The sequence below is a fragment of the Aulostomus chinensis genome, chromosome 11, assembly GCF_037954235.1.
Source record: "Aulostomus chinensis isolate RoL2024-O1b breed Wild chromosome 11, RoL_Achi_v1.0, whole genome shotgun sequence".
In the NCBI taxonomy this organism is placed as follows: Eukaryota; Metazoa; Chordata; class Actinopteri; order Syngnathiformes; family Aulostomidae; genus Aulostomus; species Aulostomus chinensis.
Window position 1 is genome coordinate 8,710,198 of NC_141330.1, and position 144,179 is coordinate 8,854,376.

General features: G+C 42.6%; 5 protein-coding genes across 11 annotated transcripts; 1 reads left to right on the top strand and 4 right to left on the bottom strand.

Moving 5' to 3' along the window:
- Positions 1-2,764: 2,764 nt before the first annotated feature.
- znf574 (zinc finger protein 574) lies at positions 2,765-19,437 on the bottom strand. Of its 3 annotated transcripts, none has more exons than XM_086218141.1 (10): positions 19,343-19,437; positions 15,883-16,043; positions 12,412-13,561; positions 12,108-12,322; positions 11,374-11,553; positions 11,017-11,111; positions 8,744-8,838; positions 5,948-6,096; positions 5,339-5,626; positions 2,765-4,210 (listed from the first exon to the last, which is right to left on the bottom strand). In XM_086218141.1, exons 2-10 carry the CDS (start codon positions 16,036-16,038, stop codon positions 3,608-3,610), a joined length of 2,931 nt encoding a protein of 976 aa, XP_086074267.1. In that variant the 5' UTR covers positions 16,039-16,043; positions 19,343-19,437; the 3' UTR covers positions 2,765-3,607. The 3 variants fall into 3 exon arrangements, with proteins under 3 accessions (XP_086074267.1, XP_086074269.1, XP_086074268.1); XM_086218143.1 differs by lacking the exon at positions 19,343-19,437 and adding an exon at positions 19,157-19,314; XM_086218142.1 differs by lacking the exon at positions 19,343-19,437 and adding an exon at positions 19,124-19,314.
- A 4,727-nt stretch (positions 19,438-24,164) lies between these two features.
- gsk3ab (glycogen synthase kinase 3 alpha b) lies at positions 24,165-40,520 on the bottom strand. The gene is made up of 11 exons (XM_086218150.1): positions 40,454-40,520; positions 40,164-40,349; positions 33,242-33,429; positions 32,975-33,058; positions 31,917-32,027; positions 30,352-30,482; positions 29,559-29,763; positions 28,398-28,493; positions 27,701-27,887; positions 27,422-27,499; positions 24,165-26,963 (listed from the first exon to the last, which is right to left on the bottom strand). The coding sequence occupies exons 2-11, from the start codon at positions 40,336-40,338 to the stop codon at positions 26,896-26,898; spliced, it is 1,323 nt and encodes a 440-aa protein (XP_086074276.1). The 5' UTR covers positions 40,339-40,349; positions 40,454-40,520; the 3' UTR covers positions 24,165-26,895.
- Positions 40,521-40,964: 444 nt separating this feature from the next.
- On the top strand, positions 40,965-47,941 carry znf526 (zinc finger protein 526). Of its 2 annotated transcripts, none has more exons than XM_086218148.1 (8): positions 40,965-41,189; positions 41,642-42,040; positions 43,085-43,254; positions 44,310-44,405; positions 44,502-45,265; positions 45,360-45,495; positions 45,571-47,169; positions 47,399-47,941. In XM_086218148.1, exons 2-8 carry the CDS (start codon positions 41,752-41,754, stop codon positions 47,570-47,572), a joined length of 3,228 nt encoding a protein of 1,075 aa, XP_086074274.1. In that variant the 5' UTR covers positions 40,965-41,189; positions 41,642-41,751; the 3' UTR covers positions 47,573-47,941. The 2 variants fall into 2 exon arrangements, with proteins under 2 accessions (XP_086074274.1, XP_086074275.1); XM_086218149.1 differs by lacking the exon at positions 40,965-41,189 and adding an exon at positions 41,338-41,526.
- A 107-nt stretch (positions 47,942-48,048) lies between these two features.
- On the bottom strand, positions 48,049-84,629 carry cicb (capicua transcriptional repressor b). 4 transcript variants are annotated; one of them, XM_086218146.1, is made up of 22 exons: positions 84,391-84,629; positions 73,819-77,709; positions 61,215-61,364; positions 60,911-61,079; positions 60,212-60,323; positions 59,941-60,123; positions 59,657-59,789; positions 59,366-59,544; positions 57,283-57,421; positions 57,026-57,123; positions 56,380-56,899; positions 55,891-55,998; positions 55,665-55,804; positions 55,382-55,542; positions 53,413-53,603; positions 52,564-53,025; positions 51,830-52,170; positions 51,577-51,736; positions 51,335-51,493; positions 50,999-51,133; positions 50,312-50,443; positions 48,049-50,198 (listed from the first exon to the last, which is right to left on the bottom strand). In XM_086218146.1, exons 2-22 carry the CDS (start codon positions 77,591-77,593, stop codon positions 49,909-49,911), a joined length of 7,737 nt encoding a protein of 2,578 aa, XP_086074272.1. In that variant the 5' UTR covers positions 77,594-77,709; positions 84,391-84,629; the 3' UTR covers positions 48,049-49,908. The 4 variants fall into 4 exon arrangements, with proteins under 4 accessions (XP_086074272.1, XP_086074271.1, XP_086074270.1 ...); XM_086218145.1 differs by having other exon boundaries at positions 51,335-51,486; positions 51,579-51,736; positions 55,891-56,899; XM_086218144.1 differs by having other exon boundaries at positions 55,891-56,899.
- Positions 84,630-93,676: 9,047 nt separating this feature from the next.
- erfl3 (Ets2 repressor factor like 3) lies at positions 93,677-141,881 on the bottom strand. The gene is made up of 5 exons (XM_086218151.1): positions 141,264-141,881; positions 107,555-107,789; positions 97,886-98,001; positions 96,526-97,664; positions 93,677-96,376 (listed from the first exon to the last, which is right to left on the bottom strand). Exons 1-5 carry the CDS (start codon positions 141,283-141,285, stop codon positions 95,711-95,713), a joined length of 2,178 nt encoding a protein of 725 aa, XP_086074277.1. The 5' UTR covers positions 141,286-141,881; the 3' UTR covers positions 93,677-95,710.
- Positions 141,882-144,179: the final 2,298 nt, after the last annotated feature.

A 144,179-nucleotide genomic window follows, 5' to 3' on the forward strand; every position in this document is an offset into this window, starting at 1 on the left:
ATTGAAATGCATTTTTATTATTACACATTGCAGGTTGACTGTTGTCTATTACTTTGGGAGGACGTGATAAAGGTTACATTCCTGTACGCAGTCTGGATGCATTTGCCTTCAGGTTTTATATTCAATATCCTAAATCTACGGTCGGAACATGCACTTTTAATTCAAACACAGCAGGCATAAAAGATACTAAAATAATGTGTGCACTGCGTATGTTTTCCTAATTGTTATTAAAGGAAACATACAGAAATTGTTTCAATGAATCAATAGAGTTGAACAGGAAATGGACTTACCACTGTTGTATCTGGGTGAATCAGAGACTCCGCCCCCTCCTGGAACTTCAGCAAATGTAGCTGTGTAATTCAAGTCAATGTGCCATTAATTTGACTGACTTCAGTTTTGCATTGTATTTGTGATGTAAAATTCAATTAAAAAAAAAGATTTTTACCAAAAAAAACCCCAAAAAAACCAAAACCATTTTGTTGAGTCGTGGGCGAGGTGATCTTACGAGCGCCTCCAAATACTTCCCCCTTCTTCTCATTTCTCATTTTGCGCATCCTCTCCTCCTCTCCTGTCTTCATCCCTCCCGCCTGACATGCCAGCGGAGGAGGCGAGGAAGATGAGGGGAGTTGAGGCAGCAGGCATTTAACGAAATGAGACATGCGTGCTTTGGAGCGTCATTTTAAAGAGATGTCAATTAAATATGACGTGTGGCACCGCTGCATCATTTGTCCTTTGTATTGTTGGAGCCCACAGCAGTATTTTATGATCCCTGTCAGATGAGCGTTCATGACAACTTAGCTGTATATGTAAATCACACTGCTGCGTGACAAGAATGTACGGAAGTCAAATATGATTATTTAGCAGGGACAAGCCGAGGCTACAGGTCTATGTACAAGAGAAGGTTCTGGCTTTCATTTTACTATAACTGTTCTCAGCTGCCAGCTAAATATGTGATGATCACAGTCGAATTTGGTGTATTTTCTTTGCTGAAGGGATTTTATCTCACCCTTCTCTATAAGGATATGTCCGCTCGTCTCAGTCGCACTGATGATTGATTATAGCCGAGACATATTTGCTTTTGCAGACGTAAACAGAAGATCCCTCATCTGTGAACATCAGTATTCTGTCTGTCATTACGGAACATGAAATAATGCACCACAGATGTGGCGTGAGTTTACAAGTCACGTGTTTTCAGGACTTCGTACATCTGCTGTTGTTCATCTCTTCTCGTCGCTACCTCAGTGCAAATAAAAAGAACAAAAACCCTGATGAGACTGAATCTGAGCTCATGAATGAACACAGCCCTACTGTTTTTCCAGCCCTGAGGCCAGACAGCAGAAAAATGTATCAGGATCAAATGTTTCATTTCAGGCATTAATGGTCATTTTTAGTGACCTATTTTCTATAAACATCAGGAGAGTAAAGCTTTAATTTATTTATGTCACAGTTAAAAAACAATTCCAATACTTGTGAGCTGACCTGTCCTTTTTTTCCTTTTCAATCAATAAACACCGCACCCGTTTTCTCACTCCACAGTTTTTGCTGGGGTGTCGCATGGTACAACTGAATCACACAGCTAATCAATGATTGTCTGCTTGTGCTGCTTCTCCATTACCGAGGGGTGTGATCGGCTGTTGATGAGCTGGAGAGCGAGCGCGCTAGGGTTTGTTCACACAATCCATCTTGGCATATTTGTCATCACAGCATTTGATTACTTGTCTGTAATTAGCAAACAATATTTGATATATCATTATCTATCTTGGTTATATACTGTTATCACTGTAGTACTCAGGCCTACTGTGCAGTCAGGCTTTGTCCCTCCAGCTTACGAGTCCCACGATCCCCCTACAGGGTCGCTGTTTTGTTTTTTTTGTTACCATACAGCAAATACACAGACATGTATCAGCTTCAATGTTTCGCAGCAGGTATGACGGACCGCACTCCAGCGAACTTATCAGCTCTGGAGATATGCTTGGAAGGAAAATAAATCTGTATTTATCAACTGACAGCCTGTTGACTCTCAGAAAAGCAGTAAAGAGCAGCTGAATCACTGGCAGTGGTTTCATTTTGCTCCTCAGGAGCCCTCAACTTCCAGATATGTTTCTCACTCTGCAGACATTTCCCCATTTTAGTTCCCTTCACAATCATCAGCATTTCCACCTCCGTGACATGAAACAAACTAAGACAGAGTGTCTCTGTATGTGTGCGTGGTTTCAAACCTCCTGTCAGCAATCACTGGATGGGAGACAGCCATAAACTGCACTTTAGGAACCTATAATGGGCTACTGCAGCGCGGGCAAATCTTTTATTATGCCTCTTTCCATAGACACAAATAGGATCATTATTTTTGATAACTATGCAGCAAGTGCAGGATAATTTCATTACACCCGTTGCCACTGCACAATACTGTTCTTCACCTAAATCCCCATTAATATTGTTGCATCACTGTTATCATTGTATTCAATTACAACTCAAAACCAATCAATAACATAATGCCCAACAAATTATTGGCACATTAGTGTTGATCCATCAGCCAGATTCTAGTTTCCTTGGCCCGGATGGTGCCCGTGTGACAGAAAGTGATTTTAAAAAGATGTACGCTGATAGCTGCTGCGCGAGTCGCTGTATTTCTCTCCAGAAGACCTCATATTGTTTGTCAAAAGGTAGAAGTGGCAATTTACAGCAGGACCTATAAAAGGCCATTCTAGCAGATGGGATGGGGGCAGTGCCCTCCTGTCATCCCACTCATCAAATGATGGACGTTCACCATTGTGAAAGCTGAAGTGTTTTATTAAAAAGAAAGCAGAGGACATTTTATGGACCACCCCACTAATAAATAGGGGCTGTAAATACAAGTCTCTGTACAATTGAGGCCAATTTTGCAACATTCTTCAGTCTGTTTGAAAGACTTGTACAGATGTTCTCATCTAATAGGGTCACTGTTACCATCTTATTACATCAATTTTCTGCTCAAGGAAATTTTTTAAACTGCACAAGCTGGAATTTTTTTGTTTAAGCTGGTTAACAAATCTATTAAGTACACACACACACACATACACACACACACACGGGGAAAAAAAAGTGTAACCTTCGAAAGGTGCAATGATCCACATTTTGTCTAATTGTGATCCAGCTCCCATAATGTCAATTCCTACCTATTCACATCTGCCGATACATTCCAATACCAGAGCATTTTCTTATTATTTTGTTGCCATTATGTTAAGGTTACATCATGAGACTGAAATAAACCACACTTTTTATTAAAGAGCAAAAAAATTTGGTAAATTTCAGATATTTGTGTTGTGCTCAGTGTTCCGGAGGAATATATCTGAACTGTGTGAATGGATCTCTGACATAGCTCACGTCACCTTACAGCCATTTCTTGGTCCAGCTCAAGCTACTGATTGGAATCTGGATCTGTACCCAGAATGGCATCAAAACTCCAGTGTCTGATCTGTGAATAATGTTAGTTTCAACACCAGATTCTGATATCCCATCTCTACGTTGAATCACAACACTTCACTCCAGTCATTTGTCTACATCATGAACTAATATCAGTTTTTACCATCTCAGCTGTATCTTACATAAAAGATTTCTCCATCTGCCCTCATATAGTCTCCTCCACGATGAACTCAATGCTTGCATGCTGTGGAGACTGGGTCGCCTCCATCATGGTGATTTCATTGCCATCCATAGTGATAGTAGGAACAGTAATGCCTTGAGCTCCCAGAACAGTAGAAGGCAGAATGACAACCTGTGAGGCTCCCTCTAAGCCACTGAGCTCATCAGTAGGGATCATGACAGTCTCGGTACCTCCGTCACCCCCCTGCAGTACATAGATGGTCTGCACAGAACCGGTTTCAACCTCGCCTGAGCTGGCTAGGGAAGACAGCACCTTGGCCCCTTCCAGTACCTTCTGAACCTGCGCAGCCTCAGCTGCATGTGCAGCCTCCTCAGCGCTTTCAGGAGGCAGGTCTCCATGTAGCCGGATGTGTTTATCCAGGTTGGAACGAGAGCGGAAGGCTGCTGGGCAGTGAGGACACGGGTATGGCTTCTCACCACTGTGGGTGCGGGCGTGCTCAGTGAGACGTGCAGCTACACTGAAACTCTTGCCGCAAATCCAGCAGCAGAAAGGCCGCAGGCCGCTGTGGATGCGCTCATGGTCCTGCAGATGGGGCAGCTGGCGGAAGCGTTTCCCACATGTGGTGCACTGGTGAAATAGAGGAAGAAGGTCACTGTATCGCTTTCAAAATGTGTGTGTCCTCTGCATTTGACCCTCCACTACCGAGCAGCAGCCAGCAGTGCAGCAGCCAGGGACCAACCACCAGTTCTTCTTACCAGCACCCTCAAATTAAAAAAAAAGTATGTGATCTGGGAGGAAACCGAACCTCCAAAAAGAGGGGCAGGGTGTGACTCAAGACCCTGTCCTCTCTGTGAGGCAAGACTGCTTCCTGCCATGTAGTCATGAAGGGTAGTGGACAGTTATGTTCAGGGAAGTGCTAGAGAATTAACTCAGCTACACTTAATATGATCTGCACTTCTACATACTTTGTAGTCGCAGCATTTCTGGCTGAAGCGTGAGAGGAGCAGAGAGGACGACGAGCTGATAACGTTCATATTTCCAACATATCAACAGTAAGAATTCAACGTTGCTGCAAGGTCACCATACCATTAGGAGTCATTCTGACTCCATCAAAACTACATGTTTTTCAAAATGTTATATGTAATATTGTTTGCTGATTCCTTTTCGCATCATGATGGGGGTGAATCATATTCTTGGCTTTCTTTAAGAAATGTACAGAGTGTATTTGATTTCAATGAAAATTCAGCTCCATGACCACCTCTGTGTTGGAGGACCAGCGCTTCTTCAACCTCAATCTTTAGCATGCCTGATATATAGAAATGTATGTATGTAAAAGCTACAAACATTAAATCAATTTCTGCAGTCTGGCGTGCTGTGATGGGCTTGGGTGGGTCTATAGTTGATGTCGTGGTTTGTCACAGGAGCAGCAGAGGGAGAGAGTCCCAGAATAGTAACAGGCAGAGAGGGGAGCTGACAGGCCCTAACTCAGCACTGCAATTAATCACAGGTACACAGGGAGGGAGGAAACACCCGCAGGACATACACTGCACAAATGGCCACGGTCCCGAACTGCAGAGATGGCCGCTGCTATGAACGGGGTGACCACAGGGGGAGAGTCAGTAGTGGATTTCAGTATGAAATACAAGTGTTAAGGGGCTTGACAGCCGTGTATAATAAGGGACATAATGTGATTTGAAGGGAGAGAAAGAATTCAGGTTTTGTATATGCAGAGCCACGCTAACAAACCCTTCTTACCTCAAAGGGCCTCTCATCAGTATGTGTCCTCATGTGAACGTTGAAGGTGGAGTTGTAGGCAAAGTCCTTGTGGCAAATCGGACATCGGAAGCGGGGTCGGTTTCTGGATTTGTTGAACTTTCCTTGGAAATGGGCCAGTACGTGCTCCTCCAGGGCTTTGTTGGAAGTAAATCGGCGACGGCAAGGTCTCACTGGGCATTTGAGAGGAGTTTGGCCTGTATGGGACAACCGGTGGAGGTCAAGGCCTTCCTGGGTCATGCAACGATGGCCGCATAGGTCACACTCAATCTGAAAAGGGGTTAAAGGTAGAAAGAAAGGAGACATGAGAAATGCCAGAAACTGAGCTGGAGGGAGAAGAGCACAAGAGGCAATTAATGAAAAGAGAAAAGGTTGTTGTCATTTTCAAGGTCTTACAGTGACGTAAACACAACGTCACAGTTTAAATCAAGCTTGAGACCTTTGTTATATGCCATCCCCCTCATTCATTCCCCCCATTTCCTGCTATTCTCAACTGTCAGCTATAATATGAATATGATAAATGGTCTAACTAAAAAAGTAGCAAAATCTATGAGGAAAAATATTCTTCTAGTAATGTTCTGTGTGTCTAACCTGTCCAGTACACCGTCCTCTGCCCTGGCCCCGCCCACGACCAGTATTCCTGTCCTCCTCCGAGGTAGGGCAACGCTGCAGGTGGATATCCAGCACTGACTGGTTCACAAACTGGGATGAGCAGTGAGGACAGACAACTGGCTGCTTGTCTGGAATGGAAAAGTGTCAAGTGTAAGACAGGTGGTCATTCTCTGCCATGCCAATATCTAATGGCTGATATGAGCTTGTTGGTGAGCTGGCAGATGTGTTAACGATCAGGCAGTGACAGGTGGTGATGGACTCCAAACACTCAGCTGCAGCCAGTTTTCAATGTCAAAAACATGAGAAGAAACAGGTGGTCAATGCTCACAATGTGGGTCAAAGGGACACACGAATGATTCACAGGACCCGTGTTGGGTTAGACACTGACCTCATTAAGCAGACTGAGTAGAGGCCAGATGTGCCTCTGGATGTTCACAGTTAGATTTCTAATTGTACCAACAAGGCTTCAACTGTTTAACAAAAACGGTTTAAAAAAAAAAAAAAAAACTTCCAGAGACTGGCCACTCTAAATATGTAAAAAATAATTTTAAAAACCTTCATATGAGGGGTAAAAATCATTGCTGTACTGGTATTATTATTATTTTTTTTTTTTTAATTACAGGTCACAGTGATCACTGGATTCAGCTTACTTTACATAAAAATGATCCAAAAAACAGTGAGGTTAAGAGATCTTAAATCCGAGACATTAGATCACTCAAATCAAACAATGATGATTAGATTTGGTACGGGGGGGGGGGGCACATCCGGCTGGCTACAAATTGGGTTTTTGACTCTTGGTTTATTACTTGAATAAGACCTCAGGGAACTTTTAGAAGGCATTTTTCACTATTTGTCATCATTATGTGTAAGTTATTTCTCAGTAAGTCTCCAAACTGTCAAACAACCACAATCCAAAATTAACAACCATCAAGTCCAAACTATCAGTAGATTTATACAAGTAATAATCATTTGACTTAGATTTTGTTGAATATTGAAACAAATGTTTTGTGACAAAAGGCAATTCATTACTTCCTAAATATGTCCACTTTGTTTCTCATCACAGTCACCTTGGCTAGCAAGTCAAAAAGTCAGTTTCTGACCATGGCTGCAATAATCATTTTCACTACAACTTATTAGTAGCCAGGTCTGTTAAATGTTTCAATTTCAGTGACGTGTGCAGTACGACATTGTCAAAGGTTCTATTCTGTTCAAAAAGACCAAAAGTGCAAAATATCACATGACTGAAAAAAACAAAAAAAAACAAAAACCCTCCTCTCACCTTTGGGAAGCAAAAACCAGGAAAATATTCCGCTTTAAAATCCAACAAACAATACTGGGATTTGTACTCCAGACTTTCTAATGATGATCCAATCAATTAATTAGCTAAACGACTGTGCTCAGGTCAGTTGCCACCCTCTGTGTATTTTGGCAAAGCAAGCCATCTTCTCACTGGGTCGCTCGTCAGATCTGGCAGGGAAATGGCTGACTCTGACGGTTCATCAGCATGACCATAGGTCGTCATGCCAACATCTTGTAATTTGCTAACCATCTGTAATGTTTATCCCAGTAGGGACGAGCCACTCTGCTCCCCTTTGAGACTACCTAATTAAACCTTTAATAAGGACAATCTCGCCCTATGGCCATGGACTGATCAATGGATCAATCTCTCCAATCATCTCTCTCAGAGGAGCCACATCCCTCTGACCTCTGCTGCATGTGGACTCTTCAAGATTAACTAATGAGGGCCCCCGCCCCCGTGATTAAGATAAAGTGTTGGCGTGTTGACCCAATTCATTTACCTCCACCTTCCTCCTCCATTCCACATAGGACACTAATCAATGAAAAGTCATTGACCTAATGCATCGGAGGAACAATGCACACATAACATGGATGCATATTTGTAAATAAACAAGATAGGTCACCGAGGCAAGCAGATGGGGGTGTTTATCGCTGGCTCTGCATTAATCAATGGTAATTCGCTGCATGCTGAATTGATAAGAACATCATAACTAATTGTATTTCATTTCAATGAAGTGGAGAGGATGGTCATTATTTCTTGATATGTTCAATTTAATTGATCTTGTGTTCAGAGGGATGATCTGTAGGGGATCGTTTTAGCCTGAAAAGCTAATACAGACGTGCCTTATCTTACAATACCACTTTATTCCACAAGAGGGAAGAGTGACCCACTGTAGCACGAAGGAGGTGCACTACTCCAACTCCTGTTTTTGTTGTACCAAAGTGCTGAGTCTAAGCTCATGGAGTTAACCAACTGTATACTTTAGCAATACAAGAGAGCAGTAGTTAAGCTCAGCAACAACAAAAAAAAGATTTCGACCACAGCGATCTCATTCTCTCCGTCACCAACCAAAGTTTAAGTATTGAAATGTGCATCAACTTGTAGATTGACAGTTTCACCATCACCTCACGCTTAAGAAGTACTTCCTTGTTACCCTCAGAAAAGGGGTAGACAACCAAACTTTCTGGTAATATGCTGCCCCCTATTGATTTGGAGTGTTGAAGATGAGACACTAGCTTGTTTGTTAGACTCATCACAAATTCAGTCCTTCTGAATCCAGACAGTTGAAGAGAAACACAGATGAATGACACATGACAAGCCAAAGATGTAGGCTATGTGCATAAATTATATATTAAAAAAAAACAGTCTATGAAAGATAAGACACTTTACTGATCATGCAAGTGTCAGGTCATTCCTGCTAAGCAAACAAGAACAGGTAAGAACCATATCTGCAGGGATGACCCCTGAACTCTGACCTTGATGAGTGAGCGAGTGCAGGTCAAAGTCTTTCCTGCGACTGAAAGCTTCGCCACATTCTGTGCAAGGGAACGGGTGGCTGGTGTGGAGCAGTCTGTTTAAGCGCACAGAAAAAACACACATTAAACACACAACAAGGGAAGATGATGCAACAATGTGTGCAGTATTGCCTCTGCTAGAAACAGAGATACATTTCAGAAGGATAAAAAGACCAAAAAAAAACCCATAGCGTCTCAATATTCCAGGTGATAAATCATACATAAGTCTTTATACAAAAACTTGAAATTTCCCAATTCAAAGAGACATAAAACCCAAATAAAAATAGGGCACCCAGTGTCACACTTGCAGCGTATGTATCGGCAAGTATGTGCTTAGCTGTGCTTCATGTTAAATAAGTAGGTATTAGCTGAGTGTATAATGGATGGAGATGAAAGAACAGCAGTAAACTGGGAGGAGTAAGAGTTGGAACATGAAAGACTATATTTATCCATTGCATAACGTGCTGGATATAGCCTAAGGGAAGGAGAAAAGTGTGTTCACCTAATGCTGCTTCAGACCTGCACTCAAAGGATATATAACAAAGTAAAATAGTGGTTCTTTTGACAGCATCTTACAATCAGAGCTCAAACTGCTGATGTGTAAGTTTAAGAAATGTAACGATCAAAAAAATAATGGGAAGGTATCACTGAAGTACAATTCTAGAGACGATGTACAACCACCTCTCATGGGCCATCTAGTGTAGAAGGCCAGGCTGCTTCTGTTCCTTGTAAAAGAGACAATCAAAAAAAAAAAAAGAAAAGAAGAAGAAATAAAAATCAATATTTCAGGGACAGCTGACCCCGAGGAAGATCAGAGGGTTAGAATTTCAATCAGGGACACCTCTCCTTCCATCCAGATGTTCTTTCATGAGCAGGAGTAATGTACTGTATACTGTACTGTGCAATGAATAGATATTATATTGCATCCTTATCTTAACTTAATAGCAGTATACAACAGCCCATTCACATGTCTTGCTGCTCTTTATTGGCAAAGGTACTTTCGAAGGGGATCCTCATGTTCCTTTTAAGGCACACTGAAAATTCATCTTGCATTCTATCCAGAGGGGACAGGAACCAAATCTAGTTGTTCCAGGATAGCAGTCCCAGCACCTGACATGTTGATTTTAACCCAGACCATATAGCATCATCCACTGGTGGACAGCTTTAATCACAAAATAAGAGGCAGTAAAGAGGCACCAGAAAAGTAATGAGAGCAAGAGAATATTTCTGTGCTTCATTAAGATCACAACTAAATTATGTTGTCTGCTTCCTAATTAGTCTGACAAGAGGGAGACAAGAGAGTGAGAGAGGAGACAAGTATCTCAACAGATCCTTTAGAGAGAGGCTCTCTGAAGATTTCCATCTAATTTTCTTCATCTTAAAGTCATTCTTTTCATCTGCCTCAAAAAGCAAAATTTCGAATGCTCTCAAACTTTTTTCATTTGTCACACATCTAAGTTGTCTTGATTGGTGTAATGAATTGCATCCATCACGCATCAGTTAATGAGTTATTTCTTCCATCGCCATATTTATTGCAACTATGTGGACGAATAAAAGCTAGCTGGCCTTTTCCTTATACACTGCTCACAGTTTTGCATCACTTTGGCTTTTAAAAAACAAAACAGTGACAATGAATTTGTGCCGGCTTTCAAATGTATTCAAAACTACTTCAGTCACACTGTCCTGCTGGTGTCAAAGGGATTTCTACACTATCAATCTCTACACGATTCTATCAGTATAGGCATGAAAACAATTTAAATGGAAGTTGAAAGTTCACACGTCTACTGTGCTGCAGGCAAAAACCACAAAATGTAGACAGACATGCTGTAAATCCTCTCCCCTTTGTTCATCCAGGTAGAACCAGACCTGGCTCTTACTCCCGGTCCTTGACTGCTATCAGTATCTTCTTAATTTACTTTACCGCTGTCTGTCAATCATACGTGGTTGAGGCACAAGGACACCAAGACATTTTAGTCAGTCTGTTCATGACACAGCTTAAATGTCTGGCTCAGTAAAGGGACACGGCTCAGCTACTACAGCTCCTGACTAGTTTATCTAAATCCCATCCAGAGCAGCGCTATTAACAGTAATTCTAATGTATTTAACAGGGGAAAAGGACAGTCTGGGCTATGAAGAAATACAGTATTACTGGTTGTTTGGCAAATGTGCTGCTTACACCAACATTCCTGTGAATAAAGGAGGACAGATAATTATTTCTATCAAAGCATTGGTACTTGTGATGGTTAAGCTGCTCTTCTGTGTTGAAGCGTGAGGGGCAGTGGGGACAAGAGAAGAGATGAGCAGCTCCCTCGTTGTCCAGAGTGCACACCTGCATTGGGGGACACAGTCAAGGACAATAAAAATGATGCCACAGCAGTTTCTCTACCAGATATGCCATTCTTTACAACAATAACAAACAAACAAACAAAAAACCTGAATGTATTTCAAAATAAGGCTACCACATTCCATTTATAACATTTCAAGTGTGGCAAAAAATAGACTTAATGTCGTTCTATTTTTTTAATCTTATATCAAAAAAAGAGCTTAATTTGAGAACGAATCCATCATATTTGAAAAGGTTGAAAAAGTACCGGTTTGCGTCCACGCTTTCGCCGAGAATGTGTCGATGTGTGGATCAGCTGATGTCTCTTCAGGGTGGCAGCCTGGGAGAAGTTTTTACCACAGACATCACAGCTGAAGGGCCTGTTACCGGTGTGGCTCATGCTGTGGCGCAGCAGGCTCTGGGAGTTAGTGAAGGACTTTGTACACACCTTGAAAAACAACAGAAATTTAAATTACAGCTGTGTTAATAACTACAGTCTCAAAAAGGTTCTATATGATTACACCACAGCATCAGGACTGAAGACAACGACTAGACTTTGTTTTCTTGACAGAAGTACTGGCTTGCTAGCTATCCTGCTAAAGCTGGCTATCTACACATCAGGTATACTGGCATAGATTCTACAAATTTCTGGAGGAACGGAACACAGTTTTTTTTCAAAACATGTACCCTCATTTGATGCTTTGATGATGATATGCAAACATGTTGCCCAAAAATCTACCAAACCATTGACTGACCTCTTTTGCTCCGTATGGACACATCTACACTTGTTGTGTTTCATAATTCTTACAATAAAGATTTTTTTTTTTGTTTTTTTTAAAAGTCGTGACCAAATTTCTCTTATCATTTTTAAAACTATTTTCACCATCTGTCAGATATAATGAAATTTGAAGTGCAATTGTATCTGGCTTTAAAGAAAACAGTGTCAGCTGCACAACATCTACACAAAAGCAATTCATCCCTTAGACTATTAAATTTTTGCACCTTGCATGTAAAGAGCTTTTCTCCAGTGTGGCTATAGACATGGGTACGCAGAAAGACGCGGCGTGTGAACGTTTTGCCACAGTAGGGACAAACATGGGGTAGAGGTGTACGGGCCCAGTCCTGCAGCAGCTTGGCAGGTGGTGGAAGGTTTGTGGTGTCTGAGTCTGCTGCAGTGCTCCCCTCTGATTCATCCTTAGAGCCTGAACTCTTGTTTCCTGAAAATAAAGAAAAAGAAAAAAACAAATCATTATCAAGTATCTTATTTTTCTCCTAAATTGTTTTTAGAACAATTGTGTCAACTTACCTTTAAGTGCATTACCACCGCTCAGGATCCTGATAGAGGGTCTATTTCTTTTAGAAGGAGGTGAACCTGAGTCATTAGCGGTGGTAGGTGAGGAAAGCAGACATTTGGAGCTCTGAGAGGTATCTTGAGCTGTTGTGGTGATTTCAATTTCGCTACCTGTTTCACCTGACATGAGGCGGTGTTGCCGGCGATGGTACAGATACTGGGTTGTGTTCATGAAACTCTCACCACAATGGGAACAACTGTGCAGCGGCTCATGCAGGTCATGTATCACCCTGCGATGTGTGACCAGCCCTGCCTCATCATCAAAGCTCTCCCCGCACTGGATGCATATGAACAACTCAGGCTGTGGAAAGGAGGACGTGACATTGACAGTGGAAGAATCCACATCCTGCTCAGGCCCATTGCTCTGAATAGAAACTTCCTCTCTTGCAGTTTCAGGCACCACTACTACATTTTCTTCACCTTTCTGTCGATGTTGCTTTCGGTGGTACAGAAAGAGAGTGGTGTTTAGAAAGCTCTCACCACACACAGAGCAACGGTGCAAGGCTTCCTCAAAGCCGTGGGTCTTGCGGTGGGCCACAAGTTCAGACACAAGACCAAAGCATGAGCCGCAGTCCACGCACAGGAGCACTGGCTCAGGCTTAGGCTTTTTGTTAGCCCCTCTCCTCTTTGGAGATGAATCTTCTGGATTAGAGGCTGAAGCAACAACCTCAATAACAGGGGAGTTGGCTCTCTGGACTGCAGAGGTCTGGGCAATCTGCCCCATCTCTTCCTCTACTATAGGCTTCTCAACAGGTTCAGGCTTAAGGATTTTACTTGCATCACTCTCTGTGAGAGACGACTCATCCGGGTTTAAAACTGAAGTTTCACTTTGAGCTGAAGAGGTCTCCGGCTCAAGTTGAGAATCAGGGTTTGACTTGTTCCCAGAAACAAATTGCCGGCATGCTCCTTCTTTACGGTGATGCTGCCAGAGGTCCAGGGTCTTGAAAAGCTCATCACAGTCCCCACACTGGTAGAGGATTCTGGGCTGGTCTGCTGATGGCTCTGTACTGACTTCAGCCTGCTTGTGAGCACTTTTAACAGGTTGCACAGAGGAGTTTCCCACATGGACTTGAATCTGAGGGACTACACCTGTTGACACCTGTTGCTGTGGAGACACGGAAGGAAAAAGAAATAGTTCATTTTGGTGTAAAAAGAAAATTTAACTCCGAAAGACTCAAAGTACAGAAGTGGTTTCAAGTTCATTGAATTTCCAGTTGTTCCATTCCATTTAATTATTCATGACGTGAGAGATGATCAGTCAGTGTTGGGGTACTGAGATCAATTAGGGGCCCCATGGGTTTAAAGCCAAGGATCCTCTGGGAGCCAAGATAAGGCATCAGCCGCTGATAACAGCCTTAAGACCCATCAGGATTGATATGGCTCTCCCCTGGATATTGCATTTGCTCCCTCCATCAGTTTAGATGATTAAATCAAGTTTGAGACAACTTCAATTTAGGGCTGGCCAGTGTGGTCTAAACTTTATATCACATTACAATTTAAAGCACAGACAGGATGGTATACATCAGAGTGTTATTTAAAATGTCAATATAATTGCTTCTGAGGGATGAAGTACTGGTACGACAAGAGCATGGCAGCAATTACTGTGCTCAGTTGTTTTGCACATGCATACTTCACTTGGTACAGGAGGTATCAAACATGGTGGCTGGCTGGGCCAAACTATATCCTCACCAGGCCTAAATTCATACTTTTTGAAATAAAGGTTGTGTTATACACGCAATGGACTTCTTAAAGGAATAGCACAGGATGTAACCATGTCCTGCTGTTGACCCTGCTTGCTGATCAAAATGATCTAAACTAAATTCTCAAGACATGACCCCCATAAAAGTTCTGCAGCAAGAGCACTGACACCCCCCTCTCACACAATGACAGTCCCACAAATGCAAGTAAGATACAAATTTTGCTACATATCAACAATCTTTACGAATAAACTATGATCATCTCACTAATTAAGTGGCTCTGTAATGAGCCACAAGGCAGGCAAAGCAGCGGGCAAAAAGGCCAGTATGACCAGGTTTTATAGTGTTTCTCCAGCTGATTCATCAATGAGAAGGCCAGAGAGCAATTGGATCACAGAGAGGGTTGCACTGACTGATGCATTTCTCATGCTTGTCTTCCCACTGGCGACACAAGGGGCAATCTGTCATGAACATCATTGTGCTTTAAAGAAAAGTGTTGAAGACTGGAAGTATGGAAGTCTGTGAACTCAAGAACACGCAGCAAAGCCCTACTGCAAAATGAGGGCAGATGACTGCTTTTAACCCTGACGCTTTCTGAAGCTTGGAAAGGCAAAAGAAAGGTGCTTGCTGCACCAATACGTCAACATTAAGTGGAATAATACACTCCATTAAACTACTTTCAGACAGCACAATTCAGTTAGCATCTTCATAGCACTCTGAATTAAAAGGGCTCAACATTTGGTGAAATGCACCCCAAATTATCATATTCCAAGCAGGGAGAATAATGGTGAAAAATTCACAGCCCTCTCAAATTGACTATGAGCTGAACAATAGAAATACAACTGAATCTATCTGGAGACATTGTTACTGGAGCATGAGGAGCACTCTGATTCACTGTGATTCACTTGGCCTCTGCAGATGCTATGTAACTGCAGCATCCTGGTCCTCAATCTGTTCTGTGACCTTCTCACACATCATTCCACCTGTTCTACACTGCAACAGTTTTCATCTACTGTGATCCAGTGAAAACTAAACACAGATCAACCAGCAGCATGGTATGTATAATTTATTTGAACGTCTATCACTGACTCTATGACAAGGAGAAAACAAGCAAGAAAATTGTTTTTCTTTTTTACTGAAATCACCAGTTTTGGTAGATAAATTCAAATTAAAGCAGGTAAGTTGAACCCCTCTCCTCCTGAACTGTCTGAACTTCAAAGAAAATTAAAAATTTAACTGAAATGAAATGTCTGATCACAATTCCTTTTTCAGCTATAAATTGCCCAGCCCTGGTGAGATGATACCGTGTCTGTCAGGGTGTCAATCACAGTCGGATTTCTAATCAGTTAGACTTGACAATGAAGAAATGCAGACATGCTAGAGGGACCTAGCAGCAACAGCACTTGAGAAAAAAAAGGTGTAAAAATAAGTTGGAGGTGAAGACACATGCTTTTAATCATTACAAACAACTCAATGTTAAGTGCTCTAATCTAGGTCACGGTTACTGCGATGAGTAGCAGAGCATTGTCAATTCACTATATAACTTACATTATACTTGGCACTTCAATGTCATGCTCCAGATCTGATTCTGAAACTTAATGCCATCACACAGTTGGTCATTTCAGGCCACAGTCCCATCATCAATATTATCCTGTTGTATTTTCCATCTAGATTTAAGCCATAAAACTATCCAATCATAATCACATCATTAAAAAAGGGAATCGTTTACCTGTGTGTGTACCACTGGCACAGTGACTGGGGTGGTCCCAGACACGACTGGCTGCTCCTCCTCGGCTGTGCATGTCAACTGGTGCTTGAGGACCTCTTCAAGAGTGTTGAACTCCTTGTAGCAGGGGAAGCACATGTATACTGACGAAGTCTCCATGGTTGCTAAGGAGTGAGCAGTAAAACATTTCATAAGAATGCAAAACATCCATCCATCCATTTTCTATACTGCTGATCTGTTAAGGGTCGGGGGGGGGGGGCCTTGAGCCTATCATAGCTGACATTGGGTGAGAGGCAGGGTTCACCCTGGACAGGTCACCAGTCTGTTCTAGGGCCATCAGGTGCAATTGAGGGTTCAGTATCTTGCTCAAGGATACTTAGACATGGTCACTGGGGGGAAGTGAGGATCAAACCAGCGACCTTTTGGTTGCTGGAGGGCCACTCTACCTCTGAGCAATGCAGAATGCAATCCCCAGAATGCACAACAGATTTACATATAGTAGCAAAACTTCACAAAACTCTTACATGCTTTGAATATTTTAACGTAATTACACATCAAATCATAAACGGTATGCAAATGTCCTCCCACTGGTGCATTAGCTGTGAACATTGCCTTCTCCTGGTGTGAGGAAGTGCTTGCAAATATTCTCAAGGCAACAATGCTGAGAGGAAACTTCTGGGGTTGCCAAGATGACTCACCATGTGCTGAGCCTGGACTAATTGTTATTTTGACCATGCACATTACTGTGCAGGTAAAGGCCTTGCCAAGTCTCTCACTCTCTCTCTCTCTCTCTCTCTCTCTCGCCCTGCCATTTCAGAAGCCAACTTGATGTTTAGTGCATTTGTGATTTAATTGGACCCACTGGAGGTGGGTCCTTGCTCATGCGGATCCTGAATTCAACTACAACCAAAACACAATCTATAACCTACGCTCATTTCTGGATACCCATAAGGCCTCATTTCAGTGAAGTTGAGCAGAAGTTTAACTTCAGGACTAGAAGTCTACTCCAAAAATCACAACAATCCATTTACTATGGTTTCATGAAAGGAAATGATATAGCAGAGATAAGGCATCATTCATTCTGTTGAAGAAAAAAAAAGGTGCAATTTTTAGGTATGTTTTCCATGTCTATGAAGCCCACAAAGCCAGCACAATAGTGTTTCCTTAAATCACATCTCCAGACTGCTTTGTCTCAGGCTTGCTTGTACGGGTGCACACAAAGCCGATTTATTACTTTGCTTGGTTGTAATAGTTGCATTGCCTAATAGCGCCATCAGTTTTTTTCTCTTTAGGTCCTTTTAAGATAAGAGAATTAGCAGAGTACTGCTCTAACAGATTTGTATTCTACCACTTGGTCTCAGCAGGGGGCGCTAATGCTTTGCAAAACTACAAAAATAATGTTTTAAACAGACCCAGTTTTTCTCTGGCGGTCTCCTCGTGGGTTTATCTTTTGAACATGTTAAATAATAGTACATTTAGTGTGATTCATTTTGACCACTATGGAACCAGACAGTGGCCAACAGGATGTTTATTGTTTCCAAAGTCGTAGTGCTAGACTATTTCTTCATTTACGTAAAGTAAGGAATAAGATAACATCTCAATATGCACAAGGTGTTACTGTAATATGATTAAACAGCTTTTGTTTGTCCCCCCCCCCCCCCGTAATGCCACTCCCATTGTTTTGTAAAAATACTGAACACTTTTCTCATCCCAGACACCAACTTCAGTAGAAAGCGGTTATTAAAACCTCATCCATCCACCATCTTCAAGCAATATGGCATCAAATGAATTTATCGAAGGTTATAATGATGTATTTGAAAAACATACCCTCGAACAAATGTGTGCACAGCTATTATATGCAATGATGTCAAACACAAGTGTAACGGGATTTGTCACACGAAACTAGTTTTAATGTTAAAATCACACAGAACTTTGAAAAAAGTTTATGTTAAGGTTAAGATTCGCAATGTGTCAAACACATCAAGTTATATCACTCATACTGTTATTACCATCAGTAATACTGCCTGCTACCAGGTAAAAACATGTATTTGGACTTGGCAGATGGTAAAAATGTACATGGTTATTCACATATAGAACAGGGAAGTGAAACACAATGTGGCCTGAGGCACATGTTATAATCAGGTACAAACTGTCCATCTGTTACCTAAGCAGTGGCAGAGAGTTGCTCTTAAAACAGAACTTACTAGAGTCAACATTAGTAAGCTACAGCTCACACATTCACATGCAAAAAAAAAAAAAAAAAGAGAAGATAAGAATGTTTTATTTACTGTATCTTGCTTAACAAAAATGAGACTTGGAATTGTGATGGAAATTACTTTTTCCACTGTGCAATGTCAGCAAGTGTTTTCAGTATGTACAGGAGTATAAAAAAAACGCAGGTTTTATACAGATAATTACATTTTGAATAGTTACTGGCCTAAACATTTTTAAATTAACAGGATAATAGTAAAATTGATGTGCATCCAAAATGATCAAGTCATAAGTGCGATTCATTTTGGTGCAAGTTTATTAGGGTAATTTAACAGAAATATAGACCGCATATCACAGTCTCCACTTCAACCTGTTAGGATGAGGATGAGGATGAGGATGCTGCCTTAATTAGAGTTGTGTGTTATTGGCCTTCTTGGATAACTGGTCAGGCACAGTACAGTGGTTTATTTCATGTCATCAGTCTGGCTTTTAAAGGATCGGGAGTAGTTTGAATCTACCTCACCACATTAGCCGCAGAAGCATTTCCATTCGTTGTTTTATCAATGGGCCAGTTTTGTTAATGCCATGTAAACAATGACTTGCATTATAAAGGACCACCGGACACTCACGTTCACACTGGCCGTTTAATGATACAACATATGAAGATCTGAAAAACACCTTTCATTTAAGATACACATAATTACGTATGTGGCATCCATTTGTAGACGACCTTTCACATAAGGCTCTGACCCGGGTTACTCGAAACTGCTCTTAACCCAAAGCTAACAGCTAGCACTTAGCTAGCCATAGCCGTATTATATTTGACCAGAACTGTGCAGCTAACGCTCAACGATGGCCATCTTTCTAGCAATATGGCTAACCTGTCCCCAACAGGATAGGCAGCTAAATCCCTCGCTAGCTCACAAGCTAATACAACAATTTCTAGACCATTCTTCGAAAGCGGACGTACAAGTCGAATTCGCGAGCAAATAAAGTCCTTTTGCCACTTGGACCAGTGGTGCTTACTGCTTACTTTTTGGTAGCAAGGAGAAGAAGAAGAAAATACCGAAGACGGAGGGCGGGATACGCTTCTTCGGTGGTATAATGGCGGCGACCGTCTAAAAGTTAAGATTTGCTGTCTCCCCCCGCTGAAATCCTCCATACACGTATTCATGTATGAGTACACAAGTGAAAATAAAACGCTGAATATGTCGTTTCCATAAAAATAGTCACTTATTTCAACGTTACTCACCGCAAATAGACGTTGCCCCTCGAGGAAACAGGACAACTTCAGTTCCTTCTTCATGTTAGAAGGATCAATCTGATTGGCTGTGCAAGGGACTACATCGACCAATAGTATTCCGCGACACACACTAGATGTAGTTTGTAGTCCAAAAGCGCGCCAAAGGGTCGTTCTTGCTGGAAGGGGGCCACTGGCAGAGTTATATTAAGCACCATTTAATAATCCAAATGTGATGTCACGTCGTTGTAGCAGCCTAATCATACAAAAAATATCAAACAACTGAATTTTGTCTATAAAAGTGAATACTGGCATTAAATAGTATTGAATTAAGAGCTGGACGGGGAAGTCTCCCTTAATTCAGAGACACTGCTGAGAGTCCCTTCTTAAATGTTTTTTTAAAATGTGTTCATGTTTACACAGCGGGCTTTTCGATCTCTTATTCCGAATATAACTATACATTTAACACACTTTCTCATTTTTCACTTCCACATCAAGCACAAATCCATTTAACTATTTGAAGCTATGAAACATGGACAGATGAGGTACAATTTAAACTTTAAAACACAGAGATAATATGCGACAAAGACAAAGAAATTCCTTCATATGGCCGAAGCCTGAGACTGAATTAAGTTTAGTAGTTTAGGGGAAAGCTTTTAAGGGAACTTTAAAGTTGACCTTAAACGAAAAATGCCTTATCAACCCTTGTAGTTTACATGGTTAGTCACCTTGTTCAACAATGTGTACCAAAAAGAAAATCACAAAAAAACCCAGACAAAAAAATTAGTTTATGTGTTTACGTAAGATTCTTCAAATGATATCCCATGTCCACAAATCTCAAATTAAATAAATATTATTTATGGGCCAGTTTCAAATTTTATCATACAATACAAAAACTGTGACATTAACAGATGGAATTAAAATCATTTAGATGTGTGTGAATTCACTCGGCACAATGCAAACGAATGTCTACGTCACAATGAGCATAATGTTGTACTGCAGATCTGGATAGATAAGAGATGTCATCTCAAACGGGGTCACGCAGTGGACCTGCACACAAATTCTGAAGACTCTTTAAACCCAACGGCTCCCTATGGAAAGAAAGATCAGTACCAGTCAGTGTCAAATGCTTCCATCCAAATGAGCTTTACATCAAAGATTTTTTTTAAAAGAGACTTTTTCATATTTGAATAACAAAACATTAGCAAACACATGAAATCTTGCCACATGATCAATGTTACTAGAAGAGAAAGCTTCATATCTTCAAATGGTCCCCTAAAATTTGCCTCAGAAATCATGATAATTGAGTAACGGATCTGAGCATGGAGTTTTACACACTCAGTCATACACAGAATTTGATAAAAACATACAGTAAATAGCATGAGGGAACAAACGCTGGCATCTTCAGCAGACTCAAGTAATGCTAAATCCTGTTTTTAGGATTGTACTTATTATTTTTCATGGTGAAGCGCAACGGTAGAGAGCGGTGACATCCATGAAGTCTTTTTTTTTTTGGTCTTCTAGTTTATTGTAAGCTTTTACATTAGGTATCTTCTAATTGTAATTAGGGCAAAGTGTAATTCACTCTGCTTGATAGTGTAATGCATTATACAAATTATTTCATGCATATTTGTGCATGTAATGTCCTCAGGACTGAAATGGCACCATTTCAGTGGAACAGCCCTTCAATTCATTTATTGTTCATCAGGTGCTGAATCCACAGTTTCTTGCTTGAGTCGTTCCAGTATTACTTGCTGACTTGCTTCCCCTATTTCAAAGTGACAACAATAACCGCTTCATGTGACTTCAGCCGCTCTTCATTATCCACATACTTTTAGCGAAACAATGCCAGATATCCTAACACTTATCAAATTTATGCATCAAGCTCTGTGGTATATCTCCATTCTGCTGCATTAAGTATTATATTTACTGAGGTCGGCAGGAGTACAGACTGGTTCACTCCACTCATTTCCCAGAATCGCACAGTGCCCCTGTATGCCCCATTGGCTGATTGGGAGGATGAGCAGCTCCTCCAGACCACTTAACCTGACTCCAAATGGTATTAAAGAGCTGGCGTCCAGCCAGACAGGCCGCAGAAGCTGTGAAATCTGCTTGGCACATCGCAGGATAACATTATTCAACCTTGAAATATTATACCGCATTGATGGGGCTTTAACAGACATGTTTTTCATTCGATATTATGGTTCAGAGGCTGCAGAGCAGCAGGGTGGGGGTTGACCTGGCTGGCTGCATGGATTGCTCTTCAACCTCTGCCTTCCTCTTCTGTGTCTCTCATCTTCAGTCATTTTTGTTGTGTTGTTTTTCTTGACATCTCTCCTCTTGATCGAAGCTGCAGCCGCATGTGTGCTTGGGAGGTAATTACTTAATAATTACTAGTTAAGTGAACAACCTCATCATTGAGCCCATTTTTTAGCTGAGCTTTTGAACATCTGCAGTAGCAGGGGGTTTAGATGTCTCTTGAAGAATCTTGCACTCCAAGTGGCTTCAATGCTGAGGTGCAAAGTAGCCTAATGTTCTTCATACCACACATATATCATATTTCATTCACTATTTATCATGTGATATCATTGGCTTCTTTATTCTCTTTGTTTTAAATATGTCGAGTGAAATGTATTTTGAGACAGTATTTGGAGGAGAATAATTCAAATATGTACATCAGAGATCATGTGACAAGATAGCATTTCCCTTTTTGTCTCTGTTTACTTGAGACGCTGAGGCGCGAATGTTGATCTGTCATTCATGTCTCAGTCGGATGATTTTCTCTCTAGCACAGCATATCGGATTTTTACAAGTACAAATATGAACAAATATTGGATGGATTTCCCTTTTTGAAGACATTCATGGTCACCCAATGAACTATTGACTGATAAATAGACTTCCCATGAAGCACAATTATCAGATCAAACTTGTAATTCTTCCGATGATTTGGTTTATGATCAAATCCATAGAAAGGCCACTCTAGAGTCTATGCTAATTTGTGAATGCCATGCTTACAAACTCAACTAAAACAGTGAAGACAGGAGTTAGCTTTGTAATTATGCAGTTTTATGAAGGTTTTTTTTTTGTCTTACTGTGTTCAACCATCATGAATGCAGTGATTAAATTCTTAAACCATTCATTAAGTGGATTAATCACAACAGCAGAACATCTAAAGGGAGTGAAAAACCATTATATTCATATTATAATGGTAATTTACTCCAAACAAAACAGAATATTTGGATGAGTAGAGAAAATACAAGAACAGATTAAATCATTCAAGTAACCAACGTTTTACAAACCTATTTTTTGTGATTTCTTCTGCATGTACACTGACATTTACCTCCAAAAAAGTTTTTGACCCCGACAAGTTCATTAAGTTTTTCTAAACAGAGGTCATTCTGCATGAATCTTCGTAGTTCATGTTTATGAATAGGAACCAAGGACTCGGCCTGTCAGTACAAGGGCAACACATCAGTTTAGCAGAGTTGAAGCTGAGGAGCAGGCAGAAAGGAAAAAAGGAAATCTTAGTCATGCACAAGGCAGCAGAGGTTCTGCCAGAGCCTATAAATATTTTCTACTTAGCATGGAGAAAGACAAAAGAAGAACGTTTCTGGACTCCATGAGACTTCATTAAAACCTGCTCGTTTTACAGCATATTCTGGTCTGAGTGAACAATCTGAGACACCCTGAGACAGTGTGGGAGAGGTTCGCCGGGTTGGTCCATCCAAAATGTTCAGCAGTATGAATGCTGAAGGCTAATTGTCCATGAACTAGCCCAGAAGCTTCCCATCTCTTCACATATTTGATAGAATTATACTGTGGAAGTCAAAGATTTCATCAGTCAAGGTCAAGTGTATTTCCACTGACATTTGCAGCAACTCGGATCCTATAACAACTGCTCTGATATAATCGTTCTCTCCCAGAGTTCACTGGTCCACCTACCTCTGCTGGAGAGTGCAATGAGGCTTCTTTGAGCCATTCCTGATATGATTAAAATGTACTGCAGACTCCATTTATTGTAGGATTACTACAAACATCAAAACCGCTACCGGAGCAAGATGGCACTTTTTCAATATGTCAAAACAAACATTCAGGGTCACCGCCCTCACAAGGCTGCACCTCCTGGAGATGTATCACTGAAAACAGATTGCATGCTGCCGAGTTGCCAGCAGGAAGAACCAAGCACAGGATGCATCAGTCATTTGTGCTCCATCTTCTGGAGGAAGTCTCACCAGGAGTGACATAACAAAATGGCTCCATGCCCAAACTTGCCGTCATCTGCTTTACATCAATCTTGACTTCATTAGCATGTTTCATAACATGTCATTAATGGGCAAGGAGAGCCCGGGTGCATAAAGGAGCAGCTAAACTCCTGTGGTACACGGTGTTAAACAGCATATTCTTATTTTTTTCGGTAGCCTAAATAAATAAATATATTTTGGTTCTGATAACAGAGAATTATACCCACTAATCAGAAGCATTTTATTGATATAAAGCCAGAGATGTCGTCCCACTGGAGAATAGAAGATCTCAGCGTCTTCTTGTTTGCATTGTCTTTCCAAACACACTTTGTACTTTACTTCCTGAAGTGCTGAATGCTTGCATGAGAATGAACGTATAATGTTTTAATCGCATAATGAAAGTAATCATATTTTTGTATTTCTAATCAGGACAATTAAATTCTCTTGAAAATGCCGATGCCTCTTTACTGTGCGAGAGGTCGCCGCTGTTATCGAGATGCTGTTGTGCTGTCACTGTGACTTGTACTCACACTATGATCATGGAAACACAGCTCAGTTATTCAGGTCCGATTAAATCATGATTGCCAGACAGAAACAGTTTCATCACTTTATTTATGAGTTTAATTATTTATACCAACAAACAAAAACTGTCTCTCTCCCTCCATCCCCCTCTCTTCGTCATCTCCTTTCTCCAACCGAACTGTTCCCGTCAATGACATCTCACCCTCACATGAGGGTGATAAAGGAGGAGGGTTGGAGCAAATGAAAAACCAAGCGTGACAGATCGGGAGATGAAAAATAAACATTAAAATAGCACATTTAGTCAGCTCTTCATTTAGGAGAAAAGTCAGGAGTACAGAGAGTGATGTCCATATTGTTCTCCAACACACACTCACTCACTCTCTCTCTCACACACACACACACACACACACACACACACACACACACACACACTCCCTGCAGCTGTGCTCAAGAAACTATAAACTACTAACAGTTCAAACCCTGTTATAGTCATACAACACAGTAGAAACACATGGTTGGACAAAGGAGATGATACACAGAGGATTCATTTTCCCCCCATTTCCTCCAGACACACACACACACACACCCCACATCTGTGCTCCTCCCAGCACAACAAAGCTGTAGATCCAGAGGCTTGTAACATTCCCTTCACATTGAAGTTAAATGGAAACCCTCACTTCCATCTGTTGGCTAGCATGTGCACTCACATACATACAGGACCGTTGATCGGACACACACATACACGGGCGCACACACACACCTGGATCAAAGTACAGTATATTGGATGTGAACGCAGATGACATTGCTGCACTTCATTAATTTGGAAATTTAAAACAAAAACTATTCACCCCAAAACCACCCCAGTGGAAAATTAAAGACTCCCCCCCCAACACAATACAATAAATAAAACAGTTATGACAACATTTATGGGGGAAAGGGGAAAGTCCTGAAGAGAGAAATGGAGGGAGAGAGAATAAAAATGAAACATTTTGTTCTGTTTTCCCCTCCTGAACCAGGGACCGAAATGAAATCGTATTTACAGACTGCGACTGAGGATAAAACAGTCCGGCCGCTGCTGTGCCGGTCTACTAGAGAAAAAAAAAATATTACAAGAACAACAATATAATAACAATAATAACAAAAATAACAAAATAAAATAAAAGGTACTTGATATTTACAGTTTAGCAGTGAAAAAAGAGGAAGAAAGGGAAGCAAAAAGGCAGAGGTGTGAGGACAGAAAGGAATGGGAGGGGAGGCTCCAATAGCTGACAGGTTTCAGGGGTTTGAGCATCGTCTCTGGTCAGATTATTACTGATAATAGTGGAAGTGATATAGTGTGGTCAACTCGGGCTCAACATGCACATTTGCGTGATGGATCAAAGACAAGTAATCCATGCCGACATCGGACTGTTAGGCTGTGTAAATCATTCAAGATCAGTTCCTACAATCATTATGGGACAGGAAGAACATGATGTGAGAGGAAGGCTGTTTGGGGAGGAAGCGAAGAGGGTTCGAAAGATTCACTCTCACAAACCTGACAAAACAGATTCAAGCAATTCAGCCACCTGATGCACACTTTCCCCCCACAAACAACAACAGCGTCTACTGGCTGAAACGACAACGAAGACGACAGCTGAGCAGTGAAAGCCAACAGTTTCTGCAATGAAGACACAACATAATCAAAGTGATATGAAACTTAACACCACAGAAGTGACATAATTGATGAAGTGGGTCTCCACCTTACAGTGCTAAGTAACGAGAACATTTGAGACATTTAGGCTTCTGTACTGGATGCAAATGGAGCCCCAAACCAACAGCTCTCTCCGCCTTAATCATCTTAACAGCTTCCCATCTTCTCTCTTTAGAGATGTGCAATACCTCCTTTTTATTAATTATGAAATGCTTGGTTTCCAGCTTGAGGAAACCATGAGCTTATACTGATGAAACTGAAACACGCTGCTCACATAAACTCCCTTCAATTTACATAAAAGGCAGTTAAGGAGCCAGTATTTGAAAAGAAACATTAAAGGCAGGCTGTGGTTTCCTCCTCTGTGATAAAATTTAAAACCACCTCTTTTCTAAAATGACGATGACAAAATCAGCCAAAATTGTCTGTTTATAAGCTTGGGTGTTCTTTGAATAAATTGGGCTGGATGAACATTCAACACTTTGACCCACATCAATGTGGTTTATCAAACACTACCTCCCAGTAATAAAGTAACATTTTGAACCTTCATAAGATGATTGTCATTATTAGCCGGGCCGAACAAGAGAACCTTCTCATTCTCAACTCCAAAGCCAATCTGGAGTCCATTGCATGGCACCACAGCCACACATAAAATCAGCAAATGTAAATAAAAGCAACATAAAATAAGGGATTAAAAGTCAATTGCAGATAATAATACAGGAAATGCACATAGCATGTACTCCCCCTCTCCTATTCTCCCAAACATCCCACATAACCAGTGTCAAGTTGCTTGATTCTAAAAGGCCAGACAAGGGCCAGCCTGACTTAGTTATGCAGCTTATATTCAGCCCAAGCATGGATATTTCAATGTCCACAACAACCCACATCTTCCTGAAACTCGCAGGCACAGAAACTGCTTACTGTTGGAAAAATGGTTAACATTCAGGGAACATAGCAATGCTGAGTATTTCTGTGGGTGTGTATAGTTTTTTTTCTTTTTTTTCTTCCTATTTTAAGGGTTTGGAGCCAGGAGGAATGGTGAGAGGAAGAAGAGCAGAGGAGAGAAAAGGAAAGTGGGGGGAGACGAAAATAAAGGATGACAGAGGGATGGATGCTCAGGTGCTGTTGTTGATGGATCCAGGTGCTGAGCTGGGCTGGGCGGTACTGTCTGACACACTGCCCTCTGCAGGGGGAGAAAGAGATTGTATTGTCAACGACGACAACAAAAAAGTCCATGAACCATTCACTGCTTTTTATTACTTGATTAATAAAGTGACTTTAATAGCTCTTCAATTTTGTTTTAGTCGATTCATAACAGTGTGAAAACAAATCTTTATCTACATAAATGGATCAGGGCTAGAGCTCAGACTTGGGTTATTCTTAGTTCAAATATGGGGTCACGTAGGCCAGGGAAACCTCATGGAGATTATACACTACTTTTTAAGACGGGCAGGATGAAATAATGAGAAACAACAAATATTACTGGATTACTGAGTGATTGTGGATAATTACTTTGGCTGTAAGGACAGAAAAGCCCTCAAAATAATAAAATAATTCATAAAATTAACCTGCAATGATAATAATATCTAGACATATCAAGTTCAGTATAAGGTGCAAGTCAGTTTCTGTGACCATACATACCATGTGAGGCAGGCGATGTCTGTGCACGAGCGTGAGGAGGAATGAGTGTTGAGTTCAACTGGGGCTGGATCGACAGCTCTGAGAAAACAAGCAAACAAATGTTTAATTAGAGGTACAAATTTGTAGGCCTGAGGGACAAATTCCAACATTAGAACCATTTCAGGCTGACCTAGATTGAACCGCTAAATGAAGTCATTCAAGGTCAAATAAAAGAAATCCATAATGGCAACAAAAGAAATCCATATTGGCAAAAAAAGACTGACAGATGGGCAAACTAACCAACGGGACTGAAGTTGAAGAGGAGCGGCAGTTCTCGTCCACTGGGCAGGCGGGTGTTGGGTTGGCGCAGCTCATCGAAGAAGGCGTGTGCACATGCTTCCAAAGGAGACAGCCTGGTCACCGGCGTGTATTCCAGCAGTCGAGAGCAAAGTGCAATGGCCTCTGGTGGGGTACGAGGCTTAAACACCTATTCAGAGAGAGGGAAACAGAAAATAATATCAAGTGTCATGGAGAAGGAATTTCAACCTATACTCTATGTTTCCAATGTGTATGTCGACGAGAGAGCAGACAGCGCATTTGTTTTTAAGTGGATGGAAGTGCATTTTGATACACTTAAACTAAACTGATGAATCTGTTCTCCAAGTTTTTTTTTTTTACAATTCACACTTCCTTTTTGTTTAAATCGTGAATGTAATTCAGCCTTGAGCTGATCCAACCACCAGGTGTGCTTCAGAAATAGAACAGTCTGTTTTTCTGGGATAACCTGTTTCTCTTAGAGAAGTATCACCTGGATGAGAACACAGCACAGTCTTGCTATATCTACCTTCATGGTAGTGCTCAGAATACTACCTGGTGATTTGTTTAGAGACTTGAGAGGATTTTGTGAAGATGGAATGTATCTCCATGCTAAAATACACATATGAAGCCAGTATCATCTACAAAGTGTTACTGCTACGAACTATGCTGCTTTAAGTACCTTTGTCCAAGGGTGTGCTTTGATCTGTGGGAATTTGAACTCTGTGTAGTTAGGGTTCATCTCTCTGATCTGCTCCCTTGTTGGTGTCCCCAGAACCTGACAAAAAAGTGAAAAATGTTAATATTCGTGAACATTAATTATCAAATTTAAAGATGTATGATGAAGAGTAAAAGGCAATGAAGTGGTGGTCAGCACTGATTATAACTAGGGATGCAACAAATAACCGATTTGACTCAGAAAATCGGTTTTGATTTAAAAGATGCGAGTGCATCGGTTCACGGACTCGTGAATTGGTCTCAATGTAGCTCGAACCGGCCAATGGCCCGATGATAAGTTATAAATTGGTTTAAAGTTGCTGATACCTGAAAACTGCATCTCCCTCTGACTCTCTCCCGCTCCCACCCACAAAACTGTCGCAAGACTTGTTGCAGATGTGTCAGGTAGTGTGTAAGTTTGTGAGGGTAAGTTGAAAATTGTGGACTCGGATACTGTTTACAATGTACCGGCAAGTTTAAGATCTAAAGTGTGGAAGAAATTTGGTTTGGAACTGGATAAAAGCACTGCCATAGGCAAAGAGTAAAACTGCACTAAAGTACTCCGGTAGTACGACAAATCTCCACACTCTCGTGGTAAGACAGCACAGGGAAACAGGCGATGAGAAGGCAAGTACAGCTTGCACAATGACAGGGCAACACAAAGACACAGACACACAAGACTTCTTCCAGCCAAAACTCACCCACAACTCGGCGAGAGCAAAGGTAAGATGACTCACATAAAGATTAATACTTTAATAACCGGACCGAATGGTTCAATTTTAAAATGTACCGTTCCTAAATTGTATCTTACCCCATGTATCGAGATGCGAATTGGTTTGTCTAATGTTGGAGAGAAGTACACCCTTAATTATAACACAAATTTTTCTTTTATAAACTTCAGTACACATGCATTACTGATGAAGTAAAATGAGGAACCTTTGGAAATGGAAATTGATCACAACTGAACAGCATTTTTATTCTCTACATATCAAGGTTGTAGACATCCAACCCTATGGTAAAAATACCAAAAATAGTTTCAATTCCACAATGTCTCACTCTGCCTCCTAAGTCTCTACATATCGATACTATTTGGTCTTCCTCCCTGTTTGTAGCACCCTTATTGTACCTTGATGATCTCTACTAGCTGGTCCACACCACTGTCCCCAGGGAAGATGGGCTGACCCAGCAGCAGCTCGGCCAGCACACAGCCGGCCGACCAGATGTCAATGTTGGACGTGTAGTCGGTAGCACCAAAGATGAGCTCTGGGGCACGGTAGTACCGTGAGCAGATATATGACACATTCGGTTCCCCTCGAACTAGCTGCTTTGCACTAGAAGGCAGCGAAGGGGAAAAAGAGGACAGTTCAGGGGAGTGTGACAGTCAAAATGTCTTTTTCATTGAATTGTGAAATGAGACGGACAGAAAAGGAAAAAAAATCCATGTCCAAAGACCAGCCAAAAATTCTGATGATTAGATTCTGTGATTCCACTAATTTACATACACAGGCAGGGATGAGAGGACACACCATGCATGCAGCGGTACAGGCAGTAGTATCGCAGTCACACATAAGCTAGCATGTTTATTTACATTCTTTGTCCTCAAACCTGAAGCAATACCTCATGAGATTTGTTTTAGAAATAATTAAACAACTTGTAGCTTAGAAACATGTTTATGCTGTAAATTGCTCCATACTTCTTAAAAAGATTAAAACAAACAAAAAATAAATAAATCAATAGGCCAAGCTTACAGAACAGCTAAACAGTATCTGGCAAGAAAATCGCACTTGAGGCATGTCTGCTACAAAGGCAAGCAGACAACAAATTAAACGTGGATGTAAAGTGAGACACAGGTCACCGCAATGGAAAAAATGGTGGATGGAAAGACATAAAAATGTGTGGAGCCAGCTTATAATTATTACCTGCCAAAGTCACAGAGTTTGAGGATGGCGGTCTCTGGGTCCACCAGGAGGTTCTGGGGCTTGATGTCTCTGTGACATACGCCCTGGGAATGGATATAAGCCAGACTACGGAACAGCTGGTACATGTACACCTGAGGAAGGGACAGATGCATAATGCATAAATTATAAGTACCAAGAAACAAATGAGGGATATTTTGGTATAAACTTCATATAATTTCATCTATCAAATCACAGTATTATCACTTACGCACATGGCTTTTGAACTGTGTACACATCATATACCGCATACATTCTCCAGTGTTTACCACTTTGTCTGGAGCGATCTATATATCTGACCTGAACTAAATCTGAGTCAAAAGCAGTACTGGGTTCAATAGATCAGGCAAAACAAATCTGGGGGAGTGGAGGTGGGGGTGAGGGTGGGGGGCTAAAGATAATGACTGAGGAAGAATTCCTTCATATATGATGTTTTTCAAACTGTATTTACATGGTGTCAGATACAGACTGCATGTGGACTGTAGACTGAAAGAATCCTAAAACAACAAATTGCCATCATCATCACCGTTATCATCATCATTACCCACATGATACAGAGACAGCAGGCCAGCTGCAGATTACAAAATGATTACAGATGATGGACGGATGAGAGATGATGGTGGTGGTGGTGGTGGTGGTGGGGGGGGGGGGGGGGGGGGCAGAGAGCGAGAGAGAAAAGGAGTAGATATCCAGAGGTCGAGGAGGGAGTTACAATACCACAAACATGCTTTGATGGGACCATGTTGCTGGAGGAAGAAGGGATGACAAGACAGAGAGATCAGTATGGATCTCTAAGCCACAGGGGAACAGCAGGCCGAGGAAGGGAAATGGGCCATGAGACAGTTATATTATGTCCTTTCTGCTGCTATACACACAATAAAATCACAAACACTCTACAATGAGCACCCTTTTAAACAGGGAACCTAGTGTACTGCAATTCCCAGGGCACTATCTTTCCACTTCTGCTTTCATAATCCCTAAACAGTGAGCCGTCTGTGGCAAACAAACAAACAGGAAAATACCTGGTGGTTCATTACATCCACAGGCAATTACTGAAACAAACTTTCTTTTGAGTTTCCAGTACAGATTATCCGGTAACTAATGATGCTCAAATTTCAATTTAAGAGATGAAGTCTTTTAAGTATAGCATATTTCACAACATCTCAGAGAAAAAGTTTAACAGTAGAAATGAAAGATGATCTTCAATATTACAATCATATATTTACAATGAGATACTTCAAACTATAGGAACCAGGAGCATAGATGTTTGCCAACAACTCTTCAGCTTGTAAAGCAGCACACATATTGTGGTTATCATAAAATGCTTCATAAGAAAAATGCCGTTTCACAGCTGAGATATCAGTGTGTGAAAATCCGATGAATGCGGCAAAGAAATGATCGGCTCAAGTCCATTCGTTTGTCTGTCTGCGTCATACTGTCCCCTTCCAAAAGAAATGGGAGCATAACTTCGGGTAGCATCGTTACCTGAAACAGCTTGAGTTTGTGTGTGTCTGCACACATCTACCAACCTTCACATAGATGATGGGGATGGTGGTCTTGGCCTTGTTGAAGTGCCGAGCCACCCTGTACACTGTCTCAGGGACATAGTCCAACACCAGATTCAAATACACCTCATCTTTCTGAGAAGGAGGAACAAAAGGAGAGAGGGATGTTAAGTCCAGGCTGGAATATGACATTTAACACCGTACAAAGAAGCAGTTAATGTTATTACAAAAGGTTCACAAGGAGAGTTTAACAACGTGGGCACAGCACCACATACTAAATAAGCTAATGAAAAGGTTGGTTGGTCAATGAAATAACTGCATATGAAAAATATGTGATTTTAGCTGCATGCAGTGATTATCTGTATTATTTTAAATGGCTTTTAGGAATAAAAGAGCAAAATTAAACACTTTTGCCTTGCACCTTGTGTGACTATGACTTAACAACTTGGACAGTAATGATGATACATGCAGCTCATTCACACAGCATTAAACTTACATCTATCATAATTAGTGTAAACACAACTAATTAACTTTGCTGAATAACTAAATTTAAATAGGAGTATAAATATATGGTGTAGTAACAGGGGCAATTACAAGGGATGATATTCATGTTTGCAGTTTGTATTTCATTCCCTCTAAAATATTTCAAGTTCAAATGTCATTATCTCTCAATTCCACACCTGTGAGCACACTGTAATATGAAAGTTCTTTTCCAGACTTAGTGTATCATTAAGTGTGCTGATCAAAGATTAAAAAGGAGTAAATATTCTTTTCCCTCGATGAAGTAAGGGATGAAAAGATAAACGGACTACTCACTGTATCACAATTCAAGACAGTCCAAGTTTTTCTGCCTCAATTTGTGACTTCGCTTTAAAATTATTTGTCAGATTTGACAAATGTAACTCATACATCACTTTTAGAAGGAAAATTACCAGGGTTTACGTTGAAGCTAACACAGAGACAAAGTTGTACTTGTCGAAAACATGTCCATGAATCAGCTGTGATGCATACACTGTTAAATGGCTGGGTGTGGTGACTGTGATTGCTACACCATAATAAAGATCACATTAGTGCATACAAACCTTCTCACCACTGGAGTAGAAGAAATAACGTAGCCTCACAATGTTGCAGTGGTCCAATTTCCTCATAATTTGCAGCTCCCTATTCTATAATGAAGAAAAGTGTAAGGGTCAGAAATGCAGGTGGTGAATCTTGAAATAAAGATGGCACATATTTGCACAGGACTTTAATTGATGCACTCAAAAACATCAGTCTCCTTACAGTGAAAGAGAACAGCTGAGACAAAAATAGTGATTTGTGTGTGCTCCTATGAAAACAGCAACACATACCTTAAACCTCTTGTCTTGGAGAACTTTCTTAATTGCCACCATCTCCTGGCTGTCAATGAGGCGAGCTTGATAGACCACTCCAAAGGAGCCATTTCCTATAACCTTTATGTCTGTGTAGGACACTTCCTGCGGGCGATCAGGGCCTTGGCCAGGTGTGGCTACCACTGTTGTCACTTTGCCACTGTCTCCTGTTAATGAGAGTAGAAATACACATCACCATCATCATCATCATCATCATCATCATCATCATCAGAGAGATCCTGAAATGATGAGTAGTGCCTGATAAGGATTGCGGCGGCTTCACACATATGAAGCTACCTATTTAAAAAATACAAAACAATGCAGAAACTGCATTTAAAATCAATGAGTGTTTCATGGATTAAGAGATCTTTACACATGAGAAACTCTGTGACTTAACCCCCCTTTAAACCAGTTTCCAACAAAACATCAACAAGCACTCTCTCTTTCTCTAAATGGTTGTGACCTATGTGGTGGCTCCCCAGACACACTCCAAGGCTGGGTAATGAGCTGATGCTTCCCACAGTACTTCACCCTAAAAGTCAGTTAAACCCCTTAAATAAAAGATCTGATGTGGTTGTGCTGGAACTGTATTTAGTTACAAATTAAATAATTGAATCAATTATTTGTATTTTATACAGTTTGTTATACACATTAGAGTGAATGTTCAGTTATTTTGATAAGGGGTTGTATGAGACACTTTTGCCCAGTCAGTCTCACCTGTCCATATTTCTAAGTGCAGCCGTATCTACAGTGCGCTGTATTATCCTGGCTGTATGTGTGCGTGGGACAGAGAACAAGCTCACCACTATCTACTGACTTGGCGTAAGTGTGTCATCCAACCCCACATCAATGTAACTGAACTATCGCTTTTATGACAATGTACTCGCCAGAGTTGCATAATGTTAGCAGCGACTAGTTTTATGCATTTTTGAAAAAGCTTCAACAGCCTTACAAGAAGACAGAAACACTTTGTCATTGTAAGTTCAGCCATACTGAACATCTAACTGATATTATATGACAGAAATAACTTCCAATTGCAAGAAGGATATGCAGAGATTACATTCTGAGCTGAGTGTGACTTGATGCTGTCTAATATTTGAAGGTGATGGCAAAAAGAAAAAAGTTCCAATGAAGGACTAAGGTGCATAAACCCAGCAACTTTAGAATAGATGAGTCCAATCAACTCCAATCAGAATACTGGCAGTAAACTCCTGCTTAATAATGCACCTGGATATGAGCTTTGATAATAATGAATGAATGAATGAGGAAATGAACCTGCATATATGGCTCTGTATGAGGGGATGAGAGGGGTTTTGGTCATTTTGCTGAGACAACTCCTAATATTTCCAATAACAGGAGTGGATGGGGACGCCAACTTTGTGGAAACTCAGTTAAAATGTGTGTTAAATTGGGATGGAAACTTCTACTATTGTGTCTTAACAGGGTATCACAGGCTCAATCACAGCTCCAGCAGTAATCTCAATCACCTCAGTGTCCCTATTCCAATAATACACGTACGCAGTACATATTCCCTAAGGATGAGTTGATATAATCCCAGATCAGATTATTCATAGTGAAATGAGACAAGTGAGAGCTCCAGCACTGTATCAGTGAAGACTTTCCAGGCAGGAAGAGTACAAGGTGTATGTTTTAGACTAGTCAAACAGTGTCATTGTCAGGCTAATGTTTGACATTGTAGAAAAGTGAGATGCTGAAGATCTAACAGTAACTGACAGTTCTAGTAAGGGTCAAGTAAAAGCTCTGTGCTTTGATGCCTGTCCACGTGTTGGGTCAAGAATAATTTGACAAATCAGCACCAGAAGCAATGACACTGGAAGGGGAAGAAGAGCAGAGAAAAGGCCCTTTGCCAAAAGGCTTGTCAGAGCCTGTGATAAAATTGCATGGACAGTAGCACACCCAGAAGTGCTACCATTTCCTGGGCTTGTTCACTTCGCCTGTCTCAACAGGACCCCTCCTGATCCCTGCATCTCAAAATGGAGTTAGAAAATGAAACATTCTGGCCTTTCTTATGGGCGGATGAAATCAAAAGATAGAAATGTAGCTTTATTAACTGACTAAAGTAACATTCAACTATCATATATATATATATATATATATATATATATATATATATATATATATATATATATATATATATATATATATATATATATATATATATATATATATATATATTCGTGTGAGATGATAAGGTGACAATCTCTACATTCTTAATAACAACTGACCATTGTATTATTGAAATCTTCCACCAAAAATATGTGGTTAGCAGGAAACAGCAGCCAACAGCATATCCACATGATTGGCCTAGAATTTAGATTTGATCTCTGCCCTCAGGTCAGCAGGAAATATTCAGCTTTGAGTTCAGTCACTGCATGGTTCCTGCACATTCCTGTATTCAAGCCCACGATACACTGCTGTTTTGCATTTCATTTCAGCATCATTTTCACTCTTTTTAAACAAGTTACGTCCTAGGGGAGAGCATTAATTATGGAATAGCTGTAGCATGATAGTCCCTTGAATAATGAATGCTAAGATGAGCAATGTGCCGAGTTGTCAGTGAGTAGTTTTGGTTGCTGATACATCAACGCAAGCGTGATGAGTAAGAGAAAATGGATGAGCTGTGTAACCAACACACCCACACTTAAAAGCAATTATCTTGCAGCTTAAGTACAATATTCGAGTCAACTTTTAATTTGACTTGCTTGATATCAACAGCTGCATAGTAACAGAAATATTTTATTTGCCTTTTTTGGCCAATTGAATTATAAAGGCACTTTGCCAAATATTATTGGTGGAGAGAACCTACTGCACAGGTATTGGTGCCCTGGATCTGTGCAAGTTTTCCTCTTCCATGTTAGAAGACGTAAGAAGACGCCATGTAATGTACCACTACATCTATAACGGCTTTATCAAATTGTTCATAAAAATAAAGATCAGAAAAACAATTAAATCAGTAAACCAACTAACTTAAATTCCTTTTATAATACTCAGTATAGATGTTTGGTAAAAACATAGATATTTGGCACCTATGTGTTAGTAATGTAGGACAAGGGAAAGAATCACAATATACTGCAGCATCAATATTTTGCCCCACCCCTGATTCATATGCAGGGTAACTTAAGGTTGGAGACCGCTGTGGCATGACATACTGAGTTGGAGTCATGCAACTGAAGAGACATAACAAAGACCTGAGAATCAAAATTATACTTCGATATGGAGTCAGTACCATTAGACCAGTGTGGGTGCATCCCATCGCTTTCTAATTTAATGTGCTGCTTCTAAGGAGTGCATGAGGTGCCATGTGTATGCACCTGAAGGTAATAGTTGAACTGACTTTTAGAATATACATTTTGGATTTATGAAAAGGGGGAATGAAAAAGATATGAGTAGAAGGGGCATGTAAACCTCGGTGGCAAATTTTTTTACCACTGGCATTTTAATGCTGGGGATCTAATTAAAGCTGCAAGTGGGTCCTGGCACCCCTGCGCACTTCAGAGAGTGTAGATGAGAGCAAAAGGAAATGATTATGTTCTACATGAAGGAGCATACAGACACATGCACTGTGGCTCAAATATGACTTTCTTTGTCCATTATGACTCTGACTTCAATTCAGCTTGTTGAGGTTTTTAGGCTGGAACTGTCATTAGACACGTGAAGTTTGGAAAAGATCAGACCAAAAGGAGTCCAGTAACTATAGTTTTATGGTACATGTCAAAGGAGTGGCAGCTTCCTGACCTCAGCAACACAATTCAACAAAAACTCACTTTCAGGTTGAGGTGTCCATGATGATTTTTTGTTAGGTAAATGTGGCCAACCCAATAGGACTACATTAAAGTGTGAAATTAAAGTGTGAAATGAACAAAAAACAAACTTCATGGGATTTTCTGTTGCCACTAGGGGGTGCTATGACAAATCTGCCCCCAATTTTAATAAGTTCTTCCTTAGCCAATTACACTCCTCCTATTTTGGGGGAAAAGGGGAAAAAGAAAATCAGCTACGTAGGTTTTGTGTAATCCTGCTGACAGACCACCAAAAAATATACCTTCTGTGGTAGAAGTCATTATTATTCAAATCAGAGAAAACTGTTTGTTTTGAAGACGAGAACATGTCAGGAGGAGGTATCTAATACTTTTAGAGGCAGTAACTACAAGTAGAGGTGTATAAACGTATTAATCACACCCAGATAGCACCAATGCAATATTACAAGAGACCAACAATAATTCCATGGTTGATGCAGTGCAGTTCAAAAGCATCACAAATTACAGCCTTACAAGCAATTTCAATAAGTCAACACCTTTCTCAAATAGATTCAATAAAACTGAACATTTTAATCTTGAAGTCACGTAGGGAGCAGTTACTGCAAGCAAATTGTATTATATTGCTTTAGGTTGTTCTTGATAAATGGGCAATTGAGTATATATTAATCTTTCTAAATAACTAGGTCAGCTTTGAATGTATTATGATTAACAGATAAAAAGTAAATCATGTTCTCTCATGTATAATACTGTGCAAATTAGAGCATGAACAAACAGGCCTTTGTTTTCAGTCTTTTATTAGATAGAAATTAAATGTGGTCATTGCTCTAAATTTTCAGATTCAAATAAATGTTAAGACCGGATTGATTTAGGCCAAAATCAAAATATGAACTTTTTAATTGCAAAGACTTTTACTACTTCTTTTACTCCTAAGAATGTAAAAGACAATGTTTTGGAGAGGTTTAATGCACTTTTTTTTTGTTTACTAGAATACTACATTATTCACCACAAGCATAAAAACCATTTGAAATGATTGTGAGCTAGAATCATAAATTTAACAGAATCTTAGACTGATGATTTTCATAGTGCCTCGAAAGTGGCTGCTACACAAGAACAACTGTTTCTTTCAGTGACGCCACTGATAAAATAACTTGCATGTCGCCAAATTGTCTGACAACAAATACATATGTGTATTAACCAGACAGTATGCCACCCACTGCTACTATTGTATTAATGTAGATTCAGTGTCGGACTCTGATGACAGCTTGAAGAGACAATACACATGGGTCCATTTTTGTTGCCTTGCTCAAAGAACAAATTCAGAATACACATACTGACCCCACAGTGGAGAGCCTTCGTGTTTTTGCTGATGTCTGCATGATTCACAGACTAAACCGACATATTCAGCAACAAGACTGCCTGAACTTTTTTGTTCAACACTAAATACAAATTAAAGACAACATTTTGTTGTATGAATGACAGTACTGGCATTCATAAGGACAAATTGCAGAGAGAGTAGAGACAAAAAAAAATTCTTTAAATGACTCCTACATAGCACTCAACAGAAGGCAAACACCATGCTTTTGGAAAAGCTGAGGTTTCCCCATGCACATTAAATAAATGAGACCTGCAATCTCAGATGTATACACTCTCAAGAGCTTATTTTTTGGGGTGTTAAAACAACCAGGATAATCTGAACAAAAAAGTGGAGAAGAAGAGATGCCTTTTCAATGCGGTCAGATTTAGCATTGACATACTCCCTTACAGCATTTCTGCAGGGACAAGAACTAACTTTCACAACCTGCAGCAGATCCTGATGGCCTTAAGTGAGACATTCTAGAATTTACACCATCAACTCGCATTAAAAATAAATTAATCCATTCCATGCAGAAGGCTGAGTTATCTTTAGCGGTTATTCTACCTGCTCTACTTATTTGGGAAATTCAGTGTGATTTTCCATCAGCCAAGATAACTACAGTTTCTCCTTCCTACTTTCCGTATGCGATTTCAAACAGGTGCTGAAATGCTATTTTCTGACTTCGGGTCTCCTCCAGTTTGTCCTTCTTCACACCTCTGACTAAACCCACAGGTCTCCAGCCAAATGCCACCACTACGTAACTACGTGACCCCAGACCATTCTACAAGGTCTTGTCATCATAACGTAACCAACCAAAGGCACTTTCTATTGTGTTGCAAAGGAAGACGTGCACAGATGGTGAAGGCAATGTAAAAGTCAATGTGAAGAACATGATCATGACTTTTGAGGGTGTGCAGGCATTTAATTCATTGCCACCCTTCTCCTCCAGGGATGCATGGAGCCACTGCTGTGAAACATGCCCCATACGTGTGAGCAGAGCCATTTTCACAGTACCCAGCTACCTAATTTAAAATATGACCTGGGATAGATTTCTATACGCGATCAGTTCAGTAAACGTACACCAAATGTTGAATGACGTGTAACAGGTGAAGTTTAATAACGGTCATTTAGAGAAAGACACGTAAACGTTGTTTGGAAGGCACCAGTTTGGGTGTTCACCACTGGATATGATTAGCAACCGTGTATAGGCTATCACACAGCGTCATTAACATTAAAGGCAACGATGGCCTTGCCTGGCAAAAAAAAAAAAAACCTGCAAGATCAGATTAGAATAGGACGACGCCTATAAACCAAGTCTAAATATACCATTTCCATACGTTGGCAAGCTACCTAGCTTCCATTTCTGTTATTTATGACGAATCTATTAAAGCACAGCTAACGCTAAATGTACTTAGGTAACTGTTACAGCTAACGAGCCAATAATAAAGGTTGGGAAGTTACCTGACAAGCGTTATTTTCCGTCGAAATGCAAATGCCTTAATTTCGGGCTTGCCATCAGAAGCTAAGGATAAAGTTAACTCTTCGTTAAAAGCCCTTGATCGCAGTGGTTCTTCAATGGAAAACACAGCTAACGTTAGCTGGCCAGCTAATTTAAATTGGCTAACAGCTTGCTAGCTAAGATTAGCTCCGTGACAATGACCGACATTCGTTATACAAATGCCAACACATTTCTCAAAATAATACACAAAGCAAGCCACCATAATAACAGTCGCCTTGACTTATTATTGAAATATAAAGCAACACTTACGGGGCAGTTTCAAATTCCCAAAGCTCGTCGAACTGCCTCCACTGGCTTGTGAGGCCCCAGCTTTTCCTGTCGAGCTTCCGCCGGCTACTGCTGATCCGGCACCGGCTGCAGCGGATCCGGGAGCTCCGGGAGGCTCAGCGAATGAGCTGGTCCTGGGCCGCCCGCTGCCGCTCATATTTGTGTGAACTAAAGCCGGGGTTAAGAGTGAGCGTTATAAAAAGCCAGCCAAATACAGCCTTCAGCTACATGTGGGTATTTAAAATTTCCATAGAAATAAAAACTACACTTACAGCGTTCTATACAGGTTGCCCGTCTCCCCCTTTCTTCCTCTGTAGAACGGTGATGGTAGGGGGGGGGGGGGGGGGGGGAACTAGGAGTTGACGCACAACGACGTAAAACTCTCAAGGGTTACTGGGAATCAGAGTTCCTAGTGAGCTACGATTGAAGGGTGCATTTTTTTTTCAAGACACATTTACGCAAAGGTGCTATTTCAATGCCTCATATCCAAGATCTTTCAAGATGGGTAATGTTACGGGGTAATGCTCAGCTGATAGAAGTAAGATTAATGATGACAGTCAGCTCAGTAACTACCTGTAATGAGGCGTCAACATTTCTGAAATAGTAAGGCCTTCAATAAAAGAAACATTATTGGCAAATAAATAGAGCAGAATAACAAAACAAGAGCTTGTCAAAAATACTCTGAGGAAAAAAAAAATCACAGTCAACAAAAACTACAATGCCCATCAGTGTTGCAGTATTTATGATTGATAATCAGGCTGTCCAATCACTAATTTTGAAATGTTGAAGACTACCGCATTGGGCGGAGCTTCCTATCACAAAAATGGAGACAAGCGGCGGGCTAACGTTTCACTACACGCTTTGAAATGCATTTTTTTTGTACACCACTTTCAGTTTCTCGATTTCCATGTGGAAGACAGTGAGAGCGGACTTTCAAAAGAATTTACGGATGCGCTAATAAAAACGGGACGTCTTCAAACAGGATCGTCCAACGAGAGTAAATGAGAGGTAAGGAAAAGAAGGGCCCGCCGTCTTAGCCGGAGAGCTTCGGGGAAAAGTGGGTAGCGCCGCCTGACGGACCGCCCGATGAACCGGGAGCTGCCGTCAGGAAATCGCGGTGCCGAGAAACTGGTCTGCAATATAGCGGGGAGCGCCGCCAACAGCTCTCCATACGCCATCACACTGTAAACAAAAAGACATGAAGCACGCCTGAGGTCTAAATCAGACAGGAGGCGTCCGTAGCGTTGCTAATTACAGAGGGCCACCTTTTAGCTAAAGGCTTTGTTAACGTTACCACTTGCCGTTTTATGCTCCGTTGGTGTGTTTGTTGCAGAGAGAAATGAAGGTGATGGCGATGAGCGTGTTATTACCCTGCTTCCGCAAACCCAGTATGATACAGATGTTTGGCAAATAGTTCGGTTTTACATTGTCTTATTTATTTATTTTCCTGTTTGCTACAGGTACCATTTTACATTTCCCTCCTCGACGCCATCAACCTCTCATGGTAAAGATAGAACTTTTATGATACACTTACAACACACGCACACACTCACACACATATAGTGGTAACATGGCTGAACATCAGGAAGAGGCGGAAGGTGTGTATGTGGAACACCAGTACATGTGCAGCGAGTGCCAGCAGCTCTTCAATACCTTGGAGGATGTGCTGGTCCATCAGCAGATTCACACTGGACTAGAAGGAGAAGCTGAGGCCATGGCCATCCAGGGTGTCTCAGACATGGAGCAGACCCAGCAGTACCAGTGCCTGGAATGTGGGGCCATCCTCCTTGACTCTGAAGAACTGCTGCAGCACCAGGAAATGCACATGAGGGAAGCTGGGATGGAGGTGGAGCAGCAAGGTCAGGGATTTCACTGTGTTTGTGTGTGTTTTTTTGTGTGTGTGTTTGTGTGTGTGTTTTGTGGAATTATAAGAAATTGGGTTGACTTTGCAAGATGATAACTGGTGTTTGATAAGAAAACGTAATGTAATAACACCATCACATCAAGATCTTCATCCATCGATTTTCTATACTGCTTCACTATACTGATGATCACTTTTGATCATCATCATGCTAGCGTCATGGCTGGCCAACAAAAATGTCATCCATGACACTAGCATTTTGACATTTGCTGTGGGTTCTTCCCCAGACCAAAAACTTACGAGATTTTATATTGGATTATAATAATAACAATAATAATGCATTTTATTTATAAGGCGCCTTTCAAGGCACTCAAGGTCGCCGTATAACAATTAAAATAACAGCAAAACAATTAAAACATAGTAGAATAAAAACAAGTAAAAGCATAGAGTTAGCAGCAGATCACCAAACTATGGAACACTGTAAAATAATCTGTGGAAAACAAAAGTCTGAGACTCAATAGTTTTGAAAGGTGTTCTATTGTAACGAAGACCACATTTTGGATAAACATCCCGTGCCTGCTGGGAAGGTCATTGTGGACTGCTGGACTCAGTTAGCTCCTTATGTTTATATTAGGTCTGATAAACTAGAATTTTTGGGGCTCCAAACATACTTGGTTTTAGTGGTTGATGGTGATATCAAAGGAGGGCAGCACGGTGGTGCAGTGGTCAGCACTGTCGCCTCACAGCAAGAAGGTTCCAGGTTCGAGCCCCGGCTCCATCACAGGATCTTTCTGTGTGGAGTCTGCATGTTCTCCCTGTGCCTGTGTGGGTTCTCTCTGGTACTCCAGCTTCCTCCCACAGTCCAAAAACATGCAAGAGGGGATGAGGTTCATTGGATATTCTAAATAATTTTATTAGTATTCGTATTCTAAAGTATTTTCTTTACTCTAAAATTTGGAAACCTAGATAGATCAGTTTTAGTACTTTGTTGTATATGTATTAGTCATAACAAAACAAAGAGACCTGTATGATCGTTCCTCAGAGATGTGCGAGATTCTTGAGACTGCAGATACTGGGGCCGAAGCTCAGGCGCCTGGACCGGTCCAGTACCAGTGTCTGGATTGTCTGGCCCTGTTTGACTCACCTGAGACCTGGCTGGAGCACCGGCGGACCCACAGCAGGAGCAGCACGCACAGCAACACAGAGACGACAGTAAGGGACCGAGCATCAGACCTTCATTTGTGACTGACTGCAGTCCCTCAACAATCTCTTGCTGCTAAATCAACACATTTGATGCCGGCCATATTTTGGCTTCCTGGAGATTATTTACACAAAACACACTAATTTAGATTTCAAATAAGTTGCTCCCTGAATTTGTTGTATATCAACCAAGAGCATGTTATTGAACATGAAATGATAAGGGTTTTTTTGTTTTGTTTTTTTTTCAAAATCCAGAATTAAATGCTGCGGGAAATTTCTGGATTATGATATTTTAATTGTAATTTAGTCATGTTTTTACAAGAATGGAAATGATGAACCATGTCTGGAGATGAGTGCCAGCAGAAATGGACCTGCTGCTAGAGCTTCTACCCTCAAGTATCAGGGATGAAATACGGACATTCAGCCCATGAGGCTGATTAACATGCAGGCACATCTGCTGGCAGCCCAATTTTACAGCATTCTTGCACAGTAAGACTCACTCTGTGTTGGCAATCCCACACTAAGTATCAAGTTTGAGTCACTGGTCGCCACTAACAATGTTGATTTGTTAATGTTTGTATGTTTTAAACATATTCACAATCCCGCTGATGAATAGTTTTAATGTCCACGAACAGTTTAGTTTTAGATTTTTTTTTTTTTTTTTTACTCATTCATGCTAATTTTGATCACCTCTGGAGATTTTATATAGTTACATTTTTTTTTTTAATTCAAAATACATAAGTGTTTGACTCACCTGAGACCTGGCAGTGTGAGGTAAGCAATTTTGTGAATCATTTCATCTATTATAGTGTAGTTACTCAAATGCAAAAAGAAAGATGATCAGCCAAAATGATCGACATCATAAACTAGTTATTGGCTGCCCCGATCTCTAAATATCAGTCATAGAAAAAAACAAACAAACAAATAAGTTGCACAACATATCTTTCACTCTCAATTCAGCACAGGATATCTCCTCACAGATGAGTCACTCGAACAGCGGCTCTACACCCCCATCATCATATCAATTCTACAGGTAACGAGCATGTTCTGTTTTGTTTTGCTTTCAGGAGTATGTGCTACAACCCGATGGCACCATCACTCCTCTTAGCAGTATGCAGAACTACGTCCTGAGTGAGCAGCAGGCTGGGGAGATTCTTGCACAGGTACGTGGATTTAATCACCACAGCAGAGGCATAGATTCCGAGAGGAGGTGACGTGTTGGGACGTTTCATGGTCTAATTTGGTTGTATCTCCTCCAGGTACTTGCCCAGCAGCAGCAGCAGCAGCAGCAGAAGAAACGTCACTCAGTCAGCTCCCACTCCTCTCTACTGCCGCCAGTGACACCAGCCCCTGGCTCTGCCACTATGCATCTTCAAATTCTTACAGCTCAAGCCCTGGCCGATAACCCCAGCAATCCCAGTCAGCGTCGCTCCAAGCTGCCCCCACTTTTGCCTGCTGTAGGGCAAGCCTCTCAAGGAAAGCAAGGTGTCGTGGCGAATGGGGTCCAGAGGCTAGAGTTAAGGTTGGCACCAAATGTCCAGGAGGACCCCCAGCCGCAGCCAACAGAGATGGTGGTCATCCACCCTTACGAATGCTCCGAATGCTCCCTTCTCTTCCAGTCCCCAGAGGACTTTCTCCAGCACCAGGGGGAGCACTTCCTTGGTCAGGACAAAGAGAGTGGCGAGGCAGGGGTCATGAGTGGCTTTGAAGAGGTTCGAGGGAGAGAAGAAAGTGCAGAAAAGATAGACAACATCAAGATTAGAGTAGTAGAAAAGAAGGCAGCAGTTTGGGCCAAGCCCCAGCAGTGTACGCTATGCAGCCGCACCTTCACCTCAATCAACCGGCTGACTGCTCACAAGCGCGTGCATGAGCAGGGAACTCATGAATGCCCAGAGTGTGGCAAGATCTTTAAGAAGGCAACATCACTGCAAACGCACATGCGCACTCACTCAGGTGTTGCCAGGTACCTGTGTGTGGACTGTGGCCACGGCTTCACCACTGAGATGACTCTCATCATGCACAGGTAAAAAGTGTAAGGTTGCCACACAGTTACGGACTGGCAGGAGCATTTGATTCTGTCTCAGTATGTTTCATCTTTTCACTCTTTTGTCCCACAGGAAGTCCCACACTGCAGACCCCCTTCACAAATGTCAGTTCTGCAACAAAACCTTCACCAACATGACAAAGTACCTCTATCACCGGCGAACCCACCTCAATCCTGATCCATTTGGCACATCAACCCCTGCCTCCATGGTAGTAACATTAACACACCTCTAAGCCTTAACTAAGTCTCTTGGTTTAATCTGAAATGTCTGTTGTCTACTCTAGGTCTCAGCTCCAAGAAGAGCGTCCCTCTCTGCACTCGCCATCCTGCAAAGAGCAAGAGAGAAGAATCATTCTTACAATCATGAGGAACAGATGAACCTGATGGCCCCTCTCACAGAGGAAGAGATGGAAAAATTGGAAGAAGATCCACTATACAGTTCCCAGAGCCAAATGGAAGAAGGTGAGAAGGAAGGAGGTAACAAAGTGGAGGTGTCTGGCTCACCTGAAGAACAGGTTGTCACCCAAATGGTGGATGGTGCTGCCAAAAACCAAAAACCTGTTGTCTTGGATGACACCGGCACAGAAGCCACCCCTAACTCATCTGGCTCAGTAGGAACTGCTGCATCCACATCATCGGACAAAGAATCGTTTTCTTGTCGTTCATGTTCAAAGACTTTTCCCTCCCAGCTGCAGCTAGTCCACCATCGACGCAAGTCCCATGTGACAGAGCGTAGCTTTATGTGTGGCATCTGTGGCAAGTCTTTTAAGAAGCAGATTCATGTGCGTAACCACATCCGTACACACACTGGTGAGCGACCATTCCAGTGTTCAGACTGTGGTAAAACTTTCTCGTCTCTAGCTAATCTAATGCGGCATAACCTCATCCACTCTGGTCTGCGCCCATATCGCTGTGATGTCTGCCACCGCTCCTTCTCCCAGTCTTCCAACCTCCGTCAGCACAGCTTGCTGCACTCCAACACTGCAACCCTGTGCTGCCCTGACTGCCCTGCCACCTTTCGCTGGCCCAACAAGCTTGCTGCACATCGCTACACCCAACACCCAGGATCTCCCGCCCCTTTCCCATGTCCCCACTGTGAGGCTGGCTTCCTGACCAGGAGGCAACGAGACAGCCACTGTCTAGAGCAGCATCCCACCCTGGCACAAGCAGGCACAGAAATAGGAACAGGTAGCAGCACCCGGAACCAGACAGAGCTGAGCAAAGATATGACTGCAGAGCCCTCCACCTCGAGCACAACAGAGATCAGACCATCTGATTCCACTGGTCTGGTGCGAGGAGGCCTAGACTGCAACATTTGCAGGAAGAAGCTCAATTCTCCGGCCAACCTGCGACTTCACAGACTGAGCCACTTCGCCGTGGGCCCTGGGCGACCTCGGGGCACCTCAGCAAAGCGGCCCAAGGCCCACCAATGTCCTGTTTGTGGCAAACTATTCGTTTCTTCCTCTGGAGTAGCACTTCACCAGAGGGTCCACACTGGTGAACGCCCCTTCCCCTGCCAAGTGTGCGGCAAGCGTTTCCGTCAAAACACACACCTACGAGAGCACCTACGCACACATTCTGGTGAGCGGCCATTTTGCTGTGAAGTGTGTGGAAAAGGTTTTATTCAGAGTATGCACCTTGCTGAACATCGGCGGACACACACAGGGGAACGGCCACACGTGTGTCCTCAGTGTGGCAAAGCCTTCAAGACGTTCTCCAACCTAAGGAACCACAAAAAGACCCATGCCAGGCAGCAAAGGCTGGATGAAGAGGCTGCTGCCATGGCAACCAGTTCTACTAGGGCAGTAGTGGAGGCTTCTGCCGTCGAACTAGCTAACAGGCAGCCTCAACTCGTCCACATTCAAGCCTCAGATGTCCAGCAGGTCAGATTGGACTCCCAAGTCTCCTCATGAGTAAAATTCACAATTGCCAGTTGAAACCACCGATTTCACAAAGCTCCTATGAGCCATTTAACATACCATTACCTAAGCTTGTTCTGTCTAGATTGATATAAATATATAATTAGAGGTGGTAGATTGACTTTACTGTGAGATACAGCAATACATTGGTCTGTGTTCGCATTCTAAGCCTGAATGCTCTTTGTCATCCTAGGCACAGGGCACTCCTACGATCATGTGCAACGAGTTTGGGGAGACCATAGCCATCATTGAGACCAGTGAGGGAGGGGCCCTGCCTCTGGAGCAGGCCTTGGAGATTTTTCATACAGCTTTAGAGAACGGCCTTGCCATGGACACAGTCGCCGTGGATGGACTGCAGCTCATTTGAGGGCTGACAACAATCAGAACAAAAAGATTTAACTCTTGAGTCAAACACTGTTCTTAAAATTGATGACTGACCTTCAGAGTATGAGATCAAAGAAAATTGACTGGAACCAACAAAATGCAGTCTAACAGACAAAAAAACAAACTGATGTCAGTTTGTTCTTGACAGATCTATGATGTATTGAAATGGATAATTAAGTATCAAGGTTATGGCTTTCATCATGAAAAGGGACCATTGTTGTGCCTCAGATGACATTCAGAGTGTCAGTTTTATCATTTGAAATAAATGTTTGTCTCATCATGCTGTTTGGAGCAAAGTTGTAATTAGATGAAATCATTAAATGTTTTTTGAAGGTCATCAGTCTCAACCATCATCCATGGCTCTTATCACATGACTTAATTGTTGGTGCAAATGTGGCTTTCATGAATAGCTAGGATTATTTTGCCTTCATTTTCTGTGCTTCTGCATAAGGAAAACCAATTTTTCATGTTGCCAGGAATAAAATCACTTTAATTGAACACCTATTTTATTTGCATACTGAAAGATACAGATACAAACTTAAATTATTTATATAAATCTGTCTCTTGCATACTGGAACAGCAAAACAATAAGTAAAACACAAAAAAACATTAATAGCCATATTTATTGTTTTTTCAATTTCATGTTTTTTGCCTTCAGTAATTGGCTCCTTAAAAGTCAACGTATGTTCAATGACATATTTTCCTTAATAATATAATGAGTCTGCAGACTCTACAATAATTATTTACAAAACAACCAAGTCTTGCACAAAGACACAACCAGCATTATCCAACCAGCTCTCTTTGAGTCATCACCTTACCCTCACTTCCCCCAGTTTTCTCTCCGCCTGACTAAGGAGGTCTGGAGAGAGCAATAAAGTGACAAAGGGAGGAAGGAGGGAAGGAAAGAGGTGGAAGAAGGAGATGTACAAGCATTGAGGCTATAGAATCAAACTTAGTAAAGAACAGAGAGGCATACAGGGTTGTCTAAAACACTGCAGTTGAAAGGATGTAAAGGTCCATATCTTCCTCTTTAAAAGTAACTGCACAACAGGTCCTTGCTGAGGTGAGAGGACAGTCGAGGGAAGACTCAAGTGGAGGGACTGTACAGGTGTAAAGCAGCATCTGCCACCTGCCTCCAAAATTACTTTTAACTTTTACAAATGAAGAAAACATCTGCCAGCAATGAGAACAGAACTGACCAGGGTCCATTGCAATGATATATGGAGTAATAATCATAGGAATAGTAAAACAACAAACTGAATAAGACAATGTTAAATTCAAATATCAAAAAAAGTTAATAAAACCACTTGGCAAAAGAGGTTTAAGGCCTTATCAGCCTACCTCCACAACTAAAAGCCAGGATGTGCCCACAGACTCCGACCCACCTCCTTCCTTCACGGCTAATGGATGAGAGGCACAGGAATGCTCGGTTCCTACTCACTGGCATGCGCAGGGTTCAGTCATGAGAAGGGAGGACTTGGCCCGACAGGTAATTGCAGGAATGATGGCATTGCCAGACGTCCACTTAGATTTCAGACAACTTTTCAGTCACTCTTAGTCGACCTCTCCTGAAGGTCTACGTTTGAGCAGTAAAAATGGAGAAAAAGAACCAGTGAAACATCTCTCCGGGTCTGTAGTCTGGGTTCTCCATCAAACCCAACAGTCTCCAGCTGTTGAGGGCCCAGCCCCCTAATATCAGCAGAAGCCAAACACAAGCTTACAACAGATACATCTACTTACAGGTTATTCTTTAAGCAGCAATCTACTGCTTTCCCTCCTGTAACCCAATTTAAAACAAAGTTCAAAACATAAAACTTCCTCTTTTTAAAACTGCAAACTTGTCACTGTCTCAGAATCGATTATGCAGATCTCTATGTCCAAGAACCCTTTCTTTGAGACAAATGAGTGCAGCTGTAAACAATGGTCCCTCGTTCACTGGCATCAATGGGAACTTTGTTGTGTAATATAATGTGTAAGTGCTGAGTGAGAATCTTCACACATAGTCTTCCTCCAAGGCTGATACCACAGAGTTTGCATGGTGCATTAATGTGTGTCGAGGTGGTTATGTGGTAGTCCTTGTGCCACTGTTTTTCCATGTGTCCTTTTATGGAATCACATTACAAAAAGAGTCCCAGGACTGCATCCTAACGTCTCTCACTCTCCAAGGTTGGCTGCTGCTGATGGAAACAAATCAGGACCTGATGTGTCAAGAGTGCAGCTAAACAAATGTGAAAGCGTGTTGGGATTGGAAAGAAGTGACTTCAGCAGTCACTGATTGGTCAGTTGAACTTCCTCAGTCAGACATGGAGTCAGACTTCCTCATCTGGACGAGTCTTGTGAATCACAAGGATCCTCTGGGCTAGCCTCTGTCCCATGCTCCACGTCCTCATCCTGCAGATCCCCACCTCCTCTCCCAGGTCCTTCTCCTGTCTGGGAACCAGAAGGTCCAGGCAGGGATCCGGCGGAGTCAGAGATGCCAAAACCAGAGGCATCAGAAGGGGCAGCTGTCTGCATGATCTTTTGCCGGACCTCCCTGATCTTGAGCTGCAGACACACCTTTGTGGGAAATATATCGGAATATCTTGTCTGGAAGGCTGCAGTGGCCTGAGCTGAAACCAATATAACAAACAAACAAACAAACAAAAAATATAAATATAAACGTATGTTTGCAAGTGGAAACTCACTCTGAAAGTGTGGGAATGGGTGTGTTATTGTGTCTAACCAGAGGGAAAGAAGCCCTGCTCCTGGAACAGCTGCATGACCAAAGCTCTCCTCTGGTCCAGTGTTCGTCGCAGGGAGGAGTACGGCACTTTATCAAACTCCAGTTCTGCCAGGATGTCTTCTCCATCTGTGCCTGGGGAAGGGCAGAGGTGAAGGGGCTAAGCCTTCTGGGAAATACCCCCCCCCCCCCCCCCCATTTTATACCTTATCATCTTTGAAAAAACGTTTTTCCAAGACAATCCCATCCTTTCAAATATGTCTTACTTTGTCTTCACCAACGAGTCCAGATGATTTTCATGTTCACATCTGGTAGTCAGCTGGTTTGACTAACATCTATTAGGTGTCCCTCTATATTTCATCACTGGTGTGGTCTACATAAAACCAGGTCAATGATGTATACACCAGGGAGCCTCTGAGCCACCAACTGATCTACATCCCTGGTGCCACACAAAAATTTCACTGTATTGGAATAATTGGAGTTTAACTGCAACAAGGTTGAGGGAGTGATTATTAAAATGAGAGTTTGAATGTAGGGAGTATATGCTATGTCCCATCAAAGAGGCTATTTATGGCAGACACATATCAAAACACAAGATATCTGGATAATCAGAGACTCCCTCCTCTAACCCCTCTGCTATAAACTGACATCTGCTGCCCCGGTATACCTGCCCTTAGCTGTGAGTGTTACCTGCTCTGTCGAAGGTGAAGATGTCTCCCTCACACTTGGCAGCACTTTTAGGTGTATTTGGCTCTGAACTGCAGCTTGAGCGCCGCCGACTTTTTCTCTTTGGAGAAACTTGATCATCAGTGGCTGAGTCCAGATCTGGCACAAACACAAGGGAATCAAAATTTAGAACACAAATCACAAAGTGAGATTATATGTAACATTAAAATCAGGCTACATCTTTGATTCTGGTTCAAAATTATCTTTGACAAAATTCAGAATCTAAAATCATTAAAAGGCAAAAAACACATTGCGCATCCATTAAAGTATTTCGTCAGGGAATGCTCTTCTGAATGAGACCTGTTGAGTTCTTTCTCTTGCGGCGGTAGCTGCCCAGAATGGCACGGGGTGAAGTGGCAAGACTCTGGAGGGTGGGGGATGGCAGGACCTCCTCTGGTCGAAACTCTGGCAACTCAGCGAAGCGCTCCTCGAAATATACCTCTGACAGGACCCTGCCAGACCAACACACGCAAACACAACACACAGTATATATATACACAGTCCTGAACAAAATCCTGAATGAGTCACAAAGGGGTTAACTCACTTGTCCACAGAGTCAAAGGTCTTCTTCAGCGGCGGTGGACGGGCTTTGACCTTTTTAGGTGTAGGACCATCTTTATCGGTCTGTGGGGGTGGCAAGGTGGGTTCTGTGGCTAATGGAGGGGGTAAAGGAGAGGAGGGGAGGGATTCCTTCCATCCAACCTGCACATCAAATACAAAATAGTAAGTTTACAAAAGACTGTAAAATGCTAAACTGTAACTGGATATATAGTGTTAGCAAAGACGTTCTCTCGCCTCTTTGGTGATTGTGCTTTCTCGGTTGCGTGTATCAGAGGAATCTGCTGAGCTGGAGCCTTCTAGGGGTTTGTCAGAGGAAGGCGACTCCTCAGCAAAGTGTGTTGATGGAGACTCCATCTGCCCCAAAGGTTCAGGATCAAAGGAGAAATGACTGTTTGCAGCAGCCTCTCGCTCTCTCTCCCTCTCCTTTTCCCGTTCTTGCTCCCTCTCCCTTTCCTTCTCCTTCCCTCGACCTCCTCCTTCATAGCTGCCCACAGGGATGTTTGCCACAGTTGCCTTCACTTTCTGAGGGGTTCTGACTGGAAGCTGGGTGAGTTTCGGTGTGCCTGGTGTGCTAGCTGTAAGACAGAAAGATAGAGGTAAAATTACAGCCATGCTTAAATCTAACTTTTTAAAACTGGGGAGCAGTTGTTTGGATTTTTAGCTGCAGATAAATGTTGTGTTGAAAAACTAGACATGTTGAATTTTCAGAACTATATAGTAACAAATGAATGTCAAATGAAGACCAGACCAAAAATGCTTAGCCATTTATCAACATGCAGATGGACCAGGTTCGTTCAAATAACAGTCTCTAAAACTTGGCAAGCACCATCAGCACTGTAACTGAGGTGGCAGAGTCTAGTAACATTACTGCAAAACCCTGCGTGCTGGAGTACAGCACTATATAATTGTTTTTCCCCTGTAATGTGAATCTATAAATCAAAACATACAAATAATAACTGCAGCCATACCAGGTTGCTGGATCTGAAGAGGAGGACTGCAGGGCCTTCCAGAAACAGTTGTACCACTGGGAGGTGCCACTGAGCTGCTGCTGGACATCTGCACCTGCCTGTCCAACTGTCTGTCTGAATGCATCAGCAGGTCTGTTTGCCTCTCAGCCTGCCTGTCAGTTATTCGATCTGCAGGTCTGTCCAGAGGCAGGTTTCTGTCTGCCTGTCTGTCTGGATGTGGGTGTGTAATTGTGCCTGGGGTGGCTGTGTGTTTGGGCATGATGAGGGTGGAAGCACTGGAAGGGCTGGAGACAGAGTAGACCACGCTGGGGGGCACTGTGGTCATAGAGACGACCCCTGTTGCCATGGTGACGTTAGATGAAGAAGGATAGATAGCAGTGACTATCTGGCCCCCGGTGCCTGAGGCAGGGGTTGAGGCGGAGGGCTGTGGAGACTGAGCTGTGGCTAGCAGAGGTGGCTGACCTGGGTGGAGACATGAGGGCCAAATACTTTTGTCATCTTCTGGACACTTCCACCAATAAGCCATAAACTTTACATGTGAATAAATACCCATATCTATTTTCTATTGATCATTAATATGAAAAAATGGAATAATTGAGACTTTCTTCAACTGTCAGAATGGAATCCTTGAGACCAAATATGACATATACAAATCAAGCTATTGTCCCTTTGTTGAAAACTCTCAGTGTTGCAAGATGAAATACACAGATAACGCAAAAAAAAAAAAGTTGTCAAAGCAGATGTTTAGTATATTTCTTCCATCAAAAGACAAAATGTGGAAGTGACATATGCGGGTATTGGAGCTCAGAAACCCAGAGGCTACGAAACCCATCTCTCCAAAGCCCTAACCTGCGATCAGTGGCTGAACCAGGGTTTGTCCAGGAGGTGTGATGGTTGTGAACCCAAGGGTTGCTAAGGGAGATGGAACATATGCAGATCCAGGCACTGGCAGAGCTTGGTGGGTGGGAGAAGAGCCTGTTGTCGTGGAGACCAGAGGCAGAGAGGATGGGACCCCTGGAGTGGACTGGACATAGGTGATCCTGAATGTGATGTAGAAGAACCAGAGAGGAAATTAGAAAAGAATAAAAATGAGTGAAATGTAGGAAAATTAACACTGAGAGTTAAAAAAGGATGATGTAAACATATTATGAAAAATGTCAATAAAGTTGTAGTGGCGGTAAGAGAAAATGTTGAGGTACAATAATGAGACAAAACAGGAAGGAAGGGAACAGAAGCATGATCAGAGGGACCTAGGAAGACAAAAAGAGAACTGCTGCAGTGAGGGTCAGAGGGTGAGTGTACATCACAGCGAGCAGAGCTGGATGACTAGTGCTGTGTGTGTTTGTGTGTGTTGAGAGTTGAGAGGTAGTGTGGGGGTGGAAGGCAGAGGCAGCTTGGGCCACCAGCAGCATGACTAACAGATCCAGAATAGAGCTGTTCTGCCACAGCTGCACCCCTGCTGTACTTTTTGTTGTTCACATTGTCTATTCACTACACTATAGAAAACTGGACATCCCGCCATCAGGAACAGTACTTCCAGATGAATGGTGTAATTTGTCCTATTAAGTCAATCAAGTTTCAGAATAGAACTGGCGTTCCCTCGCTCATTGCAGTATAAATAAATAAAAGTCAACATTTATTTTGCTGGGAAGTCAAGGTTAACCCTGATCAGTAGAGTGCATTTATGGAGCTTCATAAACCACTCTAAATGAAAGTGGCTTGTTTAAACTGCTATTCTACTTGAATAAGCCTTCCAGTGTACGAAATTGTCCAGTAAATATCCCTTTTGATTGCTTTCCATTTTTGGAATAAATATACTCTCTCTTTGAATGCTAACCCAATGTTCATATGGTTCATTTATCTTTGGTGATGTTTACTAGTTTCTGAGAGATTCTGAATCACAGCTGGCCCCATGTGTGCCTGTCTTCTCCCATATTTTAGCTCCAGGGGTAGTATATTCTTGGCTGCCTCAAAAACAGTAAAGCAATAATGAAGCTCAAAGTTGGGCTATTTGACTGTCAACATATTTATTCTGGAACATATGAACCTTAGCCAATTGTTTTTCTAAGGATTATACTGTATAAACGTATTAATGGGAGCCATCAGTTGCATTTATTTAATACAGAACATATCCAGCCAATGTAACCAAAGCTAATTTTTAAAGAGAAACTGACAATTATGGGACCATCAACGGCAGCCTGTGGAAGGCTGAGTGAGGCTGGCATATGTTCATAAATGAGTGCCTGTTTGACAGAGCCAAGACAAGCTTTATTCGTGCGTAATTTGTTTATAGACCCTTTTAGACATCTGATCTGCACCAGCGTTCATCTACGTGTTCAAGTAATGGCTTTGAGCTTCCAATCATTGATCCCCATTAAAGAACACTCCATGTGGCCTCTGGTCAAACATGGCTGCTACAGGAAGAGTTGCCATGTCCATGCTTGAAGGCAACTTAATTCCCTTTTGTCTGTGAGACATGAAAGCAGTGATAATTTGGAAAATATTATAAAGGAAGAAGATCACTCATACTTGCTGTCTCATGGATGAAAAATACCTTTCTTGCCACTGAGTGACATTTATCCATCCCATGTGATTACTGATCATCTACAACACAAGATGGCTTCAATAATCCCATACTGACATTTTCATCACTGGATTGAATAACAAAAATGTTTAATGAGGGCCAATGACCATAAACATGAATGTTAAACCATCATTCTGTTACTTATTTGATTGTTCCCCACTTAAGAAAAAAAAGCCCCAAAAGAAAGAGCATTCATATTCATTATCTCATTGCAGCTGATGTGTAGTTTCATACCTGGTGGGTGCTGGCGGCAGCAGTACAGCCTGCGAGGGGGCTGATCCTGGTGCCACAACAGCAGCTGTGGCCACTGTTACAGGGAAGGGGCTGGCAGGATGGACCGCTCCGCCCTGTGGCAGCTGGGACTGGACCACAGGCATGGGAGCTATCTGGATGATCTAGAGAACAATGGAAGGAGGAGGCCATGAATGAGAGATGTAGGACAAATGCAAATAAATGAAGACTGCAAGTTGTGAGCCAAGTACTCTATCTCAGTATCTCTAATGTTTTGCTCACTAACCTTGCTTCCTGTCTGAGCACCATTCTGGACAGGAAGAGGTGGAGCAACAATGGGAAACTGCTGAGCAGGGGCTGGCGCAGTCCGTACTGTTGCCATGGGAACAATCATTTTACCCTGGAGCACTGGGGACTGTGTTTGCACTGAGGGAGGCAGATGGAGAATTTTATTTCACTGAAAGTCACCACTGACAGTTAGATATGTATCCTAGCACGCAGCAGGCTCTCACCTCTAGTTCCTGGGCTAACCACTCCTACTGTTGAGCTGGACGTATATCCCGTCAGTGAATTTGAACCATGCTGCTTTCCATTGGCCAAGGACACGTGTGTGGGAGGAGCTGTGGGCAGGTTGAAGATACTGGTTGGCTGGCTTAGCTGCTGAGGTGGGCTCTTAGGGTTGGTGTTGGCAGGTAGGGTTGGCAGTATGTACTGAACTTGTGTGATGGCCTTGCCCCCAGGGGGTGTTACAGAAGAAGAAGGAAGGAACTGGGGCTGAAGCAGGGGCAGAGGCAGGGGCCCATTCGTTTGGCTATGCGGTGCTGAAACAGTGGTGGAGGAGAGGGCCTGCTGCTGGGAGGGCTGAGGCTGAGGAGAAGGGGTGATGAGCTGTACAGCAGGTTGGGCAGAGAGAGCCCCACCTAACACCAAATTAGTCACAACTCCGCTTGGGCCTACCCCTGCACCAACAGGATTAGTTGATGACGAAGAATAGTACCCACCACCAGTGGCTGCGCTTCCTGATCCTGAACCAAGCAGAAGTTGTGGCTGCTGCTGGGAAGTCAAGGACTTCCTTTCTGGCAGGTGTGGGCTGGATGATGTTCCTCCATCTCTGGGTTTGCTGGCGATGGGGAGTGGCGTGCTGATGACAGGCCGCATTACATTGGTCAACACAGTGGAGGCTACTCTCACTGCGCCCAGGAGTGGGTTTGCGCCCATTGAACCCACAGATGAGGATGGAGGCCCTCCGGCTGGAGAAGTGGAAATAACCGACTGGCCAGACGAGAGGGAGAAAGTTTGCACTCCTCCTCCTCCTCCTCCCTCACCCGCAAAAGTGTCCTTACCATCTCCCTCTCCCCCTCCCTTCCTCCTGTGGTCTGAAAACACAGCCCCTCCTGTTCGTCCCTCATCATAACGCTTGCTGGTAGGGTAAGAAGACAGTGAAACACTCCTGCCATGTGGGGTAGGATGGGAGGAAGATGATGATGATGAAGAGGAGCAGATGACTGGAGCAAAAATTCTCTGAAAAGGGAGGACAGACAGGCAAATTATTTGAAAAAAAAAACATTGATATAATAAGAGTGAAACATTTGTGTAGTTTTCTTTTTTATGTTAAAGTCAGTGAATAACAGAGGAGCAACAAGTCACCTTCTGATCACTTTCATCTCCAGAACCTTTCTCACTGTCGCTGTCAGTCACCCGCTCCTTACACTTGAGGTCGATGGAGCTGCTAGGATAAGGGTCCTCTGGAAAAGAAAAATACACTACAGCTACACTTGACATGGTCACAGTCAAATGGTCATGACACAATCCAGCATCATTGTAAAGAGGACCAAGCAGTGAAGACAGAATAATACTCAAATTATTACTTGTGTCTCATTTAAAAAAGTATGCTCGTTTCTTACCGATGACATCATCGTCTCCCTCCTCTTCACAGATGACCATACGTTCCTCGTCACTGGTCATGTCCTCACTGACCCCCCGCTGGGACTGAGACAATGGTGGGGCATGGCTTGAAAACTGACCACCTCCATCTCCACACATCTGAATTCATCAAGAAAGAGAATTCATCAGAAACACTTTTGAAACAAGATAATATGTTTACATAGGATTTCACACAAATTTGACAACTTAAGAGATCTATTTTTGTTTTTTATTTGAATTTTTTTATCAGTTATAGCACCTGCAATCACCAAGAGGACAATCTGACCTTGTTCTAACTGATCTGTACCTTTTAATTAGGGCCTGAGCCTGAAGGAACTTCGGGGCGAAGACCCTGTTGTTTTTGCTTCGTGTTTTTTCTACTTGCGTTCACAATGATACAGCAAGGAGTCTCTGTCCAGTGCAGGGGACGGCTTGACTGACTAGCAGTGGGGGATGGTTTGCTTAAGAAATGGTGCAACATTTGATGTCAAGACATCTTTCATTTATTACAAAATTATGGGGTCCACCCAGTGTTAATTTAGGCAGCTGTTTTAAATTTAGTCTTACGAAGACAACGCATAATACTTGTAGGCATATTTGACTCTTTTTTTTCCTAGTTTCAGTCTAGTTTTTGTCAACAAAGGACTAAATTAATTTTAGTCCAGGTTCAGTTGTCCAAAATCATTACATTTTTGTAAGTTTTGAGTAAAAATAATGTTTTCTCTTCAACTAGGCTTATACACTGAAAATTTGAATCAAGAAGACGATATCACGTGATTACTTTTGTAAAGCACCATTGCCCTTTCAATCTGTCATTGCTCTCTTCATCTCTTAACACAAACTCAAGTGAAATCAAGATTGTTTACCTTAGCTGGATACCCTTGACTCTCCCACCATTGCACTGCTGCTATGTTTGCTGTCCCTGTACACACCTGGTATTTAGATCAGTCCTAAGCGATCAGATTGCAAGTGTGTGCACACAACGCATCCTACATGTGTCCTGGGCAACATTGAAGGGCCATGCCATCAGCTGATGTCCTTTGTTTACGCGAAAATACCATTGCTGAGTGCGGGAACAGTGGTGTATTATCATTATATTATTATAATGAGAGATATCATTGCTGCTTCATCAGACATCTTTGGTGACTGGTTTGCTTTGTTAGGAACAAACACTGCTTTGATGTCTCTCCTGATTTTCATATCAGACTAATAAACACAGAAGTATCATCGGCTGCACCTCTCACTCTCTTATTAAGGAGCTAATGTCTCTAAACCATTAACCGATCTCTCTCTCTCTCTCTCTATTGTTCTCTCTGCTATCACCAGAGATTATCCCAAACAAGACTGTAATTCCTGTAGTATATAAAATGTCAGTCTCAGAAGTGTTCATCCACATGATCCACAGCAGCAAGTAAACGCGTTTCATCCGTGCAAGTTCTAAGCGACATACTCGTTTGTGCTGCCTGTAATAAATATAAACAAGATCGGGCAAATAGGCCGATTAAAATGTTACAAATAAAGGTACTGTATGCATTTACTTAGGTTTAGGTTTAGTGGACAAAAGTGGTAAACCATCTTTTCACATGTTGCCTGTGAGGCTGAGGTGGCAACACCTGGGAGGAGAGTGTGCATATGTTGTGTGCATGGCACATTGATCAAAGACCAGGATACATTCTTTCAAGTTTGACAGACAGTGTGCACAGATGAGGGGACAAAACAATCCTTTTTTTCCCTTTTACATGTCCTACAATTCATAACTTACATTTTTTTTTTCTCATCACATCTCATCAAAGAAATCTCAACACATATACAGTATTTTCAGCCCGTCTTCATCCTGTCTTAGTCTAAAAGCATAAAAAAATTTTCATCCACTAAATCAACCAAAATTAATTATTATTTGGTGACTCCATTTTTTTTTCAATCCTTCCAAGAGAAAAACTCCTTGTTGCTTGTGCAGTTGCTCACTCCCTCCCCACAGCTACAGGGCACTGTTTATATCTCCAGCAGAGATGTTTGTTGCATTTGTTGCCAGTTGCATATAACTCTTGTGCAAAGCACTCTTACCTGTGCCAATTCTGCCAGGGCCTGCGTGTTACCCCTGTCACTCCGCTCGAGGCTGTGCATGGCACTTTGAGAGAAGGCTCGGGGACGAGTGAGCTGGCTGGCATTACCCTCTCCTGTACTCCTCTCAGACACGCCCACTAGACCTGGACCGACGCCCTTCATCTCCACAGAATGGGGCTCTGTTAGAGGGAAATGGAGGGTTGTTAAAAGGGCTGGAAATGATAAGGAAACTAGATTGGCAGATGACACTGAAACATATTTGTGAACTTGTGAAAGTTCAGATGGACCAACCTGTAGACTCAGACATGCTCCTCTCTCTTATATCTTTGCCTCCAGGGACTCCACGGCCTTCAGAGCTGGACTTCTTCCTGTCTTTGTTGCACCACTTCCAGTCTGGGTGGGCTTTAAAGTGGGCCTCTTTTACCTGAGAAGAGTGATAAGAGGTGATTTCATGTAAAAGAAGACTGACACAACACACGTACATGCATATTTTATATATACACACACACACACACACACACACACACACACACACAACTGATTTGTTTTTTGGTCTTAAGAGTGTATCCAAGTACCTGGAATGCCAAATCATGGTACTTTTGTTTCTCTTTAGGTCCCAGGGCATACCACCATTCCCCAAGAATCTTGCTAACTGTCCTGTTGTCCTGGTTTGGGTGACGCTGATGCACCAAGGCTCGATGGCGCTTACTGAAAATCATAAATGCATTCATTGGTCGCCGGATGTGGTCCTTCTCCCTCTAAACAAGACAGAAACATATTAGGTTAGAGAGATTAGCAGATGACACATGGAGAATTTGGATGTTCATTCGGGGGCAGTGAAAAGACCTTTCCAGGGCTGCTCTTGTCTCCATCTTTGGGCAGTGCACTCAGGGACTGAGTACGCCGTTTTACTGGTGATGTAGATAGAGGCTGCTCTGGTACAACTCCAGGGAGAAAGCTAAAGGAGACAAAACATTCCCCTGTTTAAAATCTTTATTAGACAGAGCATCTTGCCACAGAACAATACACACACACAGACACAGACACAGACACAGACACACACACAGGGTCAAATATAAATACTGGTTCTCTTTCCTGCTTTCGTGTTGACTAATAAAACTGATTAGTATTGAACATCATTCACCTGAAAGCTACCAGGTGAAGACGAGAACAAGTAGTTCCTCTCCCATGAGATACATCAGCAGATTGAGCAGATAGTTCATTGATCTGAATGGCTGTCAGACTGCCGACTGTCTTTCATATACTGATAGAGCCTAGAGATGGAATGCTTTGTTCCCATCTGCTTTGTTCTGGCATTGAGCTCTTATTCCCAAATTAGCACAAGGATAGAGAAAATATCACACTGACTTACAGTATGTGTGGGCACAATCACACATAAAATTGCAGCAAAGGCTTACTTGGACAAATACATAACCACATTTTTACATGGACACTAATAACACATTAACATACATCTTAAAAATGCCCATACACGCTCAAAGCTTTTAACTGAAAACCATGATGAAACAAAAAATCTGCACTTACGGGTCATCTACATCACTCTCTGTCTCACTGTCAGGCCTCTCCCTCTCTGCATCTCCTTTCTCTTTCTCTGGCTCCTCAGATGAGGGGGGAGGCCGGGATGGTGGGCCTCTTTCTACAGTGGGAGGTGCCTCTGCAGGCTCGGAAGGCAGGGCTGCCACCCCCTGACACTCTGAGGAAAAGAGATGCATACTTATTCAGGGCAAACTAAACAAAAAAGATCAAGACAGTTTATAGAATAACACATGAACAGAGAAAGGAACAAGTGTTGGTGTCATTTTTTTACAGTCATAAATGTACCTCGTACCTGTCTTAAGACTGGCTGTGTGGGGGTGGTTGACTGGGTGCTGGCCTTCTCCTGACTGAGAGGAAGCATCTGATTGGGTGGGGGCGAGGAAAGGGACCAATGAATGCCAGGGAAAGACTGGAACAGACCGAGGCTCAACATTGGTCCACACTGCAGAGGAAAGAGAATAACCATTTAAGCTTTATGTCCAAAAACATTTCCCGCCCATAATGTTCTTTCCGGCTCAAAAATCAGATTTGAACAAACCAGGCCTTCTTATATTCCCATTACCAAGATGCTACTTCCTTATTTGGGGAATCAAGCACCTCGGGAAAACCCTCTCTAATCAGAACTTAAAATTGGTGTGAGTGTAATCACACATCTTTTGGAATCATTTCAGACAGATGGAACAATAAGTATATATATATATATATATATATATATACACAAACACACTCAAACCATGTCCAGACCGTAGGTTATGGCTGTGGTAGTGGTTCCTCTTGTTTTTCATTTTTCTAATCAAAGTCAGTTTTACATCTAAAATACTGACTGAACCTAGTTAAACCTCTAGAAGAATAGAACATTTGCAGCACTCCACTTGCAGGTCAGAGATTGACAATGTCAGCACTATCATCACAGCACTCCTCAACCACATAACTGGTTAAATCACTACGAAAGAACTCCCTGTTCTTAATAACAGAGAGGATGAAGAACAAGAGCTGGAACACACCGAACCATCAGAGAGGAACAAGTGATTTTATAATTTATATTGTCTGCAAACAAAATATTTCAACATTATGGGGATACTTCCCCTTCAAAAATCAGCATACAAAATGCTGTTCCTTTATTATGAAGATTGTCATTACTCTACATCAAAACTATACAAGCATTCCATATTACTGGATAACAACTATAATCTCAGTCAAAGGAATAAGTAACATGGACTGACCAAACATGCTTAATCCTTGGCGGAGATACTGAGGATTCTCTGATGAGAACATGGTTGAACCGTTGAATCCTTGAAGTTGCTCCCAAAAAAGAAAAATAGTAATATGTCCGTTTAAAATCTCTCCTTTACGAGAGACAGAGATCCAGGTAAGGAAACATGTTAAATCCCAAATCTCCAGCTGATATTGTTGGGAAGCCAACAGATGATGTCAGTTTCATCACTACAAATCATCATTCACAATAATTACTGCATAATCCCCCGGCATTGTGAGGACATATAGAGGTATTACTTTTAATTCCAACGAGTATAAATAAAATGTCAAGTTCAGTCTATTTCCTCGTATCGCTGCCGCAGCCTAATAACCGAGAAATCAGACATCAGTGGACAAAATGTACCACAAACGATCTCAGTAATATACGAAATTTATTTATTATTGAGAGAATGCATAATTGCACAGACGACCAACTGAAAAGATGATTATGGTTGACGGAAAGGCTCCACTTCCCTTTGGTCTAATTACCCCCGATGCCCTCTCTCGCTGTTTGTTTACATTACTACAGCAGTTCAGCCATGAAGGGGTTAACAAGGCCTTAAATCCATCCACGGCCTGGATTAAAACATCCACCCGGAAACTGCGCAGTCTTTCAGGTCCATGTCAAAGCTTTCTCTGCGCTGGACAGGTGGGTTCGCTGGGGTAACGAAGCACTAACAGTTCCACGCAGCAAAGATGTTGGTGTAAGAGGCCACAGTGTTGATCAGGGTTAAACACTACAACATGCAAAGTGGGGCGACGAAAGCTACTGGAAATCGTCTAACTCGGGAGAGCAGTGTGGTAATTTTATTACTCCTCAACTCTGCACTGCTAACACCCGACTCTCCCAATCGCTTCATATGATAAACACAGACTCGTTAATTTCACAGCCTCCTACCACCATCGGAGCCTGAAGTGCACCGCTCCAAATTGGACCAACCTCTCGGGAACGCCCCTGGTCGTGCACCCGCTGCACAGACAGAGGCAAGAGAAACGCAATTGTTCTCATGTCTCAACTACAAAGGCGTATTCACACGCACTGGCTGCCAAAATCATCCAGAGAAGGCAGTCGGACAAGTGCATTATACCAAGAAATAACCTGTTTTTACTATGTCTAGTCCTAAAATCGCACCTGCCTTGCGATCTAATTAACACCTGTCAAGATACTAACCCACTTAGAAACGAAGAACAACCAGCTTGGGTTCATCCCTGTTTACAACGCAAAAACAGATGTCGTTGACTATGCTGCAATCATCCATCACCCAACGCTTAAAATCCATCTCTGATTATCAACAAAGCTGTGTTGCTAGCTAGCGTTTAGCCGATCTCTTTGCAAATTTCCTCCCCACCTGGCCAATCTGGCCACGAACCTGACGTTAGCCAACAACTGATGAGACTACAACACGGCAATAGAGCCAGCACTCCTGAATCCAGACAGCCGAGAGAGAGTGAGAGAGAGAGAGAGAGAGAGAGAGAGAGAGAGAGAGAGAGAGAGAGAGAGAGAGAGAGAAAATTGGGATGAAACGCTGTTGGTGTTGTCTTTCTCCTCCTCCGTGATCAAGCTTTTAAGGCAGTAACCGAGAGGTTGGGTGAAGATGCCAGAATACAGGACCCGAACCCGCTCGGGGAAGCGATACAGTGGGCTAGGTAGCAGCGGTTACTGAAGACCGTCCGTCTACAGCAGGTTAGCTAGCCACTTCGTGCGGACGACATCGGCGCGCGCATCGTCCACTTCGGTTGATACTTGATGTTTTGGTCCAGAAAAGTCCTTCAGGCGCACCTTCACCCTTGCCTACCCGAGTTAACTCCCTTATTTGTGTCTTGTTCTCTCTCTCGTAAGCCTCGGCCCTTTCTTTCTCTTTCCCTCCCTCTTCCTCTTGTTGTAAACTAGGCTGCTTGCCCCCCTGTACTCATCGCCCTCCCCTTCTCGTCCTGTCAACCTCGCCCAGCCTGGTCCCGCCTCCCTCTCCGGATTCTATCCAGCTATTGGCCAAAGCAGCCACCTGTCATTAGCCCGCGGCTGATCTTGATTGGTCGGAGTGTGCGCTGGAATGCCAGTCATATGCAAATTTGCCCGGCTTCACAGTCTTTAGCCATTATCACCCAGTAAACAGAATGAATCTGGAGTTTGCTTTGCTTATGAATAAAAAACACAATATATCTTTATTCTATACACATGGAAAGACTGACTAGCGATCAAATAATGTCCTCCAGTGTATGTATTTGTATGCTTCTTTCAGTTAGCCCACCCCATGGTCGTATCATTGGTGTGGGATTCCTAGTAAACCTTGGCTGATGTGTAAAAGAACCAATCAAACGCCGATACTCAGATGTAGGCCAACCAATAGCTGTTCAAATGTTGGACAAAATCCCGCCCCTTTACTCCAGCTCGTATTCATGAAGACCATCCGATGTAGGGAGGCGCTAGTGAGCTTTCTACTGTCTCCTTGCCACAGTGTGTCTCAAACTGCTCTGGGGATGGATGTCCATGAGGGCTCTGAGGTCAAGATGACAATGCATATCCGCAACCATTACATCTGTAGCAAGGTATATTCATCATTCATCCTGCAAACATAAATACTCACCATATCACAAATCACATATTATTACAAACAATTTATCTGTTGATGCAGAACTGTTGCTTTTAGAAACACAGCTTAGACTACAGGGAGCCAAGTGATGTAATTTTTCCACTATGAAAAGCCTTTTCAAATCCCTGAACATTTTTTCCTCCCCATCATGCAAATGTGCCTCCTCCAGACAGAATTCAAAATGTTCTGATGCAACACACAGGGGGAGGGAGACAGAGAAAGAAAGAAAAAGCGAGAGAGAGAGGGAGAGAGAGAGAATGAGAAGAAGAGAATTGGAAACGGGAGTAGGGGTGGTTTTGAAAGAGAGGGAAAATGGGTGGATCGGCCTGTGAGTGGAGAGGACCAGAGGGTAAAAATAGACTGGGAGTCATTTTCAGCAGGAGAGGTTGGGAGGGAGAGGTGCGGGAAGGGGGTGGGTTGGTGGAGAGAAAACAACTTATGAAAACAGAACTTCTCTTAAAAGGGTGGAAGGGTATGGGGCAGCCAGAGAAGGACAGACAACGGGAATGATAGCTAGATGGTTTAGGTATAACACAGAAATAAGGAAAGGAACCAGGATGTTTGTTATGGTGTCTCAGCATGCTGCATGAGTCAGGCTGAGCTTAGCTCATCAATCCACCCAGCAAATACAATACTAGGAGGGAATTAATTACAACGAGCAGCCAGTCAGCTCATCTCCAGCCTGAGAACTAACCAATGAGGTTGTGAGAGCCAACTGGCAGAGTGTCCTTAGTAGTAAAAGAAGTTAACCCTCTCAGGCCTGGGTTGTAAGATAAAAACAATATTAAAGGAACTACAAAAAAGCTTGGTTGGAAACCATTCCAAACAAAAAGTTCCATATTTGCAAAGTGCCTAAACACCTTTAGATTATTCAACCATCAAGGACATTTATCTTCTCAAGCCATCAGCCTCTTGCGTCATGTGCTGTAAGTGAAGAGGTGACTTTCTGGTGCATTACAGGAAGTGCTTAACTGACAGACATTAGAGAACCACAGAGAGAAAGAGAGGGCTTATCAACTGCATTGAGCTCTCAAAAAATCCTCCAGTTAATTCAGTCAGTTAAGGGGAGGGGCTAGGACACCTTGGCTTCAGAAGCGAGAGGAAAATGGGTGAAAGAGGGCAGCAAGGTTGAAGATGAAGGATTACAGTTGCTGCTCAATGGTTACAACCCTGGGTAACATTAGGGGTGCAACAGTCCAGCAAGTCCACAGTTCGGTGTCTGTCGGGATCATGCTTTCCGTTTGTTTTGTACATTAAAGTGATTAAAAATATCCTCAGCAGATGACGATGAAACAGAATGGCTGCCTTGTTTTGCTATCATTGATGGTTGCTTTTCTGCTTGTGACTGTTCTTTTCTGAGCTTTCTCAGCCATGACGGCGCTGATGAGCAAGCAGTGTGTGTAGCACATGCAGTAAATACAAACAACCTAGTATAACTTTTGTTTTCTGTGGAATGAAAACTGAAATTCTCATATGTGAAGTTATTTTTGTGACATGTATTGATTGGGTTCAGTTTTTCATCCTGAGTAAACATTACATGCCTCTTTTCTATGGTACGGCTGAATACTTGAATCTGATTGGCTACTAGATGTTCATTAATTCCTGATAGATGGAGATCTACTAAATGGTTGCTGTCAAACTCTGAGTTCTAAATATCTTGTAAACACGTGCCGTTCGTCAGTGCTCCAGCATCTCAACAACATCACAGGATAGCAACTGTAACAAACTAACTCACTGCCCCCCTGAATTTACAGAGAAGTTTCTTCTTACCAGATCGTCTCACATCCCATCTCTATTTCAGGTGGCGGTGGACAGTACACATAGACTACAATTTGAAATCTTGACATTGATTTGGGGACAAAGACATCTGGTAAACTAGATAAACATGTTGGTTGACTTATTGTCAAACTGATTTTCAATCTTGTTTTCATAATGAAATAGGTTTATCTCACTTTGTTAGGTCATGTCTATGGTCAGTGAACAATGTTTTCATTGTGCAGGAATCTTATGTGGTTGAAAAGACTTTTCCTGGTAATAGTCAAACTTCAAGGTATTATCCTGGAGCCAGAGTTATGGCTTATGAAATGTTTAGCTTTTTATTTCAAAGGGCATTAAGATATAAAGTCATGGTCTTTTTTCCTTCTTTGGCAAGTGACCATCGTCTAAGTGTGATAATGCCCTTCAAGGTGTCTATACCTTGTACGGCAGTAAAGGTGAACTCAGTCCAATCTTTGAATACACAAGTATTCAGGACTGACTCATAAAAAAAAAAGAAAAAACACAATTTTTTTTTGTAGAACTATCACATCCTTGTCCCTTCCAAAGCTATTTTAATATAAACTGGAGCAAAAAACAAACCCAAACATGCAATCTTTTGACTGTATGGTGGCACCAAGAAAGTGTAGGGATGGTAAGATAATGGTGGGAAACTAAAGAACTGTAGTCCGAAGATATATATATAATGGAGATGAGTGGTGAATACAGGCAAGGGTAAGAGAGACGGAGAGAAAAATAGAAGTTCCCCCTCAGCAGAGCTTAACTCGCTGCCGCTGTGCTGTCAGCACAAAATCTGTGTAGGTGTTCAGGAGCTTTCATTGGCTGTCTCCTCTTACAGACATCCTGCTTGTGTATATATGCATGTTTCTACCCCACAATTACTCCTGTCAAACACCATGTGACCTCACACAAGAAACTTTCCCTTCTCCCACTCTTTACCTACGTTGGCGCTCTGCAGTCAGAGCGTCACCTTCACTCACTCTTCCGACCCATCTCTCACATCCCTTAATTCATCTTCCACCCCTGTGCTCCTGTGTCTCTCCCTCCCACAACCCACCATTTGCTCCATCCAATTATAACTCGAAGCACCAGTTCTTTGCAGTTACCATGGCAACAGCTATGTTGGGCACAGGCCCCCATGTCGCTGATGGTCAACAATCTGCCACTGACCATCACAAGTGATTGCATCAAATTAGATGTCAACAGTTTTTTTTGAGTTGCTGACATCCATAGGTACAGCTTCATTGGACTGCCTCTTAGTGTTTATCACTTTGAAAGCATTCAAGGACCCAGAAATTCTCTCATCAGTCGACAGAGTGGAATGAAATGACAGACATCTACAGTGAATCAATATATTAACACAGATTCATTTTATCTATAACACACAAACTTCAACGCAGTGTTCGAAGTCCCTAATCCTTCCATCCAGTTTGCGAAGGAACCTGTAATGTTTGAATGTGGCCATTTGGGGGCACTACTAGCCCACAGAAAAATGGCTAATAGAAGGGCAGCACTAAAACCAGTGCAAAGACGAGTGCGGAGCAAGAGATGCAAGGGGAGGGGAGGAAGAGGAGGAGAGTGGGATGAAGGAAAGAAAAGAAATTCCTAAGCAGAAATGTAAACTCTTTCCAAAATTTTGGGATGTAGGGAAAATACCGCAGTCACCAAGAAGTACGGTTAAAAAAAAAAGTTTGACACAGACCCTGCAGCTGATGTAAAAAAGTAGGAATTGTGTTCTAACTTTATATGTGTCAAAGTCTTGGAGCCTTTTCAGACTATAAGGAAAATAACAGCACCCTTACATTTCAAACACCTACCAAAAGTGTTTTACGCAGTGGATTATTAGGATTATTGTTGCAAATGATTTTTGTGGTGAGTCTTGAGGGCTTCATGTGTGCTTCAGTGCCAGTCTAGATGGCTGTGTGATCCAGATGTGGTTGTTGCCATGGCCAGGGAGGATATGCAGGGCTTTAAGCATTACGTAAAGCAGGGGCGGGAGGGAGTGGGGATGTTATTCCCGGGTATCCGTATCCGGGTAGACCAGGATGAGGAGAGAAAAGTGGAGAGGAGGGGAGGCAAAGACACTGCAGTGCGATGACATAAAGGGTTAAAACAAATGTATCTTAATTTCTTTAGAGAAACAAAAAAAACAAAATGGGTTGGAGGAAGAATGAAGAGGCAGCGAAAGCGAAGAAAACGACATCGCAGCGCAAAATAATGCTGCAAAAAAGTGTATCCGTGTGTACGCAATGGAGTGTGACATGTTTACTCGCTGTTGCACAAACTATGTGTGCATTTGTAAGTGCATGAGTGACAAGGACAAAAACATCATGCACCCATTAAAATATACCACGGAGATGTTCCAACTTTCCTGTCTCTTAAATTTCAGTGGAAGATCAACGTATTTGAAACAGTGAAAAAAAAGACTATTTGATGCAGAATGTGCACTGAAAAAATGTTCTTTAAAGCATTCTGACTAATAATAATCAGTGGCGAGCGGTGTCATTATAGAGCGTAGGCTTGTGCTCCCATATTAAATTAGGACTTCTGAGAGTGCTGTGACCAATGGCCACTCGGAAGGCTCCACAGACAGCAGATGCAGAAAAAAGTGAAATGCGTTATGAACAAATATGTATAATATACATTTCAATTTTCAAAATACAAGAAAAGGAATGCATACTAAGTGTGGAATAATATTGGCAAATATAAGTGTGGAACTGTGGTTGAACCCTGGAACCCTTCTGTCACTAATAAAGAGGTAGCCATCCTCTCGATCCAGAATGCGTTTGTTTTAAGAAGACTTTAATAAAAGAAAAAAAGAAAGAACAAAAGGGGTAATTAAAAAGGAGGCAACACTGATTAATGAAATGTTCTGTAAACACATGTGAGTATGTTGAAGTTCCACCTCTCACACCGTGGAGTGACAATAACAAGTCATATGTATGCAAACGCAAACAATCACACACTCACAGAGACACACACACATGCATGCATACCCTAACACACCCACCCACACACACACACACACACACACACACACACACACACACACACACACACACACACACACACACACACACATATGTAGAGAGGGTCTTCAATTTCTATTTGTGAATATTCTGTTTTATGTACAGGCTACATTAGTGTGATGTTTGCTTTGTTGCCATGGCAACAGACATTTGGCGCTCATACATCATATCCGGTACCCAATGATTGACGCTTGGTTACTCTGTCTTGTACACACACACACACACACACACACACACATACAGACACACACACACACGAGCGCACACCCACACTCACACACACACACACACACACACACACACTGCATGCAACACACATGTGACACCATAAAAAAATGGGCTCATCCTTCACCTTGTCGCTTACTGTTTTCTGCCTGTTCTGTTTTTCTGGGGGGTGAGGAGGACACTTAAGACGACATTTACATCTACCGACTCATTAATGCATCTTGGGTGGGAAAACACATACACATTGAAAACACACAGTTTTGTCCTTAAACTGCATGACATTTGAGGAGCTTAACTGACACGGAACTGATGCAATTTTTTGAGACTTAAGAAAAAGACTATCACATCATACTATTAATAGACCAGAGAAGAACTATCGACTATCTAATGTAGAACTGGATGGAATTAAACGCACCTCATTCCCTTCTTCTTCTTACATATCCTGACCTTGTTGTCTTGCACACTAAATTTGCATTGAATTGTCCACAAAGTGTTAGAACTACGGTTTGATGAAATATCGGCCCAAATTCACTGCTTGATTTTTCACAGTAATTTCATTCACTTCAGATGGATTGAAAGTTCCAACCTGAACACAGAATGTAATCACATTTAACTCATCTAATTGCTTCCTTGTAGGTTGAAAAATATATATTATAGGCTAATTGGGCAGAGAATTTTGTCAATCCCACTGAAATTATGAAGGAGAATTTCAATAAACTGAGTTTAGGAGGAAGTATTGATTTACAGTATAATGTTTTCACCTCACATGAACAGTTCTCACACACCTAATGTGTGTACATTTCTGGCATGAATATACAGTAAGCAAGTAAAGAGGCAATGTACTCAGTGTTTCTTACAGAAAAAAAATGTAATATAACCACTATAGCTTGCTTCTGAGAAAAAATATGTTTTCATTTTTAATTTTAGTAATTTTCAGGGACATGTGAAAATGAATATTATTTTTGTGGATTTAGATGTTCTTGTATTCTAACACAAAAATGTTAAACTGAACTTGAAAAAAGTGGCTGAACATCTCCAACATTATTAGAAATTAGCAGTTTACTGTTAGTTTGCTCATATTTCATAAGCTAAAAGGATACCAACACCTAAGCAAACTTGCAAATCAGAAACATACCACACGTGATTCTGCATGTGCGTACACACACACACACACACACACACACACACACACACACACACACACACAGAGTTTCATACTTTCCTTCATGTTTCACACTCTCCTTCGACCGTATGCAAAAGCTCACACACCCTTTCTAACTCGGCAGAAAACACCCACGTGTGATCCTCCTCACTCAAAGATCTTCAAAATGAGTGCACATGCACATTGGCGAGCATGCATGCACGAACACAAAGAGATGCTCTTCATTCATTCAGTGTTCTTTCAGCTACATAAAAAGGGGATCATACACTCAAAATGACAATGCTGCCTTTCCTGTCCACTTCTCTCTCACACTTGTGAGTGTCTGCATATGGTGCTAGGTACATTCGCAGTGAGGGCAAAAAGGCCCTGTTCAAGTGAGTTATAAACACTGATACTATACATTATGTCCATATATATTGGATCTCAGAAGAAGGCACTTATTTTCACTTGATGATGAATAATGTTCTCCAGTACACTTACTCATATAGAAACACACACAGATATACACACACAGACACACACATGCACACACACTCACACATACACACACATGCGCGCGCGCACACACACACACACACACACACACAAACACACACACACTAACCATTAGAACCTATTCCCTCTTAGGAACTTAAAAATACATCTTCAACATAAACCCACACAATGCAAAGAAAGTTAACGTATCCTACACACACACACACACACACACACACACACACACACACACACACACACACATTTAGAATCAACCCACCTCTGTCTAACTGGCCAAGAATTCAGCCCACAACTTGTTTCACTATGTCGTTGTATGAGTCACTTATAAAAAAAACAAAACAAAAAGGAACACACACATAGCAAGACAAAGCAGAAATAGTTTGCTGTGAGTAAGACACACACATACACACATTTAAAATAAGCATGCTGGTCAGACTTTTTCAGCTTCTTTGTTTTTATTCAGCCGTGCTGTCATCCTCTCCAAGGCATCCCAATGCTCCTTCTGATCTAAAACCCCCTTTTTTCTCCCTGTCTCCAAAAGAAAAAATTAAAAAAATAAAACTGAGGGAGGATGGTAAGTCCATATCTGGCCTACATACACTAAATCAAGCCCACATCATCCGTAAGTACTTTTGCTTTCGTCCTTAAAATGTATTAAATCAATTTAATGTGTAGCACTGATTTAGCCCCTCACAACATGTATTCCTATTCCCTCTAATTTCTTCAGGTTGCAATTTCCTCCACTTTTTCTTGTCTTAACATATGAGAAACATTCTCCAATAAGGTTGAAGTTAATCCTGAACAACGGATGGTCTAACCCCTACAGAGAAGACAAAAACACACAGGCTCATGCACGCATATTCTCTACAAACTCTTTGTGATTTTAATCCACATAAATATTTAATGTATCAATACACAGTATGAAGCATTTCTAATTGCATTTTAAAATTATTTAGTTGCAATTTATTTCAAAAATCATAGCATATGGCTCTAATGTCTAATAACTGATATTAAAAAAGAAAAAAATTACCAGATAAACCAAGCAAAATCTTCATGCATGAAGTATTTCCACCCCAATTAGAACAAATTAGGACATTTAGAGAGGTAAATGTTTTATGATCAGCTGTGGTGACGCTCAGGTGCCTGTTCCAGCACTGACACGGTCCATGTGACTAGCTTTAGTATCAGTTTCATGTTACGAGCAGACATGAGGATGGTGGACAGACGACAACAGGGAGCCATATGGGACAACAGCATGTTGGCTAACAGGAGCTTCTTCCACTGAGCATCAACACACACAGGTCATGATGTGTTCAACCTTTTATGAGATTGTAGATATTCTCTCATCTCTTCTTCAAGTTACTCAAGGAAAACTCGTCACAAAAGCTTAGTGCTTTTTTTCTGAAGCCCTCTAAGGTCTGCTGGTTGCTTGATTGTTCACCAATCCATAAATCGATTAATACAACCCATCATATTTATGGTTTACTGTTATTACATTCCTTAAATTACTAAAAATTTCTCACAAATTATTTTTAGTTTACAATGCCATCTTCTATCTTCATTGCAAATGTGATCTGTGTGTGTGTGTGTGTGTGTGTGTGTGTGTGTGTGTGTGTGTGTGTGTGTGTGTGTGTGTGTGTGGAATAAAAAGAGGCAATCATAAAGCTACAAACATTTAAATACAGTTTGTTTGGTCTGCTCATTATTTTAATACTTACGCCACTTACAGCACCACTTCATCTCAGCTCGAATTAAAGAAGACAATGTTTCTCGTCTCTCCTCTCAAGACGCGGCTGCACTATCTCTCACTAGTCTCACTCAATGAATCACTGCTGTAACACTGAAAAATATTTGTTTACCTGTAGGTGCAATGTCAGTAAACAGCATCCTCAGAACGCTAATTTTCTTGACGTTTTTTTAGGGTACAACCATGGGGTTTCAAGAAGAATTGAACCGAAGAAAATCTTGGCTTCTTTTGTAATTTTTTATAAACTAACCTGCAGCATTATGTCTTATGTCATACACAAGTAACGTTTGAGGACAGTGATATTTCAACATATGGAAAGCCCACTTTGTCTTATCATTCCTCATTTTGAAATATATACTGCAATAAAAACATGTTCAACACAATAGTTATTCTAATATATGACATATTTTTTTAAGATTGATGAGACATTTCCTTTTAAGAGTTTTGTTATGTTCATTCCTTTTTGTGGCTGAGTGCGGATTATCCACATATTGCTTGTTGTCTAACTCAAGCCCACTCACATCGTACATCTAATTAATTCATAGCCTCCATTTTTTTTCTCCACATCCTGAAAAAAACATTCACCTCACATGAACCAAGTATGCAGCAATTCTCACCTGTGCCAGGACGTCCCATGATGATGTCCTTTCGAGGAACAGGGTGAAGACTTTCCACTGGCAGGATCAGGGGCAGCAGTGCAGTGGGGGAGGGATGACAGGGAACTGGCTGCTGGACCTCACCCTCAAACCCTGTCCCCCTGTTCTCATCTCGGTTGCCAGAGCTGTCCGTGCAGCTTGGATCGGGTGCTGTTACTGTTGTGCTCTCAGTAACTGAGAGGGCCTGCAGGGTAGCGGCAGGGGTATCAGAAGAGGGAAGGGAAGAGGCTGTAGGAGACACAAACACCAAAGTTTGGCCTGGGCTCCGCAAAAGGATGGTGCCGTTGGGTACTGGAGCTGCAGCAGCATTAATGGGCACAGGAACCTGGAGGCCAGAAACTGTCTGAGTGTTGAAAGTGGTTATGCCAGTGTCTTTAGATGGAGGGTGTTCAATCCCTCCCTCATTTTCCCCCCCTGTTCCCAAGGGACACTCTGTGAATTTTGCCAGTGGTACTTCGGGATTCCTCACAATGACAGGGGAGTCCCTCAAGTTCTGTTGGGATACAGGGACCACACGACGAGGCCCTCCATCAGGGGTGAGAGGAGAAGGTGGTGTTGGAGACACCAGAAGAGGAGGGGGGGAGACAGCCATAGAGGAGGGGGGTCTACTTGAGGAGGTGGTGGTCACTCCTCTTGGCCGTGAGAATGTGGGTGTGTGTGTGCAGGAATGTGAAGCTGGTGTCTGTGGGGACAACACCCTGAAAGAGTTGCCGAGTTCCCCTTGCTCGAGCTCAGTCTTGGGTGTGTAATCGTGGTGGTGTGAAGGGAGGGGTGGTGGAGGAGGTGCGTCTGGTTTTCGTTTACTGGGGCTCATTGGGACTGTAAACGTCAGGTTGCTGTGGAACGAGGGCTGGATGCCTGAAGTGTGTCGCTCCCTTTCTCCTCCTCCAGCTAGGGTTGCTACTTTACTGCCCCCTCCCCCGCCTCCCCCCGTCCCACTGGGTTGCCTGTGCCTCCGATGTTGAAGAACTGGGGAGGCTGTGATCGGGGAGAAGTTGGCTGGCCTGAAGCCAAACAGTGGGGAGGGGGAGGGAGAGGGGGCAGGGGAGAAAGGTGACTGGTTAGAGATAGGGGAAAAGGACGGGGTACCAGAGCGGGAGCTCCCTAATGACACAAGCATGGTGGCTGCCTCGCACTCATCAAAGTCAAAGCGTGCTGACAGGTCATGAGGGAGGACTAAGCGGGGTCTGGAGTCTCCTCTGCTACTTGTCTCGCTGCTCTCTCTCGATGTGTCGTCCCATTCAAACTCACTGCTTGCTCTGCCTCGCAGGTCAGAAGGAGTGACGGTCCCTGAGCTGCTGCCTCCTCCTCCCTTCTCTCCCCCTGCTGCCTCCATCTCTTTGGTCCTCATGGACAAGTGTCTCGAGCAGTATCCCCGACGCTGAGACTCCTTCATACAGCCCTCCCTGGAGCACAACCTCCTCCACTGCTTACCATTAAACTTCTTACGGATACCATTTGGAGTGCACACAACATCTCCTTTTTTATACTTTTGCTGAGCCAGTGAGAGCGGAGTCCTGGAGCGAGAAGAGGTAGAGGAGGACCCCCCACCAGAAGTAGGAGTAGGGGTCTGGGTGGGAGTAGTCTTGGTTGGAGGTAGGTTTGGTGGGGTGTTATTCATATCAGACCCCAGTAAGGCAGGGGATGGGGTTGGCTGGGGACTAGCTAGGGTAGAGAAGTGTGGGGGGCCCAAACCCCTTACCAAAGAGAGGTGGGGGGAAGAGGGAGGATAGCCACTCGACTTTGAAATTATATTTCTGTGCTGTGAGGTTCCAATGTTTGGCTTGGGTTCTATAGACAGGCCCATGTTAAAATGAGATACCTCAACATCTTCCTCTGGGGTGCTGGGCTGCTTCTGTCTCTCTCTGTCAGAGCCGTTGTCTCTGCAGCCAGGGACTGTGCTTGTCGCTACAGTGGAAGTAACAGTGGAGGAATGGGAGGGTGGGTGTGCGTTCCCATATGGATGGCCTGCTGCAACCTCTTGATGAGAAAAACCTCGGTTCAACCTTGCTCCCCCTCCCAGTACCCCCATTCCAATACTCAACTGGCACACTTCCCTTTCAACCTCCATCTCCTCCCTCCACTGTCTTTCTTCTCTTTCCCTCTCCCGATCTCTCTCCCTTGCCCTCCCTCCATCTAATTGTGGGACATCCCAGGGAGGGGTGAGTAGTCTCAGGCTCTGTCGGGAAACCCACACAGATTGAGTTTTCCTTTTGTCTCCCCCCTGCCCCACCACTCCACTGTCCGCAGTCTCTCTGTCTTCACTCAGGAGTACCTGGTAAGGGAATGAGACACCAGGGTGAGGGTCCACCTGAGAGACAACCCCCTCTCTATACATCAAAGGACCCCCCTCTTCTCCACCAAAAGGCACACACACTCGGGTACTGACAGCTACAGGTGCCATACCAGGGGGTGGGGCATCCAAAATTAACTCCACAGTCCCTGATGATGATGTCATCATGGTTCCACCATCGAAAGGATATTTAACAAGAGTCCCCTCTCCTTGACGCTGGACTTCTACAGTACCTCCAGTGACCCGCCGTACCACACCAGGTCTAAAAACACAAGACAGGGTACATGGGTCTCTCTCCTTTAACCCTCCTTCCCCTGTGGTCCCAACAACTCCCTCCATGGTCCTCTTTGTCTGGCGAACCAGAACTCTCTGGTTTTTCATGCCTTTTGCCAGAGCTTCAGCTAGACCCTCTGTTAGACTGACATCTTTAGGGTGTGAGTTATGTTGAGGAACTGGGATGTGAGGGCTCTTTTGATGAATGGTTGGGCCAGTTGTTTCCATCACATCCATATCAGCTGAGTGCTCACTTGCTGTATCAGTGGATGAAGAACGTGAGTTAGGGGCCCCATCTGACTCTTTTTGCACTGCTTGGGACTCTTTTTCCTGGGAGTTCGCAGACTTCAGAGCCCTATTGTCCATGGAGAGAAAATTATTTGCTTCTGTAGCTTTACTATTCAATGATGGCTGATTACCTGAGCAATTATTACTTCTACTATTACTGCTATTGATACTGTTATTTGTCATGCTGTTAATGTTACTTTTTGAGTTGCTGTTAGTACTACACTTGATGTTAATATTAACATCTTTATCAATGTTATAACTCATATTATTATTATTATTGAAGTTATTATTGGTTGTAGTCACACTAATTTTGCTGTTGATATCGCAGTAACTGTTTTCTGTAGGTGCAGGGTTAGAGGTAGGAATGGTAGACAGAGGACTTGCAGTGCTGGCAAAGTGCTCATATGTATATTTCTTTTTGGGTACACGAGCCTTAAATGTGGCTGTTTTCCTACTGGAGACTGAGCCTGAGCTGGGGCTGTGATTGGTGGTAAGAGGAGCAGGGGCAGAGGGAGGAGATGCTACAGTATTAGTGGACACAGCTCCATTTCTGCCCACTGTCTTCTCCTTTTCTGTTATTTCTTCTGCCTCATGTCCATCCTTCTCAGCTGACTCAACAGGTTTTCTCAGCCCAGCAGACTCGTCCCTTTTGGAGGTATTGCTGTTTGTGACTGAGTCGTCATTAGACTTGGGTGCTGCAGGGGGGGTATGCTTGTTTATGGGAAGAGTACTGGGTGTGTGTTGTGACATTTTGGCAAGTGTCTCCCTCTTGATTCTTTTGGTATCTTTCTCTTGGGGAGGCTGAGAGCCCCCTCGCCTTCTCCCCCTTTGGCCCCTGGTTAACAAAGGAGAACGTCCTCTGTGTTTCTTCAGCGGCCTCATTTCTTCTTCACTGTTTACAAAGTGCAGCAGATTGTGTAGTACTCTTCCTCTTCTAAGGCACTTCTTTTATTTTCTGTTCTCTTCTTTTTCTGTCTCTGTCTTCTCTGTATTGCGGGCTGGAAAAGATAAAGGAGACACAAAGACAGGTGGTCAGGTGATATCATTAAAAAAACTGCGAATTAAAAATTACATTGTTCCTGGAAGTGAACTACATGGCTCAAAATATGGTGTAGGAGTTCATGCATCCTCCATGGCCCTCTAATCCACTAATATGCACGTGTGTGTACGACTATGAAATTGGATTAAAACATTTGGTACATATAAGCTTCATTCCAACATTAGATATCATCGAGAGAACTATAAGCATCCAAGGTCACAGCATGTATCTCTTAGCGTCCAAACATTTGCTTTTCAATTAGCTGTCATCTCTTGAATTTCAAATGTATTAAGAGACGAATGCACTCTCTCATTCACACACACACACACACACACACACACACACACACACACACACACACACACACACACACACACACATACACTCACTAACACACTTAAATCTCATACTACAAGTCACCCGATCTCACAACTCCCTCAAGCTACTTCAACATGAAGCTGAGAAGCGTTCTTGTGGTATGCAGCATAGACGCATAGCTGCAGTGTGTTCAACTTGGGATTGAAACACTGTCAAATGCTCTCCACTATGAAATCATATGATAAAATGTTAGCATGACATCTAATGACACTACGCAATCATCATCCCATATCATAACATGATGTTAAATGCCATCATTACATATCACAGATGACATTATCACATAACACCAGGTCATCAATCGAATTCAATTCAATTCGACAACACTTGTCATCATACGATGTCACGCATGATGTCAGACATCATGCCATCATATGACATTGTGGCAGTGGGTCACATGATTTCAAACATTTGACATCATACGTCATCAAATCACTTGTCACCATAACATCATCACCCCTTATCATAAAACCAAAGTTATTAGTACTTCTACAACTGGCCTCTACCACACGTCATATTATGTAATGCTGTTTGACATCATAGGATGTTATGTGACATCATCACATGAGAGGGTGATGGGGCTGGCATCGGCCAAGGATGATATCATATTACAACATGAGTGTGAGAGAAGCAGAGACGAAGTTGGAGCATGCAGCTGTTTGGCTTTTTGTTCAAACAGGCGTTTGTTGTGTAGTCATCGGGAATTTCCAGCAGCACTATGTCTCCATGTCTCAGTCTCTCTAGTCGTCTTTTGTCAGTCTCACCATAATCTCACACACATACGCGCCAAACACACACACGCTCACACACAAAAATAATAATCTCCCAAGGTTAGATTCTACCAAAATGAGAGAAATGAAAAGGCTGGCACAGCATCAGGCATCCTCACTGATACAAGATTACAGGGTAGATACACTTTCACTCTCTCACCTCATGCACGAGTTTCACACATGCATGAGGTGACCTTGTTGTTAACTATTTAATTGGTATAAAAAAATGCAAGCCAAACACAAATCATTTTCACTTCCTTCTGTACAGAGAAGCATCCTGAATGACTAATAAACAACCTGAGTCATTTATACTCTTATCACTGATCTCTGCACACACACACACACACACACACACACACACACACACACACACACACACGCACACACACGCACACACACACACGCACACACACACACACACACACACACAGATACACACAGATACACACACCAGTTGGTGTAAAAGGGGTTCTCTTTTCAAGTCTTCAATGCACGATACTGAAAAACATTCCCGTCAATCTCTTCTATGATAAATTAGTTGAGAACAAATACTAATAGTGAAAGAGTTGTGAGCAAAAGCATTGCATGTGTGTAGTGTCACATTAATATATTGGGTGTATTTTTGATGCACTGAAGTTAATGTAGTTTATGAGAAAGGACTAGAGGGCACTTGGAGAGCGTATACCTCCATCAAGGTCATATGATGGCATCAGATCAAGATCTGATCCGAATCAATTCCAAAATCGAATCAGTTGTTCTTCAATTTAAACTATAATTCCACCAAATACATCTACTGCATTTTGAACTTTCTTTCTAACTGGGGCTGGCATTTAGGATTATTTTCATGATTAATTAATCTTCTAATAATTTTCAGAATGAATTGATAAATAAAATGAGTGTGGTCATGTAAACAGCAAAGGCCGATATTCCACCTTGGGTAAAGGTCTTCATCAGATTATGAAAAATCCAATAAACACAGTTTTTTTTTTTTTTCCAGGCTTCAGTCACATTCAGTGCATGTTTTCTTTTAAAAAAAAATGCGCGCGTGCAGACGTGCTGCTGGAAACCAAGAAGAAGAAAGCAGATGTAGTTTAAGAGTGAGGCTGGCAGGCGGCACCAGTAAAACACATTTTTTGGAGAGAAGCTTCCTAGTCTAAGTCCAAGAGTGGTGGCTTCCTGTATAGAAGCTTTATGTTGCCTCATGCTCATATGCACAATTTTGAAGGACAGAAATATCTAACATATTTTAGAGAATGAATTTATTATCCCTCATAATGACAGTTCAGAACACTTTAAGTGAGGCCAGATCGGATGTTTTGAAAATAACCAGAAATGTAAATTTTAAATCATGTACTTCAAGAGAAATCTGGCTATTGACTATGTAAAAAGGTTTTTAAAAATACTATATTATTAAAGTCCATGTGAGCACATCAAATTAGACTATACACATTCCCAGATTATTCCTAGTTACTGTACTATTTTTGCTGCATATACACACAAGTGATGTGAAAAAAACTTGAAAAATGTTCATCGCAACTAACCCTAACCCTAACCCTCTAACAGCCCAAAACCCATTTTCTGTCATGAAAAACGAAGACTGAAACAATGCAATGATTATCAAAATACTTGGTGATTAATTTTCTTTTGTTGCTGCAGCTCCTCTGCAACTAGACAGACTTACAGACAAAACAATGCTGGTGATCACATGACCAAGAATAAACACAAGCGAAAACTTTCATGCAGAGCAGTGTTTGTGATCTAATTAGAAAAGATTAAAAAAAAAAACCCATCTCTAAATCTTTCATCCTAGACAAAGGAGGTGAAAAAAGAAGGACATTTTTTTACTGCAGAAAAGGTTGCCTTTTAAGTCCCGGGCCAAGTGCTCCTACATATGGGTAGCTGCTCGGCCCAGATGGGGATGGTTGGTCCTGGAGTGGTACTGTAGTGCTCTGGAAAAGACAGGAAGGAGTCCGGGCCACTTGGCTGACTGACCAGCTGATCAAATCACTCGCTGGGATCTGATCTTAGCTTAGAAAAATGCTGATGGCCTCCCAAAATACTCTAGGCTTTGGCTGATAAGCCGACAGCAGGCATGTGTGTGTGTTCACATTCTGTATTGACGGAGGAGTTCTCGTTTCAGAAGCTGACCTATCTAAGTATTCTGTGCTGGTTCGTAGACAGTGTCTCCTCACCAGACTAAAACAATTGATAAATCACTCAAAAATCATATAATCTTTTTCTTGTTTGAACTTTTAACTCTTAAAATATGTGTCATTGTGGGTCTCTCCTCATGGCAACACGTATTTGGACAAGCATCAATCTGGTCCAAAAAGATGTTACTTGAAATTCCAGCCATAAATACAAAAGTTGATGAGATATATTAAAATCATTGGATACATTTATTTTATGCACAAGTCATTTATATATATATTTTTTTACATTCAAACAAATGGTGTTGTTGTTTAGAGAGGACTATATTTCATCATTCAACATGGTGCCAATTCGTCCACAGATCACAAGAATTGCACATACTGTGCCCTAAAAAAACCATCCCTCACACTTAAAAAAAAGGGGTACACATTTTATCATTAGTAAATTACAGTCTGAAATGCCAAGACCAGACCTGAATGCCTTCCGAGTTATTTTCAGACAAGTAGCTCAAGTTGTTCATCACTAAGTCTGATAGAAAATATAAAGAAAACAGTAGTAAAATGCCGATCATCCTACGGGCTGAACACAGACGAGGCAGAGGGGAGCTTGGTCATAATTGAAGTAATTTGAGAAGTCTACACCTTCCAGCATGAGAGCAGGTTATTTCCAGGTCTCCACTGATGCTTTATACTGAATAGATGGGTAATCGTCGTCTGTTGTCTTCATGACATTCAACTGGACTCATCTCTAAATGGCAAAAAGATGTTGTTTCAGCCAGTGCACAGGGCCATTCAATGTACCACCCCCCCCCCCCCCCCCCCGAATAGCAACATCTAACTTTACACACACACATTTAACGTTCTCTTTGGAATTTACAGTGCAGTCATGCACACAGTGAAAATCTCCCTTGGACTGCTTTAGTGTCTAACACATTCATTGTATGTATAAACACACACAAAAACAGCTTAAACTCGTACTTAAAAAAAATAAAAGTATTAATAAATACACGAGTGTATTTAAAATTTTGAGATATAAATCTTCATGCAAATAATGCCTTTGCAGGTTGGGAGCATGTATGCAAACGCAGCATGATGCAAACCCACATACGGGTCATTCATAACATAAAAAAAATCTCCTCTCTAAGTCAACACTACAGGAGCCAGCTTTTGTTTAATGTGTATTTATTGGACTATATGGCTGTAATTACACTCAACCTAGATGACAGTTTATTTAATCGGTCATACAGAATATAGCCTGTGCCCCAGCACAACATGGCACAGGATGTGTGTGTGTGTGTGTGTGTGTGTGTGTGTGTGTGTGTGTGTGTGGGAGACGAGGGGGCAATCAGGATACTTATTGTACACAAGGTACATAACCGTATACAGCTGACATATCCACATTGTTCGGCTCTGCATTTGCATGGCATGCCAGTGTGAGCGTATACGTAGTTACCAGGCAGGCACACTGCAGCTCGTTCCTCTCCTAAAAGCATTTTATGGGTATCTGTATGGGTGCACAGCTGCAGCGGCGGGCACGGGGGTAGAGAATGGTGTGCACTGGTACAACAGAGGAGGACGGCTGAAGCCCACCTTGGCCCTCGTATATTCATGGAATCATGGCAAGGCAAATTTACCCTTAAGTGGGTCACCAGAGACCACACTCACACATGGAAAGGCAAAAAACGAACATATGTTTTACACACACACACGCACACACACACACACACACACACACACACACACACACACACACACACACACATTTGGTTCATGTTCCCATGAGTGAGTGGGACGTGCCTGTATAGGCAACATGACACAAGTAAAAGAAAACATGTTGTTATGGTATTTTAGGCATAGCAAGAGGGCGAGCTGTGAAGTGTATAGTGTGTGTGTGTGGTTGTTATGAAGAATTGTGACGTGGTATGACAGCTATTTAGCTGGCCTGTCTTATTATTGCATGTTATATCAATAAAAAAAAGCTACCATTGAGGCCTGAATTTGTGCGTTCTAGCCCATATTGATCAGGAGGCTGTAGCATAGATCATTGGTGGCGGTTCCTGTGTGGGGCCAAATGGCAGAACTGCCAATGCCACATCAATGGCCAACTACTCTACAAGCCATGTAAAGATGTCTTCTGTGCACACAAGTGCAATCATGAAGATATGAGAAAATGCATGCACGTTAAGCTGCAGGACAGATGAGGACAAACAACCCAATAAAATAATAATAATTAAAAAAAAACAACACTATTGCATTTTGATTATGAAAAATGCACCTATGAAAAAGAGGGCCAAACTGTTTAAAACTGCCCAGTCAGATGTCAAGGGTGCCTCGACAGTGATTGTAGGGTTGCAGTGCAGGAAAGTGTCGGGGGAAGAGCCGAATGTGTTCCCGTTCCATTGCGCTGATCTCCGGGAGTACTACGAGAGGAGCTGCACAATGTCAAATGTGTATTATGACTCGAGGCAGTCAGGCAGTCTGCTCTGTGTGTGTGTGTATGTGTGTGTGTGTGTGTGTGTGTGGATACGATGCTCGATAACAAACACAAGCGACCGGTTTCAAGTGGCAAGTGACGTTTTATTATCCCTACAAGCCGAATTCCTCCTCGTACAACGATGTTTGGAATGCCAACTACAACCACGGTAATACGCACACTCCAAAACAGCTTCTTTGATGGAACCAGTAAGGTTGCCCATTAAAAAAACTTAAAAAAATTAAGAGGCAGAAAGCTGTCATGTTTCGTTCTAGTAAGCAGCCGTTAGTAGTGTAGTGGTGGCGGTGGTTGTAATCGTCGTAGTACGCGACGGGGGCAGGATAGTGCCCACATAATAACAAACCACTTACAATGAAATTGAATCATATGCGTTTTATTGGTGTTTCGCCCCCCCCCCCCCCAAACACCAGTGTCAATTTAATAACAGCAAATAACAGCGTGGCCATTGGTAAACATTTGGGCTGCAGTGCTGCAAATAGGTCGATTGTTTTACTACGCTAGCGCTGCTCTACGCAAAACTGGAAAACTCAGGTCACGGAAAAGTACTGAACATCAGTCACAAGGTTTTAACAATAGTCGACGGAAGCTAAAACGTTTCTCTGTTTGCAGCGGGACTGTGGTAAACATTTGAGAAAGTTTTTAGGCTGTTACACCCCACCCCTCCCCTTTTCTATCGGCTCTTTCCTCGGCTCGCGAGCGGTGTCACTCCATTTCTTCGGACAGTAGCAGATAGACCACCCGCCCGAACGTTAAGCTCGTGCGCTGCTCCTGAATCATCATTATTATTATCATTTTAAAAATTTTTAACGTATGTCAATTGAGCTTCACCAACTTTAGTTTGAACTCACCCAAAAAACAAGTGCTTCCCTCCTTCGCCGGAGAAAGATTTATGGTTTTATTTTGGTGATGAGGTGGCTTGTAAAACTCCCGGTAACGTCCCGTGGCTGTCGGCGTTGACGACTCTTCGGTCCCTACTCGCACTTTACTTTTCCGCCGCAAAACATGTCTTTCTCCCACAGAAACTCCAACAAGGATACACAAAACTATCGGGCTTCTTTTCCACTACAGTCACAAAATGGTGAATGAACCACTAACAGCTGGGTGAACTGGCCAATCAGAGGCTGCTGACAGGTACAGTAGCCAATTAGCAACGGAACCTTAGATAAGTGGGCGTGACGGACTGTCAAAGTCCACTTGACTGACAGGGAGGTACAGCCAATAGTGGCGGGGATGCTGAGCCAGACCGGTGCCCTGTCCCAAACTTTACAGTATCCAATAAGAGCTTTGGGAACCATAGGAACAGCACGAGGGAGGGCTATGGGGAGGGACAAAATACACGAGAGCCAATAAAAAGGCACACATGCCCCCTCCTCTACGAACAAGAGTACGTTTACCATAATTGACAGCACAAGTGCCATCCTGGAGCAGACGGTGACAATGCATCTGTCCTGAGAGAAGCTGGTGCAGCAGGATTAAAGCACCACGTTGCGGTTATTTTCTGCACTGTGACTCAGCATCCACACCGAGGGAATATTATAAGTGCATTATTTTAGACTAAAAATGAGGGCAAACTCATAGGAAGGACTTGGGGAAACATGAATGTGCTGCAACTTATCTTCCGAGCTTCTCCGTAGTGCACAATCGGTGCCTCTTTGCAAACTACTCTCCCTCTCCTTTTTCTCTCAGCAACAGACGCTCACTTTCTCCCCTCACGGCCAATCACCACACGGGCTCTGACGTAGGTGTCCGCTGCACCCCGCCCACTTCTGTGAAAGTGAACGGGACCGCTTCCCAGTGACGTCACCTCACCGGCAGGCGATTGGGCAGGTGTGCGACGTCTCCGAGCCAATGAACGGGGGCGACGATGATGTCATCACGAGTGTTGCCACCAGCTGGACAGAGGGGGCGTGGTCTGTCGTAAACTCGGCTAACCCCGTGTTTGTAAATTGCAGGGAGTGATGGAGGCGGACCGGTGTGTTGAGTACCAACTACAACATGTTTGAGATGATAGCACGTGTGTCAGATTGGCATCCCGCACGTGCTTTTTTGTTTGTTTGTTTGTTTTGTTTTGTTTTTGGACGGTTAACCTTTTCACAGAAACATGAAAAAAAATCACACACACACGCACACACAACCTCAGGAAAATGTCGTGCCATAATAGTAAAGATTACATAATAGCATGTTCTCTGTAGTAGAGGAGCGGACCCTCTCCGGGATACACAGGATGTCGGGGAGCAGCGACCCCTGTCGGTGTGAGTTGGTGAGCTCTGATGGGTATGAGTTGTGTACCGGTAAAAAAAAAACACGAACGCTTTGATTGGCTGAGAAGAGTCGTGTATTTACCTGCGACGTGTGCTAGCTTGTGGAGACTCACACAGACAGAGGGACCGGTGAGGCTGGATGCTGGTTAAATGTTGATGCAGGCTGACATCTAGTGGTTATTGTTGAGAACTACAACAGGACATAAAAGATTCCCAAAACAAGTCAGAACTTGGATTTCTTCTAATGTTTTGAATGTATAGTAGAACTATCTATAAGTCAGATGACTATGTGTAAGAAGTACTCAATAAATAAGTACTTGACTCTTGAAGTATTGAGCATCTGTGTGTGTGTGTGTGTGTGTGTGTGTGTGGGGGGGGGGGGTCGTCAGAAACCTTGGCCACCAAAGAAATAATCTCAGCAGGGAAAAGTGGCCAACATCTGGGATGCATCTCTTGCAGCTTGTAGTTAACTGAAAATACTCTGATGCAGAGGCAAACATGTGGAGTTGGAGAGTGGAAATCGGGTACTGCTGCTCAACATTGCAAATTACAACTAAATCACATTTGGTGATCTTGGGTTCATGATAAAACCACCGCCACTGAACACGTATCACCAAGGTAGGGGCCTGGCAGTCCAATTAGCTCATGCTTGGAATATTAGCATCAATGCTAATAGCCATGTTCCAACATTGGCTGGAGAGGATTTTGTTGTTTTAATTTTTGTTGAGGAGCCTTTTGCTGATTATTTTACATGGTATATGAATGTTGGATGCTCAATGTCATTGAATTTGGCCCAAACTGGTGCATTGCAGAGTTTAGAGTTCTTACATTTGTACTGACTTTAAAGTATTTACAGATATTTGTAACTTCTCTTTGTCATCTGTGTTGTTCAGTCTTGATTGTTTCTGATAACTAGCTGCTGTTACGGTCGCCCCATCACCCCTCCAGGAGGATCTTTTTGTATCATTTCGAATGTGATTTTCATCTCTTTTCTGTGCAGGCGACCCCACTGACCGCCCCATCTCGTTAGCAAGTCCCCCCTCTCAGTTTCCCCGGCTCTTCTCTTCCGCACTCCATGGGAGCCTGACCTTTGACCATCACCTTTCACCCTCTCTCTGTGCACTCATCACTGGTCTGTCAGTCAAACACCAGAGACCCTCGTCTCCCGCTGGGCTCCGCTGTCAAACAGGCCTCAGGTAAAGACAGCAGAGCAGAGTTGAGCCAGAGGAACGTTTGACAGAGGGAACCACCTGGAAGACGGTGTCAATTGAGCTGGGACTGAAACAACCAGGGAAGTAAGTTCAGTGGAATATATATGAATATATAAAGAAATATACCGTATAGCCGAAGAGGAGTTCCGTAAAAACATCGATGAGTTGATGGTATCACAGATCAAACCATAGAACAGAGAAGTCTTCAGCTGTCAGAGTGTTCCACTGCCCAGGGCCCAGGACAGCTAACACACAGCCCCCTTGTGATGTGAGTCTTGTGGGAGGTGCAACCAGCGCGCTGCCACCTGAGGGGTCGAGTCCAGGTCTTACCAGTTCATTCATGTCATTTGGGGCAAGACTATTCAAGGTCTCGCCGACCAGGAGGAGGATCTCAGGTTGTATCCTGAATCTGATGTGCAGCGTGTGTGTGTGTGTGTGTGTGTGTGTGTGTGTGTGTGCGCGCGTGCGTGCGTGCGTTTGTGTGCGTATGCTTTTAAAAGCTTTTTAAAAAGCTCCTCCAAGGCTTTGACCCAGGCTCAACCCAGACTGGCTCCATGGTGAGAGGCTTTGTGGAAAGAGCGGTAACATGACAACGAAGAACTTGTAATGACTTTTATTTTGTAATTTTGGTTTTGTGTCTCATAACTCTGACTTTATTTCATAATTTCGACTCTGTATCTCACAATTTGGACCTTTTGTTGCAAAATAATAACTTTTCATCTCAAAGGGATGACTTTGAACTCAGAAATATGACTTTTTAATCCCATAATTATGACTTTGTATCTCATCACTTTGCTCTTCATCTCATTATTTGTTCTTTTTGATCTCATAATTTTGACGTGTTATCATAATCTTGACATTTTTTCTCTTCATTTTGACTTTTCATAATCATAACTTTTTTTTCCCATATGTAAGTATGTATGTGGTGGATAAGCTACAACTAGGGAGGGGTGAGTCACACCAGGAATGTGTATAACCCCTGACCAGCACCCTCACCTCTCACCCTGCCCCAATAGCCTGACTATGCCCCCTTAAACCCTGAACAAATGATAGAAAACAGTACACAACTCCTTCTACTTGGTCAGCATGTGGCACATTAGCATAAATGACTGTGTGGTAGGACTTTTTATTTGGACAAATGTTCAGACATCATGAGTTAAACACAGCTTCACAACTGTCTTCCTCTCAGTTTTACAATATTTCTAGCAGAGTGACAATTTCAGGCCACTGTCTTCATCTTCATGTCAAGTGACGAACATGCACTCTTTAACCCGGGCTTTTGGGACGGATGGTGATGTTGAAGGACTGGAGGGCCTCAAGTATCAGGACAAGTCTCCTCCTGTAGCCCCTCAGACTCTGCAACGTTAAAGATTCATGGGGATGATCCTGCTGCAGCACGCTGTAATAAACCCAGAGATAAAACAAGTTTGAGTAGTGCAAAGTTTCCTCTAATGAAATGTGTAAATGTATAAACAGACGCATTGTTTCAGTCGCTGCTGCGTTTGGCTGTGTGACCCAGATAAATGGCTGGTGTAGAGATCATGTCACAGTTTAATTAAAGTCTAGCAGAGATGGTGCAGAAAGGCGGCACAAGTTGCAGTAGTGAGAACAGTGGACCCTTGTGCTCGCTGCATACTTGTTCACAGTAACTTTACACCACTCAGCTGCTCCTGGCGGTCCACGTCATGTCCAGGAGCCGTGGACGGGACTCTCTCATGGACGGGCGTCCTTGTACGCACAGATTCCTGCTGGTTTATTACACCTGATGAAGGAAAAGTCCACACATTCCTTCACTTAAGAGATTCAACTTTTGCATTCAATATTTAACTTGAGGTTCCTGTATAATTTCATTTTGGAAGACTTTTTTTAATCAAAGGTGTACACATGTATGCTGTTATGTGCTGCCAGATGTTCGTCTGCTGGATGTTTGCTGCAATGTACGAAAAAAAAAACCCATGAAAACAAGGCACTCTTATGGACGCCTTGAGCTCATCCTTGCGAGAGTAGGAGAGGCAGAATCAGTGTTTCAGATGCAAAATCCTCTGCCTTCATTAAATGACAAAAGTGTCGATACAACTATCAAAGGAATTCTATCAAATGAGCTCATTTTATTAGTTATTTAAAAAAATAAATACATGACAGGCTGTTCAGTGTGCAATGCAGTATTTCGACAACAGGGGGAGACATTCAAAGTGAAACAACTAAAACGGAAATCACAGCACTATTTTTGTTTAGGTGAAAAATGCAAAGGTGAGCCTCTTGCTTTAAGTTGTATTTCACTTTTACACATCAGAGACGTTTCAGTTCCCTGAACAAAAATTCACATTTACAGTACTTTCTGGGCTGAAATAGGTTGAGAAGAGAGTGATTGACAGTAGGGAAGGTGATAAAGGAAATACAAGCTCCAGAATTTCAAACAAACCACATCAGTGTGGTTGCTCATCTGTCTGCACTTGGAGAGACAAAGTGCCATCACTGTGCCTCCTGTGTGGTGCAGCTTTTCTCTGTATGGCGGAGGATGTGGTGAACTTACTAGCATGTATATCACCGTGCCGAAACTCTCACATGGGATGCAACAATTGTGTGTGTGTGTGTGTGTGTGTGTGTGCGCACGTGCCTTCATGAAAGCTTAATTCTCTAAATTGTGTGCAGAAGTTGTGCCGATATGTGAAGCTCTGCAAATGTTTCTGTGAAAGCAGGTGGAGCAGATGGCGTGAGTGGAGGAGGAGGAGACGGTATGTGGCACCAGTGAGAGAGTGCAGTGGTTCCTGTGGTTGTTCTCTCTCTTTGACTGTGAGCACAGCACCTGTATGCATGGGTGCACCGAGAGATTTCAGGCCCCATGAAAACACATCATCTCGGGCCCCATCCACTAATTCTTACACACTCTTAACGCCGCACATATCGACGCACAGACTAGCTAAGCAAAAAGAAGCTGGTGTATCCAGCTTACCAAACAATGTTGATGGCTTGTTGAATACAGTCGAGATTAAGTTGTGGCCAAGATGATAAACAGTCAGAGAAATTATTGCCGGAGAAAAAAAAACATTTCATTGGCTTTATGGTACATTGCTAATAGTGGAGACTCGAGTGCTTGTCATACACGGTTGACAGTAAATGACTTGTGTCTGCTGCAGGGTCATTTGACCTGGCAGTGAACACCAATTAAACCTGTTCCCACCGCAGACAAATGTAAAATGGTAGCAGACAGACAGACAGACAGACAGACAGACAGACACGCAGGGACCTTCACCAAACCAGGCTCTATTAGGGATAGTTGCACAGAAACATGTTCGGAGCACAGTGGCTCTTCAACCCTTGTGGCTGATGACCTTCCCAGGTCTCAAGTCTTGTGACAGCACTTCAGTGATTGTCTCCTCAGAATAAGCTTATTTCATTATAAGAGATCGAACGTTAGATGCTTGAAATCCTCCAGTATATCACAAGAAACGAACAAATAGCAGAGAAAAGTCAGAAGAAAAAGATTTAAATAGCAACAGTGCAATTTTGGTTCTCTGTCTTGTGCAATTCATCATCTCACGACCTCTCAGATTTATAACTCACAGTCCTCATGCCCACACACAAAAAAACTGTCTCAAGTATTTATCAGTATTTGTGAAGTGTGTATGTTCTTATTTTAGTCCTGCGCTGCTTAGGAGGGACACGCTGCCCCTTACTTATTTGACTGTTTGGACTGTTGGAGGCCTTTTGCTTCAGTGAATCTATAGATAGCATTTTTGAATGGGATCTCCCATCTCTTCTTACACTGCAGCCACCTTAGGGAGGAATCACCTCACAGCAGCTGAGGACAGGAGGGAGTATTACAGTGAAAAAAGAACAAACTGGGTTGTGTGAACTTCTCAGTTACAAATGTGGCTCAGGAGAGGGGCTGTGATGGGTCTGTTGGCACGTGACTCTAAACTTGGTGTTGATTCAGGGGGAAGTATTCAGGCCAGTTACACTCTTATTTATTTGTTTCGTGGAATTTTTGAGCCTCATTCATAAAGTGTTCTTGAGAACCAATTTTTACATCAACACCAGACTTTTTAAGACCTGAATTTCGTCTTTCAGGCAGAAAGCAAAGCCTGATAATTATTACGCAGCCCCTCGCTCCTGACATCTCTTGTGTTTCCTGTTGTAACCACAAAGGCTTGCAAACATGTCACACAGTAGTTGTCGGTCTTGTAACGTGTAAGAAAAAAATCGTGCATAAGAACATTTCATGAATGAGGCACATTGTTCACGTAAAGATTTATAAGTGATATTTTTCTCAAATTTGATTGCGAGGATATGAACCTCAAGATATAAATCTCTTCTTTTCAATATTTGATAACGAAACCTTTCCATTCCTAAATGCTAGCAAGTATAATTTATTATATTTATTTTTATTATGTTTTATAAATCACAAAACCATGAGTCAAAGAATCTGTAAACTTTAAAATGAATATTACTTTTTTGTATAATAAACCTTAACGCTGCTAAGATGATTGCTTCTTGTTTTGGATGATGACATTTAAGTTGTCCAAGTCTGGTAAAACTCTACACACCTACTAAAACCATCCAGCAGCTCTTCCTCCTCCTCTTCCTCTCACTGCACTTGTAAGAGCACCGAGGAGCCGCTGACGTCACGCTGAAAGGTAAATAGGTGAGTCTCTCATGGGTGTTATGTGGGTGAGTGGGCAGCACCCCAACAGACAAAGTGCTCCAATTTAACTGATAATCGTATAACCTCAACGACCTAAGCATCACGGCAAGTGTGTGTGTGTGTGAGTGTTAATTTCACCCGCTCAGGCATTATGAAAGCCTGGATACTAAATGAACTCTTACACCATTTTAAAGATGGATAAAATGATAAAGATATCCCAAAAGTCTGCTTATAACAAGCGGTTATATGGGAATAATGAATTTACCAGTGTATACAGCAGATTTCCCTCGAGGAAACACTTCTGCAGATTATTCCTGCTGGTATCATTTTGATTTCTTGAAGCAAACACCGAAACATCAAAAGGCCTCATATGATTATGTGACTAGAGAAGAAGTCAAAGGGTTAATCTGTTTGTTTACAAATTGCCAGGTAATTAAACATGACGGTCTGACTGTGTGCTGATGTTGCATATGGATGTGACAAAGAACAGCAGACATAAACAAACACAATGATATTCATATTGGCTTTTGACCGGTTTTAATTAACCCTGATTACAGCTTAATTACAAGTTTGGAAAAAAAAAAAAAAACAACCCACAAAAAAAGGTGGTGAAATTCAATGTTACATCATGGTATTAAGTCTCATCTCTCCATCTGAGTGTTACGTAACTGCTCGGGGGAGACGAGGCCGAAAGAGACTGAAAGAGGGAGAAGATAGACCTTTACACAGTAAAACAATACACATCTTTTTTTCTTCTTTTAAAATGATACAATCTCCCGCCCCCCCCCCCTCAAAAAAGGAAAAAATATACAAGAGCTAGAGAGAGAAAAAAAGACATTATAAAATAAAAATTACATGACATAAAAAGATAAAATCACTCCCTCACTTGACCCGAAGTTAAGATCCTCTGCCCCTACAATTCCTGCTCACGTCACCTGTCTGAAAATTAATATTACACATTTTAGTTATATTACATCTGTAAAAACTAAAGACAGGGAAACGGCATGATAGAGGGAATGGAGTTTTGGGTGGTGGGGGGGTCCACATTTTCCAAAGAGATGTACACAACATAAAAAGCTAACAGAGCCATGGAATAATAATAATAATTATAATAATATAATAATAATAATGCCAGATGAAGGGGTAAAACCCGTTGAGAACAATAACAACAACAACAATCAATAGCAATAGTGAAATCAGAAAAATAAACTAAGAAACTTTTTTGAGACGTGTAATCTTTGTGCTGTTTGTCTACCGTTGTTGAGTGAGGAGGCCTGAAACACTGCGACATCATCAGTCTGATCACAGCGGGGCGCCAGACGACGCTCGGGGGAAAAAAAACCAAAGTGGAGAAAAAATGAAACAGAAAAGATAGAGTGTGGAGCATATAGACTGATGCCTCATGTGTTGCTGAGATATGAAAAGTCATAATAAGGCAGCTGTCAGTTCAAATACAGACATAGGACTTAGGGGGGGTGTATGTGTGTGTGTGTGTGTATATGCATGATGTGACATGTTCCAGTCCAGACAACATGGGGTCCGATGAGGAAATTCGATCAGCTCAGCTACACAGACCGCCTGGAGGCTGTCCATCTCACGATTTGGTATAGATCTGTCTTGTCTGTCGCTGGCCAAGCAGGGACAGGCCACTGGTCGGACCACGGCTGGGTCGACCAATCAGATGACTGACCGCAGAGACAGAAAGCTCCAGGATGTGAAAACATTGTTTCATGTGTGTGTGTGTGTGTGTGTGTCTGAGAGAGAGAGAGAGAGTGCATAGATTGAGGAGAGGGTGTTTCAGAACAGGTTCTCACATGTCAGAGTTTTCCAGGCTATGTTACAGTAATGATTAACCCCTTTAACCTCTTCTCTCTCCTTTGCCTCAACCCAGACCTGCTATGAACTCTGAAGCATTATGCTAACTGGCCTAGGAGAAAAGACAGGATTACTACTTGACTAATAATCCATGAGCTAACTCTGAGTTCAGTCCCCCCCCCCCCCCCCACACACACACACACACACGGAGAGATGACCTGGGGCCAGGACAGCACAGGTTGGAGAACCCCTGCCAAGCTGAGCCAGACTCTACAGACAGGAAAGAGCAGAGTGCTGTGTGCTAAAAGGGCAAGCTACTGCAAATGAAGTGGTCAGCACAGTGAAGCACACATCTGACTCATTAGCAGTCTGGTCCAGTCCTGTTGTTTTCCTTTCCTCTGGGTCTGAGGAAACAAATGTACAAACCCAGACCCACCCTCTATCTCGTATCCAACACTCAAATTAGTCTGTAAAAAAAACAACAACTCCTGAATCAATCTTTAAAATGCTATGGTTCTTTAAAATCTCGCTTGTTTTAATCATTTCATATAGAATATATAAAGATATAGTCTGTATGTGTGTTATTAGAGCTCAGTTTTGTACATGCTATAAAAACAAGGCATAGAGAGGCAGTGTGTGTGTGTGTGTGTGTGTGTGTGTGTGTGTGTGTGTGTGTGTGTGTCTGTGGTGTGTGCATGCGTGTGCATGTGTGAGGTCTCAAGTGATCTCTGCTCTCTCAGACTGGAACACAGACACGGCAGTCTCTGGACCCGGGGATGACGCCACTAACAGGAGAGAACCGGAGGTCCATGTGGAGAGAGAGAGATGGTGCATGACAAAGAGCTAAAGGCAGTGTTGTGTGTGTGTGTGTGTGTGTGTGAGTGAGTGTGTGTGTGCATGTGTGTGTGTGTGTGCCTGTGTGAGTGTGTGTGCCTGTGTGAGTGTGTCTTTTTGTGACATTTGCTGGTTTTGTTTAACACTATATGATTGTTAAAGCAGCTTAAGCTGGTGAACTAGGATTCTGTGCTGCCACCGGGGAACTATGTACACCGTGTTAAGGTGTTGTGAGGCTAGTCAGCAGTTACTGTCAAACACTTCCTCTCCCTGTTGCCTTCCCCTTGTGGTCCCCCTTCCTCCACAATGAGCATCTTTCACCTCACTTCTTTTCAAACATCATGGGGTTAAAATTATGTCAGTGAGTGGACTCTACAAGTGGTCCACAAGAGAAAGAGGGACAGGATAGGAGAGAGAGACAGAAGGTTATACAAAAGCTCTGAGAGAACTGTGTGCCAGAGTCAAAGTCAATGTGTATATGATCTTATGCTGTGATAAACACTGTTTAGTGTCCGTGACCAATGTTTACACTCTGAGTCCCATTCACAGCTGGCTCTTCTTTTTCAATGTGTGTGTGAGTGTGTGTTTGTGTGTGAATCCAATAATCATACAGCAATAGGCATCCCTGAGTGGAGTGGGCCAGGTTTAAGAGAGGTTAAGTCACTCAGTCAGGACCCAACAGCCCCACTCTCCAGTCTCGGAGACCCACTGTCCTTTTCATCCCCATGACTAACTTGACAACGGCTTCATGATCAAAAGAATGATTACTCCTCTATCACACTTTTGTCTTCTTTGGGGCTGTGGGTTTAGATACAGGCACTTATCGAAGTCCCTCATATATATAAATACATACACACACACACATGTATATGTATGTATATATGTGTGTGTGTGTGTGTGTGTGTGTGTGTGTGTGTGTGTGTGTGTGTGGTCTTATAGGAGATTGTGCACACCAGGTTTGCTGGGTTGTAAGGGAGTATGGGTCCCCTGAGGAAAGTGACTGACTGCTGATCCGACTGATGGGGGAAAGAGGCAGGAGCTGTGCTACTGAGGCAGGACACCCAGAGCTTCACTAGCCAGTTAGGAGGTGAACGTGTTCCATGAGGGAGCCTCCCTCTGAATGCAGCCCTGTTACAGTCATTGTGCCTGGGATGGCTGAATCTGAGAGACTCCCTCCTCCCAAATGATGAGCCCCAGAGGAGCCCTGATCCAGATAGTGGATTGGTGGGGGATATCACAGAGCAGGCTGTCTTCCAGGTGTTGCTTCTATGCATGTATGTGCTCAACTGAGGCTTCAGGAATCGCATTTGTCAGTGTGAGAGGGATTACAGAGGAACCATTTACATACTCTTGTGCCACCTCCAGGGCTACTGGAACAGTAGTGTTTGGACCGTGTCTCTCATCAGCAGTCTTTGTTCTCCAGAGACAGTTGTGCAGTGGCACGATGCAGCTCAGCGCTCACCCTGCGATGTGAGGCCAACGGTGTAGCTAAAGAGCCCTCATACGCCAACGGGGGAGGGCTGTCCCCTTCTCCGCTGCCCGTCCCATCCTCTTCCATCTCCATTCGTCCATTACTTTGTCTCTCTCTTTCCCTCGCCTCCTGCGGCCGAACTTTCTTATCATCTGACTCCTCTTGTGAGGCCTCCATGCGCTGGTCTTCACTCCAGCGCCTCTTAAAGCGCAGTTTAAGAGGGATGCACTTGGTCTGGGGAACCCCTGTTGAGCCCATTTGTGGTGGGGGGGTGTTCCTGTCCCCTGGGTCAGTGGGCTCGGTTTTGAGGGTGGGCAGCGTACGATGGACATTAGAGTAAGCGTGCTGTGAGGTGAAGAAGGGCATCAGGCCAGGTGGAGGTGGAGCAGGGGCTTTGAAAACATCCTCATCCAGGTCCTCATCTGGATGGTGTGGGGGTGCGGCTAAGCCATTGGAGAGGTGGTGGTGGTGGTCATGGGCTCTGGAGTGGCGAGAGGCGAAGAGCTCAAACTCTTCATCCCTCTCATCTGGGTCCTCATCACTTATGTCAGTTACCTCCACCTCTTCCTCTGACTCAATATCAGAGATTGGCTCCACCTGGACGGACAAAAACATGAAGACAGGAAATCAGATTGGAAAACATAATTTTAATGAAACAATTACTCAAAATGGAGCTTCACCAAAACCAAATTTGTGGTGTAACCTTTAACAGAGTAGGTGGGGATACCTGGGTCAGGGTATCTCACCTTTATCTTGGGAAGTCCTGCACTGTTGAGGGACTGTGTTGAGGAGGAGGCAGAGATGAGGCCTGAGCCGCTGGCTGAACTCAGGTCACTGCCAAATGACAGCGAGGAGCCAAGACCAGACGTAGATGACATGGACCCGGATCCTGAGCCTGAGGAAAGGGAGCTCTGCCTGGGTTTACCCTGACCATCCCTCTGCTTCTTGCCCAGCGGCGGCGGCTGCAGCTTAAATTTAAAGGGGGACATGTGTGGGGGCTCCTCACCCAGGTGAAGTGGGTGGTGCATTGGATGGGAATGGGGGTGAGGGTGGGCAGAGTGAGGTGGATGTGGGTGATGGTGGGTGGCATGAGAGAGAGGAGGGTGGTGGTGGCGCTCTCCTCCCCTTTCTCCTACTGCTGCTCTTTCGGCTCTCTCAGCGGTTCCTCTTTCTCCGGTCAGACCAGCCTTGTCTGCTGCAGGCCGGTGGGGCTGAGGGATGACGATGTTGGGGTACTGGAGGAAGGCTCTGGGGCTGAGGCCATAGTTGTACACCGACTGAGTATGAGCCTGCAGGTATCGCTTCATGTCCTCTGGGTTGAAGGAGAAGTGGGAGCCCAGCATAGGTGACAGGGTGGGTGAGGGTGTGTAGGGGAGATGAGATGTGGGGGTCATGCTGAGTGCTGGGGACAGAGGAGGGGCTAGAAGGCCAGCACCTCCTGGCCCAGGTAGAGGAGACACAGGGAAGGGGGAGAGGGGCTCTGGGTGAATACGGTGCCCAGCGGGGCCACGGGAGCCTGGGTGGCCAGTGTGGTTGCCTGGTCCTCCATAGATGCGGAACAGAGATTCGTGAGAAAGACGGGGATGGATTATGCTCCGGTAGCCACCTCCTCCTCCACCACCAGGTCCACCTCCACTCACACCCCTCTCTCCCCTCTCCTCTCCTCCTCCTGTGTTGCCATCCTCAATCTCAGAATTGACTGAAGTGCCGTCGCTGCAGTCGCTGACTGAGCCACGGGCCACTCTCCGGGCCACAGAGCTGTACATGCCCGGACTACGCAGGTCCTCGTTTGGAGAAAGGACTTCGGAAGGTGTGGAAGGAGGAAAGCGAAAATGGGTGCCTGCACCAGTGGGGACAGGTGGGGCGCTCTGAGGAACACCGCTTCCTAGAGACATCGAGTCAAGGGAGGGAGAGAGAGGGAAGAGGGAAGAATACTGAGAAACAATATATATTGTTTTCCTGTATAAACCCATGTAATCATGCTACCCTATTGTGGGATTAGGAAACATACACACACACACCCACCCACCCACCCACCCACCCACCCACCCACCCACACACACACACACACACACACACTGCTCTGCTCTGGACAATCCAGCTTACCAGTGGAACCCATGTCAATGAATGGGTAGTTGACCAAAACCAGCTTGTTGAAGTTGAACTTATACGTGAACCTCTTGCCTTTGGTCTTATGGAGGATCCTCTTGTTGTAGTAGTATCTAAGGAGGAACAAACAAAAGATAAGACAGAACCTACATGTAGTAACACTGATGCTATCTAGTTAAAATGTATACTATAACATATATATAACATGTTTCTTATGGAGTCATCAAGGCAATGACACCCTGGCACTCAAACACACACTTTAATTAGCACAAATCTTTCATGTCACCTTCCTAATGACCAGTATTACAGAGTGTTAAATGACACTCAGCAGACCCAGAAAGGGTGAGGTGGGGGAGAAGAAAGGAGATGAGAAGGAGAGAAAACAGATAGATTAGAAGCAGTGGACAGACCCTGGGCAAAGGGACAAACAAACAATTAAGGGATCAGAGGTCAATGTATGTCATGTTGAGCTATTTCAGGCCTGAGGGCAGAGGGTGTGTGAGCATGCATGCTTGACAGGTGGTGTGACTTCTGGTTTTTAGTGTTAAGTTATGAGGTGTCTTTTTAGGTCTTTGGAGGCTCGATTTCGTGTCACACACATTCTGTCTCATTTTGCTGGATGGACCCATCTCTTTATGTAACACCAAAGCAAAGCCACTAATAATTCACCCCATCTTTATCTGTTTATGTAACGGCCATTCTGTTTTTTTTTTCCAGGCCTTCCTTCTCCCATGGTTCCTGCCTACAGTACAAGGCTCCATTTTTATTAACCTTTGTCCAGCTACAGCTCTTTATGTAACATCTCTTTGCTTTCTTCCCCAGATCCACATCCACTTTATGTAACCTCTAGATCCCTGGCTGCCAACCATCGCACACTCAGGGAGACGTAGCAAAGGAAAGAGCGATAAAGAGAGAAAAAGGGACCAAAAAACATATATTAGTCAGGTACAAAAGAAGATCGCATTTCACCAAAACTGCCGACTACCCATTCAAACCAACCCCAGGCTGTTAAACACAAGGTTTAACCTCCCTGCTCTGTGCTCATCATGTCTGCATGCCTACCTGCTTTTATAACACGAGGCTCTGTTTTCCCTTCCTCCAACATGTGTCTGCTGGCACAAGTTGAGTGGAGTGTGCTGGCAAAGACAGGGGCTGCAGGGTATGTAGGCAGTGTCCGAAATTAACGTTTTGACTCACCTGCCAAGGTGGCTGCCTGCTGCTGGATGAAAAAAAAACAAACTCACAGCCAGGCTTGTTTTTACCCACCAAGACAGCCAGTCACACGTTTGATTCGGTATTTCATTGAGATAATAAGATATAACATTGAACATAAACTTGAACCACTGAAGCTGGGTGCTAATCTCAGATTCTCTATTCTGACAATGTTGAGTGAATCAGTGCCCACTGACTATCATTACAGTCAATGGTTGTGATCCAGGCTGTGTGTGTGTGTGTGTGTGTGTGTCTGTCTGGTGGAGGGGAGATGTCACCCTTCACCCCCTCTCATTACGCTTATTATACTGAGTTGTTGGGCCGTTTTTTGCTCTGGGAACAGATTGCTGCTCTTTTTCACTTGTTCTCCTCAACCCTCCCCCTCATCTCCTCCTTTTATTCCACTAATACCTTTCCCTCTTTTTCCCTCTCATCAATACAGCTCCCCATCTTTATCCCAACTCTCCTCTCCCTTTGCTCTCCACTCGTCCCCTGAGGCGGTTGGAAAGAGAGAGAGAGAGAGAGAGAGAGAGAGAGAGAGAGAGAGAGAGAGAGAGAGAGAGAGAAAGGAGAGGCTTGCACTGTTGAAAACATTGTTTACGCCAGGCACAAAGCAGCATGTAATTTCTGCTCAGGGGGAGACACTTGCAGGGGCCAGGAAGAAGGGGAGAGAAGCAGTGTGGAGTGAGGCGAATGGTCAGAAACAGGCAGGAAGTCAAGCAGAATTAAAACCACAACAGGACTGTGATCGAATTAGCTGATGACAGAAAAGTCGACAGGCTGTGTTAGAGCCCTGACGAGGGTCCACTATAAATACAAGGCCTTCTGAAGGCAGGAAAGGAACAAAATTCAATATATGTAAAAAATTCTTCCATATTTGAAAGGGCATAATTGCAACCACTTACTGCGAGGTGCAGGAATCAGTCCTTAAAACCTGGAAGTAGGTTAGCATTGTTGAACATCTGTTTCCCTCATAACAAAATTAGTGGGAATTTTAACTGTCTGAAGTAAGATTAGTGAAAAAAGGGAGGTCGCTCGCAAGTGGCTAATGAGACTACAAAGGTCAACGTGCCGAGAAAAAAAAAGAGGACGCGCAAAGCAAGTTGTGGTGTCATTTAAGTCATTCATCTACAACATATCTCCTGACAGCTTTGAGCTGCTAATAACTACATTTACGCTTGAGAAACCTAAAAAGCGGTGTTATTTTTGATTTCTCACAACTCCATCGTAAAAACCCATTGGTTTTTGGTCGAGGGAACTCGTGTTGAAACTGCTAGCTCATGGTTTGACCTAAAAAAAAATCACAAATTTTAAAATTATGACAGACTCCGCAGATATTGATCCCTTCACCATCTCCAAGTTAATTTTTTATCAGCTCCTTCTACCCGTCTCCATTCAGTCCCCTCTTCTGGCCTTGCTGTGTCCTTCTAAAGTAATAGGGATGGCTGTGCTTAGTGCTCTGTTCTCAGGGTCTACACAGTGATACAGCATCTCTTTGATGAGATGGAAAAATCGTGTAAACACCAACATCTCTCATAATTAGGGCTGGCTGAATCAACACTTTTCCAAAACAGTTTCTGTTAAAACTTCATGAAGGAAGGATTTATTGCAAGGTGGTGTATTGTACTACATTATTTTTAGCTAAGTGTACAGATAACCTGTCAGTTGAGAGTGTAATTGGCATAATCCCAAAGGTAAATATGATCAGTGTGCTGACATCTGTTGGACCCTGGATCATGACAGTTGGTTAGCAGGGAGTGTAGCCAACTCACATTTTGTGTGCATACGGCTAATGCACATAATGCTGAAATGCATAGTTGGAAACAGACAACAACTTTGCGTAATCCTATATCCACGAGTCAAGGCTGTGTTTAGAGCACATGGTCTTTCTGGATGCCCCCCCCCCCCACGCGCCGTCATACAGGCAGACACTCTTTGAAGAGCATTTGAACTCACTTCAAAAGAGAAGAAAGAGATTCTTTGAGTGCCTGTGTTTAGCTGCCCACCACACTCTCCTTACTCTCAAGTCCACACACCTCCCATATCCTGACTCTACAGTATACTACCATCTCATTCAGACATAATGAATCCACGTGTGCCCCCACACACCCTGAGAGCACATCATCCGGGAAATGCAGCTTTATCCTGCTCCCTGTTTAACCAAAAGAGTAGACTGAACAATCAATGCAAGTATGGATTTAGGCAAAGCCTTCGGGGGAACAGAGGGGAAGCTTTCTATCATGTCATGTGTGTGATTCTAGGCCGTGGATTAAGGCTGTGATTACATAGACCTGCTGCAGTCCAAAATGTTGGGATCAAAGCACACAGAGAAACAAAGTCTTTTAAAATGGGAAAAGGTGGCTGAGCATAATTTGTTCTCTTTTATTTCAGATAGAAGTGTTGTAGCCACAGCCAAGTTTCTCTCAGCCCATAATATGATCTCTGTATGAGCTCACCAATCTATTTCAGTATCACTCCACATACAAACACAAATGTCAACACTAAAAATGAATTGAACTAACACACTGGTGTGTGTGCGTGCGCAGGCTGTGCCTTGCCCATTGTTGGGCTGTAAATAGGCGCTGACTGTGACAGGAAGTTGGGATTACAATACTCCCTGTGAGCCCCATGTTTATTTTCTGCCTCTTTCGTCAGCATTGGCTGTTACACACATATCCCAGCCAGATCCACTACTACACACACACCAGCTGCTCACACTCAGGTGTGTGTGTGTGTGTGTGTGTGTGTGTGTGTGTGTGTGTGTGTGTTTGTGTGTCTATGCATGTACAAGTCGAACACATGACAGTACTTTGTGTGTGAGCCAGATTTGATGAGTGTTTACTGTCTGAAAAGGAAATATAATTTGTTTGTGTCAGGATGCGGGCTGGGGGTATGATTAGGTATGGTGTCACATGCTCTGTGTGTGTGTGTGTGTGTGTGTGTGTGTGTGTGTGTGTGTGTGTGTGTGTGTGTGTGTGTGTGTGTGTGTGTGTGTGTGTAGAGCAGGATCTAGTCAGGGTCCGATTAGGCTGATCACATGCTCTGAGGGTGATAATATGCACTCGAGCACAGTCTGGTGTGTATGTGTGTTTGTATGTACAGCTCGTGTGCAGTCCACCCTCATGGAAAATAAAGGCCTCATTCAGTCCAGGACAATAACGTACACACATCACTAATATATGGTGACCACATCCATGCTGCAGATAGAGACAATAGAAACACAAAGTCCTACAGTGGTACAGTGCACTTTCTTTCTGACCCTGGGTGTTTCCACACAATGAGCTGTGATGGCGAGAGGCCTTTTGACCTACAAACAGGCCCAGCCAGCAAGGTAAGTAACACTGTGTGCATTTGCAACAGTATTTCCTGCAGCCTGTTTAGTGGATGTGGTCACAGGGGAAACTTGAAAATGCACACAAAGCAAGTTTTAGGTTGTGTTGCAGTTTAAATGGGCTTTTGTATTTCAGGAGTTTCCTTGGAAGAACAAAAGAGGAACCAATTACGACGCCATCATCATCGTCTTAACATTGTTCAGTGTAACCAAGTCCTCAAACCATATCTTTCCAAATCTGATGTTGATCTGGTCAACCTTCCGGGAGGATAACAACACAGTGTAAAGAGAGCATGATGTTTTCTGTTGCCAAAAGGTGGTGCTATGACTAATCTACCAAAAATTGAATGGCTTCTTCCTTGGCTCATACTAAGCCCACATTTGGCAGAAATCAGCTTCATCAGCTTTTCTGCAAATTCTTTCTGACAGAAGGAGGCAGACAGAAAGAGAAGCGCTACTGAAAAAATTACGTCCAACACCATGGCCAGTAATCCCATGAAACCTGTGATGGCAATTTTCCAGTTGTGGTGGTCCATCACCGCTAAATACATTTTGGAAAACGGCCCACACATGTGCAGGCAAGCACGCTTGGGTTAGAGTCTTTGTACAATGGTGCATTTGTGTATGTGGATCTGCACATGTTAGTTTGTTAATCTTTGCCAGCTGTGCATGGTGGTCCCCCTGACCTCTGACCACCATGTTGGAACCAATGTGGGCTGCTGACCGTAGAATAGGAGGGGCTGGAGGGCCTCAAGGAGCTGGGACCTCTTAGCATGATTACACTCATTAAGTCTGCAGTTTGCAATGACTTATTAGAAACGAGCTTCATTTCCTTCACTTTCCTTTGTAGATCAGTTGAATAAGGAGGGGGGGTTTAACCCTTTTATTCATGGTCATGTCATGGTGGTGGAAACACTGCTGCTGCATGCTTTCATTCAAAATTTGATCCAAAAATGTGTCCATGGGTTGAAATCCTCTACAATAGGACATGGCATTATTTTATTTTATGCATTAAATTCACCATCATGTGACAGAGCAACACACTTATTCATTAATAAATTGAATGACAAGACTAAACCTTTCATCGTTGTCATGTCCACTTGCACACATGTGCACGCACACTTGTGTACAGACACACACACTTACACAGTGTGAGTGTAATCCTCTCAACAGGAGTGGGAATTTCGCAGCGGCCGTGGGAGCGGGAGATCAAGATGACGCATAGACTGAGGCTGTGTCCCCTCAACGGAAAGGCAACACATACGCACAGGTCCACGCACAATACAGCAACCCTGATAAAGGGAATTTCCACCATGTGCATGGCAGGCAGGAAGGAATAAGATCATCGAGGTACAATTTATAATCACAAAGGCTGGCTGGGTGACAAAAGGCACACTTCAAAACAGACGTGGCTTTTCAAGTATGTGTGACTGTGTGTGGATGCTAATTGCCACATGCTGATTGTGGTCTCCATTATTAGCGGCCTCTTGGTTTTCACCATTAGAGGACTAAAGTTGGCCTGCACTCCAACAGCTGGCACCATATGGGGACTCTACATGTATGTTGGAGTGCCTTTTTCATAACTTTATTCATCTTTGGTGCCAACAGTCCTCCTGACACATTTCTCTTGCTCTCTATTTTGAGAGGCTTCATTTGAAGTGACTCTTTTAGGGTTACACAATAGTATCAGTAAGGCATTGGGATCTATCAGTCAGTGTTAAATATATTGGTACTGGTTCACGGGGGGGGGGGGGGGGCATGGCTCAGTGGTAGAGTGACCTTCTAACAACCAAAGGGTTGCTGGTTCAATCCTCACTTCCCCAGGTGACCATCTTGGAGTGTCCTTGAGCAAGATACTGAACCCCTAACTGCTCCTGATGGCCCTATGACGGCCTGTGACATGTTCAGGGTGAACCCCGCCTCTCACCCAGTGTCAGCTTGGATAGTCCCCCGCGACCCTTAACAGATAAGCGGAATAGAAAATGGATGGATGGCATGGGATGGGTATCAGTCCAATGGCTGATATCCTTTGCTCAAGTATCTTCTTCTTTGCTCATCCTCTGTTATTTATGATGAGGAAACACTGCAGCAAATGCATGATTTAAGATGTTTTCTACTTTCTGAAAAATAAAAAACATCCCTTTTTCAAATTTCCAATGTGTGCATGCATTTTTCAGTTTGTACAAAACGTGTATATTATATAAAACTGCTGTAAATCAGTCGTATAAAAGTATCGGAGTAAGTAACATGTTGGGGGGGGGGGGGGGGATCCAATATCATGCATCCCTACAACAGATCTAGAGTCAAATCAGGTGAAAACATGGACTTGGGTGACTGTCTCCTTCTCAGTTTTAGCCAAAAGTGGCTTAGCTCAATTTATCGACCCAGTGGGGAACAACTTGACCAGAAGAGGCAGGGAGTGCCAGACAGACACTAGGAAAGACTTCTGTGTAGAAAAGTTGATGATCAGCCTGTGAAGCCGGTCCATCAGAGGCCACTAAGACCCACTATATATAAGCACTTACTGCAGCTTAAGCTTCAAATCTGTTACAGCTCGAGAGGATGGACTATGCTATAAATAAACAGCCTGAACACGAGGATCCCCAACCACATTCTTTGTCTTTCCAATTCAGGAATTCTAAATCCGGATTCTGAATGTGTGTGTGCGTACATCGCATATATGATAATTCCCCTACATTCCCATCAGTGACAGACATTCTTTGAGTCTCAACCAGTGTAAATGAGCCGATATGAGTACCACCATCCCAAAGGAAGCAATTCAATTCATCTACTTACAAATGATTAAGTAATGTGGGTTTCTTTATGGTTCTTAGTTTGATCTTGGTCCTGTTTGGATGTAAAAAAAACAAAGCCGATGACACAATGACAGGCTGTACTTACTGTAACCTGGTGCCATGGCAATATGATGTAATACTAATGAGCCGAGATATTTATATAATCAAATCACACTCTGATAATATTTATCTATAGAATCAAAAAACAAAATCAGAAGCATGTGGTGTGTAGCTCAGATTTGATCTATTTTCTGCAATTAATCTCCTTTGCAATAGAGCATTTTCACATGGCGCCCATGTTCCTGGTCACGGTGGGAAGACGGTACACTGCATAATGTCTACCTGAAAGTAATGTGACATCATGTTCATCGGAACACATAAATGTGTACTATGCTATTACAGATCACACCTAATCTCTCTTCTCTTTTATACCAAACACAAAAGTGTATTCCAAACACAAAAAACACACACATATGAAAACACACAGTTTCCTGACACTTAAGGAACTTTCCTATTATAACATGTAGCACTACAATCAGCAAAGTTAGCAAAAAAAAGTGGCTGAATGCTAACCTTTAGCTGTTGGCTAAAAGTAACTCATGGATGACTGCATCCACTGCACCTCTGGATTTTTACTATCCATTGTTTTTCCCTCTGGTCAACCAGATTATTCTTTATTTATTATTATTCTTCTCAATTATTGTTCAAAATAAGGGTGTGAAAAGTGTTGATTTTTGGTCCTCATAATGTTGTTAACGTTAATAGTTCCTTGCTTACGGTGATAATGCACCCATCCAGCATTAAAAGGTGACCAGGAAACTGTACGAGTCATATTTTATAAAACATCAGTTCCTGGAGTGCAAGTAAGGCCACCATCAAAACACTGCCAAATCCCTGTTGTAACACACTAATGGGCTTGGCTTGGTTGGTACTCAAGGATATAACTTCAACTACCAAGTTTCAAGGTGTGAACAGCCAAACAGGTCAGTGTTGTAACTTTCCTTGGAGCCTAATAGGAGCTAAACTGGTGTAGGTTAATACTGTGTGAAGGCATGTGGCCAGGGTCAGTCTTGAAACAGTGTTATGGGCTTGGGGAAGTGCTATTAGTGACCAACAGGACTACTGGAATGTCTGGGAGAAACTGAGCCAAGGGTTTGACAATGTGAGGTCTCAATGAAACACTTCCAGTCAGGTAAGTCCAGAGAAATGTAAAAGTCTGGCACTCTTCCTGTTTGACAGTAGGGCCACGGACGTCCTTGCCAAACCTGACACTATTCCCAGTCAGTGGCGAGTTCTCTTCTCCTTCAGTCTGGGTAACACGCCACATTCCCTCCTTGAACTATCAGTCAATTTACTCAAACTCCACAGATGATATACCTACATACATTAAGGGGAGCTTATCTAGATCACCACAACAAGTCAGCCCCCCCCCCCCCCCCCCCCCCAAATATGACATTTTCCATCCCAAAAGTAGACTCTGACTTATCTGGCCTGTTTCCTTGTGATTCATGTGAGCTTTTTTTAGAAGCTGATCATGATGGGCTTTGAAACACTCCTGAGTGCTATGATAACTATGAACATATTGTTTTGAAAGTGACTCAATAACTATCCCCACCACAACTATAACGACAACAACAGTGCCGAACAATAATGTCAGGATCACTTTCAGAGCAGTTTATATCAACCAGCCAATCAAAAGCCTTCCAAATGTACAGTGCGTTGCGTTCAACACAGCAGAGAGACTCATCACTGAGGTTCAATAAATCCTAACTGTGTTTGATAAAACAAACCGACTTCATCAAGATGCTATCACGAAGGACATCTGTGGCGAACAGCTGTAGTACGGTGCGTCTTTCAGCACCAAGGAGAGAGATGCCTCTCATTTCAATATGTACACTTAATTACTGGTAGGAACAAGATGGTGTATGTGATCCTCATATTCAGAGTGCTCAGGTTCATACACTGGTTAATTGTTTTATCTTTAATAGCCATTTTGGGGCTCTGACACAGGGTGTGCTTTGCACAACTTTGGATACTCACATAGTAATTGTTCCAGAAACTTCATCTTTCTTGGTGTAATTATTGCTAACATCAAAGCTGATACTCACCGTATAATTCCTCTGTTCACACCAGTGTGGATGTACTGTATATTAGCACTGTGGCTATTTCTGTATTGATACTGAATATGTAGATGTCATTTGATTGCAAGGTCTTTAGTGAATTTTAATTTTCATATATGGTCAACATGTAGGATTTCCCTGTATTTGTGAAAACATACAGACACACAGAGGAAAGCAGCATATTCCACAAGTCTCTGGGACATTCTACCTCAGTGCCCTGCTCAGCTTATCGTAGTTCATTTGGGGTTTACACTTCCGGGCACCCCACAGCCGGGCCACTTCATCTGGGTCCTTGATGACAAACTCGCCATAGTCCCCCTGCCATGCAATGACATCATGATACTCCTCTTTCCTCAACAGCTCCAGGATGAAGTGCCACAGCTGGATCTGTCTGGATCCAGGGCTCGATTCGGGCTTGTAAGCCCATTCTGGGAAGGCGAATCCTGTAATACAGAGAGAGTGAAGGGTTACAATGATAGCTGTGAGCAACAATGTACATGTACCTTAAAATTAAACTGAATAACTGATTTGACTCCAGACAGTTAACTTATTTGAAGGAAGGAAAAAGACAAGAAGGCATGATTAACTAGGAGTCAGCAGTTGTAGCTGTTTCAGGTGAGTGGATCTATAAGCGAAAAGAGGATTATGAGTGTCTCGCCAAGTATAGATCACATAACGGCACAGCTTAGTCAAGCACAGAGCTGAGTGTCCTCATTCATATTTCACATGGCACATAGTTGTTTTCTCAATCCCCTTTCCTCTTCTGTTATGCATTTCCCCCCTTTCATGTCAGCTCAATCAATTTAAGGGTCATTCTGGGGCATTTTCTCTTTTATTGGATCATTTGATACAGTAAAAGGGCAAAAATATGTTCGGCAAAAAGAAAAGGAAACATTTTAAACAATATTGGGAGAGGCAGTGAACCTGAATTGCCTTAACCTGCTGAAGCCACAGAGGCCTATAAAAACTCCATCTAACGAAGACCATTGCAGGTTTTTGTATAAACCACATTCCTCAGCTGTCGTTAGGTCACCACCTCACCACAGTAGCTCCTCACAGGAAACACACACACTCGCACGCACGCACGCACACACACACACACACACACACACAGAGTTGCGGCTTTAGTGGGCCTTACAGGACGGTGAGGCGTATGAAAAACGTTTCCACCTCTCCTCCACCTCTTTCCTCTCATGCAGTCACTCTTTCCAATGACCAAAGAAAAACAACATGACCAGTCATCTCTCGTCTGTCCCTCCATCTCTAGACACCCGCTGCTCAAAGGAAACAGACACAGAGCGAGACAGCGGGCGTGGATGTATGACTGTATGAGCATGTGTGGGACCCAATGTACAAATTTTTTAAGAGTTTCATCTGCCTCATGTTTCTGTTCGTAAGATGTTTGTGAACATCTCCCACAAACATTCTGTCGCCTGGGTGATCATGAAAATGTGACACAATTGAGCAGCGCAAGATTTAGCCCTGACTATAATTCATCACACTAACAATCATCATACTAATCTACTGGCAGAATCATCTTTTATTTTTATAGTATGTGATGCAGACACTGCAGATAATGTAGAAGTCAAGCATCACAACATATCGAATAACAGAAGTGAGAAATAAAACTGCCCGCATAACATCAGGTAATACAATACAATAGACCCTATGAGAAACACTATACATGAGTACAGGTTGCAACTTTGTGTGTGTGTGTGTGTGTGTGTGTGTGTGTGTGTGTGTGTGTGTGTGTGTGTGTGTGTGTGTGTGTGTGTGTGTGTGTGTGTGTGTGTGTGTGTGTGGTGAACACATGAAACACACAGATTAAAAGGAGTATTAGAAACAGGACACCTGTCAAAATCAGATGAATTTAAGTGATTCTTCCCCATCAAAGTGTATTTCACATTTAAAGTACTTACAAATACATGTCATGAACCCACAAAGATGTTTTGTTTTCCCCCTCCCAATAAGCTTTTATCATCAATGGGCTGTTAAAGCAATACTCCCCCACCCCCCTGAAGGTGTAATTTGCTTTTCAAGTACTCATTAATAGGTGTTTTGAACTCATTATGGCAATTTTCTCTCCTGCATTACTTCTTTGTGACTCCAGAATGCTGAAAAATCCATTCACATATATTGTGCTTGCAGCTAACGGTGGCCCATCCAAACATGTCTGTTTTTCTGTTGTTTATGTTTCTTTGTTCATTCTGGAGTCCCACAGAAGTAATGCAGGAGAGAAAATTGCCTTAATGAGTTCAAAACAACTATTAATGAGTACTTGACAAGCAAAATACACCTTTGGAGGGAAGCATCACTTTAACAGCCCATTGATGATAAAAACCACTTGCTTGCTCATTTGTTTTTCTTCATCCATGGCTTTATTACCACAGAAAGATATATATAAGGCCTGTATGAAGTCAGTGCTTGCAATGCATTTACTGCACAGCATGCAAATGGCAACAGAGGAAATGAGACAGGCTGGACTGGAAATTGTGAAACAACCAGGCCCAAATCATCAGATTATGGATGCACAGGCCTGTCGATGGATTTACTGGATGACAGCCTGAGGCAGAGATAGATAGCCCTGATAATCTGGGCTGCACTAACCTGCTCTTACCATTTGGTCACTGTTGCATAACACTAAATAATGTTGGTGGCACATCTGCCAGACGTGTATGAATCTGCACACACAAGTGTTGCTGCTGGAACCTTTTTCATTAAAAAAAAGAATACTCAACTCAGATTTGATTCTTATGCAAAGAAGGGAATGGATAGAAGAAGGCACATTTAAATTTCCAGCCTCCCTGAGTAAAAATTTGCTGAAAGGAAAATGATCTTCCTATGTGTCTTCTTACTCATTAATCGTAGGCATTTCTCAACCCCCCCTTCATGTTTTTCTCCAATCACAGTGGTGTATTTGAGAAGCTTGTCCATGAATGACTCAGTTTAACCACCTACTCAACAGTCATTTAAAATATCTGAATATCAGTTTAACAATGTATAATATGCCTACACATTTTCCATCTCAAAATTCCAGACAGGATTTCATTATCATTTAAAATTGTGTAGATAGTGGAAGGCCAGTGATGCAGTGCAAGCTGCTCAGCTGTGATACTCTAACAAAACATGGTTTCTTAAAACCAACATGTGAAATTGCCATTGGTGTAAAAACTACCTCAACTGCATATCTGTTCATGTGATCTCTCAGATTTTCCAGACCTGAAGCAGGCAGCAGTTTGCCTGCATATTAGACAACATTCACCTTTATTTTCCTTTCTCTCTCTTGCCATCCTCCCCCCTTCTGTATCTTTCAAACAGTCAAACAAACATTTGTAGCATAATCAAACCCTGAGTGAACTACAAACATAGAAGCATACACTGAGGGATAACATAAATATACCGGCTGGACCAAATGTGCTTGTCCAACAATAACACACTCAAGTCAAGTCAAGAAGTGGCTGGTCAAACCCCCAATCAGGCTGAGATGAATAAATGACTGGATCTTAACCACTGACCCTTAGGTTCCACTGTCGAGTGGACAACTGCTCAGTCTGCCCCTGAGCAGCTGACTGGAGTGTCACGGGTGTGTACTCATGTAAATCAGTGGGCAAGTGCTAATGTAACTCTGTGAATGTCTCCAAATATGATCTCTTTGACTTTGGCTTGAACCACATAGGTCACACACATCATATTTCAGGTCACCAAGTGAAATGAATCCCTTGCGAATACTGAGAGGACTGGTGGAGCGTTGGTGTGTGTGTATACAAGCACCACAGCATTCTTCACTTTCATCATTTGGTTCATCAGCAGTACAGTCAAGAATTCTATTATGTTGTGTTCACATACCACAGAAGTTTCAGGTACTTTGTAGAACTCAATCTTTGAAGCTTGATTTATAGTTGTGCATCAAATCAACACCATAACCTGTGGTGTAGGTATATGTCGCCGCATACCCTACGATGTGGCCTGATATGAAATTCCCTAGAAATGTAACTACACTTTGTATCAGCTGTGACTGCTCTGCCTTCTAACATAACATTTTGCATTTTCACAAACTCATTTCCACTCCATCTCCTCCTCGGGTCTGAAGTCTTTTTCAACCATTTCAGTTCGCATTGTTGAAAAAACACAGTGAAACTCAACACAGAGGTATATACTAGCCTCAACGCCAACCAGTGTTTCGGTGGTGTAATTGTAGCATGACACAACCAGAGCACTGCAGAAGTATAAACGCTTATCCACAGCACAGGTAACGTTACTCGGCTATAGTACAAACCCACTGTACAACTCTAAATCCATCTTTACCTGTCACAGCCTTTACATCAAAGAGCCGGGATGATGAGTCCTCTGCACTGACAACGCAATAACAACTCCCATCACTTACTTGATGCATGTGTGTGTTAGTGTGTGTGTGAGAGAGATGGTAAGGATTATGTTTAGAGGAATGCTGTGAGCAAGAACAGGTGTCTTTGTCCCTCTATTCACCCAGTGTCCAACCCAAGCTGAGCTATCCTGACTCACACTAGATCAACTATCACACACACACCGATCTCTTTCATCAGCCGTGTATACCCAACAGAAACATTCCTGGAATCTGTTGGTGCGACAGTCAGATCAGTGCGTCAAGATGAAGAAGAGAGGGAGAGGTGCAGCAGGCAAGAGCAGGACCTAACCCCTCACCACATTTAACCTCTTTGACCTCAACTCTCCCTTCTCTTTGGCTCTTTTCCTCCCTCAACCCCATCCCTCCTGGGGGAGACACCAGATAGCCATTACAGCATGCATGTGCAAGCCTCACACTCACACACACACACACACTCGGCATCAATAATGGAGTGACTGGTGTGGACGATAGGGGTGCGCCTAATCTCTGCCCTGGGACACTAGAGAGAGTGTGTCAAGAGGTGTGTATGCATTGTGAGTTGGGGAAAGTGAGGGGCAGGTGGCAGAAAGTGATGCAAAGGGGACCAAGTGGAGAGGGGTGAAGGGGGAGGCAGGGAGGGAGTGAAAGAGAAGAAGGCAAAATGAGATGGGGTGAGCACTGGGACAAGCAGAGAAAAGAGAAAAGATTGAAAAAGACACGGGGGAGGGAGATTGGGGAAACAAGAGTGGGAAGAGAGAGAAAGAGAGACAATGGATAGTGGGAGAGGAGAGAGTGGGTGGATGGAGGGAAGAAAGGAGGGGGGATTAAGGGAGCGATGAGATCATAGCTCGTCTGGTAGTCTGTTGTCATCCAGGTCAGATTGCTTATCCCCCTCCTCTCCTTCTTCCCTCCATCCCCCATCCTTCCCCCTCCTCCTCTCCTGCAGGAGTTCGGATGCCTCTTTTCCTCTGTGTGATCTTGGTAGCTGGCCCCTTGCAGACTTCTAACACAGCTGCTATTCCAGCTATGTGCTTCCCTCACCAGTCCCACAATGACCTCCACTCTCTCACACACTGCGAGAGGAGAGAGGAGGGATGAGGAGATGAAAGCAACTAAGTGAGAAAAGGGTGAAATAGAAAGGAAATGACAAAGGACTTGAGAAGATGAGGAGAAATGCTGCTGAGTGGTGAAGGAGTGTTTTGAGATTGCCATCATAACCCAGCTGCATTTCAGCACAGTTACACTTGAGTTCTTATTCTATTTGTTGGGAGTTCATCACGAATTTCACCTGTAATTGTCGCTTCTATCATCCCTAATCTTCAGCCTTCTAACTGCACAACTTTAGAAAATCAAAACTGCCTTTGAAACATGCAAGAAGTTAGTCATTTGAACAGAAAACAAGCAAAACTGTCAGGCTTCAGCTTTTTAAATATGAACAATTACTTGCTAGTTTCACTTTTCACATATTAGTGGGTTTTGAAATATTTGTCTCATAAAACAAGGAATCTGAAGAGGCAACATTCTGCTCTCGGGAACAATAAATGGTATCTTCATTTCATTTCATTTTCTAGAATTCTGTACCCAATGTTATTCATTGCTAGGGATGCAAAACCCAATGTTCAATTTGCATGTGAATCACAATTTCTCAGTTCCACAAAAAAACAAAGGTTGTATTAGGCTGTGAGTGTGTCCGATGAGTGTACAGCGCATACACACAGATGACTCGCCAGCTCCAAACCTGATACACCAGATAGTTTATTACACAGAACCATCTGGGAAGTCTTTTATAGAAAGTCTTTGGAAAAGGCCAGGCACCTTCAGAAATACTCAGCATGTGATGGGATGAACAATCTGTCTATCACATGCTATATTCAACCAATCACATAAACAAACCTGTGTAGAATCCAACTGACTTGCAAGGCAAGTCAGCTCTGCCCTCACTGAGAAAGCTTACAGAGTTGAGGACAGACACAAGTGCACCATAAATGACAGTAAAACACAGTAACTACTAGATATATTTATAAATTTCAGCTCAGCCTGACCGCGAGCATATGCAGAAAATAACTGCAAATTGCCGAAAATTTTTTAGTTCCGTGGTAATGATAATAGTTGCAGCTCTTACTTTTAAAAGTATTCACCTGTAAAGCACTTTGCTATGTGCTCTATAAATAAACCTGCCTGGACTGCCTAAAACAACGACTGCATGGCTTCAAAAAAAACATGACTGACCGGAACACTGATTTAGAAATGAAGAACCACGTGGATGCTGGACTGATGGGAAGCAGGGAGAGCCAGACAGACAGGCAGTCAGACAAAATAGTGGAGTGAGAAAAGAGATGAGGGGGAGAGATTCCCAGAGCTGTGAATCCTACTCAGCAGCAAATCAACTGACAGGCCTGTGTCAAACTAACAGTGGAGTTGCAGACTCAGGGTTTCGTAAAGGGCCAGGGCCTCTGAGCAGCTATCAGTGCCAGTTAGATGGCATCAAACTACTTTAACCGAGCTCTGCTTTAGTGTGAATATGGGAAACAACCAGTGCTTGTGTGTGTGTGTGTGTGTGGGGGGGGGGGGGGGGGTGAGGTCACTGTTGGCTCAGAGAGTCTGTAAAAGCATCAAAATTTGAGAGTCAGACAGTATTAGCCTATTGCGCATTCATACACAAGTATACACAGCCTTGCCTTTGTCCCGGCTGCTTGGATAAGTAAAACTGCCTGAAGCTCTAGGCTCAGGGAAGAGAGGAGACCAAGAAACAGGAGCCCAGTAGGTGGAGGGGATGGGATGGAGGGATAATAAAAGTCTTGAAGAAGTTAGAGAGAAAGGAGGGAAAGAAAAATGGAGTTGGGCTCAGCGTGTGGAGGAGAACAGTAATCAGCTCATACACATGAATACTTAAGTGTCTCGAATCTTCCCATCGGGTCCATTAGAATTCAGTGGGTCAGTTGTAGAGGAAGACTAGAGAGTGAGACCGAAAGAGACTGGCAGTAGCAATTGATAATCTGGAAAAAGAGACTGAACTCAAAATGTAGTCAACTCAATTAGTTTTAAGATTAGAATATCTATAGTGACATATTAGCTTGTAGAGCTGAGAGTTGACAGCATCAGTCTTTGATTTGGAGTCATCGATTTGTTCAGTGTACTGATCAATTTAACTGTCCTCACTAAAATTCGACAGAATGAAAAGTATCGCTTCACTTAGCTGCATTTCTCTTCGCAGCTCATATCAATCCAATAAGTGGTTGAAGATGTTAAACGCTGCCACCAGTGGAAATGTCAACACTCTTTTCCACCAAAGCAAGACGAGGGCCAGCTGAGAGTCAGATTGGTCTCCAGAAACAGCTCTTTCAAGCTGAAGGAACCAGCTCAGCCAGGAAGAGGAGTTCTAGAGAGGCACCAGCACTCTGCTGGCCTACAACCTAAAACTGCTTATATCAAACAAGACCAAATAAAACTTCTTACATATAATCGTGGTCAATAGCATTCCCATCAAGCTGCATAAATGTGCTATACCAGTCATGTTTGGATGCAAATGTCAGTAACACTTGTGTAGAGTTATTGTGCTAACAGACCTCTGTCTCCCAGCTTAATTCAGGTTAAGTTGAGGGTGATACATCTCCATGTACTGTTGGGTGCGTGCATCAATTATTTATATAGATATGTACAGTCTGTGGCTACAGGGCTCTCTAGCTCGCAGCGGAGAAACATATTCGAACAGGTTTTGCAAGCTGAAGCAACTCTGACTTGAATAGCAGCAGCCAAGAACTAGGAGTAAGATGCAAGATGATTTCGCTGGAATTTGATTCATAAGGGATAAGTGCAATTTTTTTCAGGTAATTCATTGGGGTTTTTATGGTTTTCAGATCATCTTTAAAAGGCAGAAAACCCTGTGCACCCATAAAAAACGGTTTATCTGACAAACTCCCTAATTTGGAAAGACAAGATCTTTATAGGTCAGTGATAAAACAATTTGGGATCACAAATAGAAGCACAATAACTTCAACCGGAGTCACAATTGTGTTAGACTTATCTCAATTTTCTAGAGGTTTTGTAAAAGTCTACAGTTTGAGACAAGTCTGTCAGTTTGGAAACACATGCTTTTAATCATCTGGATGGAGACAAAATTCTCCTCAAGTCTTGTTCTTGCTGGAGGTTGTGATAAACCAAGAATGTTCATGCCCTGTGCCCCACCTGCCTGCTAGGAGGGGTTAAACACACAACACACACAAAACATGTTTGCCTCAGAGGCTGCTCAACTATTCCTAGAGGTCACCATATTCTGCATTTTCTATATGTGTTTATTTTCTGCCATATAGCTGCAGAAGAGAGAGAGAGAGAGAGAGAGAGAGAGAAAGAACAGGCAAGAGAGAAGAGCTTTGTGGCCTTGGAGGGGCCAAAAATAGCACCACACACACTTACACACACTGGGGTTATTGTTCAACAGTGGACGATTGAAGCAGAGAGAGCGAGAGAGAACACACGACATGGATGGGGAGAAGAAAGTACAGCAGAGAAAGAAGAGGAGCAAGCAACTGGGGCACAACTGGGACTGAGAAGGACATGATGTAAGATTCAGTCTCGGCTGTATAGCTCATCTTCCAGTGAAGAGACAGACGTCTTTTCCAGGAAATTGTAGGGGAGGAGCAAGAAAAGAAAAAAGACACAAGTGTCCATAGGGATCCTCTCTTCCAGAACAAGCTCCTCTACTGCAGCCTTTCACATCTAGTTCATGTGCCCGCCTGCTGGAGTGTAAACGGCTTGTTAACTCACAACATGGTTCAAATATCCATTATTTGAGGCAAGGCTTTGAAGTGTGTGTCTGGGTTGTGTGTGGATTCAGGGTACACCTTGAAAGCAGAAACTAAGTCTACATGTAGTTTAGACAGTTTTAAAGTGATATTCTCCACAAGGTCTTTTAGAAATACGATTACCAAATTCACACTGATTCCCAGTAAAAAGCAATTTTCCTTCCCATACCATGAGTTTATGTGTTGATTTCAAACCTTCAATGCACTCTTTCAACGTGAGGTGGTATGAAAATGATTTTACAAAGATTTAAAACTTCCTCAGGATAGTTTATTTAACAGAGGTGTGGAAAATTCTTGATTCTTGCAATACTAATGTGGGGAATATGTGCTGATTTACACTCTAAAACCCAAAAGTGTTCTTGTATCAAAGCAGCTTCTCTGTCGAATCACTTGATGACCTTGGGGGTTCTACAGCGAATAGTTCATAATTCTAACTTTGGCAAAAATCAAACCCAAAAAGGTTATTTTATTTTTCCACAAAGTGTCATGAATATACATGAAACCATGTTTGTTAAGTATGAAATTGCCCTGAAGTCACTGTAACTAACAGGATCTCTTAAGATTGTGCAAAGAGAAAGATTAACAGTTAAAAATTGGGTAAAAAGTACATTCAGCCAGAGAGTCATACCTCATGTTGCACCACTGAGCGCCACAGGAAATCATTCCTACTGGTGGCTATCAAACTCTTTAACTCCTCCCTCTAAGATGCAGCCCATCCTATAGAGTTGCTTTTATCGGTTAAATCGTGCAATACAAATATCCTGTTCAGTGTAAAAATGTATATATATATACAGAAGATATCTCCTTATATTCTGGATTCTCAATTATTTTCCTTATCATATATTGTTTCTTACTGTGAAATGGAGCACTGCAATCCAGCAATTTCCCGCAAGACATTAATAAAGGATTTCTGATTCTGATTCTGATAAAACTGACCCAATACACGTACAAACATTTCATTCATCACAACCCCCCCCCGGCCACGATGACTGAGGACCCAATGGTCTTGTACCAAACCACATGGGACAACTAAACACACCAAATACACAGCCCATGTAAGAAACAACATGTCCACACAACAGGCATTTCTTCACCTGGGAGATCTAAGAAAAGGCACAAACAAAAACATAGCCAGGTTTTTCTCACAGGAGCCCAGAGACCAATGGGCAGATGCACAAATCACATTAAATCATGGCCCTGCCCACCAGTTAAAAAAAAAAAAGTGTCACCAAACAGACTGATAATGTATTATTCTCGCAATTTAACCTGCGTGTGGTGAATTTGTACAAGTCATACCATAAATGGACTTTTAAAAAATGCATGCAAACATGTTCGTCCGACAGAAATCACACTTTTCAAAGTCGGACAAATGTACCTTGATGATGCTGTTGGGAAACTAGTGACTCTGGTGCGTGTACACTTGTAACAGTCTCAGATTGGCCTGGTGTTCTTTGCATGTTCTGTTGGTCCTGATGTGGTGATTAAACTGCAAATTGAACACATTTCTGGGGAGATGAGGACATGAAAGTCACGCTGTCTCAGCTTTAGGAGTTGAGGTGAACCTGGTGAATATCTCACTGCAACTAGCTAGGAGGGAACATACCACCACCTATCCTTATTCTATGGACACGCCTCAATGAATAAATTGATTCTTCTCCATTGATAGGACCACAACAGCAGTGGTCCAATTAAATGGCCTAATTGAGAGATAACTATAGCTAGATTACCACTGTGCATGTAAAGCACTGACAGTCAGAAACAAACAACCCTGAGAACAAAAATACCCTCTTTTTCCCTCACTCAAACACACAATACACCCAGAGGCAGCGCACCTGATGCCCCCTCAGGTGTGCTGGACAGCTGGACTTCTTTCTAAAAAAACTGGACTCATAAACAAGCCTGGTGGGAGTACGTGTGTGTGTTTGTGTGTGAATGTGTTCCCCAGAGTGTGTTAAGAACAGCAGAATAATATTGTGTCGGTGAGAGAAGAGTCCTCTTGCTCTCATGGTACTGTTAGGTATATTTACTCTCACCTAAGTGACACACTGCTCCCAAGACATTAACCCCTCTTCTTATACACACACGCCTAGATCACAACCTATACCACTTACCACCTATAACTAAGAACTTGGAAGTAAGAAAGTTGCTGTGTGAAATTCATAATTAAGAGCAAAATCCAAATATGACTCAGCTTGAGTTTGACTAAATCTAAAGAGGACTTTTTTCACCCAATCATGCAGCAAAACACAAGCGTACAGATTTATGTCTGGTAATATTCATGATGGGTTGTGTTTCGTGCCATCTACTAAGGTTTGGGATGACTTGATATCCATGTTTAAAATTTTAAAAGTTAGCTTGCTTAAAACAAAGAAGACGTTCCAAGAAATACAGTTTGTGCTAGTGCATCACCGTTTTGAGGCTTCGGAGGGCGAGGGCCTGCCTTGAGAGGCACTGCATCGTACAAACCATATGAACTGAAAAATATGTCACAAATATGATAAATGACACAGTATTTTTCCCATGATGGGCTAATAATTCCCTTCAAAGTAACTTTTAGGGAAAAGCTGTTAAGGTCTAACACAACCCTGTTACAAGCCACAGGCGCCTCGATTCCCCTTCAGTGTGTCTCCCCACCTCACAGGCTGGTGTTAATGTACTTCTTCAGCCAACAGCTTGGCAGAGAGCTGCCAGTTGACACTTCACCTCTGGTTCAAGAACATATTGCCTACACTCGCTGCCGCCTGTGTGTGTGTGTGTGTGTGTGTGTGTGTGTGTGTGTGTCTGTGTGTGTGTGTCTGTGTGTGCGTGTGAATTTCCCGTTTCTAGGAGCACAAAGGGGCAACAATTTAAGATGATTACAAAACTAAGCTTAAATTGAGTAGTCTGAAGTTTTAACTGTTATTTTTCAAACAAAAATAGAAAAAAAAAAACATTTGCTGGTTCCAGCTTTTCAAATCTCAGGTTTAGATACATTCAAGACATGCAGGAGCCTGACTACCTAGGTTTGCTTTCTGACTGTGTGATTGATTAAATAAACCTAAGATCAATCAATCAATCCAATTTTATCTATAACACCCAAAAGCGCAAATTGCAGTTCACCTGTGACATTTTCTGTCCTTGGACCCTTAATCAAGCGAAAAAATAAATAAATAAAATAAATTTAGACATAAAAATCGTAATTACCAAAATTTCTTGAAAAAATAGTACATTTAAGACACAAAACTGATTTGTTTAATATATAAATCATTTAGACCTGAGAGGAATGAACCCATGAACATTTTATGTAATTATGAAGAGGCCAATAAATAAATGAATACTCTGCATAATGTTTACGACTCACTGTGCTTATAGGCTAAAGGGGTCAAAGATAACTTTACAACCAAGGACTAAATTAGATGTGGCTTAATCAAATCAGACGTTTGTTGGATGGAACAGATCTGAAAGTGTGTGTTAGTAGCACTTTGGGGAGGTGGTTTCCTGGAATGTGCCACTAGAGCGGGACAGGAAGTTAGCAACTGTTGTACACCACAACAGATCTGTTTCCTGTGTGTGTGTGTGTGTGTGTGTGTGTGTGTGTGTGTGTGTGTGTGTGTGTGCTTGTGTGTGTGCTTGTGTGTGTGTGTGTGTGCGCGCGCCCATGCAGGGTAATTTCAAATGGTTTCATCCAGTGAAAAATCTGGCTAGAATCAAAACCATTTCAATAAATAGACAATGAGACTCTACTCATGTCAAAAATTTACTTTTCTCAATCTACTCAAAAATTATTCTTTGTTGAACAGTATGATGGACAAAAAAGTAACAAGTGCTTCAAATAGCACAAAAATGAAATACTTAGAGACACATTTTTGGCATCGAAGGCTAATTCATTAAACACATGTACACCGCCTGAGGCTTTAACAAAGTAATTCAGATGTAAAAGGAACTAAAATTAAGAAATAAAAATGGCAGTATAAAAGTACACACAGCCCTGAGACCTTGTGAAAGGATACATAGAACAAGAAAGACAAGTCCATAATACAAAGCCACAGCCTAAAACACTGTGTGTGTGTGTGTGTGTGTGTGTGTGTGTGTGTGTGTATTTATGTGTGGAAGAGTGCGTCAGTGCTGACTCAGTGCGTGAATGTGTTTGAAATTCGGTCTTCACAACGCAAACTCTCCCTCCATTCTACTGCCTCTCTCTCACTCTCTCTTTCTCTCTCTCTCTCTCTCTCTCTCTCTCTCTCACTGTCTCTTAGCAACCAGACACTTCAGGCCTAAAAATAACCCCACAGAAACGAATTGAACAAAAAAATAAAGCATAAATGGCGATTAATCCTTTCAAGCCGGGAACATGAACTCGAATAGACCGGGTATTACAAAGAGAGGAACGGGGCAGGAGCAACCAGAAAGAGATACAGAGACACAGGCTGAAAAAGGTAGACTGAATTTGCCAGCAACAGGTAGTCGTCAAGAGACAGAGTTCTGTGCTACATGGCTGTGTGTGTGTGTGTGTGTGTGTGTGTGTGTGTGTGTGTGTGTGTGTGTGTGTGTGTGTGTGCGTGTGCGTGTATGTGTGTGCGTGCGCGCACACATGCCAGCCTTAGCTGGGGCCTAACTTTTCCACTCTCTCCAAAGCAGGAGCTGCATAAGAAAACAAGACTCTAGTTTGAATCAACTAAGTGGTCCAGCAACAGGCTGGCAGCGAGTTTGCAGAGAATTACACACTTGTTTCCTCTGTTTTGATTTTTCCTTTTCTTCCTAACACATTTTGAAACACACAATATTATGAAACAAGATAACTGAGTCATGTTAACTGACTCAAGGTAACTGAGTCATGAAAACACATAGAGGGCTGCTGTCTGGCGCCTAAAGCAAACACATTTCTGTGCATGACGGCGAGCGAGAGACAAAGCACCTGATGTTTACACCCGACATCTTTAGGACGGGTGGTTCTTGACAAATATTTTTCATTTTCATATTGCTGTACTTCTCTACAAAGTTGATTCTCATTTTTTGTGCACTGGAGGCTTCAACATTCCACATCATAAATGTGTATACTGAATTATCATTGAAGATACAGAATATTGGCAGCACAGTGGTGCAGTGGTTAGCACTGTCGCCTCACAGCAAGAAGGTTCCGGGTTTGAATCTCCCTGTGCCTGCGTGGGTTCTCTCCAGGTACTCTGGCTTCCTCCCACAGTCCAAAGACATGCAAATGGAGACCAGGCTAATTGGATACTCTAAACTGACAATAGGTGTGACTGTGAGTGTGAATGGTTGTCTGTCTATATGTGTTGTCCCTGCAATGGACTGGTGACCTGTCCAGGGTGAACCCTGCCTCTCGCCCAAAAGCTACTGGGATAGGCTCCAGCCTCTCGCCCAAAAGCTGCTGGGATAGGCTCCAGCTCCCCCCCCCCCCCCCATAACCCTTAAAAGGAAAACTGGATGGATGGATGATTGGATGGATACAGAATATTTGTGATGTCAGAAATATGGCTGCAGGTTAATAGGGTTTTCACTCAACACAGAGGAAATTTACATCTTACCAATAATGAGAAAACAAACTTCAACTGACAAACTCTGCACATACAAACACAGTGAAGCTCAAACACCCATCTGCGGAAACAAGAGGCAAAACACATGGGGGCGGGGGGGGGGGGGGCGCTTGATATTCATTTTAGGAATACAAATACGAGTTTCAACTTGTTTCATATTTCTGTTGTGAAACAAAGAAAAATTGTGCATGTAGCTATACAGTTCTTGTCTTGCCTGTTGCTTATATTCCCAGCCAAACAGCTACAAGACATTCTAGTTGTATATGTGTTAATTCTCTATGTAATATTGCTGTATATTTTCCAGTTGTGTATGACATATTAAACCATTTACCCCACCTCTTAGCTGTATTGCAAACTATCATTCACTGTCATGTATTCTTATCTAAAGCAGCATTTAGCACAAATAATTTCCTGGTACCTAGTTGATGTTATCCATCAGCACAAAGAACCCCTGCTGCATTTTGGTCATGCAGTGAAGTAAATTGTCAGTTCATTTTACCCTATAAGTTCTATAACTGGAGGCACAACAGGGACAGACAAACATCATCACTCAACTCAAAAGCTGGAGCCTGTGGACGTACTATAAATGTACATGTTGTGTGTGTGCGTGTCTTGTTATGAGCTGCGTGCTGTTGTTCAGACTAGAGGTGAGAGTGGAATAGTTGGCTGGCCCAGGGGAATCATGTTTTTCTCACTGCTCCAGTGCTGTTAACCATGCTCGTGATGGCTCACAGTCACAAGGTATTCAAAGAGAGTAGTATGGTACGCACAAACACCATTGGCCTGGGTGTTTCTACCATCAAAAGCTGCACAGGTTCTCAGCTAAACAAAAGTGTTTGAGCTTGAATATAGAAAACAGAGTATTAATTGCTGACCAGATCAAAACGTTCCCACCTGACTGAAACAAATACACACACTCCCTTGTAGGCTACGTGATCATCAAGGGAGACATAAGCCTCGTGTTAAAGGTGAGGCAGAGGGCTGGTGGACTGGCATTCTAAACAGGCCCTTGGGTGCTGCGTAAACAGGGGACACCAGCGTGCCAACCAGCACTGTTGTCCATAACACCTTCCTGCAGCTTTGGGGAGAAGAAGATTATGCACAGTGCGCAACCTACACCTTCCAAGGTGCTAATGGATGCATAATTACAAAAAGTCAAAATGGGAAGTTTTCATGGCAGAATTGCATTATGGTATGGGTGAGAGAAGCAGACTACAGACAATAGGGCTGCTTTACTGTTGACTGCAGAAATGCAGAAGGAATGTTTTTAAATTGGGGGCAACACTGTTTGTTTACTTATTCTACACAATTTTTTTTTCAAACAAATGTTCTCGCAATTTAACGACATAAATGATAGGTGCAGGTTTCACCCACAATCTAATCTGATACGCATTTTGATACATGTCTCTCGAGTGCATTAAACATCTTACATAGCTAACCAATCAGCGTGATAATATGATAAGCTTATTATAAAGCATTGCAACAATGTAAAAATAATAAATTATTAGCGCAATTTGCAGTGTTGTGACATGATGAATCATATTCATAGCTTCATGAGATTCTATAAACAAGAATCTGGAACACTGAAACTGTTTGTTGTCATTTGGATGATGTATTACTCTGTTTCTTATGAAATGGCTTGTGGTTTTGTGGTAGAATCTGACCGTACATGCTACCTTTAATCTTAGCAAATACAGGTGTTGTGGCTCTTTGGGGTCTCAGCATCTGCTGTACTGCTGTTTGTTACTTTTTGCAACAAAATCTTCAATTTTTCTTATAATACCTGAACTTGATCCACATTTGCGCTTTATGAACATTTAGCGGCATGATGAAAAACACACACAGGAGGGAGCAGGAGAATGCTAGGAATGGAGAAGAGGGGCACATCGAGAAAATGATACAGGGGGAAAGAAAACAGGACAAAGACACAGCAATGTAGTTCACTGAAGGCAGAAATGAGAGACATCACTTCAGGATGTACTGCTGAAGTGCTGAATCAATTTATCTGTGACTCACGCTCAACTTTGGGCAGTCTCAAAACGATTCAGCCGTACCAATCGTATCAGAATGTAATCACAGCTATGGTAGCAGAAACAAATAACAATTTAATTCCCTCTATAAACCCCATAATTAATGTATTTAGTAAAGGCCGGCACATTGCAAGAAATATTTAACAAACAGTAATTCACGGACAAAGTCTCCAACTCTGGTTTGTGCCGTCTGTGTTTCCTGTGCGTCAGCAGTGTGTGTCAACAGCACCAAAAATACACATTACTTCACTAAGTCCCATCAACCTATTCCTTCCTGCACTTCTAGTCTATTACTCCATCAATCCCCCATTCTGGCCCCTCCCGTCTGTGTGTCCTATCCTACGCGCTTTCCTGCCATTCTTTTATTGCTGCTAAATTTAGATGAAGGAAAAAGCTCCATCCACATCTGTTAGTCGTTGTTTGAGGGTGTGTGTGTGTGTGTGTGTGTGTGTGTGTGTGTGTGTGTGTGTGTGTGTGTTTGTATAGCAGGTATTCTGCATGTTGTGGGGACCTAAATCCGTTTACATTGACTCATATTGTGGTTTCTGATGTAAATCATTAAAAAGAGTGAAGACTTGTTTTAAGGTTAAAGTAAGACCAGGGTAAGGTTAGGAAATTAGTGGTTAGGGCAAATATTGAGAAAGTGATTGACTGTGAATGTGTGTTGGGGGGGGGGGGGGGGCAAAGAGGGACAGAAACAGATCTGAGGAGTGTAAATAGTGCTGTAGCAGGAAAAGCCAATGTCCCTATCTGAACAACTGTGAATCCTAAAATATAAAAAAAATGACATTTTGAATGTTTCGCTTGAGTTTACTTGGCAGTGGGGAACCACAAAACAACGAAACATCATAATTTAACTGAATTTGGTCCCATAGGCACCCATAAATGAAGTAGTGGTCTCTTTAATGATCATAAATACTCCAAAATGGGAGCAATTTGTTGAGTGAAAGAAAATAAAGTTGGGTAATATTAAAAAATATCAGTTTTATAGTTGAGAATGTCTTAAGATGTCCAGACAGGAAAAAAAGTGCAGCAAAAAGACTTCTTAACAAGTGAGTGGTGACATAGCCATCACTCACCTCAGTGGGACAGAGGGAGTGTCCAGCAAAATGCACTCTTGCTTGTGTACAGCTATAAGCATGTACACAAGCTCATATGGTCACAAATATACACATGCACAAAGGCATACAAATGCACACATGCTGTCGATCACCACTGTGCGTCACCGTGGGCTGTGAGGGGGACACAGAGGGCAGAGCACAGCGTGTTTATGTGTGTGTTTATCCCATCGTAAACAGGGACAAGGGACACATGCCGTGTCACCGCCTGTCACCACTTTTCCTTCTTCTGTTCTCACCCTTCACTCAGTTTCTCTTGTTTTCCATCAAGCCCCACTCCTGTACCCTTGCTGTTGTCTTGCTCCCCTCACCCTCCATGCTGCCTCCTCTGCTCACCCCAACCCCACTTGGTCAGCTTGTTAAGCATGTCTCCTAAAGCTGATTAAGTAGTGTTGATCAGCCTTACGTAACACTCACCTCGCACAGACATCACTGCCAGCCAGCCAGCATACTGTCTTTGTGCCTCTGTGTTTGTGAGGGATTGAGCGAAATCAGAGAGGGAACATTTGCTTGAATGAACACGACTCTACATGAAGTATTCACAGCTGGAGCACACACATACAGATAAGCTTGTGAGGCAGCGTGCATTACAGTAATACCAAGTCTTCCTGGGTGGAAGCCAAGTTGGCAAACGGTCTCATTGACATGAGCACGTTTGGCCACAACGGTGGAATGTGCACATCACTGTGGTCTCCACAGGTGTGAGTAAATGTTTGTTTATTTGTGTACCAGGCCTTCCACCAGGGTGTATAGATAATTACTGCTTATCCCCCAGTTACCATGGGTCTACCAAGAGAGACCATGAACTTACAGCACTGCAGCAGCGGCAGGACACACACGCACACACACACACACATACACACACACACACACACATACACAATGACAGTCTAGAAGCATGAATGATTTAAAAAACAATCTTATAGCCACCAGCGCACACATACACTTTAACCCCGTGTTGGTGGAGTCTGTAAACAAAGTGACTTGTGTGATTTCATTAATTGCTGAAGTGATTGAGTTAACAAGGCAGTGCATGAAGACAGGTTAGAGAGGCTGGCTTGCCCCACTCCTCCTCTTTCCTCTCCTGGTTTGCTCTCGCTCTCTGCCTCGTGGGAAAGATTAGAATCCTCAGCTGGAGAAAATAAAGCTGGACGTTATGCAAGAACCCAGTAGAGTGAGGAAGAGAGACACCACGAGAAAGGCTGATGATGATGTAACTTGTGAGAAGCACAAAATAGAAAGAGAGAGGAGAAAATACAAGAACGGCAGCTACAGAGGTCTGTGTGAGAGAAGGCCTTGAGGCAGATGACCTTACAAGATGACCAAGCTCCTTCGCAGGCTGCTGTGTGTACCTATTAGTGCCAGTCACCCATCAACACAATGGTAGGCAATCTGCTCTACTAGGCAATGAGCTCAGCAGTACACACACAGCTGCTTGACACGGACAGAAACCAGGACTCTCCACTCCCTCACATCTACTGACAAACACACACGCAACCAGACTACATGATCTGAGCTTCATCTCAATGTTGTACATGGGTTTATTATGGCTTTGAAAATGTTTCTAATTTACTCTACACTTTGTTTCTGACAGGTTTACCAAGGCAGAACCGCATTTACCAGAGAACAGTGTGGTATAAATGCATCACAGGTGTCTCGGAACACAGCAGAATTTCCCTGCTTATACTGTAAAACTGTATATTATTAATGTCATATCACAAATTTGTAAACTGCAATTTTTACCTTATTTAGGAAAAAAAGACTCTGCTAGTCTGTCTGATAAGCATGAATATATGGGTATCAACAGGAATAAACTGGACATTTTGGGGTTATTAGGGGGTATTTTACTGTCCACTCTACATTCTTCCATCATATGCATAGGTTATGCTGGAACCTTCTTGATGTGAGATGATACTGCTAACCACTGAACCACCGTGCCGCCCTGGATGGAGTCAAACATGTTATTTTCAAATGTGTGCTGCAAATTTTTGCATGCATATCTGCTTATAAGATCACAAGGCTGAGTTGAATCAGTGTGAACTAATTACATGACAGTTGTAATTAGTCAGACTGTTGTTCGTACCACAGCTCTGAGACACTGAGTAGTTGACAGACTCATTGTTTAATTGGATATAAGCAAGGGGCTACCCTGTGTATTGATAAAGGAGTAGAGTAAATTAACTTTTAAACTTTTATTCAACAGTTTGAGAGGAAGAACATGCAATTTTGAGGGGAAGAGAGACAGAGCGAGAGCAAGAGAGAGAGAGAGAGAGAGAGAGAGAGAGAGAGATAGAAGACAGGATGGTTACCTTCAGGCACAAAATGACAATAACAAATTAATGGGTGTTAGGAGAAGCAAGACAAGAGGGAAGTGCATGTAGGAAAAATGATAGAGTGATGGGAACAGAAAGAAGTTCATCAAGATAAAAGATGGATTGGTAGAGAGACAGAGGACAGAGAGCAATGAACTTTTTACCCTCCATCAGGATACTGCTTGGATGGGGTTATGTAAGCGTTGAGTGTACACACCAATTACCTCTGCTTGGTGGAACTCATAACATGAGGCGGTACCTCACTTTTTGTGTGTGTGTCTGTGTTTGAGGTGTGTGTGTGTGTGTGTGTGTGTGTGTGTGTGTGTGTGTGTGGCTGTGCATGAGGTGAGTGCGTGTGCACGCGTTTGAGGTGTGTGTGAGGTCATACATACGCGATACCTCCCAGTAACATTTTGAACACAGACATCAGGTTATCAGCACACATATCTATTGTCCTAGATACTGATTGAAAAGAGCTCAGATCATCCGTCCGCAGGTGTACGGTAGCATGGGGGATTCCCATGAAGGGACAGCTGCAATGGCCTTCTGTTACACCTCCACAATACCAAATCTGATGACACACAAGCACACACATCTACAATAAATGACACCAGTCTCAGGGCCTTTAAATACACAGTTCACATAGTATTATCCCATTTGTTGTAGATATTATATTTGTTATCTCAACTAAATTAATAAAATTACAACAGAAGCTGGAGTGAGGAATTTACTCTTCAATCTTTGTGTTTTAAAAATGAGTACACACCACACGGGTTGCAGAGTGCACTTATGTACCATTATGTTTGTACAAACGAGTCATGACATTTCATCAATGTCAACAAGAAACACTTAAAATGTCCATTATCATATTTATCTTATTTTGCAGAACTACTTCCGCATAATAGGGATGGGAAATTAGGACCAACCACCAGGTAATTGCTGGTAAAATAAAAAGGTTGCTGGAAAATGTTGGACAAAAAAAACAATGATTTACTATTGCATGGCTGTTGAATTTGGACATCTATCTGTCAGAAGCTGGTAGATGTTCACATTTTAAAGTTAATTTCCCACCTTCTTCAGCCTGCTCAATTATCATTGATGAAATAAGCTGTTCATATATGTGTTTTGTTAAGTTCAAACTTATGTAACTGCTTCCTGAGGCATTAACATGAGCACAAATCTCAAATGGCTGTCACTAATTCATACAGAGGAAATGTAGGTACATTCTTGCTTTCATTTAAATCTCATAAATAAAAAAAACTTATGTGCACCGAACATTTGCAATCACAGACTAAATACAAGACATGATTGCAGCAAATGCTTTTGACTTCTTGCCCAGCCCAAAATTATACAGAAAAACAAGTTTGCATATTCACAATGCTGATATCAATGAGTCACACACAGATCATTCGGTCCCACACACACACCTCTGCATGTTGCCTCCTCCACTTACTAACCTAAGGGAGAGAGTGTTCCTTTGCTTAGAACCTGGCTAATACTTGGGCCAGACAAACACAATAACCCTACTAACACAACACCTACACACACAAACACACACTGAAGATCATAGCTGGTGTATGGTGGAGATAATGCTGTGTGTGATGTTCTGTTCTGGTGTGCCAAAGACTCTTGTGTGCAGTCAAGTCCAAATGAAACTCCCTAAAATTATGATTACAGGCTCTTGTGTTTCACTTTTTCTACTTGTTTAGTAGCCTTTACTCCAGATCCTAATGATTTGATTGGCAGCTCTTGGAAAGCGGAAAATCCTGCACTTAGTACTTGTTTCCAAGGTAACATGTATACAAGATTATTATTACTGACCACAGATAAACACATGAACAAACCAAGAGAGTACATTCACAATTTATCAAGCCAACTGTATATTCTTTAATATATTATGTACTTTGGATTGCCTTAAAACACAATGTATTTAGTTGCCAAGGAGGATGAGGAGTGATGTTAAGTAGCTGTAGACATTGCAACACTCATCTAGATTTAAGTTTAATTAGTGACACAACAACCTGAGCCTGATTTTCCATTAAACTGGGTTTAAGAGCCTTATCATTCTCTTTCTAAGCCCAATGACCAAGCACTTTTTGTCCATTTCCACCCCCCCCCTTTCATGCTCATCTTCTCTCTCTCCTTCCTTCTTCTATGTGAATAAAAGCTCCTTCTCCTGATCCCTTCCTCCCTACTTTCCTTCCCTCTCACCCTGTGACTGGTCAGGGGATCTAGCTCACTGTTCTTTTCATCAAAAGCTTTAATCCCCTAAAACAACAATCAGCGCGTGCATGTCTGTGTGTATGTGTGCATGCATGCACGCACAGTAGGCCTATATGTGCGTGCACCCACACACATGTAACTGCTTGGTTGTTACGTAATTTAACTGAGCCACATCTGATGCTAAAAATGGACATGAATAAAACTATTGTGACCGAGGGCAGGGCTACTGTACGGAAGCACTGGCACACACAAGCACACACTCACACTTCCAATGGGGGTTGGGCATTCTACTTGACCCTGATTTCATGGACAACAAATGAAAATTTTGTTGCTATGTGACTTATCATAACTATCATAAGGTCAAATGTTAATGTTGCCTGTTAAAGGCTTCTTGGATACAGTTTATGATTTAACTATCATAGAAAGTCTAATGTTTTTTGTCCTTTCTAAGATTTTTCCACTGATGTGCAGCCCTTCAGTCAGTTGTTATTAAATGTGCTGTATAACTTTGGGTCAACAACATCCCTGGGTTAAACCTATCAATACTTGAAGTATACCTTCAGTAAACCATTTTGCATCACAAAAAGGCCCTTCAGCTTAAAATGCTTACATCAAGTAGAAAAATAAATCAGATTTCCACAAACTGCAGCCCAAAGGCCAAGGTCATACTGGCTTTAAATTCAGAATACAAGCATATCTATGTAGTCAGAGGTGAGGCCTAACAGAGACCAGTCAGTTCAGTCTTTGCAGTGAATATAAACTTGGTTAGCAAGCTAAAAAATCAGTTCAGCCACGGATAATGTTGCAAAAAAAGGATTAAACATGCAACTCGAGCCCACAAATCACAATCTTACACTAAATACAAGACTTCTTCAACTTGAATTATTCAACCACACTTGAGCAAATGACCCACTTCATATAACGACTCCCATTCCACAAGAGGCCAGAGACAAAATAGCAGTGTATGGTTAAAGTGGAAAAACTGACTGACTGGCTGTTATGGACACACTCCCTGGGAGGCACATAAGATGAGTCTGTTTCCAGCTGTGTGTGTGAGAGGAGGAGGATATGCTATATGATGTGCAGCACTGATGGCCGGCTCTGTCATTAAATTTTAATCATTCTGCTTTCCTATAAATACCTTTTCAATGATCCAATACATTATTCAGTTTCTCTTAGGCCAGCACACACAGATACACAGGCAGAAAAACAAACACACACACACACACACACACACACACACACACACACACACACACACACACACACACACACACACACACACACACCTGAAAAGCAAAGGCGGAAAAAAAACCCAAAAACAACTTAACAGTACCCAGGAGGAAGGAAGTCTTCTGACCTTCAAAGAAGATGACGGCCAGTGGGCAAAAACAGAGTCAAATGTTTGACCTGCTCCTTCATTCTGCCAGACCACACATGCTGGATGGCTGTATGTGCATGGACATACTGTCACGGGCACTCACTGGACACCAGCTCCTGGTCCAGCATTACCCTCAGCTCATATTTTCAGTTTTTGAGACTACTTGAGGAAGTTCACACCAGACTCCACTTAAACACTGACACCTTCAGACATTGACTGACAGGTTTCAATACTGTTGGAGCCATGTTAGCAGACATCAGATTTGTATCTGGCCATGGAGTCATGTCAGCTGGTGAATCAGGGTGTCCAGCAAAAGACAGATAGAAAGGGTAGGGTGACATGAAGCTGAAGAGAGGGGGAGAAAGGAGGAAAGAGGAGGAGGAGGTTAATGGAAGAGGAGCTGCCACTGGGGTATTGCTTCATGGATTGGTGACACAGAAATGATAGTGAGAGGGAGGAGAGGATGGGATGGGAAGGTCAATCGATGCTTAAAAAGGTTTCACTCCCCTACAGAGACATGTGCATTTGTGTGTGCGCAAACACACAATAGTTACTTCCAAATGAAAACACTCGTCTCTCTTTCTCTCTCTCTCTCTCTCTTTCTCTCTCTCACACACACACACACACACACACACACACACACACACACAGACACACACACACAGGTCCAACTGACTCGGAAGTCTACTTCAAGAATAGACTTTTAGCACAATAAAAGGTGGATTATAAATCCTTTAGTACAATTTATGCAGCTATATATTGGGTTTGTACCAGTGTTGTTTTCGTCACGCTGGACGAAAACGAAAAAGACGACGTCAGACCCCTTTCTTCCATGACGAAAATGAGACTAAGGCGAACGTCACCATAGCCCTGTAAAGACTAAAATGTGACGAAATTGTATACATTTTCATCTGACAAGAACGAGACGAGACTAAATTGTTAGTGGGTGGACGATCAAAGTTTCCAAACATGCGTTTTTTTCCGCCAAGTATAACATGTGTGCAATGTCAATCAAGAGCTCAAACATTAGTATGGAGCCAGGTGTAGCTGTTGGTCCTAATGGTCACGCCCCCATCATCAGTACACACGCACTAAAAGCCTCTCGCGCGCACACACATGCACACACAGAAACAAGTCTGGGCCTGTCTGCAGCGGACGAGACACACACCACGGCAGCAGCAGCGGTGTCGGGTGGTCGTAAAAAGAGGTATGATTAAAGCATAGTTTTAGTCTATGTTAGGCTAGCCCTGTGATGCATTTTCTTTTTTGTAGTAAGCCTAAAGTTTTGTGGTGGTGGTGGTGGTTACACCTCCCCCGTGGTGCAGAGACTGCTTCCTAGTGCTACATGCTAAAGCTAGAATGGATGGGGCTGCCAGGGGCCCCGCGAATGTTGGCTCGTTTAAACCAGCCCTTCTATTAATTTTAGATTATAAATATTATAAATTAGCACGTTATGAATAAAACCCCTGTCCATTTTTGGACGGGTGGCAAGTGAAATGCTTTGACCCGTGTTTGTGGGACTGGGAAACACGGTAGTCTTCAGACCTGTTGCTGTTCCATATCTAAGCAACACACGTGGATGCTTTAACCAATAATAGCAGCTAAAGCCAATATGTAGGACATATGGTCATTCATATGGAAGTCGAGTGTGCTTTTATTTTTTGTTTAATCATATTTTATTGTGATACAATACTCATATTGTGTGCCAGTGTGTTGTCTGCATCTGCAACAAAATCATAAAAGTAAAAGGTAGAGAAAGAAAAAGAGGGGAAAAAACTCACCTTTGAAAGTTAGATCAGTTTCAGTGTGCGTCATCCTAACACCTGTATTGGCGTATTAAGTCCATACACATATATTTTTTATTTATAGGTATCTTTGATATTTGACTAAAACCTTTGATTTTTCATCGACTAAAACTAGACCAAAACTATCAAGGATAGAAATGACTAAAATGTGACTAAAACTAAGAAGCATTTAGTCCAAAAGACTGAGACTAAAACTAAATCTAAAATGCCTGCCAAAAACAACACTGGTTTGTACATTTCCAACATAAGAGCCAGTGGTTGTCCAGACGGATGAAATTAGATGTCAGGGCTGATAAAACGCAAATGATGTTTTCGTTCCACTTATCTTTTCGCAGATTACACAATTTGCTATGCCTACCTCTAACAGACAGAAATTGGGTTTTCATTTAGTTTTCAAGCATATTTTAAGCAAACTATTGATATGTTGTAAAAAAAAAGTAAATGTGCATTAGGTGTGTTTCCATCACCTGTTTTGGGGAAAATACAATAGGGCTAAGTAATGCCACCAGAAGATGGCGGCACGACTCATACTGTAGCTGTGACAGTAAAAAGCAGAGTAGAAGAGGGACAACTTTTCATGTAAGTGGCACTTTTGGTATTACTGATGAAAACCCTAGTTGGAGTGGTTTTGACAATTATGCAGCATCTGTATGTACACACCTTTAAACAGTCCAGCTGTTGTTACCTGCTATATGTCTGTGCTCAGATTAAAAAAGAACTTGCTTATTTATAATTAGGGTGGCGGTAACTATATTGCCAAGTGTAAAATACATTTACATTTACATCAGGTACACAGAAACCAAAGTTTAGGACAATTTGTTCTCACACAGACATACTTTACACCTTTGAAATGACATTCTCCCTGAAAGCCCCGCCTTTTGCATGTACATAACTTTCTCACATACTGTACATAAGCTGTGATGAGTTGGATCAAAGTTCAAAAGGAACATTGAGTGAACAGGCCTGAACATGAAAAGGGAGAGAGACACAAGGTAAACAGAGAGAGAGAGAGAGAGAGACAGAGAGAGAGACAGAGGGAGAACAGAAGAGGGAAGACTGGTTGAAAAGAAAACTCCAAACGTGATCTTGCATTCCTTACATGGGGTGGCGGGATGGGGAGAGAGTGAGAGTCGAGGAAAAGTGAGGGGGGAAGGGGGGAAGGGAGGGGGGGATGACAGGAGAGAATATTTAACTTGGCGCCAGACAGCATTTCAATACCCGACAGCCAACCACACATACATATACTCACAAAATATTGCCACTATGCAAGTGGCGTAGAAGTCCTTTTGGTGACTTCCCATCATCCGAAATTAGATTAGATATTTGCCCTCCACCCCCGCTCCCTGGGTCCGGCACAGAGGCAGATTCCCAGATAAAAATAGCGAGAGGAACTATTCAAACACTGCTGCCTTTCTGCAGGGAGTGGACTTAAGGGGTTAGAGAGGGGTTAGGAGCTCCACTCACCGCCTCTGTGAATCAGAGGGCCTGGGATAGTAGGTCACTTCCATCTCTGTCACACCCATGCACTGAAGGATGCCAGGACAGCTCAGACTGCTGTGCAGATATTGTAATTTCTCTTTTTACAACTGACAAACAGAGAAGATTGTATTTCTCAGACTGTTTGCTGATATTTTAACAATTCTGAGGAGAAAAATGACTATACTACTTCTTTTGCAGAACCTTACATAGTTGTGTCTCCATTCAATCGTCAAGCCAATTTTAAGCAAACTGTCAATATGACCCACAACAAGTATCGTGCATTAGATGTTTTTCCCTAAAAAGCAAATAAAAAAGGCAGCACAATGGCACCAGAAGATGACAGTATAGGGAACGTTACTCAAGGCTGCAACTGATAAGAAGTCCAAGATTTTTCAGGAATTACTTTTGACAAGTTATTACTGTTCTCATATACCAGCAAGCATTGGCACACTGAACACTATGCTAGCGGGAATGGCTAGTCAGTCACTTACGCTAAAGATTAGACTTGATTTAAATTAGGAGTTTTGAAAAGGTAAAAACCAACTCCAGCAAGCATGAAAACCTTTAAGGAGTTACTTTTAACCCTTTTACAGTGATTCACCTAATATGCATCAAAATTTGTTGATGGAGTACCTACAAAGAAAAACAAGAATTAAGTAATGCAATATATCAAAAATGGACTAAAACACAGAATTTGATTAACGTAAATTAAAGTGTAATAATACTTGTGCCGTCTAGCAACGGAAAGGTCGCTAGTTCGATCCTCACTTCCCCCGTGACTATGTCAAAATATCCTTGAGCAAGATAGGAACCCCTTATTACTCCTGGTGGCCCTGCGAGGGACTGGCGACCTGTCTAGGGTTAATCCCGCCTCACGGCCAATGTCAGCGGGGATAGCCTCCAGTCACTCTGCGACCCTTAACGGATAAGCAGTATAGAAAATGGATGCATGGATAGAACGCAAAATTCTGTTTACACTTCTGACTATACACTTGCAAATGCAGAATTTACATAAACACACTTAACAGACAAGACTCCAAACAAGAGGTCACATAAATATTTGTAGCCATAATTTGAAAAGCTCTAGCATAAAACATTTTCAACGGATTAAAGATTCAGTTCTACCCTTCAGTTCTTGTCTGGAATGTATATTAGCCAGCCCCACTGTTAACTGATCCTTTACTGTAAAGATGCCCTCAGCGTGACCAGTATGATTGGGGTTAATCCAAGAAGATTAGAAGTATACATTACAACAGCATCAGGGCCAAGCTGTATCGTTGGCAAAAACAGCTACTGTCGGGTGTAGCGCCATCAGGGGAGGATTATGATAACCTGCTCCGTGTGTTTGTCCCAAGCCAGCACAGGTGGCTATGGTGCAGTTAAATATGATGTCACTGCAAGGGAAAGGGTAGGGGTACTTTTATGATTGACTGTCTAAATGATTAAGTGATGTCATTCCCGTGACAGGTTACACTTTGTTTATCCTCCAACCAGAAAAGCAGTGACACTCCAGGCTTTAACCTTAAGGACAGGCCATTGAGCTTGAGGGATCCAAAATAAAACCTCTCATCAGGAAGGAACAGAGAAATAAAGTTACCTGATCTTCAAGTGTGTGTTTGTGTGATCAGACTCAGATCAGTTTCAGTGGCGCCGTCATCACCAAGAATCTGTTATACATACACCCACAAGCCCCTACACATAGACTTTGTTCTCAAGACATACCTTTACACACACACACACACACACACACTCTCTCTCTCTCTCTCTCATGCATATCACAGCTGCCCACCCAGAAAACCAGGCGTCCCGTCCACACACTTGTATTCTCTTACAAAAACATTCCATTCTGCACAGCACACTGAGTCACCTGTAGCCCTGTTAACTCCCCATATTACATTACGGTACATATGCATATGCAGGCAAACAGCTGCTGAACAGCGCGGGTCAATCCATGTACCTTAACCCCTCTGCTTTCTCAACATGAATTTTGCATTTGAAAAGAGACCCTTGGTATGTGCTTGAGTTGAGTCCATATGCTGCTCACTTTAATTGAATAAAGCGTATTGTTTTCAGTATTCTTTTAATTGGATTTATTCATATTGTTCTTTAGAACTCTCAAGAAAATGTGTATAAAATGTATACATGCCTTTGCAAGTCCCTATGAGTGGGTTCAGGAAAAGCTCGCAGAGATAGTAACTGTTGTGTTTCCCCCTCATGTGTAATGCAACACAGCCGGCAACTATTAACCTTCTAAGCAGGAATGTGGGAGGTCCAAGAATTCCAATAAAAAGCAGCAGTGTGTGCAAGTTGTGTGTGTTCTCGCAGTGTGTACTCACACATATGTTCGTCAAAAGCATTACAGTAATCAGTCAACTGCCCATCCTGTCCAGACATGCAGACCCACCCTATTACTGTCCCTGACCAATAACCAATACAGTCAATATGGGGTCATGCTGTAGCTGCAACCAATGGCATCACAGTAAAAGTAGGCTTGTCACAGTCATACTGTACACACAAGGCCTGAGGACACATTTAGTTCGGATGCACTTTTATAGCTCATCAAGACAATGTTTTAAATTGAGTGTCCATGCATGTGGTCCAACTGAAGTGTCAGAAAGGCCAATTTTCCAATAGTCAATAGTTGTATCAGAGGTTAATGTGTAGGTCTGTAAGGCAGCCCTACAGCAGTGCTGAACAGCAGTCAGAAGCACATGAGTCATCAAGGGTAATGCTGCCTTGCTGGCAATGGTCTCTCTGGTCTTGGTGGTCAAGGGCAGCGCAGCACTAATAGTGGGGAGGTCCATTAGTGCCGACTGGCTGAGCACATTGTTCCCTTTGGTGACATTCCTGTCTAAATGCAGACATTTTCACAACTTGAGAGGCTCTTCCTCCAGAAGTCATTTGTCAACTTAACATCACAAATGACAACAACAAGACTTTTAAGAAGAACTTAAGTGACAAGGAGAAGTGGGCCATGTGGAGCACACTGTGCTTTACATCTTATAAAAATAACATTAATATGATCCATAAATGTTACACTGATAATCTGCTGAATGGGATTTTCACCTACAAGTTTGTCAGCAAAGGTATTTCGAAAGCTTCAGTTGTGAGCTACATTCATGAAATGCTCTTGCGCACCAATTTGTTCTTACATACTTTAAGACTTTTTTTAGCCCTCAGTTTAGTCTGACAGATTTTTCTGACACAGAACCAAACAATGCTGGAGTTACAGTGTGTTTATCCCCTGCGTATATCTATCTATCTATCTATCTATCTATCTATATAGCATCTAAAGGAGCTGTTCCATCCGTCTGTCTGTTCCCACATAAACACTGATATGGTGCTGTGTCTCAGTCTGTCTCCCCGTCCCATCTCCATGTACTTAGGGCACAATATTTTTGTCCAACTTGCAAAGGCTGTGTAAAAGATGCTATAGTAAATGCTTAACATTGAACATCATTTCCAAATAGAATATAACCAGTTTTCTCCAGGAACATCCTCCATTTCATGCGCACACATTGGTTTAGCCTGGGCACTGCCCCATAAATCAGGCTATAAAGCTGTATTGGGATAATGGGAGGTAGTGGTTTTGCTGTGGTCAGCACTGTGAGGGAGTTTTTACAGATAAGGCTAATCACTCTGCTTATCATCACAGTGGTTGAGTGTTGAGATTGAAAAGCATATGCTCACAGTCACACACATAAACCCACACAGGGAAAGGTGAAATACTCCCTCAACACGCACAAGCAACTCTTTTGTCAGCTGTATGTGTGTGTGTGTGTGTGTGTGTGTGTGTGCACGCGCATTGAGAATAAATGGCAAAACAACTCCACTGCATGTCAATCACTATGAGGAAGCAGGCTGCAGCACAAAGACAGTATCCTCATTAAACTACATATTTGACTGACTGATGAAAAATAGGCTGGGATGTCTAGATTCATCTCGCTCTTTATTTCACACACTCACGTGTTTCACACGTATGCAGAAGTGCGGTCTCTTCACTTGTCAAAAGCACCACCAAACTATGAGCTGTTCTGCACCATTACGAGTACAATGAGAGGTCCCTGGCCCCACAAGTCCACCCACAATCCGCCCCAGGGCCTGCCCCACTCCCACCATTGTCCTACACTCCACACACACACACACACACACACACACACACACACACACACACACACACACACACACACACACACACACACACACACACACACACAATGGCCACTCCAGAGTCAGGGGTCCCACTATGCAATTCCATCACACAAAGACACACACACCAGTCCTTATCCCATCAGAGAGAAAAAAGAATGATAGACAAGGCAGAAGAAAAATTGTAACCCTTGGGGATTGAGTGTATAGAGTGTGTGTGGCAAAGATGTAGAGAGACTCAACCTACAGTAAGGCAGTTTTAATTATGTGTGAATATCCTTATCACCAAAGCTTAATTAATCATTACCACAGCCTTTGAGAAACACATAAAGGTGGACACATAAAGGCTGATGACTAATGCAACCTGTAGAATACTACAGTTTATAATATAGAATTTATCTAACACTAAAAAGCTGGTAAAAAATCACCAATCTGCATTTCTTGCTGCACCTTATCAATTCTGCAACAATCCTATCATCTACTCAGGCTAATGAAGTGACAGTGGAAGGCAGAGGAGCAGTGTAGGCCTTCATGTGCGGTGACGGAGACAAAAGGAGGTAGGGGGCAGAAGCCTGGGACATAATCTCACATCAGCAAACATCCCAAGGAGGAATGATTACATTTTTTTTATCCTACACATTTCTGTGCACTGCTCTCTATCCTTCTGCTTTCGTGTTCATCCCAAATACCACGATCCACAGAGGTTAAGGGTTAAAACTTGTGTTCTGATTGCAAATGCAGCAACAGCAGGAGATCAGACGGAGCAGGACAGATTAACTACTTCAATAACTGTTCAGAGGTGCCATTATAAGGTCAGATTGGTTGTTAGATAATGCCTCTGAAGCAGAGTTGCTATGCTTACCAGCGAGTGCTGAAAAGATTAATCAATTAGTTGATCAAAAGAGAATTAATCCACTTCAACTTTGACAACTGAGACATATCATTAAAGTTGCACAAGGGTGAGTTTGCGTCTCTAAACTTCACAATTATTGTCAGACCTAACATAAATGTAAAACTAATTGCCAACTATTTTAAACATTTTAATTCAACCTAAAGTTCTGGATTTGTTGTTTCTGTAAGTGCTGCACGATTAACCAAAATTCAATGCCAGAGATTGTTGTTTTGAATTATCCTGCACAAAAGTTTTACAAAATGTTATTGCTTTTTATTCAATTTAGTTATTTTAAGAACATTACAGCTCAATTTTCTATTTTTGTATTTTTAAGGTTAGTTTTATATTTGAGGTAAGAAAAACACATTTTAAGATGATCAATAGTTTGTGCATTTATCTTCATACACAAACAAGTGGAATCTTGACATTCTACACAGTACACAAGGACTGCTGTCCTTAATCTAGGAAGTAACCAGATCAATTAAAAACAAATAATAGTTCCTCAAAAACCCAAGTGAAAACATTTATCAATACACAGTTATATAAGACCTAGTACAGCAACACACACTTTATAACAATAGCACACGTGAGATGTATGGAAGACACTCTTAACATTTCCTGAACTGAGCACAACCATTCAACTACACGAACACACACAATCTAAAAAGCACAATCAATATTAAGTAGCTTCCCAGAAGGACTAAAGCTATCAGCTGCCACACAAACACTGAGATCCTTGTAATGAAAAAGGGCCACTTGTAGTGGGACGTGGTGTGATGTCATGGTTGCCTCCTCGGGCTGCAGCAGGGAGTGGGTGTGTGTTCAGGAATGTGGAGGGGCGAAGGATGGGTGCAGCGGGAGTCAGGGGGGGACATGGTGGGGGAAGGGAGAGGAGCGTCCCAAGTGGGTCCCACACAGTTTGTCAGTGACACACACACACACACACAAGACTATGCCAAATGATTAATAGTAGAGTCAGCACATTGTTAAATATGCATGTCTTTGTGTTGTTTAACTTTCATGTTATCCACAAGGGTCTGTGGGGGGAAAACTGTGATCAATTATTACCTGTAATTACATACACAGATGATGTTTTTTCACTTTAAATGGGGGTCACATCAGGCAGATAGTTTATTACCGACAATCAGATATTATAAACTGCATAGCTGGCACAAATGGAAGCACTTCCACTTCCTCCTTTCAGAAGAAAAATTGCTCTGGCTTCAGCAGAGGGGAGCAAGAACAAACTTATGCAAGCATTTCAGGAATTAGACAAACAGACAGACACACGCAGAGACCTCAGCTGACTACTGGAAAGCCCCGCTGCTCTCATTTCAACAGGCAAAATATATTACTGGGTTAATAGCAGCTTGCTCCCAGTCTACCTGGCCACATCCAACCACCACCACCACCACCAGGAGGAGGAGAAATGTCTTCAAGTTAACTTATCAACACGCCCACATTTCTCTTTATCTGCCAGCCTGCTTTACAGAGTTTCTAGGATTTTTTCCCGTGAATTCTTCAGAAAGGTGTTAGGAGGAGGAATAAGGTTGTCAGGGTGACACAGAGGATGTGGCTGGAACAACTGTACAGTAACTTAGTTTAACCACTTCCTCTTCAACCGGAGTACAGTACTAAACCTGCACCAGATAACCTTGCTGAAGCACCGTAACTGGAATCAACAGGTTTATAGTAAAAGTTGTACCTGTCTAGCTCGGTTATTAATCAGCAGTGTAGTGTTACTTCGTGTTCGCTGTGCCGCCGGCAACAACAACAGCATCAAAGGTAAACAAGAAAGACAAGGCTGGATAAAAATGACAAATACTTACCACTATCTCCAGGTGTTTTCATTCTGTCCGCTGTAGCTTTAGCAGGACAAAGTTAGAGAAACTGGGTGAATTCCACAGTTTCTTGCGGACAGTCTCTCGGCCTCTTCCTCCCCCTCGAGTTCACTATCTGGAAAACTAGGTGAAGATACACGGGAAACTTTTGTAGCTGCTGCCTCAGCGTCTCTGCTCGCTCTCCCTCTGCGGCGGCCGCCGCGCTCTCTCGGCCCGCTTCCCCGGCTTTCTGCCGGCAGTCCAAACCAACTGAAGAGCTTGCTTTCCGGGTATCACCTCACTGTCGGTGCTTACCTCTCTTCCCCACAGTTCGCAGCGTTGAATTCTGCACAAGTTGTGGCGGAAAACGGTCGACTGTCCCGACAACCGAAGGCAACCGAAAACCGCTCTCGCTCTATTGAATAACTTCTGTCGCTAACTCTCCGGCGGCTGTTTACTCCGCCTCGGCCGCATCTTGGTCGCTGTTCGACATCTCTCAGCCGCCGAGCTTTGATGTTACTCCTTTGACATAAATCAACGTTAGAGACGTGCCTCTCTTTCTTTACAGACTTTTTTAGTCTTCCACTCACACTCACACCACTCAGTGTACTCTCTCTCTCTCCCTCTCTCTCTCCTCCCCCCCCTCCACCCCCCCCGCGCCTCTCTCCCGTCCTCTGGGTGTCGTGTTTCGCTCGCTCCTTTCCGCGCGGGGCCCGCCCACACTGACGGGAGAGAAGGGAGGGAGGGGGGGAGGTTGGAAGGAGGAGGAGGGGAAGTTGAGGGGGGGGGGGTTGAACGTGGCGAGTCACGCCCACTTACCACGAGCCGGGCTTGGGCTGGCGTCACTGCAGCACGCGGCGTTGCCCTGGAGACCTCCGAAGCGCGCTGTGGCGGTGACATCACATCCGAGTCCTACGATTCGACTAAGGCGCAAGAGTGGCTCGACTCACGGTGTCTGTTTACGTCAGTCACGGATGATTGTTCTTTTCATACCGGGATAATTACACTTATTGAGTTTGCTAACTATAAACGACCGTTTGTGATTAACACTGGAACGAAAAGTCTCCCAGTAATACTGAATCTTATCAAGTCATCCACCATTCAGGTATGACACATTTCCCTACAGTGACTTAAAAGATATTTATATTCAGAAGAACATTAAGAAAACAAGCACATTTTCATCGCTTGACACTCTTGGTGGAGGAAACAGACAGAATTGTGATGTTGAAACCTCGAGGGCGCCTTCATTTAAAATTGGCTTTTCAGTGACGTAGCGGACATTTTCTCTCCAGCACTCAAAGTTCTAAAATGAACATTTGCATAATAAGAGCTCCTGGATTCCGCACAAACAGAGAAGAAGTGGATGAGCATTGTGTTTTGTGCTGAGACAACTTTGAATCCATAACAGCTCAACAGTTTTATTGCTACGTGATCTGTGTGTTATCCCCTCAGGTTGGCCTTTATGTCATGTACCTTTTTGACCTTTGTGGTGACTTATCATTTCAGCCCCAACAAAATTAGCAATTTGAATACTCTCACTTTGGGCTGAGTAAAACAATGATGAGTAATAGTTTTTATTTTTAATTTTCTTAACATGAACAGACTAAATGATTCATCAGTTAATCTTGAAAATAATTGGAGAATTACTTAACAATGAAAGTAATCGTGTGTTTCAAGATTAATACGAACTGTACTTGAAGGGTTACTGCACAAATGATAATCGCTGTAATTCTCCAGAATAAAGAAAACATTAGCTGTATATTACTAGCTTGAAGCTGATGGAGACCAACGACGAACACCAGCAAAACTGTCCAAAAGCATCTGTTGACGAACGCTCAAACTCAACATCTAGTTAATACACATCTCCAGGCTCCTGAAGAGCACTTCTGGAACACTTTGGTTGAGTTACCTAAACTAAATAGAACATTTCCGGTTTGATGGACCAGCTGGTTTATTAAGTTGAACTTCCTGCTCATGCTGGAGAGGAAACGTTCTTTTTTATTTGTTTTTACGTCAGATCAGTGTGTTTGTGGTGTACTGAGCTAATAAAGAAGAAATGTATAATGCTGATGGCTGCGGAACAGTTTTCCTGTTAGCTTCAAGTGATCTCTTGTGTTTTCTGCATTCTAGAGACACCAAAAGGAAATCCGGGATGCAAAAGTCATCTTTGTGAAACCAAGACATCTAACTGGAACTACCTGACAGGAAAATTACATGTTTTGGGTGAAGTAATGCTTCAAGAAAACTGTCCATGCAAAGAAGAAAAAAAAAACATACAGGACTAAAACATATATGTCCTTTTTTTTTCTTCACCGCTATTTGTCACTTCAGCACCCGCAGCAGCAACCAATTTGTCGTCCTCATTTGGGTTTTTGACTGTACACGAGCCTGAGATCAAAGCAATGTCGACCCCAAAACCTTGGTCGCATAAAAACAACACACCTGTGAGGTTCATTTAAATGTGAACCTGCATCCTGCTCTAAAGCGGCATCAACCCTCAGGTTCTCATCCAACCAAGTGTATCTGAACTTAACTTGTGTGTGCATATGTGCATCCGAAACGCATGAGAGCACAGAGACATCCGGTCATGTTATATCATCACCCTCTTAAAATAATGGCCAAAGTTATTTTTTGACTTTTTTTTTTCTTTGGCTTAAAGCAACTCCTTATGATGTTTAGTATCCAGTTTTTTGTTTTTTGAAAAACTAAAACTGACTTAGGCGATTATTTTAAGAAGGCGACGATATGTAAATGCTTTCCCTTCAAGCTTGTTTGATTGTGAGAACCCGGTGTTGTGCCCAGGCTTGTATCCTAGTGTCATACACACTGACCTTCCGCTTCCACATGTGCTACAGATACGATGTGTTATTGACAAGTGTGTGTGAGTAGGTGAGGCGTCATACATGGGAGGTGAAGTGCATCTCC

Coding starts and splice junctions, on each gene's coding strand:
- znf574 (XM_086218141.1), bottom strand. CDS start 16,038: ATGGAGACTTCGTCAGTATACATGTGCTTCCCCTGCTACAAGGAGTTC. Junction 6,097..8,743: donor GCACTCGCTCACTCATCAAG/GTCAGAGTTCAG, acceptor TTTCCATTCCAG/ACAAGCAGCCAGTTGTCTGT. Junction 5,627..5,947: donor GAGGACGGTGTACTGGACAG/GTTAGACACACA, acceptor ACCCCTTTTCAG/ATTGAGTGTGACCTATGCGG.
- erfl3 (XM_086218151.1), bottom strand. CDS start 141,285: ATGAAAACACCTGGAGATAGTG. Junction 98,002..107,554: donor AAGCTGAGCAGGGCACTGAG/GTAGAATGTCCC, acceptor GTTCCTCCTTAG/ATACTACTACAACAAGAGGA. Junction 96,377..96,525: donor CAGGACTTCCCAAGATAAAG/GTGAGATACCCT, acceptor TTGTCCGTCCAG/GTGGAGCCAATCTCTGATAT.
- cicb (XM_086218144.1), bottom strand. CDS start 77,593: ATGAGGCCGCTGAAGAAACACAGAGGACGTTCTCCTTTGTTAACCAGG. Junction 59,545..59,656: donor GAGCATGTCTGAGTCTACAG/GTTGGTCCATCT, acceptor TCCCTCTAACAG/AGCCCCATTCTGTGGAGATG. Junction 55,543..55,664: donor GTGCTCAGACAGGAAGCAAG/GTTAGTGAGCAA, acceptor ATTGTTCTCTAG/ATCATCCAGATAGCTCCCAT.
- znf526 (XM_086218148.1), top strand. CDS start 41,752: ATGGCTGAACATCAGGAAGAGGCGGAAGGTGTGTATGTGGAACACCAG. Junction 42,041..43,084: donor GATGGAGGTGGAGCAGCAAG/GTCAGGGATTTC, acceptor ATCGTTCCTCAG/AGATGTGCGAGATTCTTGAG. Junction 43,255..44,309: donor ACAGCAACACAGAGACGACA/GTAAGGGACCGA, acceptor TTTTGCTTTCAG/GAGTATGTGCTACAACCCGA.
- gsk3ab (XM_086218150.1), bottom strand. CDS start 40,338: ATGAGCGGCAGCGGGCGGCCCAGGACCAGCTCATTCGCTGAGCCTCCC. Junction 30,483..31,916: donor TCCCCATCATCTATGTGAAG/GTTGGTAGATGT, acceptor TCCCTTCCTCAG/GTGTACATGTACCAGCTGTT. Junction 26,964..27,421: donor GACATCGCCTGCCTCACATG/GTATGTATGGTC, acceptor CTCCCCCTGCAG/AGGGCAGTGTGTCAGACAGT.